This window comes from Adiantum capillus-veneris, chromosome 28 (genome assembly GCF_014529385.1).
Source record: "Adiantum capillus-veneris isolate H3 chromosome 28, ASM1452938v2, whole genome shotgun sequence".
NCBI lineage: Eukaryota > Viridiplantae > Streptophyta > Polypodiopsida > Polypodiales > Pteridaceae > Adiantum > Adiantum capillus-veneris.
The window spans coordinates 73,152,923-73,297,101 of NC_140958.1; the positions used below are offsets into that span (position 1 = coordinate 73,152,923).

The window sequence follows — 144,179 nt, forward strand, 5'->3', positions numbered from 1 at the left end:
AAGCAGCTAGCATGTTCAGGTCACCGGCAATGAAGCACGCCATGTCTGCAAAGTGGGTGCTTTGGTCAACAATCGGACCACCACATGCCCTTCTTAATCGCCGGGTAGGCACTGTTGTACTTGAGGACAACGCGAACGACAAGAGCCTGTGGATTCTCAGAAGCGCGCTCGGCTAAAAATAGCAACACGGGATGGTGTGTGTGTGTGTGTGTGTGGGGGGGGGGTGAGGCTAGGTGATCAAAAGCGTGTACATGGGTTTAAACGATCAGGCAGAGTTAACTCGGGCGTAGCAATAGGTCGATAAGCATAAATGAGGCGAGGCTATGGCCGATGAGCAGTGAAGAGGATTGAGATGATAGCGAGGCTGCTTCAGGTGTTTGGAGCAAGAAGTAACGAGACTTATCTACACTCTGAACCATCTCACAGAGTCGCAACATTGAGCTTGAGCGAAATTGGGTAGACGAGGACATCGTTGTGACTTAAATGCCTAGCTATCATGTGAAGCAGATTGCAGTCAAGGGCGACCAGTTTGCAGGTTGTGACGCACTGAGACTATAGCGAGCATGCAACAAATATGTTAAAGGGGCACATCTGGTTGCATGGGGCCCAACTAGTAGTACTGAGTGAGGTTAAGGCCGCCTAGGTTGAAACACTGGATGGGGTTGAGAGCTCCAATATTATTTTTGCTCCCCTTAGAACTTAGAAGAGGGCTTTTAAGGTATCTCCCACTTGGCCTTTTGCGGAGAGTTCTACCTTTGAACGTGTCTCCTAGCTGGTTTTCATGTAAATTATGCAATGCAAAGTCTTAATACATATATTATGCGGAAAACATTGAATCGATATAAAGTGCCAAAACGAAAATAAAGTGATACCCATAGTGCATAAGCAAAATAAGATAATGCTAATATTAATAATGGTAATAATGAACCTCACAATCGTTCTGATACCACTTGTAAGGCTAGTAACTATGGCGGATAATAATTAGTTATGTACATAATTAAAACATTAAGTTAACAAGCTAATTAAAATGGCACAAGCAACACAAGTACAAAATAATAAAAAATATGTAGGTTCATGCGTTCATTATTTTCATTTATAGAAGGAGTAATACATGCAAGCAGTGGAGGTGGCACATGCTACTGCATCCACATAGGTAGGCTGGTGTAATGTGCATGAGGAGCTTTAGGACAAGTGTGTGTTCCATGTGGCATGTTAGGTGCAGGCATGTTGTTAAGAAATAAGACGTAGCTAAATAGATAATTGAGTAGATTATTTAATGGAGAGAGACAAATTTATATACACGAGATTATAGAGTAGAGAGAGAGAGAGAGAGAGAGAGAGAGAGAGAGTACACACGATATACGTGGTTCACCCAACGTGGGTTACGTCCACGGGAAAGCAGTCACTCAATGGCTTTAGTACTTCAAAACAAGAAGTAGTTTACAAAGGGATTATACCCTTAATGGAGCTTTCGCCTTGCTTCACTCTCACCACCTCACACTCACCTTGTTGCATCAACTTCACACTATGAAATGTGTGTAGAAATGGCCTCCTTTTATAGGCCAAAATGGCTACCCTCTCTTATGAGAAACAACCATGTGTAGCCGCCCTTGTGCGAATAAGTCCAAATCGGACCCTCCAATCCGCCCATGTGTGGCCGCCCTTGAGAAAACAAGTCCGCTTTTGAATTCGGCCACCGGCCACCGGCCATTGACTTCTGACCACCGGCCATCGGCCATTGACTACCGGCCACCGGCCAACCGACCGGTTGTTTTCCGACCACTTTCCGGCCGCCGTCCGGCCATAATATTCCGACGAAAAAAAAGTCTCGGGGGCCTCTAACTGCTTTCCATTCTGACTGATCTCCAAACCAAACCTGTAACTGCTTTCCATTCTGGCTTCTTATCCTTGAATGCCGATTGAAGATGAGCAAAAGCTCAATTTCTCCTTGTTGACCACCTTTGTAAACATGTCTGCAGGATTTTCATTTGTATGCACCTTTCCTAGCTTTAGTTGTCCCTGTTCCAAAAGAGTGTGTATGAAGTGATATCTCACCTCAATGTGCTTTGTCCTTGAATGAAAGGCTGAGTTCTTCGCAAGATGGATAGCGCTTTGGCTATCACTGTATAAGACACAATTGTCTTGTTTGAATCCAAGCTCTTCTAAGAATCTGTGAAGCCACAGAATTTCTTTGCTTGCCTCCGTCATTGCTACATACTCTGCTTCCGTGGTAGAAAGTGAAACCACTTTCTGCAGCTTTGAAGCCCAGCTTACTGCTGTGCCTCCAACCGTGAACACATAGCCAGTAGTGCTCCTTCGAGTATCTTTGTCACCTGCCATATCTGCATCAGCATACCCTTCTAGAAAAATATCAGTTCCTCCAAAATACAAAGCATTTGTTGTTGTCCCTTTTAGATACCTAAGTATCCACTTCACAGCTTACCAATGCTCTTTACCTGGGTTATCCATGAACCTACTCACAACTCCCACTGCATGTGCAATGTCTAGCCTTGTCCAGACCATAGCATACATTAGAGAACCTACCGCTGCAGCATATGGAACTTTAGACATATAGGCTATCTCCTCTTGTGTCTTTGGACACATATCCTTCGTTAGTTTAAAATGACCAGCCAAAGGTGTAGAAACTGGTTTTGCATTTTGCATTGCAAACCTTTCTAGTACCTTCTTGATGTAATCTTCTTGAGATAGCTTTATTGTCTTCTTCGTCCCGTCCCTTGATATTTTCATACCAAGTATCCTCTTTGCAGCACCTAAATCTTTCATTGAAAAAGATTTGGACAGCTCCTCTTTTAGGTCTTTGATGTCCTGCATGTTAGCACTTGCAATCAACATGTCATCAACATACAACATTAGGATGATGAATTTCCCATCTCCCAAATTCTCCATGTAGACGCAGTGATCCGAGTTGCATCTTGTGAATCCATGATCCAATATCCATTGATCAAACTTCAAGTACCATTGTCTTGATGCTTGCTTTAAACCATACAAGCTCTTCTTTAATCTGCAAACCATTTTCTCCTTACCTTTTACTTCATACCCCTTTGGTTGAAGCGTGTAGATTTCCTCCTCTAAGTCACCATGAGGGAATGCCGTATTTACATCCATTTGCTCGAGATTTAGATCATGAGCAGCCACAAGGCTTAAGACAAGCCTAATTGAGTTCATTTTTACAACAGGAGAAAATATTTCATTGAAGTCAATACCTTTCTTTTGAGAAAAACCTTTTACCACAAGCCTAGACTTGTACCTTTTCTTCCCATCTTCTTCTTCCTTTAGCTTGTACACCCATTTGTTTTGAAGTGCCCGCTTACCTTTAGGCAACTCAACCAACTCCCATGTTTGGTTACGATGTAGTGAGTCCATCTCCACTTGCATGCTCTTCGTCCATTCTTCTTTGGATTCATGTTGCATAGCTTCTTCATATGATTCCGGCTCTCCAGAATCTGAGATCAAGAGATGGTTGAAGGAAGGAACAAACCTTCCTGGAGGTCTACTTGCTCTTGTAGATCTTCAGGAAATAGGTTGAGGCTCCTCATTTGGTTGACGTTGTTGCACATTGTCACCGTTTGCAGTCCTTGAGTCTTCACCGTCCTCAAGCTCCATGTACTCATCACCTGTTTCTTTTGTTTGTTTTCTTTCCAAGTAATCTTTGTACATATTTTGTTCGTTAAAAATTACATCCCTACTCCTTAAGATTTACCATCTTTAGGATTCCATAGGCGATACCCAAAGTCTCCTTCTCCATAGCCAATGAACAAACACTTTTTGGACTTTGCATCTAACTTTGATCTTAGGCTTCTATCTATGTGCATGAAAGCCTCACACCCAAACACTTTGAGAAATGCATAATTCACCGGTTTACCTGTCCATGCCTCTTCTGGAACTCCCCCATCCAATGCCGTTGAGGGTGACCGATTGATTAAGTACACAGACGTACTTACAGCTTCCGTCCAAATCTCAAGCGGTAGACCTGCATGTAGCCGCATGCTTCGTGCTCGTTCCATGATTGTCATGTTCATCCTTTCCGAAATCCCATTTTGTTGAGGTGTCCTTGGGGTTGTCCTTTGCCTCCGAGCACAAAAGCTTTCAAAAGCTTGGCTGCAATATTCGCCTCTATTGTCGGATCTGAAGCATTTAACCTTGGTACCTGTTTCATTCTCCACAAAGGCTTTCCACCTTTGAAATATGGAAAATACATCGGATTTATTCTTCATGACATAAACCCATGTTTTTCTAGTCGCATCATCTATGAATGTTACATAGTACAATGAGCCACCAAGTGATGGTGTACTTGCAGGACCCCAAACATCAGAATGAACCAACTCAACTTTTTAATTTTTTCTTTCATTTTTTGATTTTTGAAATTTTACCCTCTTTTGTTTACCATAAACACAATCTTCACAGAACTCTAAGTCCACTTCTTTCAAACCTGATAGAAGCTTCTTTGTTTGAAGGATTTGCATTCCTTTGGCACTCATATGCCCAAGTTGGTAGTGCCACACCGCACTGTCAACTTCTGTAGTTGCTGCACAAGCTGAAGGTTGCGTGCTAACAATACACAAGTAAAGTGTACCGACTTTTTCACCCTTGGCAACCACCAAAGATCCCTTTGAGATCTTTCACCGTTTGTTTCCGAATGCAATGTTGTGACCTTCATCGTCCAATTGTCCTGTAGAGATCAAATTTTTGCGAAGAGAAGGAACATGCCTAACATCTTTAAGCTTCCATTCATTTCCGTTAGCAGTTTTGACAAAAATTGTACCTTTGCCGACAATCTCACAAGCTTCATCATCTCCCAAGTATACATACCCAAAATTACCTTTGGTGTAGTCTTGGAAATGTTGCTTGTGTGGTGTTGCATGGAATGAAGCCCCGGAATCTACTATCCAGGAATTAAACACATTGTCTAATGAGAGAATTAGAGCATCTTGCTCTACTTTACCTGCCACATTGGCCTCCGATGTTGGCTTGTTGTCTTGAGACTCTGTCTCCTTTTTCTTCTTGGACCAGCAATCCTTCTTGGCGTGGCCCTTCTTGCCGCAGTTCCAGCATTCAAGAATTGACTTTGTGCGTGACTTGCTCCGCCTTGAGCGATCACGACCCTTTTGGTTTTTGAACCTCTCCTTAAGCCTTCCTCTTGTTTCCACTGATAGTGCAGCACTTGATGATTCTCCTGTGCTTCTCCTTCGCATTTCCTCGCTTAGGAGAATACCCACAACATCATCAAACTTAAGAGTATTTGTGCCAGAGATAGAATTACTTATAGCCATCACAAGGCTATCCCAACTATCCGGTAGAGATGATAGTATAAGGAGAGCTCGCACTTCGTCATCGAAATTGATTTTCACTGATCGAAGTTGACTTATGTTTGTGTTAAAGTCATTTAGGTGTTCTGCAACTGAACCATTCTCTGCCATCTTTAGATTGAACAAGCGCTTCATAAGAAATACCTTATTGGATGCCGATGGTTTCTCGTAGAAGTCGTCAAGTGACTTCATCAAGTCCTCCGTGGTCTTCATCTCCGAAACATCGAAGGCCACCGTTGACGCCAAGCATAACCGGATTGTTCCCAGTGCCTTTCGATCAAGGACAATCCATGCTTCATCTGCCATTGTTGCGGGCTTCTTCGCAAGACCGCCTAGTGGCAAATAGAGGTCCTTCTGGTAGAGATAGTCTTCAATCTGCATCTTCCAATGTTGGTAGTTTTTGCCGTTGAACTTCTCAATCTTGAGCTTCCCTTCCTCCGCCATAACTCCCACTCAATTCAAGGAATCCTTTCCTTGAGATAATTTAGCTACGAGCAAACCTTGCTCTGATACCAGTTGTTAGGAAATAAGACGTAGCTAAATAGATAATTGAGTAGATTACTTAATGGAGAGAGACAGATTTATATACACGAGATTATAGAGTAGAGAGAGAGAGAGAGAGAGAGTACACACGATATACGTGGTTCACCCAATGTGGGCTACGTCCACAGGAAAGCAGCCACTCAATGGATTTAGTACTTCAAAACAAGAAGTAGTTTACAAAGGGATTATACCCTTAATGGAGCTTTGACCTTGCTTCACTCTCACCACCTCACACTCACCTTGTTGCATCAACTTCACACTATGAAATGTGTGTAGAAATGGCCTCCTTTTATAGGCCAAAAGGGCTGCCCTCTCTTATGAGAGACAACCATGTGTAGCCGCCCTTGTGCGAATACGTCCAAATCGGACCCTCCAATCCGCCCATGTGTGGCCGCCCTTGAGAAGACAAGTCCGCTTTTGAATTCGGCCACCGGCCACCGGCCATTGACTTCCGACCACCGGCCATCGGCCATTGACTACCGGCCACCGGCCAACCAACCGGTTGTTTTCCGACCACTTTCCGGCCGCCGTCCGGCCATAATATTCCGGCGAAAAAAAGTCTCGGGGGCGGCCTTTAAAGTTGCCCCTGATTCTTGTCCGTGAATATTTTGGTTTCCGGTGAGTGATTTTCCTTCACGCACGATGGCTTCTCCTCATAATGGGGGCCTTACAAATGTGCGCTTTTACCACAGAAAATTACAAGGGTAAATCAGGCTCCATACTTAACACATGTTTCTTACTAAAGTGTGAGAGATTAGCACCATTAGGGGTTGTTCACATAGGCATAGCCTGACGAAGTAGGTTTAAAACCTAACAAGCAAATCATCCACATACAGAACAACAATGAGAAGTACATCGCCCTCACTCTTTACATACAAAGTGCTTTCTGTTGGCTGTTACAAAAGCCTCGTTTGACCAAATGAGTGTAACATTTCTCATACCAAGCACGAGGAGATTGCTTCAATCCATGCAAAGCTTTCTTACATTTGCACACTTTATCTTTTTGCCCTTAAGTGACAAAACCATGAGGCTCCATTCATAGACTTCCTTAAAAATGTCACCATTCAAGAAAGCAGTAACAATGTCTGATTGATGTACATCCCATCCAAAATGAGCTGCCAATGCACATAGAAAACACACAACAGTCATACGACAAGTGGGAGCAAAAGTCTTTTCATAATCTATGCCTTTTTGTTGTGCATAACCTTTTGCAAGAAGTCAAGCCTTATAGCGATCAATCTCACCATCCGGCTTACGTTTCAACTTGTAAACCCACTTTGTACCAATGGCCTTTTTTCCAGGAGGCAAATCACATAAAGTCCATGTGTCATTTTCTATAAGTGCATCATATTATGATTGCATGGCGTCCATCCAATTTTCTAAATTCTTTGCTTCATCAAAAGACAGAGGTTCTTCTATATCACATAGGCTAGAAACAACCAAAGCATAGCAATCTCATACATAAGATGCATAGCAAGAACCTGAACGAGTATGACTAGACAAAGGTGCATCCAATTTATTATCACGCAAAGTATGCAGCAACCATTTTGGCATACCTCTAGCGTGCTCATTCTCAGCCCTTTCCACATCAAGTACATCATGTATTTGCATCACTAATAGGCTGATCTGTAATATTTTTAGAAACCCCCATAGGATGTACATTTGCCTCGTTGGAATTTACATTCACGTTTCCACCACTGAAAAGAGGCAAAAAACTGTCATAAATGTCTTGTGAGCTTACATTAATGTCTCTAGTACATGATAGAAAAGGCTGAACAGAATCTCCCACAAACACAACATCCCGTGAAACCAAGACATGCTTTTTTTGCACATGGTACAACTTGTAACCTTTACTTTCAGTACTATAACCAACAAAAATGCATTTAACAGTACTTTTAGTACTATAACCAACAAAAATGCATTTAACAGCCTTATCACCCAAATTTTTTGTGTTGGGTTTGTGGCATCAACTCATAAGCCAAACAACAAAAAACGTGCATGTGATCACAATAGATGGCTTTTTAACATGCCATGCTTCACATGTAGTCATAGACTGCAAAGCTTTTGTAGAACACCTATTAAGTACATAAGTAGCACACATAATGGACTCAAGCCAAAACGAATGTCGCAAAGCTTGACTCTTGACCATACATCATGTCATCTCCATAAGAGACCTCATTTTCCTTTTAGGAACACCATTTTGCTGAGGTGTATATGGCACTGTACATTGGTGATTTATTCCACGACTAGCTAGAAATGCATTAAACTCATGAGACATAAACTTCCCCCCCTCAATTTGAACGGAGGGTGCCCATAGTACATTTAGATACATTTTCAGCTATAGCCAGAGAACCACGAGAAATGGCTACATTGTTGTTATCAATTTTTCTTTGAGCAACAATAAAGGCATATTCAACTGCACACTATTCAACCTTGTTTTTTCTTGAAAGTGACTCATGCAATAACAATATGCATAATGCATCAAACTTGGCAACTTTTGGATTTCCTTGGATAAGAATCTGACAAAGCATCAAGAACAGTTTGCACAAGGGAACTATAAAAAATGAATGCGCTTACATAAATAAGTTGCTCATTGATATCCTTAATCCCAGCAAGGAAAGTGTCCATTTCATCTTCCTCATGCATAATCTTCGACTCTAGCTCTTTACGTAGCAATGCAATTTTAGCCTCATTGCAACTTGCATAAAGACCAATCAGAATATCCCAAGCCTGTTTTGCAGATTTAGCTGAATGAATGTGAGGAGTAATAGTGCGCTTCACGGAGAAGGGAATCAATGCATGAGCTTGTGCATCTCTAACATCCCAACCAGCTTACTCAGTTTTAGGCAAAACAGTTATGGCAATAGCAACCCTACTACCAAAACTTGCAACATCCTCAACATCTCCTGTATCGTCAAAACCAAGGCATACATCAATGCCCTACACAACATTCCTTCAGAGATTCCCAATGATAAATGGAAAAGTATTTCTATGGATGTTATTGTGGGTTTACCAACCACTGTACGAGGTCATGACTCGGTATGTGTGATAGTAGGTTAATTGACTAAAGTCTGCAAATTTATTTTAACCAAGTCCACGATTAAGACTATAGAGTTAGCAAAGTTATTTTTTCACAATTTGTTTATACAGATTTCCCAACAATATTGTGAGTGATCTTGATCCCAAGTTTAACAATAATTTCTAGAGGGTTATGTTTAAATAGGTGCGCACACAACTCAACATCAGTTTTTCATATCATCCAAAAATGGATGGTCAGGCTAAATGTGCTAATCAGGTGTGCTAGAGCATATGCTAAGAGCATACATTAGTAAAAAGAAATCGGAATGGGAAGATTCCAAAGCTCTTTCCTTCTCTCCATAGATACATATAACTCATGTAGTTGGTAGGCCTTGAGATCCGGGTTTAGGATGGTTAATTTTTTGGTTGTAAAGTTCACCACATGGTTCACTTTTGTTCCAACATGGTTCACAAAGCCATTACGCTCATAGTGATGTAGACCATTGATCTCTTTGGGAGGTCCATAGTAATTAGTCGTGAGAGTATGCGAAGGCATGCTCTGATTCAGCGTTATACTAGCACGAAGTTTTCTTCTCTCTATGCCAACCAATTTATGATTTCTTGCTTCTTTCAAATGAGGAACTTACCACCTTGCAATCCTTATGAATCACTGATGTTTCTATTAAAAAATAATTGCAAACAAATGGGTGTTTTGATGGTCATGCAATAGCTATAATTAAAATATTCTTTGATTTTCCAGTATAAAGTTTATGCTTGTGCATTAAAAAATTGTTATATTTCTAAATTTGGGACAAATTCAAAGTGCTCAAAAGATACTCGGAATAGATTAATAGATTTCAACAAGGTGTGGTGGAAATAGAGTTTCACTAGTGATTGTTGATTGAAATTTCTCAATGCATTTCACATTGTAATAGCCATTCATGTGGCATACTTAAAGATAGCTTATCCGTAGGTGATGGGTGTATATATGATACACAGGGAGGGGAATTTGGGGGGGATTAACCTAACCAGAGAAAAAGCACCCCTCAATCCTATGCATTATTACACCCATTTTCACCACTCCAATATGCTAGAAAGCTTTTTTGAGTGGTGATTAGTGTTAACAGTGCTTGCTAGGCTATATGACGGTTTAATGCATTGGAAACACCCAAAGCATGGTCTTATAGGGAACTTGGTACTATGGACATTTTACGAAGGTAGTTCTTCTACACTCTTCAAGAAGTGTAGGTGCTTTCATGGGTCATGAAATCTTGTGACGATTTGGGTGAATACGTGACGAAGTCTACCTCGCTAGGTGGCTCATGAAATGAGGTAATAAGAGAGATATGACACTAGAAATGAATGGAACATTACCCATTTTAGTTGACATTTTGACATGCTTTTTGAGTAGGTCCCGAAAACGACTTTTTCTGGGTCATATTAAGCGGAATCACTGCAGATGCGAAGGTAGTTGCGCGAAGTAAAGTGAAGATGAGCCAAGCGGTCTGGCATCTGTCAGGACAGGTGGCGGCAATCAAGTGCAAGAGAGTAAGCACCAGTTCCGAAGGGCGGCAATCAAGTGGCGAGAAAGCTCAACCTGCAGAGCACGCAGGTGGTAGGTGTCGAGGGACGGGAGGAGGTGGTCCCATAGAATGCTGCCAAAAGGCGATGGACTAGAGGCTTCTTTTTTAAAAGCTTGGCATGTCCAAATAGGGAGCGAGCGCGCGAGCTCTGCAGGCAAGAGTGTCGCAGGATCAGGACATTCGCAGGTCGGTAGAGTCTGTGCCTCTCTCTCATGGGGTAGGATGGAGCCAGCGAGAAGAAGATGGAGTGTGCAAGCGATGGCGAGCAGTGATTGCATGGGCAACTATCGCAGGTGGGCACACGAGAGGACGGCGGTAGTGCAACAGTGCATCGCTTCACAGAGAATGGCGAGAGGGTGGGCGCTCAGGCAGAGTGGGCTCGTGGGAACTGGAGCGAAGGCTGGGGGCTTTACGTTCTCAAGAGTGGGAGAGGGAATCTCCGAGTGTAATTAATTAATGAAACATAAGATAGACCCAGTAGGTAGCAATAGGTAACATGTAAGTCTAGACAAACCCATTTGTTAAACCGCAATAAGCTCAAATTGGTAGGCTTAGTTATCAAGTCCACAAATTGTTCAATGATAGCTCATCCTAGATGATTGCTACAAAGGTCTCAAAAAGAAATGTAGTGGTCAATTTGTAATTTTTCTTGATGCCATATAGTATTGGAGGTGGGCAGTAGCCTGTGACTCAAATTGGTAGGCTTAGTTATCAAGTCCACAGTTTGTTCAATGATAGCTCATCCTGAATGAGCATGTTCTTAGGACCTCTAATGAGCATGTACCCTCCTCAAATAACTGCACTATGACATTAGAGATAGGCCTTGCGTTAATCTTTTAGGATTTTAGTTAATCCCTTTTGTAATCCTCTCATTGAGAACTCCTATAAATCCTAGATCTAATCCTCTTCTTGCTCACTTAGTATAAATTGTGTTAATTAAGGCATCCTTAATTAACAAATTTCTATTCATGAGTGCATAGGTTGATTTTTGCATTGGTACACTTCAAGTCACTCTTATGTGGACTTTATTGTGCCAATGTCACCTTGCTTATTATGATTATCCCTTGGCATTGATTATGTGCTCAGAACATATGTCACCGGTTTTCATTTGCACTCAAAAAGTTGGAGGTGGTTTTCCAACTCATTTTGAACGTCCAAGTTTCACATCAATTGTTGTGCATGAGAGCTTCTTAAACATGTACACAAGAAGATTTAGAAATTTTCTCATGTAGGAAAACAAGTGATTTTCATACAATGCATAACATCATGAGCTTCTGCTAGAGAGGCACTGCATACTGAGCTAGGTACGATTGGGGGCAGGGGACCACCGGGTTGGCGATCCCCTGCCCCCAATTGTACCTAGCTAGGTATGAGGTGCCTCCCTCACAGAAGCTCATGATGTTGGGTAAGTCACAATGTGGGAATTATTGTGAGAATCTATCCAAAACTTCTTGTGATAGTTAAGCTTCACAAGGGCATAAGGCTCAATCGACCAGGCTTGGGCTCAAGTCTTTATCACACTATTTTTATTGTGGTGGTCATAAAGCCTTGAATCTTGGCTCATGGACGACCGGACTTGTGGAGGCATAAACTTCACCGCACGCAAGCGGCCAACATTTTTTTGTTATCAAACTTAAAGAGGATAAATTCAAACAAATCCATGGTCGGTACTATCTCACTTCAGAAATTGCTCCTCTGTTTAAAGGATTTTCACACAAAGCCAAAAAAATGCTATCTAAGAATCTACACACATAAGAACAACCTTTGAGATGCCTGTTATACTCTCGTCTTTGTTTTCGGGATGATATAGTGCTTGTACTCTTGTAAAGAGATAGACCCTAGTTTTAGAAAGTAGAGAGACATTTCCAATAAGTACAAATATCTCCAGAAGATTGCGAAAGTGTCACACGGAAAACCATGTTCATAGGCTAGTTACCAAAAAAGAACTTATGGGCTTTGCAAAAATGGATAATCACTAACCCTTTTCTCTCAATACTGTCTAAAAATCCACACACATAAGAACAACCTTTGAGATTCCTATTATACTTGTCTTTGTTTTTGGGATGATATAATGCTTGTACCCTTGAAAATAGATAGACCTTGGTCATAGAAAGTAGGCAATTCCAATAAGTACAAATGGACAAAAAGAGTAGAGAAGTTGATTGGGAAAGGGTCACACACAATAAACCATATTCATAGGCTAGTTAACAAAAAAGAACTAGGATGAGCAAGCCTTAGGGATAATCATTGCAACACTAAGAAGCAACTATAAAACCTTATCATGGATGAAGATGAAGACATTTCCAATCTTGTTAATAGGCTAAAGAGCATTGTCACTCAACTCACCTACAACGAGTTTGAGGCGCCCAAAGATGACAACGTTCCAGTTCCTAGGATTGGACACATGATAGTCACATAATTTCCTGTCACAACTAAGCTCCCAATAGACAAGTTAGACTAATGAAAGGGAATGGCATAATGATGAAAATATTAACTAGCCATTCATGGCATAATTAGTGTATTAATTACAAGGAGATTAGAGAGAGAGAGAGAGAGAGTCATAAAAAAGGTCGTGGATGCTAATGGCGGCATGGCATACAAAACAGATTTTTCGTGTAAATGATGTGCTCCTGAGGATGGTCTTACCTATTGTCAAGCAGTGTTTGATCCTTATACAATTTCAGTCATCTTTGTGAAGCCGAGTAATTGTGCTTTGTGTTCGTGCAAAATGTGGATGCATAAGGGTTTGTGCAAAATGCATGGTGTTTGTGCGAGTAGTGCCAATCTTAAAATTGGATAAGCCATACATATCAAGTTGTCCTTTTGAGCTTGCAAAGTGTGCTTTGGAGTTCCCTAGGCCTCGAGACAACAGGCAATAGGTATAGCTGACCCGTGGAAAGGGGACTCATGGGAGAAATGTTGTACAAGTGACGGCTTTAGCCCCTTGGCGTGTGAATGGCCACTTAGATTCAAACCTTGGGCTACCATACCGGTAGGAAAGAAGGTCAGCGTGCAAGACTTTCAAAATTTAGCAAAAGATTCTCATTAGATGCTGAAAAATGATATATGTAGATGGTCCTCAAATAGCATTGCTTATGAACTAATGTTGAAATTAGGGTTTCAAGGAAGCACACATAGCTTGCAGAAGATAAAGAAGCTCGAGGCACACAACAGAGAGTATATTTCTTAGTGCATAAGTTAGCCCTAGAATGATGGACTTATATACAATGCATGGGATGGGAAACCTTCTAGTGAGGGAAAAAATGCCTTGGCCGTTCTAAGTGTGTTCACACACTTCACTACCACATATATGGTAACAAATCCCCCTTAGGAGTTATGCGGTGAATGAGAGCAGGCACCTAGTGTATAGGGAAGTGCCATGTCCTTATGACATAAGCAATCCACAAAGGGAAGCAAGCTCAAATCTTTGCAGAAAGCTTCAAGGTTTTCACAAGGCAATGACTTTGTGAACATATATGCAAGGTTGTCATTTGTTGGCACATAAGACAAGCTGATCTCTCTTGCTGAGAGTCACTTTTTCGCATAGTGACAATGCACCTGAATGTACTTTGTGCGAGCATGAAAAATTCGGTTCATTGCAATAGCCAATGCACTCTGACTATCATTGTAGATGATGTTAGCAGTGTCTTGTCCAACACCCAAATGAGCCATAAGTCATATGAGCCATACACACTCAACTGTAGCTATGAGGACTGCCCTATACTCAACCTCACAACTGGAAGTGGCCACAATAGGTTGCTTTCTTGCTCAACCATGATATGCATGAACTGTCGACAAAAACCACTTGTGGACACTCGCGTGTCAAAACAACCAGCCCAACCTGGGTCCAAAAAAGCATGTAAATTTGGCGACAATGATCCCCCCTTAGGATAAAACAACCAAGATCTAAAATGCCACTCAAGTAGCAAAAGATCCACTTAATAGCCTGCCAATGCTTAGACCTTGGGCTATGCATAAATCTGTTGACGTATGAGAGTGCAAATTGAATATCCGGCCTCGTATTTCATGCATAAATAAGGCATCCAACAACAGTTTGGTAAAGAGTCACATTGGCAGGATCACCAGCATCATGAAGACTCAATTTCAAACCTGTTTCCATGGGAGTGGCAATAGGTTTGCAATCCTCAAGTCCAAACTTACATAGAAACGATTCTATGTAACTTGTTCACAAGGCAATACCACCATCACACTACTTAAATTGTATGCCCAAGTAATGATGCAATAGCCCCAAATATTTCATCTCAAAAGTAGCATTCAAATCATCCTTAAATTCAACAATATGTGCACACCTCATTTGGACTGGTGATTAGCAAATCATCCACTAATAGAACAACAATGACAAGTACATCGTCCTCACGCTTTACATACAAAGTGATTTCTATTGAACTATTGTGAAAGCCTTGTTTGACAAAATGAGTGTCAGCTTTCTTATACCAAGCATGATGAGATTGCCTCAACCCATACAAAGCTTTCTTACATTTGCACACTTTATCTTCTTGTCCTTTAATGAAAAAACCACGCGGATGTGTAGCATAAAATTCCTCAAATATGTCACCATTCAAGAAAGTATTAACAATGTATGATTGAGGTATATCCCATCCAAAATGAGCTGCCAATGCACATAGAAAACACACAGTATGACAAGTAGGAGCAAAAGTCTCTTTACAATCTATGCCTTTTTGCTATGCATAACCTTTTGCAACAAGTCGAGCCTTATAGCAATCAACCTCACCAGCCCGCTTACGTTTCAAGTTTTAAACCCACTTCGTACTAATGGCCTTTTTGCCAGGAGGAAAATCACAAAAAGTCCATGTGTCATTTTCTATAACTGCATCATATTTTGATTGCATGGTAGCCATCCAATTTTTTGAATCATGTGCTTCACCAAAAGATAGAGATTCATCTATATCACACAAACTAGAAACAACCAAAGATAGCAATCTGATGCAAAAGATGCATGGCAAGAACATGAACGAGTACGACTAGACAAAGGTGCATCCAATTTATGCACTAGCCATTTTGGCATACCTCTACCCTCCTCATTCTCAGCCCTATCCACATCAAGTAAATCATGTACATTCTCCATTAAAGGTTGATCTAGTGTGCTACGTTGATCTGTAACATTTTTAGAAAAGTCATAGGCTGTACATTTGCCTCATTGGAATTTACATTCAAGTTTCCACCACTGAAAAGAAGCAATGTCATAAATTTCCTGTGAGCTTACATGTCTGTAGAACATGAGTGCAAAGGCTGAACAAATCTTCCACAAAATACAACATCCCCTGAAACCAAGATACACTTTATTTACGGAATGGTACAACCTGTAACCTTTGCTTTTAGTACTATAACCAATAAAAAAGCATTTCACAGCCTTATCATCTAATTTTGTGCGATGTGTTTGCGACACCAAAGAAAAAGCCAAACAGTCAAAGCATAAACAAAGCTTTTCTAGGATACGTGTCTGAGTACATAAATAGCACACATGATGGCCTCAAGCCAAAACAAATGTGGCAATGCTTGACTCTTGACCATACCTCGTGCCATCTCCTTAAGCAACATGTTTTTCCTTTCAACTCCATATGAACCATGGCTTTCTATCATGCCATGCTTCATATAGAGTCACAGACTGCAAAGCTTTTGTAGGAAACTTGTTAAGTACATAAGTAGCACACATGATGGCCTCAAACAAAAAAGAATGTGAAAAATCTTGACTCTTGACCATACATCGTGTCATCTCTGTAAACGACATATTTTTCCTTTCAGCAACACCATTTTACTAAGGTGTATACGACATTGTATATTGGTGTTTTATTCCATGACTAGCCAAAAATGCATTAAATTCATGAGACATATACTCCCCCCCCCACCCTCTCGATCTTAACGGAGGATGCACATAGTACATTTAGAGACATTTTTATCCATAGCCAGATATCGCTTGAAGCGCATAAACACTTAGGGTCGGATAAGACACATTTTTGGCACAAGTGATTGAAATACCATGAGGGACATCCTAGAGAGAGGTAAACAAGTCACGATGACAGTTAATGTGCTTTGTAGCACCACTGTCAAAGTACCACACATGAGCATCTGCAACAACTGACATACATGCATCATGGACAAAAGAATCATAAAAGTGCACTCTGCACTAAATGCTTGCTCTGCATCTACATCGGCATGCAAATATCCTTTCACAAAAGACTATACAACAGTTGCACTTGTAGTGGAACCAACCTCCTTTTTCTTAGCATCTTTTGCCTTCAATTTTGGACCCTACTTGATCAAGTAACCATTAACTTTACAATCATGGCAACACTTTTGTTTTTTTTGCCCTTTTCACTAGAATTCTTAGATGAGGTGTTGCCAACAGAAGCATTGGAAGTAGGTGATTTGCCACTTGCCAAAGAACCATGAGAAATAGCTACATTGCTCTTACCACTGTTTCTTTGAGCAAGAATAAAGGCATGTTCAACTGCATGCTATTTAGCCCTGTTTTTTCTTGAAAGCTACTTATGCAACAGAAATTTGCATCATGCATCAAACTTGATAACTTCTGGATTTCGTTGGGTCAAAAGTCTCAAAGTACTAGAAAAAGCCTGGTAAGAATCTGACAAAGCAGGAAGAATAGTCTACACAAGGGAATTGTCAAAATGACTTCGCCTCCAAAAAAAAAAAGTTATTCATTAATATCCTTAATACCAGCGAGGAAAGTGTTCATTTCATCTTCCTCGTGCATAATCTTTGTCTCGAGCTCTTTACGCAAACAATGCAATTTTAGCCTCATTGCAACTTGTATAAAGATCAGCCATAATATCCCGAGCCTAATTTGTATATTTAGCTGAATGAATGTGAGGAGTAATACTGTGCTACATTGATAACTCAATCAATGATGAGTCTGTGCATCTCTAACATCAATGAGCTTGCTCAGCCATATGCAAAACCACTCTCACAGCAACAATACTGCCACCAAAACCTGCAACATCCTCAACGTCGCATGTATCCTCAAAACCAGGGCATACATCAATTCACTGCACAATATTCCAAACGCCCTTTAACACAAGAACATATTGCATCATGTAGACCCACATTCCATAATTGTCCCCATCCATCCCTCAATAGCAAACATCTTGAACACATCTATGTTGTTGTCAGCTATGGCGAATGCCTGCACTTGATGTGGAAATTACCAAAATGACAAAATTGCATGTGCAGTACTGCTTGTAGTGGAAAAAGAGATCGAAATGAGCCCAAATGGAAAATCTGAGCATCACATCAAGTGCAATCCTTCAGCACGGCTAACAAACGTAGCATAGAAAATTGGATGATAAGGTTGTTAAATGCATTTTTGTTGGTTACAATACCGAAAGCAAAGCTTATAGGTTGTACCATCCACAAACAAAGCGTATCTTACTAGAGACAGTAATGTAAGCTCACAAGACATTTATGACATTTTTTGCCTCTTTTCAGTGGTTAAAACGTGAATGTAAATTCCAACGAGGCAAATGTACAACCTATGGAGTTTTTTGAAAATATTACAAATCAGCATATAGCATATTCTTGATGCAAATGTACATGATGACTTGATGTGGAAAGGGCTGAGAATAAGCAGGCTAGAGGTATGCCAACATGGCTAGTGCATACTTTATGTGATAGTAAATTGGATGCACCTTTGTCTAGTCGTACTCGTTCATGTTCTCACCATGCATCTTATGCATCAAATTGCTATGCTTTGGTTGTTTGTAGCTTATGTGAAAAACCTGTGTCTTTTGATGAAGCACATAATCCAAAAAATTGGATGGTAGCCATGCAATCACAATATGATGTACTTCTAAAAAATGACACATGGTTTTTATGTGATTTTCCACCTGGCCAAAAGGCCATTGGTACGAAGTGGATTTACAAGTTGAACGTTAGCCGGATGGTGAGATTGATTGCTATAAGACTCGACTTGTTGCAAAAGGTTATGCACAGCAGAAAGGCATAGATTATGAAGAAACTTTTCCTCCCACTTGTTTTATGACTATTGTGCGTCTTCGATGTGCATTGGAAGCTCATTTTGGATGGGATGTACATCAGTTAGACATTGTTATTGCTTTCTAGAATGGTGACATATTTGAGGAAGTTTATGTAACGCAACCTCGTGATTTTGTCATGAAAGGGCAATAGGTTAAAGTGTGCAAATGTAAGAAAGCTTTGTATGGGTTGAAGTAATCTCCTCGTACTTGGTATCAAAAAGCTGACACTCATTTGGTCAAACAAGGCTTTCGTAACAATCCAACAAAAAGCACTTTGCATGTAAAGCGTGAGGGCGATGTACTTCTCATTGTTGTTCTATATGTAGATAATTTGTTGATCACTAGTTTGAATGAGACACATATTGTTGAATTTAAGACTAATTTGAATGGTACTTTCAAGATGAAAGATTTGGAGCTGTTCCATAATTATTTGAGTATACAGTTTAAGCAATGTGATGGTGGTATTGTCTTGTGTCAAACAAGCTACATAGAATCATTGTTATGTAAGTTTGGACTTCAGGATTTCAAACCTATTGTCATTCCCATGGAAACATGTTTGAAATTGAGTCTTCATGATGCTAGTAAGGAAAAGATAAGATAGCCCTAGAGTGATGGGCATGTATACAATGCACGAGGAAAAAAACCTCCTAGTGAGGGGAAAAATGATCCGATGATCCTAAGTGTGTTCACACACATCACTACCACATAGATATGGTAATAGCGACAATAATGTGTAGAACTCATCAAATTTGACAGCTTGAGGGTTTCCTTGGGTCATAAGTCTCCAAGTACTAACAAAAGTAAGAATCTAATAATGCATCAAGAGCAGTCTACACAAGTGAACTGTCAAAAATGACTTAGCCTAATGTACAATTGCTCATTCGTATCCTTGATACCAACAAGGAAAGTGTCCACGTCTCTTCCTCTTGCATAATCTTTAACTCCAACTCTTTACGCAACAATTCAATTTTAGCCTCATTGCGACTTGCATAAAGACTAGCCAAAATATCACAAGCCTTTTTTGCTAATTTTTTTGAGTGAATGTGGGGATTAATAGTGCGCTTCACAAATAATGCAATCAATGCATGAGCTTGCGCATCTCTAACATCCCAACGAGACTCCTTATATGTAGGCAAAACAACTCTAACAACAACATACTGAATAGAGCATGTATGCACAAAAGGCGGACATACATCAATGCCCTGCACAACATTCCAAACACCCTTTGACACAAGAATATGGGTCATCGTGTAAGCTCACATTGGGTACTTATCCACATCTAGTTTATCCTCGGCAACAAACATCCTTAAAATGTATGTGTTGTTGTCAGCAATGACAACAATGATTGCACGTGATGTGAAAACTATAGGGAAAGAGGAAAATCAAAGTAGGACCAAGACGTGCTATGTAGCACAACCCAAAGAAGAGTATAAGAGACTTGTTCTACAGAAAATTACATTGAAAAAAATTGTGCACAAAAGGTCGAAATTGCCTACGCATTATTGCATGTAGTGGAAACGGAGGCCAACCGAAATGAGCTTGAATGAAAATTTTGAGCACATGCTACTGCTAACCAAAGCTCGCGTAACTCGGAGAAAATGAGTAGGCGGGTAATGGGGACGCTGACAACTTTTCCCAAGAAGATGCAATACCAATTATTAGAATTAGGGTTGCATGGAAAGTTAGACCTAGAATGATGGGCGTATATACAATGCACAAGAAAAAAAACCTCCTAGTGAGGGAAAAAATGCATTGACAATCCTACGTATGTTCACACACATCACTATAACATATATGATAACAACGATTGATGGGCAACACGTGCGAAGTGGACAATGGTGGAAGTAATTCAATGAGAAGAGCTAATGGAAACAATTAATGGCACCGCTTGACGCTTAAGTAGAGTGAAAAATAGCACCTGATTGATGCTTAGGCAAAGAGTGAAAAATAGTAGGTGTCGTAAACAGATGGCGTAGAGAGGCTTCCATGAGTGTGATTGCAAGAACCCGATGACAGGTAGAAATTGGGTCAATTGCAAATGATGGCAAACTCGACAATGCTGATGTAACTCACTTGAACGACCCTCTTTGAAATCCATCAGGATCTTTTGGTCTGAGCGGTCCTCTTCCATGGATGACCTTTTTTTGTGTGAACGTCCGTGACCTTTGCCTTCACCTCCTAAATTTAAGAGATTCAGACACATTTTTGAAAAGCTTGAGAGATTTATCATCCCCCAAAAAAATGCTATGAGCATTAAATATCGTCCTAGGTGTAGAACCATTGGCTTTGATATCACATGAAAGGGAATGGCGTTATGGTGAAAACATTGAGATGTTCATGGCATAATTAGTGGGTTAATTATATATATATATATATATATATATATATATATATATATATATATATATATATATATATATATATATATATATATAGAGAGAGAGAGAGAGAGAGAGAGAGAGAGAGACTAATGCTAGTAGCAAATCATCAGTAGATTAATAACAAATTAATATGCAAATGATGAGTACAAAGTAGGTTAATGTTAGTAGTGAGTGAGGGATGCAAAGTGAATACAAAGTGTGTAGCTCAAGCTGATTTTATAGAGTTAGGAGAGGGCATCTGAAAGGCATAAGCAGTGATGTCAAATGTGTAGGCTTCCAATATAGAGAGGGTTCTCACTTATGGTGGTGCGGATATGTCACACAGGTCAACAAATACACACCAAGAAGCATAAACCATACGCCAAAGCCCACATAACCCCAATCATTTGACTACTTAGTCACTATTCTTGGTGAAGAGAAGGAACCAACACCTACTATGCAAGATGTAATCTACAAGAAGAAGAAAAAAGCGTAAAAGGAATCTCAATCCACTTATAAGGGAGTTGCACTTATAGTTTCTTCATCCTATAAAATCTCCAAACGTTTCACATGTGGTAGTCTAAGAAACTTAGCTACAAATTCACGTAAACAAAAAATGCAATCATTGCGGTAAGAAAGAACAACCACCAATAAGAATTTTCATTTCAAAGACAAACCAAAGAGCGACACAAGCACCACCACCAAGAAGGTGACAACGCCAAGAGCACGTAACAAATGGACATGAAGAAGAAGATGAAGGAAGCAACACCCAGGTCTACAATGACTTGACTCTCATCTTTTAAAAATAGATCACATTATGGTTACATCTTGCTCTTTCATTATATCATTTTTGAGATAGCTAGCCTAGAAGAGCTGGGTGTCTAGCATGATAAGTGTTCGAGGGGAGGCTACTAGAGTCCTTGTACGTTCTAGATGTCTCGTTTTCATTTTTCCTAGTCCAAACCTCAAGGGGGGTCGTTGGTGGGCTTTAGCCTATGACTCTAACCGTCTTTGTGAACCTCTACTGGCATGAGTTGATTACCATGATTATGAGTTAGCATAAATCCTAAACACATCTACCATGGTGTACCCAAAATGTAGATATCCCATACATGTGCATAAATCTGAAAGAGGCTATTTATTTACCTATAAAGAAAGCTCTTGTACACAATTTCTCAATAATGCAAGTTATATCTACTTTGTTATCTCTACACTATGAGTGGCTAATTGGTTTATCCACCTCCTAACCCACCAATGATGACAATGGTGTAATTGTGTCTCAATAGTTATTCTTGTCATCAAGTCTTCTGCTGTCAAGCAAAAGTTTGTCCCTAGCACTAGATCCATGAATTGATTATGCAGTAATTTGACACAACTATAACGAGTGTCCTTACATTGAAACTGTCTAAGGTTACGTAGGAAAAATGAGAAATCTATCTAATATTACTACACAAGCCACATATTTAGGATGATAGGTCTACATTGGACTTTATTCCCCCTTGCGCTTAATAAATCTTACCATGAAACCCACAAACTAATCCATCAGAAAGCCTCAAACATTGTGGGAAATAAATCAATTGTCTTTTCTTCACATAGTAATACCATTATGGTCAGCCATTTAATTCCTATTATTCTCAATTGCGAAGGGTTTTAAGTTCGAGGTGTTTAGTCCAAATGCGCAACGTGGTAAAGCACCATCTTATGCAGCAACATTGTCAGAGTGACTCCCTTGTCGTGCATACTCTTTATCGAATCCCTCGGGTGCTAGTGGGAAAGTTGATCCACCTTGCATGGTCAGTGAAAACACCCGTTCGGCTACAAATGTCTGGTTTGGCAAATCGCTTAAGATTATCGAAAACTAACACTATTTCGAGCCATTACAACTAATTGTGATTTGTGGCCCGGACCCTTGAGTAATGATGAATGGTTGAAAAGTGTTGTTTTTACTCATGGCCGGGACCAAGATGGTTATTCACGGGGGGAGTATTAGAAGTCTGAGCAGTCCTTACTCTCAACACCTCCAAACGACGCAAGCTACGTTTGGGGGACGTTTGGTTGTAAAAGGCCTATATATCTCATGGCCCGGACCTCTTTAGGTTATTTGCGGGAGGAGTGATGATAGAGTCGTTGAACAACTCATGGCTTGGACCTGGATGGTTATTCGCGAGGGGAGTGTTCATCGGCGACTTTACGTTTATATGTGCATAAGTGAGCATTTGTGTTGCATTGTGATGTGCATACTACTGAATATTCCTAATTGGATGAGATTGCTTGGGTATATAATTTTACTACATCAAGACACTCGTGGAAGATCAGTGCAATCTAGGTGTGATGGCTAATTTTACTACACCGGAATATCAAGAGTTCCGATCTGGACTGAAAGGAGAAGCCAACTCCTTAACAAAAAAGAAAGAGCAAACTGATTGTCCCTAAGAAGAACATGCAACAATAAAAGAAGAAGTCCTACCAAACTTATGGGACCCGGTCCGATGGGGCCGCAATGACAAAGAAATTAAAATAAAGCAAGACCCACACACACGCGCGCATGGATTGATGACGTGGCAGTTGTACGAACAATCTTGAAATTGCACTGACATGCTAACGTGGTAGCCTGTACCGATTTCTGTGATTTGCGTTGCTAACGTGGCAATTGTACGGATTTTCATAAATCATGCTGGCAATTTTTTGGGCATTGCTTTTGCACCAAATGCTTTTGAGTTTTAAGGCTTTTCAAGTAAATTGCTTTGGGACCTAGGGCCTTTAAATATGAGGCCATGGGCTCATTCTCTAGCATGCTTCTGGACGAAGGTGCAAAGGATGGAGTATCGGCTTGTACTTTGATGATGCAATATAAAGAAATACCGAAAGGAGCGCCAACGTTTGAGGCCAATAAGGTGAAATTCCGCCACTCCGTGTCGCGTGTCGTCTCTCTCTTTCAGTTCAGTTGTTACTGAAGTGCTAAAAGTCTGTTCAGTCTGTTCTTTTCCGTTGGCACGTGGTGCCTGTCTTGTGACATAGATGGATGGGAGCCTTCACAAGACTGGTGATCCCAGTTTGGACTTGCTCAGAGTGTCACGAGGACATGGCAACTGTTAACTATGTCACGAGGACGTGGCAACTGCTAACCTTAGTTGTTGGTTTCTTTCCAATGATTTTTGTTTAATTTTTGAGACTCTTTTTGAAGTTGCAAATGGTCGGGACATTGTATGGCCAATGTGGACGGTAGTTTCACCCGCAGACGGGAAGTTGGTCAGCATTGAAACTCGTATAGTAAGAGGATGTCTAGGCTCAGTTCAAGATCATGTAGGTCCCCCCGTTGCACTTAGCAAGTTGCTCGATACTAGGAAATGAACTCAATAAAGGCACAATGCCAAGGTGGAGTCACCAAAGGAAAGTACCCGAAAGCTGAGCCACATTGCATTTTTGGATGCAGTCCTAGTGGAGATAGATGGTCACATGACCAGTGGGAGTCCAACAGAAGCACCTCCTTAGATGTAGGGAACTGCTATTTTGTCATTATCTCCGGAATGACAAGGGAAACATCCAAAACTCTGCTACAAAGTCGATTGGACAACCGGTCGGGAGATTTTTAAGTGGCAAGCCCAAAGCCAGTTGTTGCTCGTAAATGTGTCAAGTGGCACCTTTTGGTGCACTTTCCTCTTGCAGCAACAAGGGAAGCTTACTTGGGAGAGCTTCATTTGCAAGGACGCTTACTTGGGAGAGCTTCATTTGCAAGCTTGTCATAGGTTAAGAGCTATTGACTGCAAGTTTTTCGTCTCGTGTACAGTGTAGTGCAAGAAGTCATGTCCTGCACACCTTACACTACTCTCTCTGTCCCCCTACGTGTAGTAATGTGATGCCCCTCAAGAGGGCTCTTCATTTGACTCATGTACAGTTGTGTGGTCATATGCCTTTTTACTGAGGCAAGAGCCTCTCTGAGCAAGAACATGAGTAGCTAGTTGTTGCTCCAAAAGCAAGCACCGGTGAGGGCGATAACCTCATTGTACAGGTGCATTTTCAACGCTAGTTATGCGCTGAATTCGGATTGTTTTTCAGCCATACCGATGCCAAAACCATGGGGAACATTGTCCCTCAAGAGGGCTCTTCATTTGACTCATGTACAGTTGTGTGGTCATATGCCTTTTTGCTGAGGCAAGAGCCTCTCTGAGCAAGAACATGAGTAGCTAGTTGTTGCTCCAAAAGCAAGCACCGGTGAGGGCGATAACCTCATTGTACAGGTGCATTTTCAACGCTGGTTATGCGCTGAATTCGGATTGTTTTTCAGCCATACCGATGCCAAAACCATGGGGAACATTGTCCCACTGTTAGAGGACACTTTGGGTTTAGGGCTGAAAACAGGGCAGAAACTAGTAAATACAACATGCTGCATTTACTGTTTTTGGGCAAAAAACAGAGGGTTTATGTGAAAGGAAGTGAGTTCCAACAGGGGAATTGGTTTCAAGCAAGTTTTGGGCATGTTATGTTGTCGAAATTTTTCCACAATAGGTAGTGTCTAGCTAGATGCAGATAAAGAATTCCCAAGAATCTTCTTTGTAATTTACCCTCTTAAAGAGTAAAGAAATACCAAAAGGGGCACCATTTTTTGGGACCTACATGTTGTCGATGTCTGCTCGGAGCATTCTAGATTCCGAGCCGTGTGTGTGCTTTAAGTGTTAATTCACATCGCAGGTTACCTTTGCAAACGTTCTCTCTGTGTGTGAAAGTCTAAAGTAAAGTAAAGAATTTCGGGTAAAAGCCTAGGTCTCCGCCCTACAGGCCGGTTTCACAAAGATTGTACCCTCCATGTTTTTCGAGCTACAGAGTGAGGGTCGATTACACAAGAGTCTCGGTAGAGGCCCCATAGGTTGTAGAGTGTTGTTTTCATAGGATCAGAGTTGTGGGCATTGTGGAAGGTCTGGTGTCATAGATCTTGACCCAACAGCTCTTGAGACAGGCCGCTGGAGGCTGTGGGCTTGGAGAGCTATCCACTGGCACAAGTGCAGTGGGATCTTTGGAGGGTTCCTTTCTCCTCAGCCGACCATCGAGGTGTCCCTTTCTTTCAGTACATCGTTCATCTAGGTGTCCCTTTCTTTCAGTACACCGTTCGACTGGGACGTCACCTAGTGGCAGCACGAAGAGAGGCTCATCCTGCTATAGCACCTTATTGGTACGAGGAGGGTCTCACAGCTAAGTTCTTGTCAACTTTTTGGGCGAGGTTGTGGGACACCAGACAATTGCGGCGAGTCACTTTGTTCAAGTGGCAAGTTGCACATAGAGCTACAGTAGTGGGGAGTTGTCTTTATAGTGGCCTCTCGACAACATGTGCACCTTGTGACCATCCTTTGGAGACTCAGCGTTACTGTCTTTGAGACTACCCTATGGCACACCAAGTTTGGCTTCGTGTCCTTGGGCTGATGCCAGCTCTTTCCACAACACGACAGTACACTTGGGGGACCGTTGCTTCGTCCACTCTCACGGGCCCAGCACTACAATGTGAGCTATCCTCCACCAACAAGATGATAGTGATATAGGAGGGTCGACCTACACTCCAGCCTGCTACAGAGCTTACTCCACAAGAGTGGTGCAATGAGAGAGAGGAGTGTTGCGAGCTCATCTGTGGCCCGACACTGTTTCATCTGACGGGCCCGTTGCTTCAACATCTTTGAGGCTCGCCTTATACCACCATCAGAGACAATTCGAGATTTTTGGTTGGAGCTGATCCGTACGCTCAGGGGACAATTCGAGAGACTCCAGGGCAGCTCCGACCGCATGTGGGTTCGACTCTGGCGCCTTGGGCCTTTCTTCACCATGGTCCAAGGTGTGCTCAGATAACACTGCTGTCCACCTCTGTGGCTTTTCCCTCCTCGCACCTCCTGATTTAGCCTCATTGTACATATGCTGTTTGTTCATTGGGAGAGTCTCCCCTTTTGATTGTTGTAGCCCTCTCTAGAAGAGGTGGTTGTAGCCCTATGGGCAATTTCATTAACTAATAGAAGGATCTTTTTCTTGGGGGAAAAAAAAACTGAGCACCATCAAAATTCTTCACAGCTGAAACTCCTCGCACGCACACCCTTCACATTTACATCTACGGTTGCTCTTGGGAATCGAGCTCTTGAATGTCAACTTTTGTGTGTGTGCTACTCTCACATTTACGAAACAGGTTCCTCCTCAACACTCCACAAAAATGTTCATCCTCCAAGTAAACAAGGAGATACAGAATCTTTACAGGTTCGCATGTCGACACTAGAGATTTAAACAAACATATTTTGCGAGTGGCTCATCATGTACCAGCTGAAACAAACAGGGTCCACTTTATCAAAAAACTGGCATGCTCCCTGTTAGTCACATCCAGGACCTGGTTTTCAAAAAAAAAAAGAAATGGCATTGAAGAATATTGGATGCTTGTAATGCCATTTTTGTCCCCATTGCTGGCATTGACCTTATGAAACATACCTCACAGCAGAGCGCATCATCGTTTTCTGCTTCCACGCCCTTTACCAAGCTGCCCAGACTTGAAAGAAGCTTCTTGCCCTTGCAAGAAAGCCATTGCTTTGCGGTACTTCTCCTCACGCTGCTCCTCTACTAGAGCCTTCTCTTTGGCCTTCTCAGCTTGTAGAAAATAGTTATCCTTCCGCAACTCTCTTGCAGCACCTTTCGCCTCTTGTTTAATAAGCTGCCGCAGTCTCTTTCCCTCTGCTCGCTCCTTATCCGGATCATAATTTCTTCCCCGAATAAAGCTGCACGAAACAATCACCAGGAGTTTAGACACAGTCATGACCAAGTTGCATCCACTTTTTCAAGATATGGTGGTAGAAAGGGTTTGATTAAAAATCACGTTACGAGGAACCAATAGGCCCACCATGAAAAGAAAAATCAACCTCTGCTTATTGTCAAAGGAAAAAAAATCCTCCTTTGAAATTCAAATAACTTTTATCGTTGTTGAGGTTCAACTGAATTTGAAAGATTTAGATTAGAGAGGGGGAGATCAAGCCTGGGTCCTTACCCATCCACCTAGCCACCTTGACCACCAGGCTACGAGTCCATTGCAAACATTCAAATAATTTTTGCATGTTTGATGCCCTCTCAAAGGCCTCCTGTGGCATGTCGCGTGACCACTAGGGCACAAACCATTTCCATCTCAAGAGTCCTCCAATGGAAGAAGTCAACATGTCCACTAAGGCTAAGACAGCAAAGACACTACAGAGAAGAATAATATCTACTAGACAACTACAGCACCCAAAAGAATTTGCAGTATCTTGTGGCTACAGACAGATTCAAAATGTTCAGATTCAATAGCACCTTTGGGGGGCTTTTGTGCTTGTATAGAAAGAGAGAGATCTGGAAGAAGAACAATAATAACTTGTAGGAAAAAAAGGCAGGCTGGCAAGATGCTGGCAGATACGGACACATGGGCCACCAAAAAACACAAATGTCTGTGGTATCAACAGTGCAACTTCCAAATAAATTGCACTCCAGGAAAACTAGAGGTAGAGTATCAAGATAAGTAAATATCCGCACATAAAGGCCACCAAAATAAGTCAACTTGGCTTGTGTGTATGTATGTATATGCATGTCCGTGCACTGTCTCTACCCACTCATGGACAGAGATAGGACGACCACCTTCTCATACAAAGTAAGGTTGGGAACACTAAAAAGACACACACACACACACACAAATATAAGATACTAATCATATACACCTAGATAAATCCAAAATATGCCCAGATTCGCCGTCAAAAGAAAAGTGCAAGGTATAGACTGAAAAGACTACAAAAGCTGAAAGCTGAGAGTTCAAAGGGATCCTGAGGTAGACAAATACATCACTCCTTCAAAAGCAGCGCCTCAACCTTAATAACAAACAGAAATAGAGGATAGTTGCTTCAAACTTACTTTTCCTCAAACTTTGGATTGAACTGCTTGATTGGAGCTGGTTTCTTCACCCGCATGCGTAATGGCTGGCGAAGCTTCTCGGTTTTCCTTACATTATCCCTTATTTGTCCCAAAAGCCTAGTGATTGAAACAATAACTGCCTGCGGACAGTGTCTACTGACAGATAGAACCTCGAGCACTGATATAAATGGATCAAAAATTTCTGGATAACAAGAAATTTCCTCATAAAGGTGTGAGAAGCCTTCCAAGGTCCCCAAAATACAGGAAAGGACAGACAACCTGCAAAAATCAATGCCTTGCATGTGACCTCTCCAACATCAAAGGAGAAAGCAAAAGAAAACAAATTTAATCCATGACATGAAATTGACCTGAATGTGTCTGTCTCAAAAAATGATGGATCTTTATCTGTTGCCATGACATCATCAAATTCTAAATCTTCTGTTTGCCTTATATGAGAGCAATCATTCTGTAACCGAAGCCAGGGCTGAGAGGAAACAAGCTCCAACATGAAGGATCCACACTGATTACATCAAAATTAAAAATTAGAAACTACTGTAAGAATGATTGTGTGCATTAATAGCTGCAACTAAGCACTCTTGGTCAAGCTAATAAGCTTTCGTACTCCAAGAAAAGCCGCAGCCTTGGAAGTGTTTATTCTTCCAGAGAGGGCTGAAATCAAAGCAGCGTATAGAAAGGACAAGGCCTCTGGGCAGAACCTTCTGGCTGGCCTCATGATCTGCATGATACATTAAGAAAGAAAATATGTTGCTTAATTTAAGTTTGCTTAGTCTAAAGCAGAAGTGACAATCATGCTTAAACAATTCCATGAGGTCAGAAATGGACACCCTATTTAGACAGCTTAAGATACTTCTATCAAATATCATGCATGTTAGCACAAATTGAAGAGCAGCAGTAACTGACAGACAACAGCAGTCCACATATGAATGTGCCAACAGTGAGGTCCCGAGCAGATTTGACAGGGGAGCGTGTCAGATATTCTGCCATTAGCAAGGTGCAAGGTGTCAGCACTACGTGTCGGAAATCGGATGGTGGGAATGCCAATGTCCAAAGTCTAAACAACGCCAAACTTTTGCAAGATGGCCAAAGGCCATCCACACCTGCGGCCAAGTACTGACTGAGAAATGAGAGAAGAAAAGTTTATTAGATAATAGTGAAGCTGGTATACCTTGGCTTTTCAGCCTCTCTATGAACTGTTCTCGCATGCGTATTATCCGTTCACGGGCACACACTGCAGAAAAGTAAGGCGTCTCGGAACCCATCTCAATAAGTGGCCTCATCAGTGCATTTAGTCTGTCCAAAGAAGGCACCCTTCCGCCAGCAACGGAAGCAAAGTATTGAAGTAGAACTCCATAAAAGACCTAGATGAAAAAATTTCTTTTAGATCTGATAACAGATGAGTTGATTCAGTAATATTTCTGATACCTGCATTTTTCTCCGATTTTCTGCAGCTAGACGTATAGAATTGCAAGTTCTTATCCGTTGAATAATAACTAGCAGATCAGTGATTGGCCGGCCATCAACTAGGCTTTTGAACTCTTGCAAGTTCTTAGGTGCTTCAATCACAAAGGGGAGTTCACCCATGCTGCGAGAAGGTTTGGTGGTTTTAGCTGCATGAACCTGGGCCCTGGCCATCAAAGCCTCCTCTTTAATTACCATTGTATTCGCTGCACCGACTGGGGACGAGGTGCTCAATGTCTTCCCATGAGCACCCAAAACCTCATCATCACTTTCCTCCCATGCATCATTTTCCACTTCCCTCTCTTCAGATTCCTCTTCGCTCCCCGTATCACTGTCAGAATCTTCATTCATCAAAGCCTTGTCCTCTTCTTCACTGTCTAGATCCTCCTCTTCACCTTCTTCATTTCTAGCAAGTACCTCATCCACCCATCCTTTCTTGGGATCATCATCATCATTTGCAAAGTTCTCACCAAGATCATCCCCAGACAGTTCCAGCCTGCGCCGTTTAGTTATTTGAGAATCCTGTCTGCCAGCTGTATTTTCTGACTCGCTGTCCTCAGATTCCTCATCGAGCATCCTCTTCCTTCGCTTTTCCTATCGTCAAGATCCACCAGTAAATATATTTTCACACTTGCTACAAATAGAAGGGAGAGTGCTACATGAGACAAAATCCTTAGCATCTTAATGTTAATTATTACAAATTGATCACCTCCAGTTCTTCAAGTTGAGCTCTCTCTTCCCCTGCAATCTCTTCATCAGTCTTCAACCTGTCAGAGGCATGAGCTCTCATCTCCATTCCCATCTCCTTGACAAGCTTATCAAAATCATCAGCCTGCATTTGATAGAAACACTATGTCTCAATCTGGAAGCAGAGGGCCTTAACAAGAAAGCAGATAATAAATACGAACGTATCAAGATAGCAAGTTATGTGGTATTAGTGTGTTGCGGAACCTTTCCCTCATTTCCCTGATCAATAGTTGACTTTGAACCGAAGCACTTCTTTGAGCGAACAAGAGAACTCAAAGCTTGAGATTGCGCTAGCGCAGCAAAATCCTTGTCTAGCTGATCCTTCAATTCCGCGTCTTTTTCTTTCTCCTTCGCTTTCTGTGCCTGAAGATGGACACAAATTTCAGGACAGCTCTTGAAAATCACCTGGTCGAACCTCAGCTAGGACAAACCTTATAGAACTTGCTTTTTGCAATAATTTCCTCCATGATCTCCTTTTTGGACTTTGATTTCTGGCAGTGATGTTGCAGCAGATGAAATTGAGCAGGGAAAACAAACGTAGAGAACAATATGCCTACGAACAGCCAAACCTAAACATACATTCACCTTCTCACTCTGATCATCACCTGCACGTGCAAGCCCCTTGGGAGAATCTCCACCAAAATGAAAATTTTTCACTAGCTCCTCTACTGTAAGCAAAATCACAGTGAAAATATATGAATACAAAAAAAACACCAACCACTTTCAAATTGAGTAGCAAAAAGTTATTCGATTATATAGCCTTACAATGTTCAGATTCATCATCCTCTTCAAATGAGTTTTCTTCAAAATCATCGAGCTCTGACAATGTGGTGCCTCCATGTGTAAGAACAGCCTCTTCATCCTCATCATGTAAGGTAAACTTGCTTCTCTTTTGCCATTTGGCCTGTCATAAACAAAATGCTCTTTTGAGAATTCTTCATTGTAAAGAAAGACAAGCTATATAGACCCGCAAAAACCTCAGGCTCAGGATAAAAGTCCATGCAAATTACATACACATAGTAGTCATCCACAAGACGCCCCATAAGAAAGAGAAGATATTGCTAGTTTGGTTATTCCTGTATATAGCTTACTAATTCTCAGCATGTGCACATTAGAATTATCAATTTATCAGTTACATTTATTTGATCAAAGGAATACAACAGCTGTTCCAGATACACCATCAGATCAGTTGTTAGAGCATCACGCACAGAACTTCTCGAAGTCCATCCTAGAATGGATAGTTCAAGTGCATTATCGAGAGGATAACTCGAGCACCTTTAAAAGAAAACATCCTCTAAGACCATCCAGAACAGATACTCCTGATGCATCACAGGATGGGTGACCAGAGCATGGAGGGGATATTTGCTAGACCATCTAGCACAGGTATTTGTGATGCATCACAGGAGGGGCATCACAAGAAGCTACTCCAAAAGTCCAAGTAGATAGAATACCACAATATGAGTAATTCTCATGTCTCACAGGATGCATGATTAGAACATCAAAAAGGGGTATCTCACGAGCCCAACAGTAAATCAGATTTGGGAGAGTTTGCACACTTCAACAACCACATAAATGAAGATGGTCCTTAGACCAAGGGAAACATGTTTTCCACAGGTAATATTTAATTATTGCATGCATCTATCTATCCGATTGCACCCTAGAACTCTTGGACAAGAGAGTGTGAGCATGTGTTGCAACAAATAGATTAGTTTGTGCAAGTCAAAAATCCACAGAGCATGTCAATTGTTGAAAATTTGGTCAATTAATTTACTGCCCAACCAGCCAATTTTGAAAAGCCAGTCACTTTTATCTCAAAAGAGACAAACCCAAGAATTTTCTCTCATCCATTGCCGATCTCCTCTCTCTCTAGCTGACACCCATTTTTGGCACCAAACAGCACCAAAATGCACATCCACCCACGAGCGCAATCGCGGGGCAGGGGGGGGGATGGGATGGGATGGGATGGGGGGGATGCTCTTGCATGAGAAAATCCATGGCTCTGAACTGCCACTATAGGCAACCCTGGTTGGGTATTCTCTACTAAAACTATTTATGTACAGCGAGACAAGCAGTATCCGTTACCATATTACAGTAGTGATGTGTGTGAACACACTTAGGGCGGCCGGGCAATTTTTCCCTCGCTAAGAGGTTCCCCCCCCCCCCCCCCCTCCGACTTGTATATACTACCATCTCTTTAGGGCAAGCCTTATCTCTATTATAGCCACTTAGTAGTACTAATTCATGTGTCATCTGCTCTTGAACTCCTCCATCTTCGGGTGCATTCCTGCAGCCTATTAATTGCAATTGGTATCAGGCAAGCTTCGGCACCCGGAGCAGCGTTCCCAGCCCCCTCTTGGCCCACTTTCTCAGATTGAGGTTGATTTTGGTGGATGTTTGCAAGGCGACATAACCTTCGGGCCAGCTCGTAGAGCTAAGTGTCGTCAGAATTTTCATTTGAGCTCCTTTCGGCGCCTCCATCTCGGAGGGGTCACTAAAAAAAATGTAAGATAGCATGAAAGTTCAACATAAGGGTTGATTGTTTCTTGTAGAGCTACAGAAACTATATGCGGGCTACTCGCAAATGGCAACTTGTCCATAGTGACGTTTGCGGTTTGATGTATACTCCATCCTTTGGGAATTTGTAACCCGAAGGCACCACGTGCCTACTAAAAGAACATAATTGGAATAGACTTTAGCACTTCAAACACAATTGAGCACAGAGAGAGAGAGAGAGAGAGAGAGAGAGAGAGAGATGAAATGAAACGCTTCAAGAGGCCAAAATGACTTATGAGACCAAACCGTTGCAAACTGGTGAATTTGATACCGTGTCTGGGTACAAAAAATGAAATGAAACTAGCAGTACTACTAGCTACTGTGTGGGGTACGAGTGATCATTGAATCCATCCTCATCTGCATTTTGGATGTTGAGACAGTAGGGCTCGAATCCTGTGTTGTAGTCTTTGTCGATGTTGTGAAGCTCCTCTCCTCAATCGAGGCGTCTCAATCTCCCCAACCGGTCAATGATAGTGTCGCGGGTGTGAGTCTAGGTTGAGCATCAAGGGAGTATTGAAAGGGCGGTAAGTTGTCCATGTTGAAGCAATGTGTGTAGAACCATCCTGACATCTGTGCATACCAGCATGATGTGTCCCCCTCTAATGCTAGAAGTCTAGAGGACTCAAGGGCCAATCTAGCATATCTGTCTCTGGTAGTATCCCATAAGCTACGCATGAAGGAGACTGATCTTATAAGCACCTCTATCCCCATAGAGGGTGGCTGCTAACTCTGCTCTAATGATCTCGTGCGGCACGGATGATTTGGCTCTAATCAATCGGGAAATCATAGATACAAAGGGCCTCTCCATGACTCTCCACCCATCCTGACCGACAGAGGGTGTCACAAAGTGATGGCGTGGCATGTCCACCCAAACGAACCCTAGTGGAAACTAACTAATTAAATGAATTAAGTTGTTCCAACTTATGGGGTCCCATCTGATGGGGCCAGGGGACACTAGGATAATAAAATTAAAGCAAAGGCTTGAAATTGCGCGTACTGCTGACGTGGCACTGAGTACGGACCTCCGCGATTTATTGGCTGCTGCTAACGTGGCACAACGTACGGATTCCCGCAATTTCTGCCATAAATTGCGTTGGCAGCTTTTGGTGCTAGCCCACAAAGACAGATGCTTTTGGGAACAATTGCTTTTAGAACCTGAATCTTTTCTTGTACTGCTTTTGGGTCTGAGGCCTTTAAGTGAATTGTTAGGGCCTCTCTTTCTCGGATTAGCTTGGGAGCATTAAGCAGAAAGAGAGGACCCTCAAACATTGTACATTTTGGGGCCAATCTCTCTCGGTACGAAACTACGCCGGGCTGTGTCGTCTCTCTCAGTTGTGATTAAGTTATTTTCCATTTCTCTCACGTGTGTTGCATCGGATTCTGGTATCCAAGTCTATTACAGTGGTATCAGAGCTTAGAAAGATTCTTCTTCTGCGGAGAATCCGATCCCTTCTGCAGCACATGCATGTTCTAGAGGAGAATCTGACAGAGCAGACAAAATTTCATTTGTGAAAGAATCTTGGTGTCCTGACCCCGGACTTACTAGCCACTCCCACCCTTCGTCCATCGCGCATCGAGCGCGCTCCCGTCTTCATGTCATCGCTCTCTCTTAAAGGGCATAAGCACATATGGGATCTCACAGAGAATCTGACAGAGATAACACCTCTCAGGGGGGAGGCGAAGAAACGTTGAAATCCGAAGCGGGAACTGAAGCAAAGAATGAAGATTTGGGCCAATTTTCGGCGGAGAAGTTTGCCAGAGCGTAGTACAAGCTTCAACTTCATGTCGACATGCGTGCGAAAAGATTAATCAAGTACTCCAGAGACCCGAGATTTGCGAAACACCTGAAGAATCACCCGATTGATGAGATTCACTCGAGATGGCGTGAGGCCATTGATTCTTCTCTGAGGTCGGAGGAAAGCTGAAAGGACAGACAAGTGCAGAAAAGCGGAAGCTATCCTTGCAGAAAGAGCTTAACAGAGCCCTTGACCAAAAGATGAACCACATAATGAAAGGCTTGAAGCACTCTCGAAAGAAGAGGAGATCGATGGATTTCCTTGGTTATTTGGGCCGGAAGTCGAGTTGCGAGGTGGCAAGTAGATCCAAGAATCGTGCTCATTTCGAGAATGACTGAGATTAATCTTCGTCTTCAAAGAGTTCCGACAGTTCGTAATCCTCTAGTTCCAAAGAGGATGAAAAATGGAGAAAAAGCAAGAAAAGCATAATTTTTTTAAAGTCTAGAAGGCATGGAAGGCCATCTAGCAGCTCCTACAACGTGGTTAAAATTCAAGAAAACTTTCACGTCAACTTGGATATCAAATGAATATGAAAGAGATGTCATCACGGCTTGGCATCACTTGAGAATGACTAAGAAAGATACATTGGATGAGTACTGCTAGAAGTTTTGAGATTACTTATATGCCAGTGTCTTCATTTTGGAAGATTACTTTGAGAGACCAGATTGAGTAGTTTTGTTGTGGTTTGCCAAAAGAGATTCGAGAATATTGTCTAAAATCAGAATTTTGACTCCATTCAGAGACTTATGGGACATGCTAAGCAACGATTTGGAATGCATGCTGGCTCATTGACTTATCCTACGGACAGGATAGTATCCACCTCAACATGGCAAGCGTTTGTCAATGAAGAGAATGAATCAGGGGAACCGGATGACAGCTCATCACAGGATTCTGGAGAATCAGATGGTAGCACTATCACAAACTAGACATGGCAGGCCCCCGGACACATAGACCATGCAGCATGAAATGCCACGTGCCAGACCGCAGAGATTCACTTTAAAACGGTTCACAAAAGACGACATGGCCCGACGTAGTTCCGTGCCAAGAGGTATTGGCCCCATAGACTGGCGCCCCTTTCGGTATTTCTTTTTATATTATTCTTTGTGCAAAGTACAAGAGCCCGCGGGTGCTCACTCTCAGTCTCTGCGTCCAGATGCCCAAAGAAGTGAGCCCCAGAGGCTTATTTATTCTTACAAGGGATGCCCCAAAAGCAAAGCCCCCAAAGTTAACTCAAAAGCTTTCAAAATTAAGGCAAATTCTCCCAAAAGCTTGCTAGCACTAACTCAGCCAGCCCAAAAGCAGCAACATAATTTTCGAAAATCCGTACACTACCACGTCAGCGAAAATTGCAGAGGTCCGTACGTACTGCCATGTCAGCATGTCGGGGCATTTTACGATGCCTTTTCCGAGGCCTGCTGCCACGTGGCATTTCCTGCCGCATGGTGTATGTTTCAAGGGGCCTGCCACGTCACCAATTTGTGACATACCCCCCTCTTGAAAGGATTGTAATCGCCCTCGATTACGCCTGCAAAACAGACAGAGGCCAACGCTAATTCCACCAACCAAAAAGCAGTAGCGTAATTTTCGGAAATCCGTACACTACCACGTCAACATGTGAACGAAAATTGCGGAGGTCCATACGTACTGCCACGTCAGTCTGTCGGTGAATTTCCAACACGTTTTTCGGGGCCTGTTACCACGTGGCATTTCCTACCGCATAGTGTATGTCTCAAGGGGGCTACAACGTCACCAGTTTGTGACAAGCACATCCAAGGGTTCCGACGAACTAATGTAAGGTGCAGCGGAATGAATATTTGAACTTTGCTCAAGATGAGTGCTCCGAGCTGTGCTCAAGGTTCCTTTTTATTCTTATGGAAGGGAGAGCCTTCCGTTCTTGATGAGAGAGTGCAATGGATACAAACAAAGTGAATGGACACTGTGCGTGAAAGTGTATGAGACTGAGAGATAGAGAGAGAATAGAAATACGACACCAGAGACGACATAAAACCCTCCTCCGAAGGCCCCACTCTCGTTGGTGAGAGTGGTCTACTATTGATTGCACAAACTGGTACAAAGTGGATGCATGTGACTGATGCAAGTCTAGGCTAGGTTGATGTCGACGACGGGGATGACGAGACCGACGCTATGGCTGAAAACTGATGCACTCTATCTGCTGTCCAAAACCGCCAATGGCTGAAATCTGCCGAAAACCAAAAACGCTGGTTTGGGGATGATTCCTGCTGGCTGAAAAACGCTGTTTTTAAGTTGGCAAAAACGCTGATATTCTGAGGCTAGGCGATGCTGAAAATGCCAGGGGAAGTGGCGATCATGTCCTGCTTAAAAACGCCAGCCAAGGGAGGACTATGGTGATGAGGGTACTGCTGATAAACGCCAATAAAGGGAGACTGTGGCGATGATGCTGTGGATGAAAAACGCGAGCAATGGGTGGTCTATGCATAGTTACCCGGAATGGGAACGGGGAACGGGGAACGGAGGGTCCGGAACGGGACGGGAAAGGGGAGGAGGAGGGGGCGCCGGAACGGGAACGGGGTTGGAATGGTCCACCTAAAGTAAGGATTGAATTACCTCCATTCAGCTTAGTCTCAAATAAACTCCTAAACAACCCCAAAACTGCCCCCAAATCTGCTTCCTAACCTGCCCTTAAACTGCACCAAATATGTTCCCCGAACAACCCTAAATCTGCCCCCAAAAGCCCACTTTTTTTCCCCCAAATGCCTACTTTTGCCCGTTTCTCCCCGCGTTTCGCCGTTCCGCCTCATGTTTCGCCCATTCCGGAACACCGTTCCGGTTTTACCCCGTTCTGGAACGGCGTTCCGTTCCCATCTCCGTTTCGGGAACGAGACTTGTCCGGAACGCCGTTTCGAAACGTTTGGGCTATGTTCCCCCCGTTCCCTATTACAGTGGGTCTATGGCGACGAGGCTTCTTGATGAAAATGCTAGATGCTATGGTTCTTGCTTGGAGGAAACACCCCACCAAGGGGGGGGATCTTGCTGAGAGAGAGAGGGGGAACCTGCTGCCTGTGGCCTGTGTTCTCCTTCCTCTTCTGCCAATTAGTGCTAGCATAGATTTGCTTATATACAAACTTACTCAATTTGCCCTACCTACTTTCCAGCAAAAGTCACTTAAAATAATAAGTGAAAATTGTCAAAAATAGGGAAAATAGGTCAAATACACTGAAAAATTCCCCTGAAGGATTCTGATGGATTTTGATGGGAATGCTTATGATCATGTTGTGCGCAACCAGAGGATATGCAACTACACTAAGTGCCTGGGCATGCACGGTCTGAGAACAGACTCACAAAAGTGCCAGAACACTTGCTAATCTAGACTGACTGGACTGAGCTGAACCCTGGTCATGCTGTAGCTTGTCCACGGACACATAGGGTTGGATGTGTCACATGACAACTAAGGGAACCAAACGCAAGTTCATCAAAGGATTCCAGAGAAGAAAGGGGATCAGATGATAGTGCGTCTCAGGGTTCGGATGATTGAGACTGACGTGCCAATGGACATGGGAGGCTACCTATCTACAGGTCCCAGGGCACAAGGAAAGAAAGGGGAATCGGCTGGTAGATCAAAGAATTCCCCAGATCCAGGTGAGGTGCCAATGGACAGGGAGCCTGAGGAGCAACCTGAAGTGGAAGAGACCGAGGAGATTCTCGTTCCAGAACAGATACTGGCTCACAAGGAAAGAAAAGTGAAAGGTAAAGTGATACGGTGGTTCTTAGTTTAAGAACTATCAGACATTGGATGCAGAGTGGATGGAGGAGGACGACTTAGCAGAGACTCCTCAGAGTTGGAACTTTACCTTGACGCTTTTGGTCTAGCTTCGACTATTCCAAGAGTTCCCAAAGATCAGCGAGTTGAATCTAGTGCAGGCGAGACTGCACAAGAGGGGAGTTACTCCGCTCCTTTGTCACACATTATCCAGATGGAATAAAGTCATTGACTTCCTTTGGATTTCAGGGATACTGATGGGGTTGACAGTATTTTGCTGAATGACTTTATGAAAGAAGTACTTCAAACTCGAAATTCCCAAAATGAATCTATTACATGGGCTCTCTCATGTGAGTAGTGTGTGAGTGCAGCATTTCGGTCTTGTTTTCCGGAGAGATGAGATGGACATGATAGTAACAAGATTAGTCAATTGAGACATCTGTGGAGATCGGTGACAAATCTAGATGTGATTGCTAAATATGTTGCCGATTGATGGTGATTCTCATCCAAGATCTCGACGGAAGTAGTGATGTGAATGTGATTTGAATGTTCAGTGACTGTCCTCTTTGTGCAAGTGCTGGATATTTATTGTCTAGTGCGTCAGTACTTACTACTTAGAGTCTGTATCTATTGAACTAGTTTCTGGCTTATGTTTGATTTTGCGGGCATAATCGAGGGCCATTACAATTCTTCTAAGAGGGGGGTATGTCACAAAGTGATGACGTGGCATGTCCACCTGGACGAACCCAATGGAAACTGACAAATTAAATGCATTAAGTTGTTTCAACTTACAGGGTCCTGTCTGATGGGGCCCAGGGAACACTAGGATAACAAAATTAAAGCAAAGGCCTGAAATTGCATGGATTGTTGACGTGGCACTAAGTACGGACCTCCGCAATTTACAAGCTGTTACTGACCTGGCACAGCGTATGATTCCCGCAATTTCCGCTACAAATTGTGTTGTCAACTTTTGGTGCTAGCCCATGAGACCAGATGGTTTTGGGATCAATTGCTTTTAGAACCTGAAGCTTTTCTTGAACTGCTTTTGGGCCTGAGGCCTTGAAATGAATTGCCAAGGCCTCTCTTTCTTAGATTATCTTGGGAGCACGCTTTCCTTGAACTGCTTTTGGGCCTGAGGCCTTGAAATGAATTGCCAAGGCCTCTCTTTCTTAGATTATCTTGGGAGCACTGAGCAGAGAGAGAGAGGACCCTCGGACATTGTACTTTGCCAAGATTAATGTAAAAAGAAATACCAAAAGAGACGGCAGACTTTAGGGCAAATCTCTCTGGAAACGGAACTACGTCGGACCGTATTGTCTCTCTTAGTTGTGATTAAGTTCTTTTTAGTTCTCTCGCGTGTATTGCATCAGATTCTCGACTTGGGGTGTCCAAGCCTGTTACAGAGGGTCCCCAAACCTGAACCTGGTAGAGCATAGTAGAAGCCACCAAGGTATCAAAGAGCCAAAGTTTTGTTCGAGGTTCCTGGAACTGAACCTGTGAACACATCCTCTCCAATCCTCCCAAGGCCGCATATGCTCTGGTCAGCCTATTCTCTGCTGCTCTCTTCAAAGAAAACCTTGACCTAGTGAAGACTACCCCAAGATAGGTGTATGCATATGTGTACTCCACGATCTCCGGACTATAAGTGAATGTAGGTGTTGATCTCCTGATCCACTGCAGAGTGGTGTTAAACACCTTAACCTTGGTTTTACCAAGGTTTACAGACAATCCGCTATCCTCCGCACACCTATGTTATACATCCAAATGTTGATGCATACCCTCCGAGGAGTAATGATCAACACAATATCATCAGCATATAACAACAATGGAATCCATGTCCCTGCTAAGCTGGGCACCTTTATCACCCTCTCTGTCAATGTAATCCGAAACCTCATCTATATACATATACATACCAAATAGAGTAGGAGCCAGTGGACAACCTTGTTTCACTCCAATAATGGAGTAAACTGAGTCAGATATTCCCTTTGGAGTACGTACATGCCCCATCACTCATGTGTCTAAAGCCATGATCCCCCAAGTTTGCGCATCAATCTGGCTCCGGAAACCATGTCAAATGCTTTGCGAAAATCCACAAAGCTACAATAGGTCTGTCTCCCATGTGCCCTACCCTCCTCAATGATGGCTTTGAGTGTCGGAATATGGTCAAGAGTGGAGAAGCCTATCTTGAAACCAGCTTGTCTCTCTTCCTATATCCCCTCACTCTCTACCCATCTGCTCAACAGTTGCTCAAGGATAGATAAATACAATTTTGCCAATGTGTGTTCAATCATAATAGTACGGTAGTTTCCAGGCACCGTAGGATCCCTTGCCTTGAAGAAAGGCATAATAGTAGACAATCTCCAAGTCTCAGGTAGACCCTCACACATGACACGATTGAACAAAACTGCAAGACCCTCTATCACCGTATCTCCAGCATGTATAAATTGCTCTGCTACTAGTCCATCATGATCATACGCCCCCCTTGTCTTCATCCTATCAATAGCCGTCTTTACCGTCTCAATGGTAAAGAAGGTACTCGTAGATGGGCATGGCTTACGAGGATCATGAAGGGGTGTCTGTCTAGGGATTGTATATAAGGATGCTCCATATTGAGTCTTGACCCCACACATCAGGGGAGGTAATCACTGGAGGAGGAGAGTGCTCATGGAAGCGACTCCATGCCTCTATACTCAAGAAAAACTCGTATAAATCTCTCTCCATCTGAGCTAGGAGCGCTCGCTTCTTTCGTCGCAAAAGGCGCCGGAAGGCTATCCAAGACTATTTGTGATTGATGACCCCTAGGAGAAGATCCCTCTGAAGTTGTGCTCTGGTTTGCATTCCTCATCATACCAAGTATTTTGAGGCATGCTCCCAAGATGGCGTCTCTGCCCAAGCTCAGTATGGGGGTATGCCTTTGCTGCTGCATCATGCAGTGTCTCAGTCAGCCAAGTGGTGATCTCTTCCACTGAGAGTACTGGCCTGGTTGTTGTACGTAGACGACCGAAGATCTCCTCTGTATAAACAGAGTCAATCTCTGGTGTAAATGTATAGTGGGTATGTGTCCTCCCACTTGACATCTGCGCTATATTGTACTTCAAGGACACTGATAATGTCAAGAGAGCATGATCCACTGCTACACCCACTGGTATGGGTCCTACAGTGAAATGTTGAATGCAAGGAATGAAGCTCGGCTGTGTCAAGACATAGTCCATTATGCTGGCCCCATGTCTGTGTGGGAAGCAAGTAAAACCAGCTGATGCAGGAACTGTTGTAGGCCATTAAGTATGGCCAGTCCATGTGAGTCCCCCATCTCCATCGGGTATCTCTCGTACTCGGTGTACTCATCTTGTGAGTGTCTATCGAGCCCCATATCACTGATATCTAGCTCTCTCAATATCTCATCTGAGGTATCATAAAAAGTAATCTGATGATTTCTCGTGCGAGCATTAAAGTCCCCCAGAAGAATAATGTCACCATTTCATGACAATTCCCATGTGTCCTCGTCTAATATAGAGGAGGATTGTCCTCACGGTGCTGCATACACTTATGTGCCAAAGGGGGGGGGGGGGGTAACAAATAGCAATGTACAAGAATCTGCATGTCTTAGCCCTCAATCTCACCCACATGTATTGTCACGTGACACATCCAACCCTATGTATCTGTGGACAAGCTACACCATGATCAGGGTCTAGTCAGCCCAGTCAGTCTAGATTAGTAGTGATCTGGCACTTTTGTGAGTCTATTCGTAGACCGTGCATGCCCAGTCACTTAGTGTAGATGCATATCCTCTGGTTGCACACAACATGATCATGAGTATTCCCATCAGAATCCATCAGAATCAGTCAGGGGAATTTTCCAGTGCATTTAGCCTATTTTACCTATTTTTGACATTTTTCACTTATTAATTTAAGTGACTTCCCAACAAAAGTAGGTAGGACAAATTGGGTAAGTTAATATACAAGCAAACCCAAGTTAGCACTCAATGGCAGAAGAGGCAACAGGAGCCAAGCTCAACAGGCAACTTCTCAGCAGAACCTTTGCGGTTTTCCCCTCCAAGCAAGATCCCAAGCCTTGGCGTTTTCTCCAAGCACCAGCCCTAGCGTTTTCTACATCAGCCTATCCCTGGCGTTTTCAACAGCAGCACCATCGTCAGCAATCCCAAGCTCTTGGCGTTTTTGCATCAGATTGCATTGCCAATAGAACCCTGCACATAGCGTTTTTGCAAGGCATCAGCTGGCGTTTCTGGAACACAATAGCTGGCATTTCTGACATCAGCAAGCTTGCGTTTTCAGCCTCAGCCACAGCGATTCAGCAGTAGATCAAGACCAGCAAGATACCCCTCAAGTGTAGCAGATTCAGCCCGGGTAAAGTCCTCAGTTTTCACCCTTACGGATCATCAGTTTTCACCCCTGCACCTGCAGATTTACAGCGTCAAAGACCCCCAAAAAAGAGCCCCTGAATCAGCGTTTTTGACTCAATCGCAGATTTCAGCCCATAGCGTTTTTGGACGGCAGTAGAAAGATTGCAGATTTCAGCCATTAGGTCGACCTCGCCATCACCGTCGTCATCGTCGACATAGCCTAGACTTGCATCAGTCTCATGCATTCCATTTGTAACAGATTGTGCAATCATAAGTAGACCACTCTCGCAGACGAGAGTGGGGCCTTCGGAGGAGGGTTTTACAACGTCTCTGGTGTCATATCTCTCTTCTCTCTCTATCTCTCAGTCTCATACACTTGCACGCACAGTGTCCATTCACTTTGTTTGTGATCATAGCATTTTCTCATTAAGGACGCAAGGCTCTCCCTTCCATAAGAACAAAAGGAACCTTGAGCACAGTTCGGAGCACTCATCTTGAGCAAAGCGCAAAAAATCATTCCGCTGCACCTAACATTGGTATCAGAGCTTTGGCAGTGTTCTGTATCACTCAAGGAGAGAACCTGAAACCAGCTTGTACTTTCAATAAGGGCGGTAGACCTTAGACTTAAACCTTATTTGCTTTCACCCATTTAATTTATCGCCCACTTTACCTGTACTTTCCAGACACAACAAAGGGGAAAGGGATATAGGTTGCTCGAATGCACCTGTATGAGAAGACCGACACCAGATTGGCCCCTAACTTAGGCGCCCCTTTCGGTATTTCTTTATTGTTTAAAAGAGGGAATAAACGCTGTGGTTCCCTACAAGCTGCCCCGCACAAGCTTGGCTGAATTTCAACTGTTCCGGCTCGGTTTCGGCAACATAACTGTACTAGGACCATTCACAGTCAGTATTCCCACACATTGAATGACTTTCCCGACGTATACGGGCACTTTGCAAAACCTGGCGAGAATCTGCAGCACTCTGAATTCTTTGTCCTGAAAATACGACAGATCACCTGTACAACGGTCCCCGAACCTCCTGGGGGTATTAGGGTCCGTTTAGGGCCCAAACCGTAAACCTGCAAAAATACACAGCAGGCTGTAATTTACTGTTTCGGGCTCCGTTTCGCATGCCGATCGCATCCGTAGCAAGTCCTCGAGCTCCTGCACCTGTAGGGCTACTTGCCCTTTGAATCGGACGAGATTTCTGGCGTGAAACCTTTCCGAATTCACTTGTACCTGCGGGGGATTAGCCGCTAGCTAATCCAGTACCTGTGCAAGAGGCTCTTGCCTCGGCAATCGCACAGAACCCACACAACTGTACATTGGTCAATTTAAAAGCCCACTAGAGAGGCATAACATACTGCCATAGGGGAGAGAGAGAGCAGTGCGTAGCGTGCAAGGCATCACTCCTGGCACCACATTGTACATAAGAGGGAAAGGAAGCACTCCATATGTAACCGGCCTGTTAACTTCAAAAAGGGCGGTAGACTTTACTTCAAACCTTGATTTAGCTTTCACCCATTATTAGTCGTCTATTCTACCTGTGCTATAATGACACAAGAGAGGGGAATGGGATACAGATGCTAGAATGCATCTGTATGCGAGTCAGACACTGGATTGGCCCCTAAATAGGCGCCCCTTTCGGTATTTCTTTATTCTTTTACAGTTAAGAGGAAGTACAAAGAGTGCTTATAGCACTAAACCTGTATCCCGCAGTTCTTAACCTATTAGGAAGGATTTAGGGCATCGAAACAGCCCCAAACCTGCAAAAATCAGAGTTCCGAGAATCCTAATCTATATCCAGCAATACAACACCTGTTTTGACTAAATTTTGGAACACAACGGCTCCAAAACTTGCGCGAAACCAATTCCCCTACTGGAACTCACTTCCACTAGCATAAACCCTCTGATTCCAACTCAAAAAGAGCAATTACAGCTCGCTGGAATTTCTGGTTTTTCACTTGTTTTGAGCCCCAACACTTCCTAGAAGTGTTCTCTGACAATTGGGCATTGTTCCCAATGCATCTGGCATCCATATGGCTGCAAAACAGTAAGTTTCAGACCGCTGTATTTTCTGGTTAGGACCTGTTTTTGACCTAATTTCAGTTGTCAACTGTCCCTGCACTGTTCCCAATGCCTTGGACTACGTGCCCATTGATTCTGACATGATTCCGAGCACAAAACAGTCCCAAAACAGCCCAAAATCAGCAATAAAAAAGTACTGATTTTTGTGTGTTTACTTGAGAGGTTATCACCCTCTCGTTTCCCTACTTTGGAGTAGAAGTTAGCTACTCCTGTTCCTGTTCAGGGAGGCTCTTGCCTCAACAATAGAGCATCAAACCACAAGACTGTACATGGTCAATCTGATGAGCCCACTAGAGGGGCATAACCATAAAGAATAGGGGAGAGAGAGAGCAGTGAGAGGTGTGCAGGTCATGACATCATGCACCTCACTGTACATAGAGGGTAAGCGGGCACTCCATTGAAGCTCTCCCACATGTGACAGCACTCAAAAACGAACTCCCAACTGAAAATCACGTTTTTGCCTTCTCTTTTAAGTAGTAAACTGACCTCAGAGTGCCAAGTGTCACTCATTTGTGCATTTTCCCGCTTTAGACCCCGGGTCTAAAAATATCTCACCTGCAGCCTCTGTTGACTTGGCCACAGAGTAACAAAATGATCCCCATGTCAAATTGCACGTAATGACGCAAAGACATTTTGTCGTCCAAAAATAGCAGTCCCTAAAATTTAGGAGTTTCTGCCATTACATTCTTCTAGGTCACCTGACCCTCTTTGTACACTGTAGCCACACCCAGAACTGAAATGTAGCCTATGTAGCAAAGGATTCCACTTTGGCTGGCCAATGACCCCACTTTGGCTAACCATAGTCCTTGTCCAACCTTAGTGCTCTTTAGCCCTCAGGCCTGGACTCTCTCTGAACAGTTCCACACTGGCTATGCAATGTAGGGCAGTTAGATTTCCAGAGGGGTGTTTCCAAAAGGTAAAACAAACCAAATTCCCCAAAGAAGGAGAAAATAAACAAAAATGGAATTGCCACTGGCTGGTGACATACCCCCCTCTTGAAATCTCAAACGTCCTCGTTTGCACCTACGTCGTACATGCTTACAGTCAGCACTTGGGTGTCCGGACACCGTGTCGACACATGTACGACACATACATGCTCACAGTCACAACACCTCGTTGACACATGTATTGCCTGCGTGTGAACCCTGTCCGAATGACATAGTGGAAGCGTCACACTCTGCCATTGCTTTGAGTCCATAACTTTCCAATGACAAAATGGAAGGGTCACATTTTGCCATTGTCTTTTAGTACACGTTGGATCCAGTAACCTTTCGAGCATACCCAAACCGACAGTTTAAGAATGCACTTACACATGTACTCTTCAATAGAAATAATTGTTGTACCCTTGACAAACTAACAAGAAATACTCACTTCTATAGCACTAAACAAACTTTTGGACATTCCATAAGAGCAATTGCCAAATTGACAATCTGTACAGCTCTAACATTCATGTAACATGCACTTCATTTGAGCTCACTGTAAGTAACATGTACATCATTTCTTTCAGAAGCCATTGTCACACTGACAATCCATGTAGCTCTGAATCTGAAGGGGTCAAGGTAGGTTGCAAACCAAGGTTTTAAGTTCCCATACTTTTAGTGACTCTGCAAGTTCACTTTTTTCCATCCACTTGACATCCAGAGGTGAATAGCTTTTGACCTTTACCAAATAGCACCTTACAACCTTGCCTTTTCTTTTCTTTCTTTATGTGCCAAAATCTGTTCCAAAACCAAGATCTCAAGTTCCTCGACTTTCGGCTGATCTTCAGCTGGCATATCTTCTCGCACATCACCCACATAGAGTCTAAGAAGACTCATGTGAAACGCATTGTGAATCTTCCAACTCTCAGGCAATTTCAGCCTTTATGCAATATCACCGATTTGCATACTGAGCATCGAAAACAATCTTTCTCTGCTCTTCATCTTGATCTTTGGAGATTAACCTGTGATCTACCCTTATGCTGTCACTTTTATTGGGCTGAGAATTCTCTTTTTGACCCAATGTTGGCAGCATAACTGTAGTAGAAACCTTCACAACCAAAAATCCACATATCCAAGTGATTATCCACACATAATAGAGCACTTTTGCAAACCTGTCCTGGAAATTCAGCACGCTGAATTCTCTGTTTTTAGCTCCTAAAATGCTCCAGATCACTTGTATTACTATCCTCTAGCTTCCCCGAAGCTCTTGGGACAAAAAGGCATCAAATAGGGTCAAAACCCTAAATCTACAAAAAAAATACAGCAAGCTGTATTTTCTTCTTTCGAGCTCTGATTTGCGTGCCAATCGCACCAATTCGTAGCCTTTGATCTTCTGCATCAGTAGGACTACTTGCCCTTTGATTTACACGAGATTTCTCACAAGAAATCTTGTTAAATCATCCTGTACCTGTTTTGAATTAGCCTTTTTAGCTAATTCGGTACCTATATGAAATCATTCCAAGTGGAAGGAGTCTGTCCTTGTAACAACAGTGTATTCCACCACTAACTTGCATTTTTTTTTTCAGAAAAGTGGCAGCTTTCCTGACTTTAAATGTTCCTTCCAACAAATGCTTTGTCAAACCGTTCGAGGAAAGAGAAAACCTTTGTCCTCTCATCAAAGCCATTGAATGTACATGGTCAATCTAATGAGCCCACTAGAGGGGCATAACCATAAAGAATAAGGGAGAGAGAGAGCAGTGAGAGGTGTGCAGGTCATGACATCCTGCACCTCACTGTACATAGAGGGTAAGCCAGCACTCCATTGAAGCTCTCCCACCTGTGACAGCACTCAAAAACGAGCTCCCAACTGAAAATCACGTTTTTGCCTTCTCTTTAAGTAGTAAACTGGCCTCATAGTGCCAAGTGTCACTCATTTGTGCATTTTCCCGCTTTAGACCCTCGGGTCTAAAAATATCTCACCTGCAGCCTCTGTTGACTTGGCCACAGAGTAACAAAATGATCCCCATGTCAAACTGCACGTAATGACGCGAAGACATTTTGTCGTCCAAAAATAGCAGTCCCTAAAATTTAGGAGTTTCTGCCATTACATTCTTCTAGGTCATCTGACCCTCTTTGTACACTACAGCCACACCCAGAACTGAAATGTAGCCTATGTAGCAAAGGATTCCGCTTTGGCTGGCCAATGACCCCGCTTTGGCTAACAATAGTCCTTGTCCAACCTTAGCGCTCTTTAGCCCTCAGGCCTGGACTCTCTCTGAACAGTTCCACACTGGCTATGCAATGCAGGGCAATTAGATTTCCAGAGGGGTGTTTCCAAAAGGTAAAACAAACGAAATTCGCCAAAGAAAGAGAAAATAAACAAAAATGGAATTGCCACTGGCTGGCGACATACCCCCCTCTTAACCTGTGAGACAGAAGCTGCAAATGAGCCCTCCTCTCTTCAAATTCAGCGCCACTTCTTCCTTGAGGAGGCAAGTGCACAGAAATGTGCCACTTGGCGCATTTACAAGCATTTTCCCATTTCGGGTTTGCCGCTTAAAAATATCCTAACCGATTGCCCAGTTGACTTCGCGGCAGAGTAATAAAATGTTCCCCTTGTCATTCCGGAGGTAATCACAAGAATACATTTTCAGGTTCCAAAATAGCACTTCCCTAAATTTTAAGAGATGCTGCCATTGTATCTTTCTAGGTTATCCGACCCTCTTTGTACACTGCAGCCACATCAAAAACTGAAATGTAGCCTATGTAGCAAAGGATTCCACTTTGGCTAGTCAATGACCCCACTTTGGCTAACCATGGTCCTTGTCCAATCTTAGTGCTCTCTTGCCCTCAGGCCTGGACTCCCTCTGGACAGTTCCACACTAGCTATGCAATGCAGGGCAGTTAGATTTCCCGAGGGGTGTTTCCAAAAAGTGAAAGTAAAAAAATAATAAGAAAGAAATTAACAAAAAGGATAGATAGTAGTCACACGCTGGTGACAAAACCACAAGAATCACAAGAATTTTTTTTGCTTGTAGCGATCACACAAACCCTAGATCGCTTGGGCGTGTCGATTCCTAATCCTGTTTTTGAAGAGTGACAGGAATCCCAGGAAAGAAGGGCTTGTCCAGCCTCCCCTTGTGTCTCTTTTCACTCATTGAGAGCCGACCGTGCACTTAGCGGCCAGCCAATCGACGTGAGGTGGGAAAAAGCAACCTTGGTGTGGGCGCAAGGCCGCCAACGGGTGCGCCCGCAGAAAGGAGTAGAACTCGGGTGAAGAGAAGATCCTTCTCAAACGCGGTTTGCAAGCAAAAGAAAACCTCAAGACTCTCAAGAACCTCAACACCCTCAAGAACCCAAGTTCCTCGTGAACTTAAGAACCCACGACTTCAGAATGGTCATCACTCGAAGCGGAATGGATACTTCGCTTAGAGGTGATAAGCATGAGAGAGGTGAAGAAGAATTTTCTCCACCAAGAGGTTTTTCCGACCCTCCCCCTTCCCCATCTACGCCAAGGATTGCACTAACTCCTATGGAGAAGTTGAAGCAGTTGTTTCTGGAAAGGAAGATAGAACGCGAAGCAAGACACGCAGAAAGAAAAGCAGAAATAGAGCGTGAACACGAAGAAAGAGTGGCAGCCGTACATCGCGAAGCCAAAGCAAGACAAGAACAGAGCGAACGACACATGAAAGAGTTCTTGCGACTCTTTTCTCAAGTTCAGGCACGGATGTAAGAGAATCAGGAAAAGGAGACTCTCTCAGTCTCTTCTTCTCCAAAGCATGACACACATGATTTGCATGATGATTTGAATGACAACGATTTGCATGATGATGATTTGAATGATCATGATAAGCATGATGATTTGGATGATAATGATGAGCATGATGATTTGCATGATCAAGATGTGATTTCTCACAAGCATGATGATTTGCATGATCAAGATGTGGTTTCTCATAAGCATGATGAGTTGCATGAAGATGATGTGATTGTTCACAAGGATGATGTGTTAGTGGATGCTTTTTCTAGCGAAGCTAACCTCGTTGTAGATTCGATCAATCAAGAAGAACCGATCTTGGCTTTCGAGTCGAGATCCAAAGAACCCCCACAGGACGATTCGATCATTCAAGAAGAACCGATCTTGGCTCTCGAGCCTAGATCCAAAGAACCCCCACAGGAAGTACTATGTGTTCGCATGATTAGTAAACACGCATTGTTCGAGTGTTTCATTCGTGATCGTTTCCTGTATTTTAGTAAGCATCTTTACGTGATCCCTTTTCCTAGGCATGACATATTGTACGTTGAGCACGTATAACTCATGAATGAGCACGAAAGTATGCGGATTGTTCATGAAAAGCTGAAAAGTATATATGTAAGGAAGTCACATTCCATGTCTCTTCCTTGGCATGACACAGTTGTAGAAAGAGCACATGAAAGCATGAGCACCAAGCATGGGCATTTCGGTTGTGAATTGCCACAGTTGATTGCTCTAGATCAAAAGAGGAAGATTCGATCTCATTGTTTGCGTGTATGTGGTGAACGGTTTGGCATTCCGTCTATTGGTTCATTTACATTGCATGCACAGTCTTTAGCGAAGACAAGATTTTTTCCACTCACTTTACATGGAATAGGTATGTTCATGTTTTTGTGTTGGAAGTGGTTTCAGGAATTTTCAGCCATGGAGATTCTTGAAGAAGAAAGAAGCACGACTCTAGACGACGTTGAAGCATCGAAGGAGCCACAGAAGACTTTGTGTCGCTTTCGGCGCGGCTCAAAGAAGCAGGCATTGCAGACCCTTATGAAGTTCAAGTCCCGCACGACCTACACATCAGAGTGGACCGACCAAGAGTCCCTTCCAGAATTCCGGATGCTATTTGCGATCTCCCTCGACGCCATACAGTTCGGTACCAGTACCTCACTTTGAAAAGAAGGGGATGTCACGTGACACATCCAACCCTATGTGTCCGTGGACAAGCTACAGCATGATCAGGGTGCAGTCAGTCCAGTCAGTCCAGATTAGAAGTGATCTGGCACTTTTGTGAGTCTATTCGTAGACCGTGCATGCCCAATCACTTAGTGTAGATGCATATCCTCTGGTTGCACACAGCATGATCATCAGTATTCCCATCAAAATCCATCAGAATCAATCAGGGGAATTTTCCAGTGCATTTAGCCTATTTTACCTATTTTTGACATTTTTCACTTATTAATTTAAGTGACTTCCCAACAAAAGTAGGTAGGGCAAATTGGGTAAGTTAATATATAAGCAAACCCAAGTTAGCACTCAATGGCAGAAGAGGCAACAAGAGCCAAGCTCAGCAGGCAACTTCTCAGCAGAACCTTTGCGGTTTCCCCCTCCAAGCAAGATCCCAAGCCTTGGCGTTTTCTCCAAGCACCAGCCCTAGCGTTTTCTACATCAGCCTATCCCTAGCGTTTTCAACAGCAGCACCATCGTCAGCAATCCCAAGCTCTTGGCGTTTTTGCATCAGATTGCATCGCCAACAGAACCCTGCACATAGCGTTTTTGCAAGGCATCAGCTGGCGTTTTTGGAACACAATAGCTGGTGTTTCTGACATCAGCAAGCTTGCGTTTTCAGCCTCAGCCACAGCGATTCAGCAGTAGATCAAGACCAGCCAGATACCCCTCAAGTGTAGCAGATTCAGCCCCGGTAAAGTCCTCAGTTTTCAGCCTTAAGGATCATCAATTTTAAGCCCTAAACCTGCAGATTTTCAGCGTCAAAGACCCCAGAAAAGAGCCCCCGAATCAGTGTTTTTGACTCAATCGCAGATTTCAACCCATAGCGTTTTTGGACAGCAGTAGAAAGATTGCAGATTTCAGCCCTTAGGTCGACCTCGCCATCACCGTCGTCATCGTCAACATAGCCTAGACTTGCATCAGTCTCCTGCATTCCATTTGTACCAGATTGTGCAATCATAAGTAGACCACTCTCGGCGAGAGTGGGGCCTTCGGAGGAGGGTTTTACAATGTCTCTGGTGTCGTATCTCTCTTCTCTCTCTATCTCTCAGTCTCATACACTTGCACGCGCAGTGTCCATTCACTTTGTTTGTGATCAGAGCATTCTCTCATTAAGGACGGAAGGCTCTCCCTCCCATAAGGAACCTTGAGCACAGTTCGTAGCACTCATCTTGAGCAAAGCGCAAACAATCATTCCGTTGCACCTTACATGTATCTGGCCTGAGCATCTCTTTGAACAATGTGCACAAGCCGTTGTAGCTCCTCTCTGAATAGGACTTCCACTCCTCCTAACCCTCTACCCATGTGCTCTCATCTAGTCTCTGCTCGACAAGTTGTCTCCCACCTACATCTAAAAGCATGTCATGATGCCTGGTGTGTGTCTGAGTAAAAGACGATGTCTCTACTCGTAAAGCTATCCTCAAATGGCCCTACATCAAGACGAAGTGACCCATTATAATTCCACGTTGTCATCTTTAGTGTGGTCCCATAGGTCTCGCACCATCATGCGGAGCGTCACTTCAATATCCCCACCCTTCCATCTCAGTAAAAAAAAAATCTTACCTTTTTCCCTTGCCGCTCTAATACCCGGCATTACCTCCTACATGTGAGTAATCTACGAGAGCGGGAGGTTACCTCGAAGAAAGATGCCCGTCCTCTTAAGAGTTGGTCTCTTCTTCAAAAAGTCCTTCGCTTCCATGGAGGGGAAACGCAACGCAAGATAAGGTGCCCTTTCCTTTAAGTTTTAACTTTTCTTAATGCCCACTCTCCAAGCTCTCGTATCTGTCCACTCATTAAGCCCCATCATGGTCATGAGCTCTTTTACCTCTTCATAACATTATCTTGGTCTTTGAGGCCACAAATCCTCACATGTAAAGCACGCACACGCCTCCTTTGCTCCTCTTCTAGTGTCAAGTTAATCATGGTGGGTGTCCTTGCCTTTCCCTTTCTTGGCGATCTCCATCCATTTCTCCACCTCACCGCTCTCTGTAGGGTCTTTGTAATAAAATCCGCCCACGAAGTCGTCATTTCTTTCTGTTGCTTCTCCCTTCTTTGATTGCCTGCATTTGTTCCTTAATTGTGTTGAGTAACGAGTTCGCCAACGACCAAGGGTTGAAGCTCACCTTCTTCAAGTGTGTCGTGATCGCATCTCTGCAAGCTCCTTCTTAAGTAACACCTCCTCATCTTGGGCCGTCACCCGATTCTCAAGTGTGTTTATCGTGCTTTCTCGGACCGACACGCATTCTTCGAGTATCTTTATTGTGCCTAGGAGGTTGCGATTTAATCTCGTTAATGGTCTCTCACATTTCTTCTTTGCATGAATGGCACCCTCCAGAGGGTCGTCTTTGCCAATTTGCTTCTTCATGTTTGAGAGGGAGAGGGAGAGGGAGAAAGTTCATGAGAAAGAGAAACGCACACCACGTGAATATGTGGTGCCACATTATGCATACATGGCATTTGTTTACACTCTCCACATCATCCATACATGTGCACTCCGCATCTATCCACAATCTCTACATTTTTTGAAATTTCTTAACCGCATTCTGAAATTATGAAATCTCTAAACTTGCTTGCAATTTCTCCAGCTGAAATTCTGAGCTTTTTCATACAGCTGAAATTTTGAAAATTTTTCAACTTGACAAAGAAAGGGAGGTAGGCGAGGGGTTGGCAAGGGGGTGGAAGGGGTGCCAGAGAGCAGCAAGAGGGGGGGGTGCAAGGGGGGGGGAGGGGGGGGGGGGAAGAAGGGCAGCGCGTCAAGGGGTGAAAGGGGCAGGAAGGGCAGCGCGGGAGGGAGAGAGAGAGAGAGAGAGAGAGAGAGAGAGAGAGAGAGAGAGAGTCCACATCGTAGACACGGAATGGCGCAACTCCACTCTCATAATCACTAGTCCGACGCCTCTCGGTATTTCTTTTATATTGCTCTAATTAGGTCTCCCCAATCTCAGAAAAATAAAAATTCTCTCAAAACATATCAAGTGCATAAGTGAAGGGTCAGTTTAGGAAATGAAAAGACAAATGGAAAGTCAACAGACATATGAAGGTGGAAAGTCAAAAGACGCATGAAGATAGAAAGTCAAAAGACCTTTCATGTCCATATAAATAGGTGTTTCTCTTCTCCTTTATTTTTCTTTAGTGTTTTCTTCTCTAAAGTGTCCTCTCTCTCTCTCTCTCTCTCTCTCTCTCAATGTTGCATCCACCTTTTATAGATAACACTTGCAAATCTACGTGCTTCGTCATTGCCCGTGGCTACGTGCTGTAGACTAGCGCATCACTCTTTTTGTTAGTGAGGGAATCTTTGAATTAGGAATACCTTTTAATTTTTTTGAAGCCATTAGTAATATCTTTAATCTTTGCTCTAATAAAGGAACAACTACTGAGGGATCCTGCTCTGCAATCTACACACTCCAAACTGCCAAAGAGGTCCCCCAAGGCCGCAATTCGCACTAACATGATGACGTGGCAGCTGTACGGATTTCTGTAATTCGTGCTGACATGATGAAGTGGCAGTGTACGGATTTCCAGTGCTTTTGAAGACCAAATGCTTTTGAGTTAAATGTTTTTTTTCCATGATGCTAACAAAGGCTGTAGAGAAGTGTCTTAAAGTCTCTTTTGAAACCAATGTTCTTGTCTCTATAGGGATCTCTCTCAGTGTGGAAACTATAAGTGGAGGTGTTGATTTTACTTCTTTCCTAGGTGGTGGAAGGAACTCTTTATAAATGTTGCCTTGCTCATCACTTATTACAACTCCTTCGTACCCTAGATCTTGGTCAAACTGAAGCTACACTTTTGTATCAAGCTTCTCTTGCAAAGTAAAATGTCATGAGAGTTGTTGGTGTCACTTCTCGTATAAACATCTTGAGGCAAGTGAGGATGATTGATATACATAGCCATGATCTTCTTAGATTGTGTTTCATTTATTGTAGCCATTCTCAAGTCATGTTGAATATGTAACTGCTTTTCAAGGCCAAGGGCCTTTAGATATGTGCAGAGGGTTCATTCTTTGACACACTCTGGGTGAAGGTGCAGGGCGTGAGTACCCGCATTGTACCAAGTTCAAGTAATATAAAGAAATGCCGAAAGGGACGGCAAGGTTTGGGGCCAGAACTCTCTGGGGTGGAATTCCGCCACTGCGTATCTCTCTCTCTCTCTCTCTCTCTCTCTCTCTCTCTCTCTCTCTCTCAACTGTTATTGAAGTGCTAAGAGTCTGTTCAGTCTGTTCTTTTCTGTTGGCACGTGGTGCCCGTCTCGTGACAGTGGTATCAGAGCTTCAGGCGTGTGCTTTTCTGAAAGCATACCGGTTCAACCAAAGAGCGGACAAAGCAAACCGGCGCTTCCGAAGTCTAATAGAATTTGACCTGAAGAATCTTCGTGTCCTAACCCCGAAGGAAATTTATTTAAAGAATCTTTGTGACCGAGCCCGCACTTATCAGCCACTCCCACCCTTACTTCATCGCATGGATTCAGTAGAATACTTGCAATTTCTCCTCAACGAGCTTCGCGACATTCTTTTGCGGCATCCTCATCAGAATCTTTAGATGCTGCAAAGTTTTCAACAAATTTTAAATTACATGTTACCCCTCTCATGCCCCACGTGGTACCTCCTCCTCCGGCACCACAAAGTCCGAGAGCTTCCAACCGGCAACCTTCCTCGCGTTTGTTCCAATCGGGGGAGTCTTCAGGAATATGGTGCAACCATCTGACCTGATCCAGTGCAACCGCCTTTGCCACCGCCGTTGGCCCCACCACCACCGCCACCAGGTTACAATGGTTGGAGCCCGTATGGATACCCTTATTATCCGTACCCAGGATACACACCCAATCAATCGAAAGATTTCAAGGATGGCGGCACGACAGTCAAATTTTTCACTTTTTTCGGGGTGAAAGATCGGAAGAAAGCATTGCAGTTTCTACAACAATTCGAAAACATCTATGCTTTAAGGAACTATACAAAAGAATGTAAGATTTCTGGAGCAGCGGGATTTCTTAAAGATAATGCCATGCAGTGGTGGACTTCAATCGCAACGCAACCGCATGCTCCAAGGACCTAGCAAGCTGATGAACTTTCACGTGTCGGGGTGAGCTTGTCACTTTGGAAACAAATGCATGTTTGCTGGGAATTGTTAAAGCTCATCTTGATGGTGCAAGCAACTCAATTGGCAAGACCATGTAAGGAGGCAACTGCAAGCAAGAAAGACATGTCGAAAGTTTTAATATGCAGCGGAAGTGAATGATGGTGTATGCTCAGAATGAGTGCAATGTTTGTGCCCAAGGTTCCATTTACTGAAGGGGAGAGAGAGTCCCTTGTCACAAATTGGTGACGTGGCAAGCCCTCGGACACACGCACACACACGGCTGACAATACGGAATCCCGCAAAACGCGCTGACAATGCTGCCGTGGCAGGCCAAAAATCATGCAAGATTTTGCGAAGCAAATTACGTTGTTGACATGGCAGTCTGTACGAAATTGCGCAAATTACGCTGGCTGTTTTTGTAAGTATTCTAGTTGCTGATCCTTCATTAATTACTTAAACTCATGATTAAGACTTAAGAAACTTGAGCTTGACTCAGAAACAAGACTCAAAAGACTCTGTGTTGATTGATTGAATATGTGATACAAGGGCTCCTTATATAGGAGACGAAGAAACAAATGAAAAGACATGTCTCTTGGTGAAGAGACATGACTTTAGACGTAAAGGCACATCCTTTCGGCGAAGAGCTGCAACCACTAGGCGAAGAGTCGCACCCGTAGAGCGAAGGGGTGAGACCAATCGTCGAAGGAGTGTGGCTTTTGGTGAAGAGGCACCTCTCTTGAGCGAAGGGTCGTGACCATCCAAGCGTAGGGGTTCTCCTTGGCATGGCACTTCGCGTATCTGCAACTAGGAGTGTATGTAATACTGCAACATAGTCACAATCGTGACATTCCCTCCCATTAAAATAAGAGCCCGTGTCAAAGAAATGACTTCTAATGTTGATAGAACTCTGGAAAAGCATTGAATCTTCAAAAATCTTCAATCTTTGAGTTATCAGAAACCTTTGTCCTGAACCTATGCTTCTTGCGAAACCTTTTTGCTTTGACTCCTAAATCCCATGTCATTGCATTATTCAAAGACTTTTTAGAGGAATCTCGCATAATCAGGTTGACTGCAAAAAGAGATTGATCTTCAAAATTCTTCATGCAATGTAAGACTTCTCGTTCAAAATCTTCCAGTAATTGCGAAATATTTAGGGAAGAGGAAATCTTCTCAAGGTACTGTTCAGATGGGGTAACTTCAACTTTAATAATCATTGGAGAGGATTTTGGCTTGAGAATGTAATCATCTTCCAATAATGAATCCCTAAATTCTTCAGAATCATCTGCAGAAATTGCCATTTCATGACTTGCAATTGACAGATCATCATCCAACAAAGACTCAAAGAAAGCATAGTCGTCTTCAGACTCGGAATTTGCAACTATGTCCTTATCTTTGTCTGGTAACGAAGAATCACTTGGAAAAACTTCTTCATCAATAATAATTTATGCATCTGCATCGGAGATCATATTCGTTTCATAATCCAATGTATCATGTTGTTTCACTAGTACACGTGAGGCTTAAATCACTCGTTCCGCATGATAAAGCCCGTGTAAAATCAGTTCACGTCCATCTTTGAACAAATTGATAGTGTGTCCTCGAAAGCTAATTGCAGGATCATACTAGAATAATCAATGCTGACCAAGAATCATGTCGTAATAAGATAAAGGCATGACTTCAAATCCAATTGATCTGCATAAGTTTGAATCTCGAATTGCAACTGTCGAACTATCTGACCACAAGTCAAAATTGATCCATCTGCTAATTCCACATCATATAAGTGAGATATCTTTTGAGTTGGTAAGCCAAGCTGTTGAACTATTTGAGTGCTGACGAAATTATTAGAGCATCCGCTATCCACCAAAATGTTGATGGAACGACCGTTGAGAGTTCCAAGAAGACTCAGAACTTGCTTTGAAAGAGGCTCCAAAATTGAAGAACCACACTGAGCATGCTTCATAAGAATAGTCGTATCCTATGAGACACAAATCGTATTGACCACAGATTTTCCTTTATCCTTAACAGAATCTGGTTGTTCACCACTCGATGATGTTTCCGCATTGGAATTTCTTTTCAAATTAGACGGATTTGGTTTCTTTGGACATCGATACCATCTATGGTCACCACGGCAAATTGTACATAATCCGTCCTTCTTTGAAGTCGAAGATGCATTTGACGAAGAGCCTTGCTAACTATTGGAATGCCGATCTTGAGAAAAATCATGTCCTTTACCACAATCAAGTGGAGAAACATTTGAAGAAGATCTGCTTTGAGATTGCCGATCTTGAAAAAAGAACCTTGAAATTGAATAAGGTGATGTGGCTTGCTGTCTGAACTGAGACTAATGTTGCTGACTTTTGCTAAACTGTTTCTACGATCGCGCTGCGAAAAGCGAGCGCTATTTGAAGATCTGTCACTAGGAAGAAAATTCCACGTAGGGCCACGATTATCGCCAAGACGCTCCACATAGGCAATTGCAACATCCAAGGGCATGAAAATCCGCATTGGCAGGCTTGAACGCCTTGCAAATAGCAAGCCAGAATTTATCCCAAGAAGGTGTGTGTTTACCATCAGCAACCTGTCGTTGCCACCAAAGAAATGTTGTGTCCTTGAGCAGAGAACTAGCAAGTGCAACCTTTTTACTCTCGACTAAGTCTGTGTTTGATAAGTAGACCTCCATTTTGAATAGCCATTGGTCCAGCACGCGCTTGTCGTGGCGATCATTATACGGTTCCGGCAGTTTAACATCAAGCTTCTTCTTTTGTATAGTATTAAAAATTTTGTAAAGAAATTGAAGTTCGGGATTGTCTACCTCATATGTTGGATCTGGCTCGTTTTGTTCGTCCACCGAAGCTTCGGAAGAAGGTGGTGGAGAAGCAACATTAGTTATCCCAGAAGTCGTAGGACGACTCCGAGAATTGTTTTACGTCTACATCTGATCCAAAAGAGTGTGTAGTGATTTGAGACTTGTGGAAAGTGCGGCCATCTGCTCCTTGATAAGAGTAAGGGCATCGTCAGATTAACCAGCTCCGTCCAAAGAATTCGGCATGGTTACGCCTCAAAGGGAACTCTCGAACAGATGCAGGTTCTGGTTCGGGAACAAGTTCTGGGACGGGTGCTCCGAGCAAAAACTCTGTTCCGCACGGGTTCCGGCTTTGGAGTCGGGTAATAATCTCGAATGAACTACCACTTCAGGTGCAAAGTGTTTTTTTTGTTAAACAAAAGAACAGTGTTCGGAATTCGTCGCCGGCTATGATGGCAATAAGAAGTGCACACAATGTAAGGTGCAGCGGAAGTGAATGTTGAACTTTGTTCAAGATGAGTGCTCCAAACTGTGCTCAAGGTTTCTTTTACTTAGGGAAGGGAGAGCCTTCCGTTCCTTTAGTGAGAGAGTGCAATGGACACAAACAAAGTGGATAAATACTGTGAATGAAGGTGCATGAGACAAAGAGATAGAGAGAGAAGAATACGACACCAGAATGTTGTCAAACCCTCCTCCAAAGGTCCCCCTCTCTATGGCGAGAGCAGTCTACTATTGATTACACAAATCTTTACAAGTTTGGACTTGCTGAGATGTCGACGACGAGACGGGCTGAAATCTGAAAATGCTAAGGGCTGAAATCTGCAAATCTTTATCTGCTGAATTCTGACTCTATGTCGGTGACGCTGTCAATGACGACAATGCGACGACAACGCGCTGATAACGCATGTGCTGAAATCTGCGTTTTCCGGGCTGAATCTGCAAACTTCGTGCCATCTGACCGTGCGGCGAGGATCTGTTGCGCGAAGGTGAGATCGGTGAGGTTTGGGGGTTCTACTGTGGAAACTGACTGCTGAAACTGAAAACACCGAGTCTAGGGCTGATTCCATCGCGAAGATCTGCAAAAACGCTGAGGCTGATCTGCAAACCAAAAACGCTAGGGGTTGAAATCTGTCTTTGCTTAGGAAACTGCTAACGCTAGGGCTGATCTGTTGTCATTGGGGAATCTGCTATCACTAGGGCTGATATGCTGTGTCTCGTGGTCGCCGAGGCTGATCTGCCATGCAAAAACGCCAAGGGCTGATCTGTGGTTGCAAAACGCTAGGTCCTTGCTACTATGTTGCAAAAACGCTAGGCCTGTTGGGATCTTGCTGAGAAGGTGCCTGTTGAACCGAAGTTCTTGCTGCCTCTTCTGCCAGAAAGTGCTAGCGCTAGGTTTCTATATATACAAGCTTAGCAAAATTGCCCTACCTAGTTTCCAGCAAAAGTCACTTAAAAATAATAAGTGGAAAATGTCAAAAATAGGGAAAATAGGTCTATGCATTGTAAAAATGATACTGATGAGTTCTGATGGAAATCTGATGGTCATGATGTGTGCAACCAGAGGATATGCATCTAATCTAAGTGTCTGGACATGCACGATCTGCGAACAAACTCACAAAAGTGCCAGATCACTTCCTATTCTAAACTGACTTGACTGAACTGAACCCTGGTCATGCTGTAGCTTGTCCACGTACACATAGGGTTAGATGTGTCACGTGACACACAAGGCCAGCGCGGGAGAGTGGAAGAGAGGGTGACGCCAGCTGTAAACGAATATTGGAGTTCATTCTGATCGGGTGGGTTTTATTTAAGTTAGTTTATTTGGGGGTTTAAATTTGTCAAGTGAATGAGTTCACATGGGTTTTTAAAAAAATTGGGTAAATGTTGGGGTAGGCCAGCCCACTTTGGCCGTGCACCTAATTACATCCAACGGACAAAACTTAAAAGTAAGTTTCTAAGGCTAAATTTTCAGCCAGCGTAAAAAAACTCTGAATTGTACACTTCAACCAGCGTGAGAATTTATCCAGCACTGAAACCAGCAAAGCGTCCAATTTTTCCAGTGCAAAATTTCAGCCTGACATTTCCTGCAAATCAGCGCTTGGTGAAAGCGTGTGAACCTGCAGAAGGGGTGCGAGCGACGGAGAGGTACTCAGCAGTGGAAGGGACAGCAATGGTTGCATATGAAGGGGCAGCCAGCCTTGAATTCAGCCAGCGAAAGGGTTTTTTTTTTTTGTGCTACAGCCTGGCAGCGCATGGAGAAAAGGGTGTGACCCTTGGAGCCACCGCTTGGTGAGGAGGCGTGATGCTTCGCGAAGGGGTGCATCCACGTTTGTTGAAGGGGCACGGCGAAGAGACACCTCGAGGAGGCAAGCACGGCTATGAAGAGGCACAGCCCGTTGAAGAGGTGCCGATGAAGAGGTGCATCCCTTGGTTTCCATCAGGGAATTTCAGCACACACATCGGGTACACCATCCCTCCGTATCGCTGCATTATGCATGTATTACAGGTAGTGTAGGGTAAGAGTTACCTCATGCTCGTGTGCATGTGTGTACCACCTTTCTTCTGCTTCCATACAACTCCGGGAAGGGGAGAGAGGGTAGCGGCGAGGGTGAGAGGCTCACAACCTTCGGGTCCCGGAAAAAATTTTGCTCTGATACCACTGTAAGCATTCTAGTTGCTAATCCTTCATTGATTACTTGAACTCATGATTTAGACTTAAGAAGCTTGAACTTGACTCAAAAACAAGACTCAAAAGACTCTGTGTTGATTGATTGAATGCGTGATACAAGGGTTCTTTGAATACATGATACAAGGGTTCCTTATATAGGATACGAAGAGACACAAATAAAAAGACATGTCTCCGGGTGAAGAGACGTGACTTTAGACGTAAAAACACATCCTTTCAACGAAGAGTTGCAACCATTTTTTTTGTTTTCGGAGGCGGGCGGGGCAAGCCCGGCCGCTCCCCTTATCCACCGTAAAAGTGGACAAGAAGAACGACCAGGACTATGCCTCGAGAAACTGAAGGCAGACGCTTTTGTCACTAGTTTCCTCTGGACTCGGGAGGCCAGAATTATCTACACTTAGGGCGATGAATGTTCCCTTGAGAGACCCATTTCGGTGGGCGTGATAGCGACCAAGTACCTCTGTTCAGAGGCCGAGGTACTGTGGGACTGCAACCATTGGGCGAAGAGTCGCACCCGTAGAGCGAGGGGTGTGGCTAGTCGTCGAAGAAGTGTGGCTTTTGGCGCAAAGGCACGTCTCTTGAGCGAAGGGTCGTGACCATCCAAGCGTAGGGGTTCTACTTGGCATGGCACTTCGCGTATCTGCAACCAGGAGTGTATGTAATACTGCAACATAGTCACAATCGTGACAGTTTTTAGCAGCTTTTGGATGGAAGATTTTTAAGGAATTGCTTTTGGGAACTTTGCTTTTGAGTTAAAAAATTTCAGGGCTCTGCTTTTGGGCATCCCTTGTACCAATAAATAAGTGGGTTGGGCACTCATTACTCAGAGCATCTTGACGTAGAGTCTGAGTGTGAGTCCCCCCCAACTCCTTGGTACTTTTGCACCAAGATTAATATAGAAAAAGAAATACCAAAAGGGGCGCCACTCTTTGGGGCCAATACCTCTGGGCATGGAACTACGCCGCGGGCCATGTCGTCTTTGTGAACCGTTTTGAAGTGAATCTCTAGATCCTATTGTGTCGCGGTAGAATTTCAACTTGGGGTGTCCAAGTTTGTTATAGTGGTATCAGAGCGCAGCCGATTTCTCTTCTACCGGGAAATCCAATCCTTTTCTCGCGACACTTATGGATTCCAACAAGAACCGGTTGACTTCTTCTACATCTGCGAATGCGGGAGGAGATCACGAAGAAGATTTTAATGATCAAACCGAGGAAGAGTACGGGCCACCTCGGCCTACTCAGTACGAAACTTGAAGAGATGGAACGTCGACAACAGGTTGCAAGTGCACAAAGCAAATGATTAAAATTGCGAAGGATCCGAAATTTGCAATATTTTTGTCTCAACAATCCATCGCAGAAGTGCACACCCACTGGCAGAAAGCCACAGAACCACCCATCACACCCGCAATCAAGAAACCTCCTTCTCCGAGGATGTTTACAGAGCAAGAATTACATGAGGTGGTTCAGACACAAATCAGTCGTATAATAAACTGCTAACGTGTCAAAGCCTAAAGAATGGAATCAACTTACAAAAGCCGGCCGAGGGGCCTAAACCCTAAGAAGAACAAGTAACAGAAGAGGACCTACCAACTTATGGGGACCCCGTCCGATGGTGCCCCGAGTGACATAAAGGTTTAAAATAAAGCAAGACCCGCACACACGCAAAACTGATGATGTGGGAGATTTTCAAAAATTGCGCTGCCATGATGACGTGGCCGGCTATACGGATTTCCATGATTTACGCTGGCAGCTTTTTGGCTTTGCTTTTGGACCAGATGCTTTTAAGTTTGAAGGCTTTTCACTGTAATTGCTTTTTAGGCCAAGGGCCTTTAAATATGAGGTTAGGGCTCATTCTTTGGCATGCTTCCTGGGGAAGGCACAGAGTTTGGAGTATCGGCTTGTACTGTGTTGATGCAATATAAAGAAATACCGAAAGGGGCGCCAAGGTTTGGGGCCAATACTCTCTGGGTCCGAATTCCGTCACTCCGTGTCGCGTGTCGTCTCTCTCTACTTCAATTCAGTTGTTATTGAAGTGCTAAAAGTTTGTTCAGATTGTTCTTTTCTATTGGCACGTGGTGCCCATCTTGTGACAAGTCGGCTTTTGGACGCAAACAACAAATCCAAAAAGCAAGAGAAAAAGCACAAGAAGGGAACAGACTTCCTGGGTTATTTGGGTCGTCAATCTTCTTTTGCGTAGGCAAGAAAGCAGAAGAAGCATGTACGATTTGAAGGACTACCCAGTTCTTCTTCTTCTGACAGTTCTTCTAGCTCTTCTAACTCGAGCGAGGAGGACTGAAAAGGTAAAAAGCGAAGCAAAAAGAAAGCGCAAGAAAAAGGCAAAGAAGCCTAGATTTCGCCCAGCTTCTGACAGTTCTACAGAGAAGTCATCCTCTCACACTTCAAACTCCGACGACCACATGTTTTATGCAAAGAAGAAGCATTTTTACAGAGCTTACCAATATGACTTTCTCGAAGACGAAAGCAAGAAAGTAAAAGAGTTCAAAGCAGCTGAACAGTCGATTCAATTTGAATCCTTTTCTGGGTTCCGAGATACTCCGAGTGTCACCAGCATGTGACTACTATCTATCCTTTTTGTTGATTTCTTTCTTATTATTTATTCTTTTTCACTTTTTGGAAACACCCCTCTGGAAATCTAACTGCCCTGCATTGCATAGCTAGTGTGGAACTGTTCAGAGGGAGTCCAGGCCTGACGGCAAGAGAGCACTAAGGTTAGACAAAGACTATGGTTAGCCAAAGTGGGGTCATTGACTAGCCAAAGTGGGGTCATTGACTATCTATCCTTTTTGTTGATTTCTTTCTTATTATTTATTCTTTTTCACTTTTCGGAAACACCCCTCTGGAAATCTAACTGCCCTGCATTGCATAGCTAGTGTGGAACTATTCAGAGGGAGTCCAAGCCTGAGGGCAAGAGAGCACTAAGGTTGGACAAAGACTATGGTTAGCCAAAGTGGGGTCATTGACTAGCCAAAGTGGAATCCTTTGCTACAAAGGCTACATTTCAGTTCTTGATGTGGCTGCAGTGTACAAAGAGGGTCAGATGACCTAGAAAGATACAATGGCAGCATCTCCTAAAATTTAGGGAATTGCTATTTTGGGACCTGAAAATGTGTTCGCGTCATTATCTCCGGAATGACAAGGGGAACATTTCACAACTCTACCGTGAAGTCAACTGGGCAACCGGTCAGGATATTTTTAAGCGGCGAACCCAAAACGGGAAAATGCTTGTAAATGTGCCAAGTGTCAATTTCTCATGGACTTTCCTCCTACATAAAAATGGGCGCTGATTTTTAAGCTGGGAGAGGGCTTCAGTTGCATTTTGTCACAGGTTGAGAGCTATGGAGTGCTTCCTTTCCCTCTTATGTGTTCCCTCTTATGTGCAGTGCGGTGCCAGGAGTGATGCCCTGCACGCTACGCACTACTCTCTCTCTCCCCTATGGCAGTATGTTATGCCCCTCTAGTGGGCTTTTCAATTGACCAATGTATAGTTGTGTGGGTTCATGCGCAATTGCCGAGGCAAGAGCCTCTTGCACAGGTACTGGATTAGCTAGCGGCTAATCCCCCGCAGGTACAGGTGAATTCGGAGAGGTTTCACATGTGAAATCTCGTCCGATTCAAAGGGCAAGTAGCCCTACAGGTGCGGGAGCTCGAGGACTTGCTACAGATGTGACCGGCACGCAAAACGGAGCCCGAAACAGTGAATTACAGCCTGCTGTGTATTTTTGCAGGTTTAGGGTTTTGGCCCTAAACGGACCCTAATACCCCCAAGAGGTTCGGGGACGCAAGGGGACCGCTGTCAGGTGATCTGGCGCTTTTTGGGGGCAGAAAACAGAGAATTCAGCGTGCTGCAGATTCTCGCCAGGTTTTGCAAAGTGTCCGTATGCATCGGGAAAGTCATCCAATGCATGGGAATACTGACTGTGAAGGGTCCTAGTACAGTTATGCTGCCGAAATCAGGCCATAACAGTTGAAATTCAGCCAAGATTGTGCGGGGCAGCTTGTAGGGAACCAGCTCTTATTCCCTCTCTTAAATAATAAAGAAATACCGAAAGGGGCGCATAATTTAGGGGCCAGTCTGGTGTTGGTCTTCTCATACAGGTGCAGTCTAACAGCCTGTATGCCTTTTCCCTTTGTTGTGTCTTGAAACTACAGGTAAAGTGGCCGACAAATTAAATGGGTGAAAGCAAATAAGGTTTAAGTCTAAGGTCTACCGCCCTTTTTGAAAGTAACAGGCCGGTTTCATGGTTCCATCGTGGGGATTAAATCACTTTTTCCCATAGAAGTGAGCCTTGGTCAGTTTGGGCTTGAAGACACCGGGGATCATAGACCACACACAGGGTATTGCAATTATGGTTGACAGACCAGATGATGTGACTAAAGAGGTTTCCTCATCACAGGGTCAACAGACACATGAAGTGGGTGAGTCTTCAAGACCACCACAGACAGATGATGATATATTCAGGACCCAGTTGGCTACTGCTGTGGCTATGTTCACACAAGTAATGCAGAACCCTAGGTTTTTATCCTTTCTGCAACCTCCTCTTCCGTCTCAGCAAGTTCGGTCACTGGATCATATTCAAAAGCCTGTTAAGGCTCAAGCACAGGTGATTCATACTGCAGAGTCAATGGAAACACCTGTACACTTGACGGAGAACATGCAGTCTCCACAACCTGTGCCTAAGGTGCAAGAACAGGTGGCTGAAATGCCAGTCTTTCAAGCTGTACCAGTTCAGCCAGCCACCTTTCAGCAGCCTATAGCTGGTTCTAATGGGTAGGGAAGCAACCTACAGGCTATGCAACAAGTCTTCCCACCACCTTCAGTACACCCTGTCTATTTTGGAGGTGGATCGGTATTCCAGAGCATGGCTGGTCATGCACCTGGAAATCAGTTTTACACGCCAGGAACAGTGTTCGGGGGTGCTCAAACAATGATGCCTAACCCCATGTACGGTGTCACGGGCATGCTACCACGGTTTCAAAGCACTAATGGCCAATTTGGGATGCCACAGGCAAATTTTGGTATGGCTGGAATTACAAATCAACAGCCAAATATGGCATTTCCAGGTCAACTTAATAGCGGCCAAGGAACACAGATGAACCCTAATAGTGTTCCCATGTTTCAGTCACTTCCATATGACAACTTAGCGCCGCTGGAGAAGCCAACTCCGTACAAAGAAGGTGACAAAGGTATGGCATTCACAACCTTTACAGGGTTTGATGACAGGAAGAAGGCTCTCTCATTTCTCCAACAGTTTCACAAGGCTTATGCATGGGGAAACTTTACAGAGGCTTCAAAGGTCCGCAAGGCAGCCACTTTCTTGACAGGGAATGCGGGACAATGGTGGACAACTTTATTGCTTCAAGGGCAAGCTCCGTCCACATGGATTTACTTCAAGCAGATTTTTGCAGCAACATGGTTATCCGATGACTTTGAAGCAGATGTCATGACAGAATGGCACCAGCTTAATGCTGCCACTTGCAAGAATCTGGATGACTACAATCGGATGTTTTGGAAAGCTCTACTTCCAGTAACTTCCTATAGGTTTGTGCCATTGACAGAACAGATTGAAAAATATTGTTGTGGCCTACCCAAGGATTGAGAAAGTACTGCACGAAGACCAAAGTCACTACTTTGACGCAACTCATCGAGGTAGCAAACACTGGCAATGGTTTGCTCAAGGGAGAAGATTGTGAATTTAATACTCGCATCAAGGAAGGATCAGCCAAGAAAAATTCAGCGAAGAAGTACGTTCCCAATGAGGTTCCTAAAGGGACTCACGAGCTAGCCAACGCAGGGAAAGACAAAGCTACGGCTGAATCAGAAAAGGGACCAGCAAAGAAATGGAAAAGACGTTTTCCTCGCAAGTCGGAAGAGCAAAAGAAGGTCCTGAGGTCACAGAAAAAATGCTTTATCTGTGAGCAGCCTGGCCACATTGCTTACAATTGTCCTCAAAAGAAAAGGCCAGCTGATTCTGAAGACAAGGAGGACAGGAAAGGAAAGAGAGCCATGGTTGGTCTAGTGCCAGATACGGTGGGCGACAAGCCAAATTTAGATGCAAGTGAGCTTTGCAGAGCATGGGGAAAGGTCAAGGATCAAACAGTCCTTATCTTCTTTGATCCAGGTGCCAAAGCCAACTTCATTTCCCCATAATTGGCTTCAAAGTTGGGAATCAAACCTGAAGAGATGGGGTATACAGTAAATGCAGGTTTGGCATGTCCTGGCCATACAAAGGCTATGACACCCATCATCGGAAAGTTGCGCCTACATATCCAGTCCTATGTAGATGCTGAAGAATTTTACATCATGCCACTGGACGGATGTGACGTGCTGCTAGGCATTCCTTGGTTGTTTCGTGTACAGGGAATCATGGATGCCTACAACAAAAAGATCACTGTACAGAGCAGGGAAAAGACTCACATTCTGGATGTAAAGCTTAAAGGGGAGTCTATTCCCACTGTATCAGCTTCTGCTATTACTTCTGTAATGAAAAAGCATCTTTCTACGTACTTGGTTTTTCCACGTGAAGTGTCAGATTGTGATGAATCAAATTTATCTGTGTTAGATAAAGAAAGGTCAATGTTTTTACAACAGTATAGTGACTGTTTTTCCGATTCATTACCGTCTCAATTACCGCCAAAGAGACCCGAGGACCATGCGATAGATTTGGTGCCAGGCAGTAGCCCACCAAATAAGCCTCCGTACAGGGTTAGTGCGGCTCAGCAGAAAGAGATAATGAGCCAAGTACAAGAGCTGTTAGAAAAGGGGCTGATTCAGCCCAGTTCATCTCCATTCTATTCTCCAGTGTTGTTGGTGCAGAAAAAGGATGGCTCGTGGCGTATGTGCATCGACTACCGTGCACTGAACAAGAATATCATTAAGAATAGGTTCCCTATACCTAGAATTGATGATATTATGGACAAATTAGAAGGAGCAGCTATGTTTAGCAGGATAGATCTGAAGAGTGGGTATCATCAGATCAGCATTAGATCAGAGGATGTGCACAAGACTGCTTTTAGAACGACGTTTGGCCTTTACGAATTTTTAGTGATGCCCTTTGGTCTCACAAATGCTCCTGCTACGTTCAATAGGATGATGGACAGAATTTTCCGTCCACACCAGCAGTTTGTTGGTACATCCTTTGATGACATGATAGTCTACTCAAAGAATGAAGAGGAGCATAGGCATCACTTGGCCATTGTGTTCAAAGAGCTACGCAGTCATAGGTTGCTCATCAATGCAAAGAAAAGTGAATTTTTTCTGGAAGAGATTTATTTTCTGGGACACATTGTCTCTAAGGATGGTGTTAGAATGGATCCTGCCAAAGTTGAAGCGATCAAGTCATGGCCAGATTTGAAGACGATGCACGATGTCCGAAGCTTCTTGGGACTATGCTCCTATTACAGAAGGTTTATCCGAAATTTCGTTGAGATTGCTTCACCTTTACATGCTCTTCAAAAGAAGGCAGTCACCTTCAGATGGACACATAAAGAGATTTCAGCTTTTAATCTCTTAAAGAAAAAGATGACTTCAGATCCAGTCATTGTGTTGCCAGATCTTAGGAAGTCATTTGTGGTCCAATGCGACTCTTGCCGTAGTAGCATTGGTGCATTGCTAATGCAAGATAACAGGGTAGTAGCCTATGAGAGTAGAATCTTGCAAGGGCCAGAAAAGACCATGCAAGTCTATGAAAAAGACCTGCAGGCCGTGATTAATGCGCTCTTAAGTTGGAAACACTACATGCTAGGTGCAGATTTCGTTGTCCAAACGGATCACCAGACCTTGCGATACTTCTTAACACAGGCAAAGTTATCAAAGAAGCATATGCGATGGGCAAATATCTTGTCCATGTTCCATTTTCAGATTGTGCATGTGGAAGGCAAGAAGAACGTTGTCGCACATGCCTTGTCAAGGAAGCCACAAATTCCAGCTGTGTCAATTTCTTATCATCATGAACTTGATGATATGAGGGAACAGTATGCAAATGATGAAGATTTTGCAAGGGTCTTCGAGCAGCTAATGGATGGACAACGTCATGAACACTATCTTCTCAAAGATGGATTCATGATGATGCATGGCAGATTGTGTCACAAAACCATTGCGACGCAAAGTTATGGAAGAGAGTCATGTCCCACCGTATGCAGGGCATCGTGGTATCGATGCTACAGTTAAAGCGGTTGAGACATTCTTCTACTGGCCTGCATTGAGAAGAGATGTGGATGCCTTTGTGCGAGAATGCCTAATATGCCAGAAGGTCAAGTTTGATAGGCAAAAGGCACCAGGGTTATTGCAACCACTACCTATTCCAGATAAACCATGGGAAAGTATTGCTATAGATTTTATCTTTGATCTTCCGAGAACGCAGACAGGAAACGATGGTATTTGGACCATCATTTGCAGATTCAACAAGCAGACTCATTTTATTCTTGTCAGGAAGAAGATAAAGCCAGATCAGATGGCACGCTTGTTTATGAGCAATATTTTCAAGTATCATGGCATGCCACAGTCGATTGTTAGCGACCGTGATCCACGCATGACAAGTTTGTTCTCGAGAGGCTTGTTTGAGAAAATGGGCACAATGTCACAAGGCGGGCACCACGTGCCAATAGAAAAGAACAGACTGAACAACTTTAAGCACTTCAAATAACAACTGAACTGAAATGGAGAGAGAGAGACGACACGCGACACGGAGTGGCGGAATTCCACCCCAGAGAGTATTGGCCCCAAACCTTGGCGCCCCTTTCGGTATTTCTTTATATTGCATCATCAAAGTACAAGCGGGTACTCCAGACTCTGCACCTTCGTACTGAAGCATGCCAGAGAATGAGCCCTAGCCTCATATTTAAAGGCCCTTGGCCTAAAAAGCAGTTTATATGAAAAGCTTTCAAACTCAAAAGCTTCTCGTCCAAAAAGCAGTTTACATGAAAAACTTTCAAACTCAAAAGCTTATGGTCCAAAAAGCAATGCCAAAAGCAGCCAGCGTAAATCACGGAAATCCATACAGCCTGCCACGTCATCATGTCAGCGCAATTTTCGGAATTTGTCTGCTGCCTTAGGGTTAGGGCTTCTGGCAGAAATTAGGGTTTGCAGGTTTTAGGGTTAGGGTTTCCAGAATTAGGGTTTCAGCAGTTAGGGTTTTCAGAATTAGGGTTTCTGGCAGAAATTAGGGTTTGCAGGTTTTAGGGTTAGGGTTTCCAGAATTAGGGTTTCAGCAGTTAGGGTTTTCAGAATTAGGGTTTCTGCAATTAGGGTTTCTGGCAGAAATTAGGGTTAGGGTTTTCTGCACTCGGGCAACCACGTCCTCACTCTGTGACACTTCTTCTACTACTTGTTCTTCTTAGGGTTTAGGCCCCTCGGCCGGCATCTGTAAGTTGGCTCCATTCTTTAGGCTTTGACACATCAACAGTTTGTTACACACAACGCTCAAATTCTCTTCGTCATTTCATCCTCAAACAGATGGGCAGTCAGAAGAGGCAAATTCTATTGTCCTAGATCTACTGAAGTGCTACGTGTCAGAGCATAAAAGAAAGTGGGAGCAGTCTTTGCCATTGGTGGAGTATGCATACAATAATACAGTGCATTCATCAACTTGCAAGGCACCTTTTGAGATAGTTGAAGGTGGCAAGAAAGTTCCTCCCATACTGCATACAAAGGACAAGATATTTGAAGCAGACAAGTATGTTCAGGACATGGATGAAATGTACAAGAAGGTCAAAGTGGCCTTAGAAAAGACTCAGGCAAAGCAAAAGAAAGCAGCTGATCGTCACCGTCGTGAAGTGGTATTTTCACTTGGTGATTGGGTGCTTCTACGCCTTGAAAAGGCAAGGTTAAAGAAGATGAAGAGCAAGGAAAGACTGTTTCCAAAGCTCAGCATGCGTTACTATGGGCCTTTTCAAGTATGCGACATAATCAATGATGTTGCATATAGGCTGAAATTGCCTGAGAGTTGGAAGATTCACAATGCGTTTCATGTGAGTCTTCTCAGACCCTATGTGGGTGATGTGCCAGAAGATATGCCAGCTGAAGATCAGCCGGAAGTCGAGGAACTTGACAAGATCTTGGTCCCGGAACAGATTTTGGCACATAAAGAAAGAAAAGTGAAAGGCAAGGTTGTTAGGCGATACTTGGTGAAGTTCAGAAACTATCCACCAATGGATGCTAAGTGGATGGAAGAAGGTGAACTTGCAGACTCACCAACTGTGTTATCACTTTACCTTGAAGCCTTCGATTTGCAACCTACCTTGACCCCTTGAGTTTCAAAAGTACATGGATTGTCAGTGTCACAATGGCTTCTGAATGAAATGATGTACATGTTAATTAAAGTGAGCTCAAATGAAGTACATGTTACATGAATGTTAGAGCTGTACAGATTGTCAGTCTGGCAATTGCTCTTATGGAATGTCCAAAAGTTTGGTTAGTGCTATAAAAGTGAGTATTTCTTGTCAATTTGTCAAGGATACAGTAATAACTGCTTCTATTAAAGAGTACATGTGTAACTGCATTCTTAAATTGTCGGTTTGGGTATGCTCGAAAGTGTTACTGGATCCAACGTGTACTAAAAGACAGTGGCAAAATGCGTAGCTACCATTTTCTCATTGGAAAGTTAATGACTCAAAGCAATGGCAGAGTGCGAAGCTACCACTATGTCATTGGGACAGAGTTCACACGTAGGCAATACATGTGTCAACGAGGTGTTGAATACACCAGGGTTGACAATGAACATGTATGTGTCGTACATGTGTCGACAGGTGTGTGCACACTTGAGTGTTGACTGTGAGCATGTACGACATAGATGCAAACGAGGACGTTTGAGATTTCAAGAGGGGGGTATGTCACCAGCATATGACTACTATCTATCCTTTTTGTTGATTTCTCTCTTATTATTTATTCATTTCACTTTTTGGAAACACCCCTCTGGAAATCTAACTGCCCTACATTGCATAGCTAGTGTGGAACTATTCAGAGGGAGTCCAGGCCTGAGGGCAAGAGAGCACTAAGGTTGGACAAAGACTATGGTTAGCCAAAGTGGGGTCATTGACTAGCCAAAGTGGGGTCCTTTGCTACAAAGGCTACATTTCAATTCTTGGTGTGGCTGCAGTGTACAAAGAGGGTCAGATGACCTAGAAAGATACAATGGCAGCATCTCCTAAAATTTAGGGAACTGCTATTTTGGGACCTGAAAATGTGTTCGCGTCATTATCTCCGGAATGAAAAGGGGAACATTTTACAACTCTGCCGCGAAGTCAACTGGGCAACCGGTCAGGATATTTTTAAGCGGCGAACCCGAAGCGGGAAAATGCTTGTAAATGCGCAAAGTGTCAATTTCTCATGGACTTTCCTCCTACAGAAAAATGGGCGCTGATTTTTAAGCTGGGAGAGGGCTTCAATTGCATTTTATCACAGGTTGAGAGCTATGGAGTGCTTCCTTTCCCTCTTATGTACAGTGTGGTGCCAGGAGTGATGCCCTGCACGCTACGCACTACTCTCTCTCTCCCCTATGGCAGTATGTTATGCCCCTCTAGTGGGCTTTTCAATTGACCAATGTACAGTTGTGTGGGTTCATGCGCAATTGCCGAGGCAAGAGCCTCTTGCACAGGTACTGAATTAGCTAGCGGCTAATCCCCCGCAGGTACAGATGAATTCGGAGAGGTTTCACATGCGAAATCTCGTCCGATTCAAAGGGCAAGTAGCCCTACAGGTGCGGGAGCTCGAGGACTTGCTATGGATGCGACCGGCACGTAAAACAGAGCCCGAAACAGTGAATTACAGCCTGCTGTGTATTTTTGCAGGTTTAGGGTTTTGGCCCTAAACGGACCCTAATACCCCCAGGAGGTTTAAGGACGCAAGGGGACCGCTGTACAGGTGATCTGGTGCATTTTCGGGGCAGAAAACAGAGAATTCAGCGTGCTGCAGATTCTTGCCAGGTTTTGCAAAGTGTCTGTATGCCTCGGGAAAGTCATCCAATGCATGGGAATACTGACTGTGAAGGGTCCTAGTACAGTTATGCTGTCAAAATCAGGCCAGAACAATTGAAATTCAGCCAAGATTGTGCGGGGCAGCTTGTAGGGAACCACAGCTCTTATTCCCTCTGTTAAATAATAAAGAAATACCGAAAGGGGCGCCTAATTTAGGGGCCAGTCTGGTGTCGGTCTTCTCATACATACAAGTGCAGTCTAGCAGCGTGTATCCCTTTCCCCTTTGTTGTGTCTTGAAAGTACACGCAAAGTGGGCGACAAATTAAATGGGTGAAAGCAAATAAGGTTTAAGTCTAAGGTCTACCGCCCTTTTTGAAAGTAATAGGCCGGTTTCACCGAGGGCTTTGGCCTTCATTCACGAGTTTGACATGGCCTTTTCTGGAGGGCATTACTCAAAGCACTCTAAGATTAGAAGGGCTACATCTTTCTTCTAAGGAAATGCTCGAACATGGTGGTCCACTTTTCTTCTGAGAAGGAAGCTCCAGTTAAATGGTTGAAATTCAAAAGGCTCTTTATTTCTTCTTGGCTGACTCGGGAGTACGAACGAGATATACGAACCGCTTGGAATCATCTTCGGATAACCAAGGGAGATTCTCTGGACGCTTATTGCGAGAGATTTTGGAACTCTTTTCTACCAACCTCTTCATTTAAGAAGGTCTCTTTTAAGGAACAGATTGAGCAGTTTTTGTTGCGGACTCCCTACAAAGATCCGAGACTACTGCCTAGAACAAAATTCTAATTTTATTCAAGAATTGATAGGTCATGCAAAACGGGTTTTGCGATACATTCAGGAAATTTGACTTACCCCACTAATGAGATCTTGACTCAGAGAACCCAACAAACCTCTCATAATGAAATTAGAAAGAGAAAGAATTTCCAAGAAAAGAAGCACAAGATTACACGATCCCGGCTCACTCTTCGAGAGAGGGTCAATTACATCAAAGAAGGGAAGTGTTTTGGATGCGGGGAACATGGGCACATCTCTGCGAAGTGCCCCAAAAGGGCACAACAAGAACAACATGAAGACAGGCCAGAAAGTTCGAGAGAAGCAAAGGAACGTGGCAGAAAAGGCAAGATGAAAACAGGACCGGTTCCAGACTGCATGGGTACTGACCCAAGCATGATTGATGAAAGTACAGAACTTCGTCGAGCTTGGGGCAAAGTGGAAGATCAAGAAGCCCAGATTTTCTTCAATGAAGGAGCCAAGGCCAACTTCATTTCACCTGAATTGGCGGCGCGGCTCGAGATTACACCCGATAGGATGGGACCACCAGTAGAGGCAGTTCTAGCGGCATCCAAACGGGACATAGCCGTACACCTGTCATTGGCAAACTTCGGTTGCATTGTCAGGGGTATTTGGGGCACGAGGACTTTTACATAATTCCCTTGGAAGGTTGTGACATCCTCCTAGGAGTTCCTTGGTACCGTAAGAACAACGTCGTGGTCGATTATCGGGCCAAGAAAGCGACTTTGACAACTGAAAAGGGCCGAAAAATTGTACTTTGATGTAAAATTAAAGGGCGAGTCTGTCCCTATTGTATCGGCTTCGGTCGTTTCCAAATTAATGAAATCGAGTCTGTTTGTTTACTCGATCTACTTGAAAGAGTTGAATGATGAACACAGAACGAATATGTCTAAACTTGATAAAGAACGCCAAAAATTTCTCCACACTCATGCCGATCGCTTTTCTAAGGGCCTGCCAGGCAAGTTGCCACCATCTCGTCCTGAAAACCACACTATTGATCTGATATCTGGAAGCACACCACCAAACCGGCCACCTTACCGTGTTAGCCGAACCCAAAATGAAGAGATTATGAACCAAGTGAAAGACCTTTTGAAGAAGGGTCTTATCCTACCGCTCTTCGGTGTTGTTGGTTTTAAAGAAAGACGGATCTTGGAGAATGTGCGTTGATTACAGAGCTCTCAATAAAATCACCATCAAAACCAGATTCCCAATTCTTGATATTCTTGACCGACTACAGGGATCCTCTTGTTTCAACAGGATTGACTTGAAAAGCGGATATCATCAGATCAGAATCGCGTCAGGAGATGTCTACAAAACAGCTTTTTGGACAAGCTTGGGTTTATATGAATTTTTGGTGATGCCTTTTGGCCTTACAATGCTCCGGCAACTTTCAACCGAATGATGGATAGGATTTTCAGAGAGTACAGATCTTTTGTCTGCACTTTTTTGATATGACATTATAGTCTTCTCCAAGGATGAGGCAGAACACAGACACCATCTGCTTCCAGTCCTTCAGGCATTGCAAGATCACAAGTTAGTTATCAAGGCCAAGAAGAGTAAATTTTTCTTGCCGGAGATACACTTTTTGGGACACATCGTCTCAGCAACAGAAGTAGAGATGGACCCGACCAAGATTGACACTATACGTGATTGACCCGATTTGAAGAATGTTCATGAAGTTAGAAGCTTCTTGGGCTTATGTTCTTACTACCGGCGGTTCATTAGAAAGTTTGCAAAGGTCGTCTCCCCTTTGCACATTCTGACACAGAAAGGAGTCCCTTTCTCGTGGCGACCCACAGAGGTGACTGCCTTTCAGCATTGAAAGAGAAATTGACTACGGGACCAGTATTGACTTTGCCGGATTTGCAAAAGTCATTCGAAGTATATTGTGATGCTTGTGGTCGTAGTCTGGCCGCTGTCTTAACACTAGTGTGATTGGACATTCAAGTGTTCTGAGACACTAAAGTGTCCTGTTTTCCTACCAAGTTTCGGCAATTTATTTGTCAAGCTAGAAAGAAATTTTTTACACCTTGCTTCTACCATAGGTTGATTCTGAGGGAAAGAAAATTTTGGATTTTTCTCCATGCCAAGATACAATCCCTATGGAGATAATTATGGTAAGTTCTAAGCTATAAATTTTAGTAAAATATCAAGCTGTTTTGCCAAAAAATCATAAAATTCTTATATATTTTTGTAGAGATGGATTTTTTTATGTTTGCAAAAGTCAAATGTTAGTACTTAGTGCTACAAAACAATAGAATGCCCTTCAACGACTAGTTTCCATGTCACACGCAAGTTACAGACATAATTTCATACTTGAGCATGTGCTAAATAAGAGCATGATTTTGGTCTTTCAAAGGTCCCCTCATGGAATTGGGACTATTCTAGTATAGTTTGACAACTAAAAATGACTTTATATGTTAAAGCCAAGAAACTACGTATTTTTTTGGCTCCCTAACTCAGTTAAATCTCATTACTTGAACTCTATCTTGAAATTTATATCGTGCAAAAACTCTTGAAAATCTTGTGTTCTCTATAATAACATTGAAACCAAGGTTTTAGGTGCCACAATTCTGTTTGTACCATGTACTTTGATACTTTTAGTGGATCTACATGGAAAGTTTTATATTATTTTGAGATTTTGAACGCTTATGTCTCAAGAATGAAAGTATAAAATTTTTTCCCTTATGCAGTTTTGAATATTTGAAATAATCCAATAATTGTTGCATACCAAAGCCCTTCTCCTTGCCAACTTGAGTTCTCAATGGAGAGGGTAAGCAACGTATCACTTCTAAAACTCACAAATACATCAAAAACATATTTTTCTTTGTATACAACGATATGCTCAAGATGGCCATATCAAACACGTAGAGCTTTCCACTATTTTATATACTCGAAAGTAAATTTCTTTGCACATGCAACTTTCAATTATCAATAGCACAATTGTGGAAAAATCACGTAAAATTTCTACAAGGTCGCTTCATTTTTTCTTGAGCTTATAAAGTCGACTTCTTCAAAGCATCAATCGCAGTCTTATGAGGGTCAACTTAATGAGTATAGTTAATGATCGTGGTAGCTTCTAAAATGCAAGGATATGTTTTTATTAAGAGCGTCTAACAGACATATCTAATCATATCAAGAGGATTTTCTTAAATACACTGTCTAATGAGAGTAGCATTTAATTTAAATTTGTGAAAAAAGGACACTTGGGTTCTGTTTTGGTACCAAACTAGTGTTAATGCAAGAAGACCATTATTTTGCCTATGAGAGCCGATTGTTTTCAAGGCCGAAAATGACAGCACAGATTTATGAGAAGAGCTTTTGGCGGTTATCCATGCTCTTACTCAGTGGCGACATTACCTACTCGGAGCCGATTTTACGGTCTTCACTAATCATCAGAGTTTACGCTACTTCTTGTCACAAAAGCAGCTTTCGAAAAAGCAGATGCGATGGGTTAACATCTTGTCACAGTTTCACTTCTAGATTGTCCATGTTCAAGGACGGAAGAACTTGGTGGCAGATGCTTTGTCTCGAAAGCCGTTAGTTTTGGCTATTTCCGCGATTCATTATAGAAGCTTCGAGGACATGGTCAATCAGTACGCCACACATCCCGATTTTTCGGATGTATTCACTCAAATATACAATGGAAAGGTAGTAGCGGGATATTCCATACAGGATGGCTACTTAATGAAGAAAACAATGAAAGACGAAATGACTGCAGCATTTCGGTCTCATAAATCTCTATAGACATGATTGCAGTAAGGATTAGTTAATCGGGCATCTATGAGGTCCCGACAGGATCTAGATGCGATTACTAAATACGTTGCCGATTAATCATGTTTTGAGATTTGGAATGAATTTGGATGTGATTTGTCCTGTGATGTCAAGTGATGTCATAAGATGTCCAGTGATGTGACTGTCGACTTGTAACAAGTGCTAGATGTGTTGTGTCTAGTGCTTCGGTACTAACAATCACTGTCTACTAAGACAGTTTATGGCCTCTGTCTGTTTTTGCAGGCGTAATCGAGGGCGATTACAATTCTTTCAAGAGGGGGTTATGTCACAAACTGGTGACGTGGAAGGCCCTCGGACACACACTTACATGGCTGATTGTACGGAATCCCGTAGAACGTGCTAACAATGTTGACGTGGCAGGCCGGAAATCACGCCGGTTTTTGCACCGCAAATTACGTTGCTGACGTGGCAATCCATACGAAATTGCGCAAATTACACCTGGCTGTTTTTAGCAGCTTTTGGATGGAAGATTTTTAAGGAAATGCTTTTGAGAACTTTGCTTTTGAGTTACAAGATTTTGGGGCTTTGCTCTTGGGCATCCCTTGTAGCAATAAACAAGTGGGTTGAGCACTCGTTACTCAGAGCATCTGGATGCAGAGTCTGAGTGTGAGTCCCCGCCCACTCCCTCACCAAGGTTAATATAAAAAAAGAAATACCGAAAGGGGCGCCAGTCTTTGGGGCCAATACCTCTGGGCACGGCACTACGCTGGGCCGTGTCGTCTTTGTAAACTGTTTTGAAGTGAATCTCTATTGTGTCGCGGTAGAATCTTGACTTTGGGTGTCCAAGTTTGTTACACCCCCCTTATACTTTATGAGAGATTGTGCAATGACCAAAACAAAAGAGAATACGAATCGTGAGTGAAGGTGTTGTGAGTGGTGTGTGTGTGTGTGTGTGTGTGTGTGTGTGTGTGTGTGTGTGTATATATATATATATATATATATATATATATATATATAGAGAGAGAGAGAGAGAGAAGATCGACACCAAATGGGGATGATGAGATGCTTGATGACGACGATGATGCTTGGAAGTTTGAGGTACTCCGAGGCTAAAGGGTTGAAATCTGAAAACGCTAGGGATACTGCTGGGGATCTGCGAATGCAGCGAGGCTGTGGGCGAGGCTATGGGTGAATCTGCTATCGCCGATGCCGACGATGGCTGAAAAACTGAAATGGCTGATCTGAGGGCTAAAAACTGAAAATGCTGAGGTGTCTAAGGGCTGAAAACTCACCCTTGTTGATGGTCTGTTGGGGTGACAGGGTGCTAACGGCGATGATGAGGCTGAAAACGCTGATCAAGGCTGCAATGGATGATGGCGTTTTGATGGCTGAAAATGCTGGTGCAAGGGGCTGAGAAAACGCAGACACCAGATGCTTGGTACTATTGGTACTGGTGTCACAAATTGCTGACGTGTCAAGCCCTTGAAGAACGGAGCCAACCTGGAGATGCCCGACCGAGGGACCTAAACCTTAAGGGTGCTAACGGCGATGATGAGGCTGAAAACGCTGATCAAGGCTGGAGTGGATGATGGCGTTTTGATGGCTGAAAATGCTGGTGCAAGGGGCTGAGAAAACGTAGACACCAGATGCTTGGTACTGTTGGTACTCGTGTCACAAACTGCTGACGTGTCAAGCCCTTGAAGAACGGAGCCAACCTGGAGATGCCAGACCAAGGGGCCTAAACCTTAAGAAGAAGTAGCAGCAGACGAGGAAGCAACAGAAGGAGTTTTCACCAACTTACATTGCCTTGCCGAGTGGCCTATTTTTAAAGAAGAGTTCAGACCAATTTACACGACCCCTTCCGATGGGGTTCATGGTAGTAAAGATACAACAAGACCCACACACAAACACATAAAAAGACTAGCATAAAAGCTGATGACGAGCCAACTCTTTGGATGCCTCAATTTTGCGTTGGCTGCTGACGTGGCAAACTATACGAACTTCCACGGTTTTCACTGACAACTGCAGAAGTGGCAGGTATACAGACTTCCGTGATATGCGTTGGGCAATTTTTTAACGCCAACTTTTTGGACCAGAAGCTTTTGTGTTTGAAGCTTTTCATGTAATTGCTTTTCATAGGCCAAGGGCCTTTAAATATGTGCCATGGGCTCTTTCTTTGGCACGCTTCCGAGTGAAGGTGCAGAGGTGGAGGACCGGCATGTACTGAGTTGAGGCAATATAAAGAAATATCAAAAGAGGCCAGTGTCCATTCACTTTGTTTGTGATCATAGCATTCTCTCATTAAGAACGGAAGGCCCTACCTTCCATAAGAACAAAAAGAACCTTGAGGACAGTTCGGAGCACTCATCTTGAGCAAAGCGCAAACGTTCATTCCGTTGCACCTAACATTGGTATCAGGGCTTTGGCAGTGTTCTGTATCACTCAAGGAAAGAATCACAAGAACCACAGAATTTATTTTTTTTGCTTGTTGAGGTCGCACGAACCCAAGTTCGCTTGGGCGTGTCAATTCCTAATCGTGTTTTTGAAGAGTGACAGGAATCCCAGGAAAGAAGGGCTTGTCCAGCCTCCCCTTGTGCCTCTTTTCACTCATTGAGAGCGGACCGTGCACTTAGTGGCCGGCCAATCGACGTGAGGTGGGAAAAAGCAACCTTGGTGTGAGCGCAAGGCCGCCAAGCGGTGCGCCCGCGGAAAAGAGCAAAACTCGGGTGAAGAGAAGATCCTTCTCTAACACAGATTGCAAGTGAAAGAAAACCTCAAGAACCTCAAGAACTCAAGACCCCCAAGAACCCAAGTTCCTCGTGAACTCAAGAACCCAAGAACCCAAGACCACAAGAACCCACGACTTCAGTGGATGGACTTCACTGGATGGTCATCACTCGAAGCGGAATGGATACTTCGCTTAGAGGTGATGAGCATGAGAGAGGCAAAGAAGAATTTTCCCCACTAGGAGGTTTTTCCGAACCTCCCCCTTCCCCATCTACGTCAAGGAAAGCACTAACTCCTATGGACGCTTTGGATCAGATGTTTATGGAAAGGAAGTTAGAACAGGACGCAAGACAAGCAGAAAGAATGGCAGAATTTGATCGTGAATGCAAAGAAAGAAAAGCAGAAATGGAATGCAGACATGCAGAAAAGAAGAGCAGAAAGAAAAGCAGAAATGGAGCGCAGACACCAAGAAAGAATGGCAATCGCCGTCAAAGACAAGAGCGACCAACACATGAAAGAGTTCTTGCAACTCTTTTCTCAAGTGCAGGCACAAATGCAAGAGATTCGGGAAAAGGAGACTCTCTCAGTCTCTTCTTCTCCACAGCATGATACACAAGATTTGCATGATGATACGCATGATGATTTGAATGACAATGATAAGCATGATGATTTGAATGACAATGATAACCATAATGATTTGGATGTTAATGATGAGCATGATGATTTGGATGATAATGATGAGCATGATGATTTGCATGATCAAGATGTGATTTCTCACGAGCATGATGATTTGCATGATCAAGATGTGATTTCTCACAAGCATGATGAGTTGCATGGAGACGATGTGATTGTTCACAAGGAGGATGAGTTAGTTGATGCTTTTTCTAGCGAAGCTAACCTCGTTGCAGATTCGATCAATCACGAAGGATCCATCTTGGCTCTTGAGCCTAGGTCCAAAGAACCCTCACAAGAAGTATTATGTGTTCGCATGATTGATACACACGCATTGTTCGAGTGTTTCATTCGTGTTCGTTTCCTGTATTTTAGTCAACATCTTTATGTGATCCCTTTTCTTGGGCATGACATATTGTACGTTGAGCACGTATAACTCATGAATGAGCACGAATATATGCGGATTGTTCATGAAAAGCTGAAAAGTATGCATTCAAGGACGTCACACTCCATGTCTCTTGCTTGGCATGACACATTTGTAGAAAGAGCACATAAAAGTATGAGCACCAAGCATGGGCATTTCCGTTGTGAATTGCCACAATTGATTGCTTTAGATCATAAGAGAAAGATTCGATCTCGTTGTTTACGTGTGTGTGGTAAACGGTTTGGCACTCCGTCTCTTTGTTCATCTACATTGCATGCACAGTCTTTTAGGAAGACAAGATTTTTTCCACTCACTTTACATGGAATGGGTATGTTCATGTTCTTGTGTTGGAAATGGTTTCAGGAATTTTCAACCATGGAGATTCTTGACGAAGAAAGAAGCATGACTAAAGACGAAGTTGAAGCATCGAAGGAGCCACAGAAGACTTTGTGTCGCTTTCGGCGCGGCCCAAAGAAGCAAGCGTTGCAGACCTTTATGAAGTTCAAGTATCGCACGACCCACACATCAGAGTGGGCCGACGAAGAGTCCTTTCCAGGATTCCCGATATTGTTGGCGATCTCCCTCGACGCCATACAGTTCGGTATCAGTACCTCACTTTGAAAAGGAGGGGATGTCACGTGACACATCCAACCCTATGTGTCCGTGGACAAGCTACAGCATGATCAAGGTTCAGTGAGTCCAGTCAATCTAGATTTGGAAGTGATCTGGCACTTTTGTGAGTCTATTTGTAGACTGTGCATGTCCAGGCACTTAGTGTAGATGCATATCCTCTGGTTGCACACAGCATGATCATAAGCATTCCCATCAGAATCCTTCAAGGGAATTTTTCAATGCATTTAGCCTATTTTCCTTATTTTTGACATTTTTCACTTATTATTTTTAAGTGACTTTTGTTGGAAAGTAGGTAGGGCAAATTGAGTAAGTTTGTATATAAGCAAACCTAGACTAGCACTAATTGGCAGAAGAGGCAGCAGGAGCACCTTGCTCAACAGGCAACTTCTCATCCAGACAACCCCCGCGACAACTCTGGCGTTTTCTCTCAACAGAAGGCCTAGCGTTTTTGCACCAGATCAGCCTGGCGTTTTTGCATCAGGATATCATCACCCACACACCCCCAGACCTAGCGTTTTCCAGATTGCAGCCCTTGCGTTTTTCATAAGGCTAGCGTTTCAGCAAATGGAACCTCAACATGCAACGTTTTTCAACCATAAAGAACCTGCAAATTCAGCCCTAAAAGGGTAGCAGATTCAGCCCAAGAAACCTCATTTTTCAGCCTTTAGTAGATGCAAATTTTCAGCCCTAAAGACCAGCAAAATCAGCGTTTTCCTTAGTGTTTTCGCCAAGGTCAGATTTCATTTTTGGGACAGCAGATAAAAGATTGCAGATTTCAGCCCTTAGATCGGTTTCGTCATCAATGTCGTCATCGCCGACATAGCCTAGACTTGCATCAGTCCCATGCATTCAGTTTGTACCAGTTTGTGCAATCATAAGTAGACTACTCTCGCCGACGAGAGTGGGGCCTTCGGAGGAGGGTTTTACGTCGTCTCTGGTGTCGTATCTCTTTTCTCTCTCTATCTCTCAGTCTCATATACTTGCACGCACAGTGTCCATTCACTTTGTTTGTGATCATAGCATTCTCTCATTAAGAACGGAAGGCTCTACCTTCCATAAGAGCAAAAGGAACCTTGAGCACAGTTCGGAGCACTCATCTTGAGCAAAGCGCAAACATTCATTCCGCTGCACCTTACAGATTGTTTATTGCTTAGGTCTTCAAATTACAAGGCATGCCTGAGACGATTGTCTCCGACAGGGACCCCATGTTCACGAGTTAGTTTTCAGACAGCTATTTAAGAGAACATAGGCACGCGGTTGCAGTTCTCGTCATCGTTCCACCCGCAGACTGACGGGCAAGCAGAGATTGCTAATTCAGTGGTACTGGCTTTGCTGATGTCTTCTTGGTTGGATCAGAAGACTACTTGGGAAAGGTTTTTACCTTTGGTGGAATATGCCTAAAGAAACACGTTTGACTCTTTGATGGGGAAGATGCCATTTGAGATTTTTGAATTTGCTATGAAGGTTCTACCTTTCCTTAGCGCGAAGGATAAGATTTTTCTTGAAGCCGACCAGTTCACGAGGGACTTGGTCCGAAAGGCTTTGCAGAAATTTCAAGAAAGACAGAAAAAGGGAGCGGATCGCCATCGTCGCGATTTGAAATTCAAGGAGGATGATTGGGTGCTCTTACGTTTTGAGAAGATACGCCTGAGAAAGAAAAAGGGAAAGGAGAGGCTTTTTCCAAAGCTTAGTATGAGATACTACGGACCTTTCCAAATCTCTGAAAAGATCAATGATGTCTCCTTCCGACTGAAATTGCCTGACACTTGGAGGATTCACAATGTTTTTCATGTGAGTCTTTTGAAGCCTTTTGAAGGCGATGTGCCTGATGATGAACAACTCGAATTGGACGAAAACGAGCAGATACTCGTTCCAGAACAAAAATTGGCACAAAAAGAAGGTAAAGCGAATTAATGGTTCTTGGTTAAATTCAAGAACTACTTCGCATTGGATGCGAAGCGAATGGAGGAGGAAGACCTAGCAGATATTCCTCGGAATGTGAATCTTTACCTTGAAGCTTTTGGTTTAGCATAGTCTACTCCAAATGGAACCCAAAATTCAGCTTGGCCGGAGATCTAGTGCAGTGGGTTTGCACAAGAGGGGAATTACTCCGCTCCCTTGTCGACAGATGCCTCAACAGATGCCTCGATTATTGGATACTAGAGTCACTGATATCTCTTTGAGCTTCAGGAATACTGAAAGCTGATAGTATTCTGCTGGATGACTTTATGAAATGGAATTCCCGAAAATGATCTCGAATAGACATGGTTGCAATAGGGGTTAGTCAATCGGGTATCGATGAGGTCCTGAGTGGATCTAGATGCAATTGATGTCACAAAGTGATGACGTGGCGGACAACAGAAACCCTAATTTCTGCCAGAAACCCTAAAATTCCTGCAAACCCTAATTTCTGCCAAAAACCCTAATTTCCGAAAATCGCGTAGGCTTTTAAATTTTTTTTAAAAAATGATGAGCGACGCGAATTTTGCTTTTTTTTATAAAAAAAAGAGAAAAAGACTCTCTAAGAGAGAGAGAGAACTGATGCTTTTTATTTTAAAAGCTTTTGGGGCTCTGCTTTTGGGCATCCCTTGTAACCTTTAAATTAGTGGTGAGGGCCTCACTTCTCAGAGCATCTGGACACAGAGTCTGAGAGTGAAACCCTAACCGCTCTCTTGTACTTTGATGATTGATTAATACAAAAAGAAATTCCGAAAGGGGCGCCAGTCTTTGGGGCCAATATCTCTAGGCACGGAACTCCGCCGGGCTAGTGCAAATCTATTGTAATCTAATCTATTGTGATCTATGAATTGTTTTGAAGTGGTTATTTGGTGCTGTCGCGGTTGATTCTTGACTTGGAGTGTCCAAGTCTGTTACAGTGGTATCAGAGCACGGCCGATTTCTCTTCTACGGGAAATCCGATCCCCGAATTTTTTTTTCCGCGGCACTTATGGCTTCACGCAAGGATCAGTCGACTCCCTCTGCATCTGGAGATGCGGGCAGGGATCACAACGAAGATTCCGGTAGAGAGTATGGCCCGCCTTGGCCTCCTCAACCGGAGCGACGAGAGATGGAGTGTCGCCAGTTGATCGGCGATGCAACAAAGATGATGCTCAATTTTGCCAAGGACCCGAAGATGGCAAAATATATGAACCAGACCTCTTTGGAAGAGGTACAGACGGAGTGGCAGAGAACCACAACACCACTCCCGAAACCCGCTCTCAAGAAACCTTCTTCCTCCAAGAAATATACGGAGAAGGAACTGGAGAACGTGGTTGATGCACAGATTGCTCAACTTTTCGACGTGCAAAAGAAAGACAAAAAGCACGGCAAAAAGCAGAAGAAAGGTACTGACTTCTCGGGATATTTGGGTCGTCGGTCGACATTTGACAAGGCAAAGAAACTGAAGAAGCGCGTCAAGTTTGAAGGCCTACCCAGTTCTTCTTCTTCTTCTTCTTCTGACAGTTCTTCTAGCTCTTCAGACTCGAGCGAAGAAGACAGGAAAAGCAAAAAGCGAAGCCAGAAACAACGCTTCGGAAAGGGCAAGAAAAAGGCAAGGAAGTCTAAGTCTCGCCCAGTGAGTGACACTTCTACAGAGTACTCGTCTACGGACAGTTCAGACTCTGACAACAGAAACTTTTATGCGAACAAGAAGAATTTTTCTAAAGCCAACTAGTATGACTTTCTCGAAGATAAAAGCAAGAAAGTCCGAGAGTTTAAGGAAGGTGGCCACTCGATCAAGTTTGATACTTTTTCAGGATACTCAAATGCTTCGAAGGCTGTCTCTTTTATACAGCAGTTTGACATCGCTTTCGCGGGAGGACGCTATTCAGAGCACTCCAAGATTCGGAGAGCTGCCTCTTATCTTAAGGGGAATGCTCGCACTTGGTGGTCCACGGTTCTATTAAACAAGACTGCGCCAGTTAAATGGCTTAAATTTGAAAAGCTTTTTATTTCTTCTTGGTTGACGCAAGAATATGAACGAGATATACGAGCTGCTTGGAACCATCTTCAGATGACCAAGAGCAATACAGTAAATACTTACTGTGAAAGATTCTGGAGCTCTTTCTACCCGCCTCTTCATTCAAGAAGATCTTGTTCAGAGAACAGATTGAACGGTTTACCTTGGGTCTACCTACAGAGATCCGAGATCACTGCTTGGAATAGAAGTCAGCTTCTATTTAGGAGTTGATGAGTCATGCGAAGCGGGGCTTTGCCATTCACTCTGGCAGTCTAACCTACCCCACAGATGAGGCCATGACACAACGAGCCGAACAAACTTCTGGGAATGAAAGTAGAAAGAAAAAAGAGCAACCCAGAGAAAAAGGATGCACGACCCAAGCTTACTCCTGAGGAGAGAGCTCGCTTCATCAGAGAGGGGAAGTGCTTTGGATGCGGGGAACATGGACATATCTCCGCGAAGTTTCCTAAAAAGGCACAGAAAGAACAGAATGATAAAGACGACGACAGGTCTGAGAGTTCGAGAGCAGCTGAGGAATGTGGCAGAAAAGGCAGATAGAAAAGCAGAACTGGTACCACATGGCGCTGGACTTGCACCGAATCAAATGAATGAAAGTACAAACTTTGCCGCTTTTTGGGGCAAAGTGAAGGATCAAGAAGCTCTTTTGAAGGAGCCAAGGCCAACTTCTTTTCACTTGGAATTGGCGGCTCGATTTGGAATTACGCCCGACAGACTGACGCCACAGGCGGAGGTAGTTCAACTGGCACCCGGATGGGATGTTGCCATTACACCGAGCATTGGCAAACTTTGTTTGCAATGACAGGGGTGTTCAGGGCACGCGAGTGAAGTTCTACTCAGGATCCCTTGGTACCACAAGAACTATGTCGTGGTTGACTACCGGGCCGAGAAAGCGACTTTGATAAATGAAGGGCTTAGAGATTGTACTTGATGAACTTTAGTTTCTTACTCATTCTTTTGGAAGAGAACTGAACAATGGATAAAGGTTGAATATGTTTTGACCTGATCAAAAGAACGCCAAGATTTTTCTCCACACTCATGCCGATTGCTTTTCAGAGGGCCTGAAGATCAAACCATTGATCTGATACCTGGAAGAACGCCACCGAATCGGCCACCTTACCGTGTGAGCCGAGTACAGAATGAAAAGATTATGAACCCAATGAAAGACCATGAAGTTAGAAGCTTCTTGGGATTGTGTTCGTACTATAGGCGGTTAGAATGTCCATGAAGTTAGAAGCTTCTTGGGATTGTGTTCGTACTATAGGCGGTTCATGCGAAAGTTTGCAGAGGTTGCTTCCCCTTTCAATATCTTGACACAGAAAGGAGTACCTTTTTTGTGGGGCCCACAGAGGTGACTGCCTTTCAGACATTGAAAGAGAAATTGACTACGGGACCTATTTTGACTTTGCGGCACTTGCAGAAGTCATTCGAAGTATATTGTGATGCTTGTGGTCGTAGTCTGGGTGCGGTCTTGATGCAAGAAGGCCATGTCATAGCTTACGAGAGCCGTTTGTTCTCTAGGCCGGAGATGACAGCACAGATCTATGAGAAAGAGCTTTTGGCGGTTATCCACGCTCTTACTCAGTGGCGGCATTACCTACTTGGAGCGGATTTTACTGTCTTTACAGACCATCAGAGTTTGCGCTACTTCTTGTCACAGAAGCAGCTTTCGGAAAAGCAGATGCGGTGGGCGAACATCTTGTCACAATTCCACTTCCAAATTGTCCATGTGAGGGACAGAAGAATGTGGTGGCAGATACTTTGTCTCGGAAACCGTTGGTTCTGGCTATTTCCGCGATACATCATAGGAGCTTCGAGGATATGGTCGATCAGTATGCCACAGATACAGATTTTGCAAATATTTTCACACGGATACGGGATGGGGAGACAATAGCTGGATACTCCCTTCGAGAAGGCTACTTGATGAAAAAGACTATGTTGTGTGTTACACAGCCGTTGAGGGAAAAGGTTATGACTGAATGCCATTGTCCACCTTTTACGGGTCACCGCGGCATTGCTACCACCATGAAAGGGGTAGAGAAATACTTCTTTGGGCCGAGACTCAAAAAGGATGTGGAAGAGTTTGTGCGTAGTTGCTTGGTATGCCAGAAGGTCAAGTTTGACAGGCATAAGGCACAGGGATTGTTACAGCCTTTACCCGTACCCACCCACCCCTGGGAAAGTATTGCAATGGATTTCATTTTTGATCTCCCAAGAACACAGAATGATCACGATGATTTTCCGATTACATGGCACGTCTGAGACGATTGTCTCCGATAGAGACCCCAGATTTATGAGTTTGTTTTGGAAGGCAATTTGGGAGAACATTGGCACGCAATTGCAGTTCTCGTCATCGTTCCACTTGCAGACTGACGGGCAATTTGAGATTGCCAATTCAATGATTTTAGATTTATTGAAGTCTTGTATCTCGGATCAGAAGACTCAATGGGAAAAGAACCTATCTTTGGTGGAATTTGCCTACAGTAACACGATACACTCTTCGACGGGGAAGACGCCATGTGAGATTGTTGAAAGTGCTGCGAAGGTTCCATCCTTCCTAAGCACGAAAGATTAGATATTGGAAGCGGATGAATATTCGCGAGATTTGGATACGCCTTTTGCCAAGGTTCGCAAGACTTTGCAGAAGTCTCAAGAACGACAGAAAAAGGCAACGGATCACCATCGTCGCGACTTGAAACTGAAGGAGGATGATTGGGTGCTCTTACTTTTGAGAAGGCACGCCTAAGAAAGAAAAAAGGAAAGGAGAGGCTTTTTCCAAAGCTTAGTATGTGATACTACGGACCTTTCCAGATTACAGAAAAGATGAATGATATCTCCTTCCGATTGAAACTGCCAGATACTTGGAGGATTCACAATGCATTGCATGTGAGTCTCTTGAACCCTGTTAAGGGTGATGTGCCTGATGATGGGGAGCCTGATGAGCAACCCGCAGTGGAAGAAAACGAGGAGATCCTTGTTCCTGAACAGATTTTGGCACATAATGATACGAAGAAAGGTAAAGTCCGAAGGCGGTTCTTGGTTTAGTTCAAGAACTTTCCTGCATTTGATGCGAAGTGGATGGAGGAGGAGGACCTAGCAGATACTCCTCGGATTGTGAAACTTTACCTCGATGTTTTGGTTTAGCATAGTCTACTCCAAACGGAACCCAGAAACTCAGCTTGGCCGAAGATCTGGTGCAATGGGATGCACAAGAGGGGAGTTACTCCGCTCCTTTGTCAACAGATGCCTCGATTTTGATACTAAAGTCACTGATGTCTCTTTGAGCTTCAGGGATACTGAGAGCTGCTGGATGACTTTATGAAATGGAATTCCTGATTATGATACTGATTTGTTCTTGACTTCTTGTGAGTGCAAGAACTGATAGACGAAATGACTGCAGCATTTTGGTCTGATTGATCTCGAATAGACATGGTTGCAATAGGGGTTAGTCAATCGGACATCGATGAGGTCCCGATTGGACCTAGATGTGATTGCTAGCTACATTGCCGATAAATCATGGTCTAAGATCCGAATGAATGTTGAATGTCATGTGATGTCCTGTGATGTCTGGTGATGTCCTGTGATGTCGTGTGATGTGACTGTCGATTTCGTACATGTGCTAGATGTGTGTTCCTAGTACGTAGGTACTAACAGTCAGTGTCTGCTAAGACGGTTTATGGCAGTTGTCGGTTTTGCAGGCGTAATCGCGGTCGATTACAATGCTTTCAAGAGGGGGGTATGTCACAAAGTGATGACGTGGCGGACAACAGAAACCCTAATTTCTGCCAGAAACCCTAATTTCCGGAAATCGCGTAGGCTTTTAAATTTTTTTTTAAAAATGATGAGCGACGCGAATTTTGCTTTTTTTTATAAAAAAAAAGAGAAAAAGACTCTCTGAGAGAGAGAGAGAGAACTGATGCTTTTTATTTTAAAAGCTTTTGGGGCTCTGCTTTTGGGCATCCCTTGTAACCTTTAAATTAGTGGTGAGGGCCTCACTTCTCAGAGCATCTGGACACAGAGTCTGAGAGTGAAACCCTAACCGCTCTCTTGTACTTTGATGATTAATTAATACAAAAAGAAATACCGAAAGGGGCGCCAGTCTTTGGGGCCAATATCTCTAGGCACGGAACTCCGTCGGGCCAGTGCAAATCTATTGTAATCTAATCTATTGTGATGTGTGAATTGTTTTGAAGTGGTTATTTGGTGCTGTCGCGGTTGATTCTTGACTTGGAGTGTCCAAGTCTGTTACAATTGCTAACTACATTGCCGATAAATCATGGTCTAAAATTCGAATGAATGTTGAATGTCATGTGATGTCTTGTGATGTCCTGTGATGTGTGATGTGACTGTCGATTGGTGCATGTGCTAGATGTGTGTTCCTAGTGCGTAGGTACTAACAATCAGTGTCTGCTACGAAAGTTTATGGCCTCTGTCTGTTTTGCAGGCATAATCGAGGGAGATTACAATGCTTTCAAGAGGGGGTATGTCACAATCCAGTGACGTGGCCTAACCCTAGACACAAAGGGGTTGCAAGACCGGACACACGCTACCGGATACACAGGCTGCCCAGTACACGCTCACAGACATTCCCCCTTGGTCAAAGGCTGGTTCGGCAGAACTGATGACGTGGCTGCACGGTACGGACAGGCCCGCAAATTGCGGAGAACCTAACACATGGCAGTTTGTACGCCTTCCATGAATTGCGGCGCTGCTTTTGGGCAATTCAACGTGGGAAAGTCTTGCTTTATTTTCTACACAAATTGCTCAGAGAGAGAGAGAGAGAGAGAGAGAGAGCCCTTTTTGCTTTATTTTTTAGGGCAAGGGTGCAGAGAGAGAGAAAGAGCCTTTGCTTTATTTTTAGGCTTTTTAATTTCCAGCTTTTGGGGCTCTGCTTTTGGCATCCCTTGTACTCTTTAAATAAGTGGGTAGGCCACTCACAACTCAGAGCATCTGGATGCAGAGTCTGAGTGTGAGCGCTTGCCCGCACTCTTGTACTTGAACTCAGATTAATTATAAAGAAATACCGAAAGGGGTGTCGGTCTTTGGGGCCAATATCTCTAGGCACGGAACTCCGTCGGGCCAGTGTCGAATAAATTGTGAACTGTGAACTATTTTGAAGTGGTTATTTGGTGCTATCGCGGTAGATTCTTGACTTGGAGTGTCCAAGTCTGTTACAGGAGTCATGAGGGAGTCGTTGAACAGCTCATGCCAGGACCCTTATGGTTAGTTGCACGGAGAGTGTTCATCGGCGACTTTATGTTTCTATGTCTTGTAACATGCATATGTGAGCAATTCTGTTGCATTGTAATGTGTCAACCATTGAATACTCCTTATTGAATGAGATTTTTCTGAGAAACCAACAACCCAGGATATCAAGAGCTCCAATCTCGAATGAGACTCCTTATTGGGGATAAGATTTTTCTGGGATTTTGAAGCTTTTCATGTAACTGCTTTTTATAGGCCAAGGCCCTTTAAATATGTGCCATGGGCTCATTGACGAAAATAGAAGAGACCTTCACGAATGAGAGACTCGAACAATACATACTGACTAATTATGCAAACAAGAGATACTTCTTGAATGGGTATTGTTGACCTCGACTTGAGAGCCAAGATCGATCATGCGTGACTAATCGGATTTGCAATTGGGTTAGCTTTACTAGGAACACAATTAATCAAACCACCAAATTGCTTGCAACATTGGAACCATCTAGCTTGAGCAAGGTTTGCTCATAGCTTACTTATTTTAAGGAAATGATTCCTTGAATTGAGTGGGAGTAATGGCGGAGGAAGGTAATCTCAAAACGGTCACCCCAAGGTGTACTCGGTACAGATTGGAGCAGCTTGAAGGCTTGATGATCCTTACGAACAATCAAACCTCTATCTTGTACAAAATGCGTATCGTGCTTCGGAGAAAGAACGACAGAGAGAGGTTCCTTTCCGTGCAATGATTGCTTCTTTTCCGGACTCTGGGATTGTGTACTAAGAGAGACTATGGGACTGCGTGTTTTATCCTCGTTCAAAACATGAGAGTGAGAGATTAATGACAAAGACGGAATGTTCTTGTCACAGCGAAGAACCACGAGAGCGGCACCTTCGACTGCGATAGACAGAGTGTTTTCTTTCCAACTAACTTGTGGATTATTATCCTTAAACCACTTGATGCCAAAAATCATATCACATCCTTTGAGAGGAGAAACCACAAACTTACGACGAAACCCGACCTTTTGAACTAAGACTGTCACATTAGGACATTCATGCGTGAGTGATGAGTGCATGCCAGGAGCAAATCCAGAGATCACAATGAAATCTATTAGAAGAGCTTCAAAATGGACGCTCTTCACGAGAGAGTCACTCATGCATGCTACCAGAGTCAAATAAGATCACCATGCATTGACCATTCACATGACCATAACACTACATGAGAGACTCATCTACATGGTCAATAGAAACTTGGGACACATTAGTGTTCTCATTATGGCATTAACAGACGATGTGGAGTGTGTGGGTTCTTTGGGTGTTTTCTTAGAACAATCTCTTTTCATGTAACCTTTAGTGTGACATTCAAACATCTTCCGTCCTTTCCAAATTCAATTCATTCTTCGAGACTTAACCAACCTCCTACAGGCTACTATGCCTTTGAGCAGATTTTTCATCAAGTGTCAACTTAGGGGATTCCTGAGTTTGTCTTTCCTTTACTATCACTATGAGGTAGTGTTATGCTCTAGGTGTAGAGGAAGAATTACCATTGTTCTTACCATTACTCTTACCATTAGGTGGGTTCTGAGGGATACATGACTTATCTCCTTCGGTTTACCTTTGTTGTGCTTCATTTCTTGTGCTAGAGCGATTCTGACGGCATCATTGTAGTTCGTAGGGTTGAAGACCTGCACATCGAATTTGATGTACTCATCAACCCAAAAGGAAAGCCTCCTTGCCTTCTGCATCCAATTTATGCAATTGAACGTCAATCTGTAAAATACGGTTAGAAAAAGACATAACAAGAGTGCCATTGTGCTTAAGGCCTCGCCAATCTTCCCTTAACCGACCAAGGTACTGCGGTGGCATAAAACGAGCCTTGAGCTTGTCTTGGAAGTCGACCCAACTAAAAGAGAGGGGTACGCTATCTGCGGCATGCTCAAGATGCTCAGCGAACTATGCCTCTTGCCAAGCTTGATACCAATCAATGGAATCACCCATAGGAACAGTCAAAAGTTTATTGTTGATGTTTTCTTGTTAGTCGCAAAGTAAGCATTAAATTGATGCAGCCAAGAATGAATCAAAGAAGCATCCATCTTACCATCATACTTACTAAACGTCAACTTCTTAGCGACTCGATTGTTGGAGTCGTCGTCTCTACCTACGCTACATAATGACTTGCTGACCTCCTTGAGTGGCTCGCTCTTCGAGAAGAGTACCTGTAGAATCGACTTTCATGCATTGATCCCTCTGTGCCTCTCACTCTAGCACCATAACTGTCCTCTTTTCTTCAACCGCTATGCATTGGACTTCCCGTGCTAGCTCACGCTCTAGCTCCATACTTGCCCTCTTTTTTTCCGCCGCTATGCGTTGAGCCTCACATGCTTGCTCACGCTCGAGCTCCATAGCTGCGCTTCGTTCTTCACGTTCTCTGTCCATGGCGGCATGTTGAGCCTCTTGTTTTGGAATCATCTCCATCATAGACTTGACCAAAGTCTCCATAGGGTTGGGTGCAATTCGTGGCGTAGATGGGGATGGGGGAGGATCGAGAACAATCCTCCCGATGTAGCAACTTCTAATTCCACTCTCATTAACTTCACGCGAAGTATCGATTCCGCTTCTGCTGATGACATGTACTAAGTACTTGGGTACTTGGATGCTTGGGGTACTTGGGTACTTGGGGTACTTGGGTTCTTGGTGTCACAAACTCGTGACATGGCAACCCTATAAGTTGTCCCAACTTATGGCTAAGTGACGAGGGGGACCCCGGGGACAAGAAAATAAAGCAAGAGGCTGCTGACGTGGCTGGCATATGGAATTCCACAAATAACACTGATTGTACAAATCTCCGCAATTCCCGTTGACTGTCATACGGACCTGTCGAAAATTACGCCGACAGCTTTTGGCAGTTTTCGACGACCAATTACTTGTGGAAACTTACTGCTTTTTAATTTAGAAGCTTTTGGGGGCTCTGCTTTTAGCACCCTATGTAACCTTTATAAGTGGCCTTTGGGGCTCACTTCTCAGGAGTCAGAGCATCTGGAAGTAGAGTCTGAGAGTGAGCACCCGCAGGCTCTCTTTGTACTTTGAACACAGATTAATATAAAAAGAAATACCGAAAGGGGCGCCAATCTTTGGGCCAATATCTCTTGGCACGGAACTACGCCGGGCTGGTCTTTGTAAATTGTTTTGAAGTGAATCTCTGTTGTGTCACGGTGGAATCTTGACTTGGGGTGTCCAAGTTTGTTAAAGTGGTATCAGAGCACGGCCGATTTATCTTCTACCAAGAAATCCAATTCTTTTCTCGCGACACATATGGATTCCAAACAAGAATCGGTCAACTTCTTCTGCATCTACGAATGCGGGAGGAGATCACGAAGAAGATTTTAATGATCAAACAGAGGAAGAGTACGGGCCACCTAGGCCTACTTAGTACGAACTTGAAGAGATGGAACGTCGACAGCAGGTTGACGAGTGCACAAAGCATATGATTAAAATTGCGAAGGATCCGAAATTTGCAAAATTTTTGTCTCAACAATCCATCGCAGAAGTGCACACCCAGTGGCAGAAAGCCACAGAACTACCCATCACACCATGTTAGGTACAGTGGAATGAATGTTGTATTTTCTCAAGATTAGTGATCTTTATTGCTCAAGGTTCCTTTTAGTTCTTAGGGAAAGAGAGAGCTTTCCGTCTTGTAGAGTGTTGTGGTCACGAACAAAGTGAGTGGATATTGTGCGTGCAAGTGAATGAGACTGAGAGAAGGAGAGTGAAGAGATACGACACCCGAGAGTTGTAAAACCCTCCTCCGAAGGCCCCACTCTCGTCAGCGAGAGTGGTCTACTTTGATTGCACTAAGGTGTACAATGCGTATGCAATGGACTGATGCAACTTGGACTACGATGATGACGATGACGACTTCGTGGCTGAAATCTGAGGTCTTCTATCTGCTGATTTTCGGGATTGTTTCGGTGGCTGAAAATGACTGTTTTGGCTGCGTTTTTATGGCTGAAAATGGGGGAACATCTGCAACCGATCTGGGGCTGATCTGCTACTGTGTCTAGGGCTGAAAACTGTGTGTATCTGCTGCGGCAAGGGGCTGAAAGTCAAAACGCTAGCTGAATCTGCATCTTGCCAAAAACGCTACTGCTGGTTTGGTGTTGCAAGCAAAAACGCTGAAGTCTTTGATGCATGGGATGATAATCTGCTACAAAACGCTGATCAATGCTGGCTACCTAGCGTTAATGAAAACGCTAATGGCTGGGCTGAGCCTATCGCGGGAAAAGCGCCAAGAACTGGAGGCTTATGGCGATGGCTGGCTGTAGGGAGAAAAACGCCAAGGAAGGGGTGGTGATGGCGATGGTCTAATGCTAAGGGAGGGTACTGTTGAGAAGTTGCATGTTGAGCGGGAAGCTCCTGCTGCCTCTTCTGCAAGAAAGTGCTAACTTGGGTTTGCTTATATATTAACTTAGCAAAATTGCCCTACCTACCTTTGTTGGAAAGTCACTTAAAAATAATAAGTGAAAATACCAATAAATAGGAAAATAGGCTAAATGCACTGGAAAATTCCCCTAACTGATGCTAATGGATTCTGATGGGAATTCCGATGATCATGCTGTGTGCAACCGGAGGATATGCATCTATGCTAAGTGACAGGGCATGCACGGTCTACGAATAGACTCACAAAAGTGCCAGATCACTGCTAATCTAGACTTGACTGGACTGACTGAACCCTGTTGTGGTGTAGCTTGTTCACGGACACATAGGGTTGGGATGTGTCACGTGACACACCGGCAATCAAGAAACCTCCTTCTCCGAGGATGTTTACAGAGCAAGAATTACAAGAGGTGGTTCAAACACAAATCAGTCGGCTTTTGGACGCAAACAACAAATCCAAAAAGCAAGAGAAAAAGCACAAGAAGGGAACTGACTTCCCGGGTTATTTGGGTCGTCAATCTTCTTTTGCATCGGCAAGAAAGCAGAAGAAGCATGTACGATTTGAAGGACTACCCAGTTCTTCTTCTTCTTCTTCTTCTTATAGTTCTTCTACCTCTTCTGACTCGAGCAACGAGGACAGAAAAGGCAAAAAGCGAAGCAAAAAGCAAAGCTTCGGAAAGGGCAAGAAAAAGGCAAAGAAGCCGAGATATCGCCCAGTTTCTGACAGTTCTACAGAGGAGTCATCCTCTAATAGTTTGGACCCCAACGACCACATGTTTTATGCAAAGAAGAAGCATTTTTTCATAGCCGACCAATATGACTTTCTCGAAGACAAAAGCAAGAAAGTAAAAGAGTTCAAAGAAGCTAGACAGTCGATTAAATTTGAATCCTTATCTGAATTCCGAGATGCTTCGGACAACACTAAAGAGATCTTGACTCAAAGAACCTAACAAACCTCTCATAATGAAAGTAGAAAGAGAGAATTTCCAAGAAAAGAAAGACAAGATTACAAGAGAGGGCCAATTACATCAAAGAAGGGAAGTGTTTTGGATGCGGGGAACATGGGCACGTCTCCGCATGTGCCCCAAAAAGGCACAGCAAGAACAACATGAAGACAAGCCAGAAAATTCGAGAACAGCAAAGCAACATGGCAGAAAAGACAAGATGAAAGCAGGACTGGTTCCAAACTGCATGGGTACTGACCCAAGCATGATTGATGAAGTATAGAACTTTGCCGAGCTTGGGGCAAAGTGAGAGATTAAGAAGCCCTGATTTTCTTTGATGGAGGAGCCAAGGCCAACTTCATTTCACTTGAATTGGCGGCGCGGCTCGAGATTACACCCAATAGGATGGGACCACAAGCAGAGGCAGTTCTAGCGGCACCGGACGGGACATAGCCATTACACCTGTCATTGGCAAACTTCAATTGCATTGTCAGGGGTATTTGGGGCACGAGGAATTTTACATAATGCCCTTGGAAGGTTGTGACATCCTCCTAGGAGTCCCTTGGTACCATAAGAACAACGTCGTGGTCGATTATCGGGCCAAGAAAGCGACGACAAATGAAAAGGGCCGAAAAATTGTACTTGATGTAAAACTAAAAGGCGAGACTGTCCCTATTGTTTCGGCTTCGGCCATTTCCAAATTAATAAAATCCTCTTTGTTTACTCGATCTACTTGCAAGAGTTAAATGATGAACACAAAACGAACATGTCTGAATTGATAAAGAACGCCAACATTTTCTCCACACTCATGCCGATTGCTTCTCTGAAGGTCTGCCAGGCGAGTTGCCACCATCTCATCCTGAGGATCACACTATTGATATGATACCTGGAAGCACACCACCGAACCGGCCACCTTACCGTGTTAGTCGAGCCTAGAATGAAGAGATTATCAACCAAGTGAAAGACCTTTTGGAAAAGGGTCTTATCCAACCGAGTACTTTACACTACTGCTCTCCGGTGTTATTGGTTTTAAAGAAAGACGGATCTTGGAGAATGTGCATTGATTACAGAGCTCTCAATAAAATCACCATCAAGAACAGATTCCCGATTCCAAGGATAGATGATATTCTTGACCGACTACAAGGATCCTCTTGTTTCAAGAGGATTGATTTGAAAAGCGGATATCATCATATCAGAATCGCGTCGGGAGATGTCTACAAGATAGAATTTCGGACGAGCTTCGGTTTATATAAATTTTTGGTGATGCCTTTTGGCCTTACCAATGCTCCAACGACTTTCAACCGAATGATGGATAGGATTTTTAGAGAGTACAGATCTTTTATCGTCACTTTCTTTGATGACATTATAGTCTTCTCCAAGGATGAGGCAGAACATAGACACCATCTGCTTCAGGTCTTTCAGGCATTGCGAGATCACAAGTTAGTTATAAATGCCAAGAAGAGTAAAATTTTCTTGCCGGAGATACACTTTTTTGGACACATTGTCTCAGCAGCAAAAGTACAGATGGACCCGACCAAGATTGATACTATACATGATTGGCCCGATTTGAGGAATATTCATGAAGTTAGAAGCTTCTTGGGCTTATGTTCTTACTACCAGCGGTTCATTCAAAAGTTTGCAGAGGTAGCTTTCCCTTGGCACATTCTCACGCAGAAAGGAGTCCCTTTCTCGTGGGGACCCACAGAGGTGACTGCCTTTCAGACATTGGAATAGAAATTGACTACGGACCAGTATTGACTGTCGGATTTGCAAAAGTCATTCGAAGTATATTGTGATGCTTGTGGTCGTAGTCTGGGTGCGGTCTTAATGCAAGAAGGCCATGTCATTGCCTATGAGAGCCGATTGTTTTCAAGGCCGGAATTGACAGCACAGATTTATGAGAAAGAGCTTTTGGCAATTATCCATGCTCTTACTCAGTAGCGACATTACCTACTCGGAGCCGATTTTACGGTCTTCATTGATCATCAGAGTTTACGCTACTTCTTGTCACAGAAGCAGCTTTCGGAGAAGCAGATGTGGTGGGCTAACATCTTGTCACAATTTCAATTCCAGATTGTCTACATTCAGGGACTGAAGAACTTGGTGCACATGCTTTGTCCCAGAAGCCATTAGTCTTGGCTATTTCCGTGATTCATCATAGACGCTTGGAGGACATGGTTGGTCAGTACACCACAGATCCACATTTTTCGGATGTATTCGCTGAATACAGAATGGGGAGGTAGTAGAGGGACATTTTATACGGGATAGCTACTTGATAAAGAAAACGATGTTGTGCGTTACACAGCCGTTGAGGGAAAAGGTTCTAATTGAATGCCATTGTCCACCTTTTACGGGTCACTGCGGCATTGACACCACCTTGAAAGGCGTGGAGCGTTACTTCTTTTGGCCGAGACTCAAGAAGGATGTGGACGAGTTTGTACGTAGTTGCTTGGTATTCCAAAAGGTCAAGTTTGACAGGCATAAAGCACAGGGATTGTTACAGCCTTTACCCATTCCCACCCGCCCCTGGGAAGGTATTTCTATGATTTCATTTTTGATCTCCAAAAGACACGGAGTGGGCATGATTGCATTTGGACTGTCATTGACAGATTTAGCAACCAAGCTCACTTCATTCCAGTGAAGAAAACAGTCAAGCCGGATCATTTAGAGAGACTATTCATTTCAGATATTTTCAGATTACATGGCATGCCTAAGACAATAGTCTCTGACAGAGATCCCCAATTCACGAGTTTGTTTCGGAAGGCTATTTAGGAGAACATTGGCACGCGGTTGCAGTCCTCGTCATCTTTCCACCCGCAGACAGATGGGCAATCTGAGATTGCAAATTCAATCGTACTAGATTTATTGAACTCTTACATTTCTGATTAGAAGACTCAATGGGAAAAAAATTTGCCATTGGTGGAATTTGCCTACAATAATACGATCCACTCTTTGACAGGGAAGGCGCCATTTGAAGTCATTGAAGGTGCTTCGAAGGTTCCACCCTTCCTTAGCACGAAAGATAAGATTTTTGAAGCCGACCAGTACACGAGGGACTTGGACACTGCTTTTGCCAAGGTCCGGGAGGCTTTAGTGAAATCTCAGGAAAGACACAAGAAGGCAACAGATCGACACCGTCGCGATTTGAACTTAAAGGAAGACGATTGGGTGCTCTTCTTACGTTTTGAGAAGGCACACCTACGATAGAAAAAGGGAAAGGAGCGGCTTTTTCCAAAGCTTAGCATGAGATACTATGGCCCTTTCCAAATAAAAGAAAAGATACATGATGTCTCCTTTAGACTGAAGATGCACGATACTTAGAAGATTCACAATGCATTTCATGTGAGTTTATTGAAGCCTTTTAAAGGCGATGTGCCCGATGATGGGGAGCCAAATGAGCAACCCGAAGTGAAGGAAAGCAAGGAGATCCTCGTTCTAGAACGATATTAGCACAAACGGATAGAAAGATTAAAGGTGAAGTAATTAAGCGGTTCTTAGTTAAATTCAAGAACTATCCTGCATTGGATGCGAAGTAGATGGAGAAGGAGGACCTAGCAGATACTCCTCAGATTTTGGAACTTTACCTTGAAGCATTCGGTTTAGCATAGTCTACTCCGATAGAGCCCCGATTTCAGCATGGGTGAATCTAGTGCAACGTGCTTGCACAAGAGGGGAGTCACTCCACTCCTTTGTCAAAAGATTACCCGAATTTGATATAGAGTCATTGATGCCTCTTTGGGTTTCAGGGATACTGATGGGCTGACAGTATTCTGTCGTATGACTTTATCAACTAGAGTTCCCGAAAATGATACTTATTGATTTGTACTTGACTTGTTTGAGTACAGGAACTGAAAGACGAAATGACTGCAGCAGTTCGGTCTCATAAATCTCTATAGACATCATTGCAATAAGGATTAGTTAATCAGGCATCTGTGAGGGCTGACAAGATCTAGATGCGATTACTAAATACGTTGCCAATTAATCATGATCTGAGATTTGGAATGAATTTGGATGTGATTTGTCATGTGATGTCAAGTGATGTCAAATGATGTGTTGATGTGACTGTGGATTTATACAAGTGCTAGATGTGTTGTGTCTACTGCATCGATACTAACAGTCAGTGTCTACTAAGATAGTTTATGGCCTGTGTCTGTTTCGCAGGCGTAATCGAGGGTGATCACAAATCTTTCAAGAGGGGGGTATGTCACAAACTGGTGACATGGCAACCCTGTAAGTTGTCCCAACTTATGGCTAAGTGACGAGGGCACTCCCGAGGACACAAGAAAATAAAGCAAGAGGCTGTTGACCTGGCTGGCGTACGGAATTCCGCAAATAACGCTGACTGCCGTACGGACCTACTAGAAATTACGCTGACAGCTTTTGGCAGTTTTGGACGACCACTTGCCTTTGGAAACTTACTGCTTTTTAATTTGGAAGCTTTTGGGGGCTCTGCTTTTAGCAACCCCATGTAACCTTTATAAGTGGCCTTTGGGACTCACTTCTCAGAGCATGTGGACGCAGAGTCTAAGAGTGAGCACCCGTGGGCTCTCTTTGTACTTTGCACACATATTAATATAAAAAGAATACCAAAAGGGGCGCCAGTCTTTGGAGCCAATACCTCTTGGCACGGAACTACGCCTGTGTCGTCTTTGTGACCCGTTTTGAAGTGAATCTCTGTTGTGTCTGAGTAGAATCTTCACTTGGGGTGTCCAAGTTTGTTACACTTGGGTACTTGGGTTTTTGAGGTACTTGTACTTGGGTACTTGAGATACTTGGATACTTGGGTTCTTTGTACTTGGTACTGCTTACAATCTGCGTTTAAGAAGGCTTTTCTCTTACCCCAAGCTCAACTCCTTCCTGCGGGTGCACCCCTTGGCAAGGTTGTTTCCGTACGTACGTACGGTATGGTTCCGTACCGTACGGTACGTCTGTACGGTATCCGTACGCACCGTACGATTCCGTACGTACCCCAAAAAAAAAAAAAAACCCTCTGAAAAAATAAACCTCTGTAAAAAAAAAAATCGCCAACAGTGCCTATTCCCCGTGGTCGGATTAGGTGGGCGAGGCCTTTAATAAGTCCACCTATCCTATATTGGTTATTATCACAACAGAGAATCGGAGAGTAGAACAGAGTCTCTGCACAGAGACCAAGGAAGGATTTGCCGCCACCAATAAGGTTCTTTCTCCCTCCCTCCCTCCCTCTCTTTGTGTTTGGAGTCTGCAAGGAGGCACTCTAGAGTCCTGACCTCGCGAAAGATTGTAAGTTTTGTATTCAACTTGGAAGTGTGCGTTAATTGTGTTGCAGAGTTATCTAGCGGTTACTTAACTTGTGGGGTGATTTTAAGTGTTTTTTGAAAGTTGTGGCTATGTTTAAGTATTGTGCAGTGTTTTTAAACTAGATAGGTTGTATATAAATTTGAAATTCTTTGTATTTTTAGCTTTTAAAAAATATACTACGAATTTTACGTACCTTATGGCCCAATCCATACGGTACAACGTACAGTACGTACCGAACACGTACCGAATACTACGTACCTTACAACCTTGCCCCTTGGCAACTTTTCGCTCACACCAAGGTTGCTTTTTTCCACCTCACATTGATTGGCCTGCCGCTAAGTGCAAGGTCTGAGAGTGGAAAAGAGGAATGAGGGGAGGTTGGACAAGCCCTTCTTTTCTGCATTACTTGCCACTCTTTTTAAACACAGATTAGTAATCGACACGCCCAAGTGGTCTTGGGTTGCGTTCAATCACAACAAGCACAAAATATTTATGTGGTTCTTTGTGCTTCTTTCCTTGAGTGATGATACCGAACACTGTCAAAGAGCTCTAATACCAAAGTAATGTGCAGCAGAAGTAAGTGATGGTGTATCCTCATAAATAATGTGTGTCCTTAACCTTCAAAGAAAATGGTTGGGTCTTACTTAAGTATCCCAAATCTCAATTGAAGTAAACGACGGGCAAAAATCCTACGGGCCATCAAAAGTATTATGCTAAACTAGTAAAAAGATACTATGGCCCTTTTCAAATCTTGAAGCCAATCAATTACATGGCTTATCAACTCAAGTTGCCCAACCATTGGCTCATACACAATGCTTTTCATGTGAGCCTACTTGAGCCCTACAAAGGAGAGCCACCAAGAGAACCAATTATTGAAGACCCATTAGAGATAGAAGATCAAGAAGAGGTGCTCTAACCCGAAGCTATCCTTCGGCATGAAGACAAGGTGCAACCCAAATGAGTTTCTCGTATTAAACTGATCATTTAATGTGGGAGAAGAATATAGACATGTGCTTATGGATCTATCTCAACACGGGGCCAAAGTCAAAGGGTCCAAATGAGAGATGGTATGTCAAAGAGAAATGCTAGAATGGAGCTTAAAGACCTTCGGATAAGCTTCATTAAAGACCTCCAAAGGTTAGTGTTAAAAATCCTTATACCTTAGGCAAGCTAGGGCTATGCTTGAGGTCGGAACACGGCCCAAGCTTGAGGTGCTTGTCGTGTTTGCTGACTAAGGTGCTTGCCGGCTAAGGTGCTTGAGGTGCTTAATGACAAAGGTGCTAAGGTGCTCCATGACTAAGGTGCTTGAGAGGCTTAAGGTGTTCCAAAAGTCAACAAGGATTTCTACACATGGGGGGAGAGAACACACACCCCCTCACACAAGGCAAGCCTAGTCTATAGACTCTAGAGGTAACAAGGACACATGTCAAGCTCCTCTCCATGTTGCCCTCATAAGGTGCCTACAGCCTATTGGTTGGCCTCTAAAGGAGTCCAATAATCTTTTAGCTAATTAAATTAATTGTTTAAGCATTTATCAAGTCCTCTCTCTCAAAGGGAAAAGGAGGACACTTGTCCAAAGACTACCCTACTACTTGAATGGACCCAGGCTTGTGATTGGCTAGGCTTGAGAGAGCCAATGAGCTTCAAGCATGAGCTAGAAGAGAGGGTCGACCCAAGCAAGGAGGGGACTTGCTTGCAAGGCATACTCTCTCCCCCCACACACACACACACACACACTCTCATTGTGGACGTGCCAAGTGCAAGAACTCCATCTCCTTCTCCAAGCTTGTTGAGAAGTTGAGAGCCTACACCAACACTCTTGGCTATGGCATGCAAATCCAACCAAGAGCCATGCTTCGAGGCTTAAGCTTGTCATCTTCCCCATCTTTATTACTATGCTATTATGCTATGCTAAGCAAGAAGAGTAATGATAAGTGAGGAACTATTTCTTTCTCCTATGAATGATTCTTCTTCCTCTTTTCTACCCTCATTCCCTGCTAGCTCTCTCCACCTTCGAAGGTGTTTGAGGCCTTGGGACTGAGGCCGGGGATAGTTAATGCTTTTACAAAGGTTATGTTATCCTCGTGATGCAGGAAGCTTTCCATCTTCATTGCATCACCTAGGTCACAAGGAACACAAAGATTGTATTGTACCAAGTCTCTATTTATGGGAGAATCTATAATACAAAAGCCTATTGGAGGGAGGATCGGCTCCACATAAATCCGGTCCTCAACTGTTGTCAAGTTCTTCAACTCTCTCTTGCAAAAGTATTGTTCATGCCCAAGTTAATTAAGTATAATGGTTATGTTGCTACCGCTAATTAAGTTCATCCTCTATGTTCTCAAAGTAGTCTCATTAAAATGCTCACTATAATTCTCTTAATTCCGCTATTCTCAATGTTCATAGGCCATTTCCATTACACTTATGCTTGATGCTAATGCTTCTACTAGGTACTAATGGCTTGTGCAATCAGAGGGTATGCAGCTACTCTGAGTGCCAGGACATGCACCTCCTGCATACAAGCTCACAAGATTGCCAGATAACTTCCTAGGTTGTCCTAAACCCTAGGAATAGGAGTTACAAATTGTCCACATGTACATAGGGTTAAATGTGCACATGAAAAGAGTGTAGTGTTATGTAATGCATCTGGATCTGATAAGGTTAACAAGCTTAGGGGAGGTCGTCGACCGCGGACTAGGGTTAGCAAGCTGAGAGGCATTTAGTAGATTCCAAGCAAGGGCCGTCGCGATGTCACCGTAGAGGCGGCTATGACAACAAGAAAGTAAAGCTACAGAAATTGAGCTTGTGAGCAATAGCAAGGTCTCAATGCAAACAATATCTAGGCAAACTGAGCCAAAAAAGAGGTATGTAACACAAGGCTACTTTACTTCACTTGAAAGAAACTAAACTAAACACAATGGAAGAGAGACTCAGAAAGAAAGAGAGAGAGAGAGAGAGATGACACCGTATATCAGGTCCCAACCACCCTCAAAGGCCCGCTTGTTCTATTGCAAAAGCAAGTACTTGCTTTGATTCCTTGCACAAATGTTGATACAATCGCTAGATGTTGAATATTGAGTGTTGATGCTTCATGCAGATGAATTGCAAAATGCTAGGGCTAATCTGATGCAAAACGCTGGACTAATCTAATGCAAAACGCTGGGCTCAACTGATGCAAAATGCTGATGATGTTGGGGTGCTAGCAACAGAAACGCTAGGAGTTGAGGTGTTGTGGACATAAGAAGCATTATAAATGATCTCATTGATCGGATCTGTGGGTTCCGATCCAGCATACTTGCTAAGAAGACTTACATGAAAAGAATTATATATTCATCGATGACTAGGTAAAGCAAGCCTGAAAGCCACTTCATTGATCCATGAGGCTATGGCTGAAAACGCCAGGTGGCTGGGGTCTTCATGGCGAGGATGACTTGATGAAAAACGCTAGGAAGCTGAGGTTCTTGCTTGGAGGGAAAACGCCACCAAGGGGGGGATCTTGCTGAGAGAGAGAGAGAGGGGGAACCTGCTGCTTGCGGCCTGTGTTCTCCTTGCTCTTCTGCCAATTAGTGCTAGCCTAGGTTTGCTTATAGACCAACTTACTCAATTTTCCCTACCTACTTTCCAACAAAAGTTACTTAAAAATAATAAGTAAAAAATGTCAAAAATAGGAAAAATAGGTTAAATGCACTGAAAATTTCCCTTAATGGATTCTGATGAATTCTGATGGAAATGCTGATGATCATGCTATGTGCAACCAGAGGATATGCATCTACACTAAGTGTTTGGGCATACACGGTCTGCGAACAGACTCACAAAAGTGCCAAAACACTTGCTAATCTAGACTGACTGGACTGACTGAACCCTTGTCGTGCTGTAGCTTGTCCACGGACACATAGGGTTGGATGTGTCACGTGACATAATACATAGTAGCAAGGTAAAGATACATTCATTCTTTCTAAGAGCATTTTCTTTTGCCTTTAGAAGTCGAATTCTCATCATTTTACTTCCTTCTCAGTTGAATTTTCTCAAAGTTCAGCAATACCCAACCAATTTTCTTTTACATCCATATGTCTTTTGTGCTTATCAGCAACCTTCTTGTGTTTTTCGTATGAACTTGCAATGGTTGTCCTCACTTAAGAAAAAACAATATCCAAGTCTCTTACGTATTCATCAGCTCCAAAGATTTCATCCTTATTGCGTAGAATAGGTGTAAAATCAATTTGCCATACACAATTTCAAAAGGAGCCTTTCCTATGAATGCATGCATTGTATTGTTACGCGGTAGATACTTTTCTCATGAAGCCCTTTGATCCACAACATAGCATTTCAAAATATCCAAGGCGACTGAATTTAAAGCCTCATTTTATCCATCCGTTTGAGGATGATAAGCCAGTGAACAATGAAGCTTGTTTCCATGTTATCAAACAATGCTCTCCAAATGAGACTTGTAGTTCTGGGATCTCTATCTCTCTCAGTAGACTTAGGCATTCCATGATGTTTGAACCCCTGTGCAAGACCCATTTTAGCCATATGCTCAACTTTGATGGTTTTCTTAAGTGGCAAAAAGTGCGCTTATTTGCTAAATCTCTGGATAATCGTCCAGATAGCATCATTGCCTTGTTGTGTCCTTGACAAATCCATTATGAAGTTCATTGTAATGCTTTTCCATAGCAAACAAGCAATTTATGCCTGGTAAACTTGACCTTTTGGCAAGTTATACACTCACGTACATATGCTCTATCATAAGTGTTGTAGGCATTATTCCTCTATGACCAGCAAAGGAGGAGTATGACACTCATCCAATAACTTTATGCCTCAACTCTGCTATAATACATGAGCGATTGTCTTTCATTATGACATAAGAAGCATGTGAATGATCAAATCCGCCTATATTGCAAAATCAGCATCTACAGCATACAATTCACACGTCACCAATAAATCACTGTGGGATGCAATAGAAATGTTTTGTAGAGTTGGAATGACCAGAAAATTGAAGCTTCACACACCCACACAACACACCCATCACACATGCAAACAAGGAATTAGGCGTAAAAACAAAGAAGAGAAAACAGTGAAACAAAAGAAGAGACAAAACGCAAAACAAAGAACAGAAAGGCAACAAACAAAAATGGTGGACAATTCGTGCATCCGAGGAGGTCGAGCTGCCCATTGCATTGGTAGGTCTAGAAACATATCAGCATTTTGCTGACCAACCGGTGCTGGCCACAAGAACAGCTCCCATGTCCCGGCTATTTGCATGGGCAATCTGAACGCTGCCTCACGCATAGCTATTTATGGTAGCCCAAATTGAGCCACAACCACTGACGCTGCCTAAAGATATTGAAAACTCTATCAAATTGAATGCATGCTAGAAAAGCTTTGCTTAAAACTTGCAAACAGCTCTAGCTGACTATCATGGGCAACTTGATACAAGATGAGCAATCCTAAAGTTAGCTCCTTATGTGCTACACGCTTTCCAGCATTTGGTATACTGGAATGAAAGCCTAATATTATATCCCTTCTGCTGCTGCTTCCAATAACATTCCTGTACTAAAAACAACTGCTTCATAAATCGGGCATAAAGGCAAGAATTGCAACACATAAGAGACTGAACGGTGTTTGAAAGCGCCTTGGAACAGTTAATCCACAACCACAATAATCAGCTCTCACAGAATGACGTGCCTGTCTTTCTCGCTGGAAACGCAGAATAGCCTTGTCCTCTTCAGTGAGGCCTTCGTCTCTCTCTCCAAAGCGATGATCCAAAAATACATTAGCTTTGCCTCTGCTTTGAAACTCCTGTAGGATTGTCTTCTTTCTCTGCAAAAAAAGCAATGTCACAATGATGACAGCTAATTAACTAATAGTTTAACAGCTGGCAATGCTAAAATGCAGCTGGCAAAACGAAATCTGCACATGAAACATGTACGAAGCACGCGCAACCAGGAGAAACAAGTGAGGGAATAGTACACTCTTACCTTGTCAATTGCTGCAGAGCGAGACAGTCCAGCACGACGCCCTTCAAGCTTACTCTTTCTTCCCAAAATCTCAAATTTGCGCTTGGTCCACTGGCTCTCAAAGAGGTTCGCTCCATCTCCAACATTGGAGAGCTTGGCCTTGGTGCGCGCGACAGACTCGGGGCCCCCAACCCTAGTACGCTTTGCCGCTGATGCCGATGAGAACGACGATGCTGCTGCATACGACTTCCTCTTCCCAATTTTCTTCGACTTCTTTTGCCTGCTGGCCATTGTTGACGCTTACTGAAGCAAAGCTCGGTGACCTTTTGTCTCAAGCCCAAAAAAGAATAATAAATCACCAACAGCGCAACCTAACAAAAATCATCTAAACTAACATAATATAGCCTAGCGTAACGGGGAACCCTTTACACGTTCAACATCTGCGACATAAAGACTAAACTCCAAAATTGAGAAAAGCCCTTGTGCACACGATAAAGAAGAAGAGAAAGAAAGAGAGAGAAGTAGCCGAAGGCAATCGGCCGTACTAGTATATTATATGGCCTTCCACGTGGTAGGAGCTGGGGAGCGAGGTAGTGAGCAGCCAAGCTGGATGTTGAGTGCATCGTGAGGGTGCCGCAACGGTTGGAGGAAGGTGAACCATCAGCCAAGTGGGGAGTGCGAGAGAGAGAGAGAGAGAGAGAGAGAGAGAGAAATGAAATGAAATAAAATGTTATATTAATGTCTCTATGAGACCAAAAAGTTAAAATTGGTGAATCTGATACCATGTCTGAGTAAGGAAATTACAAAGTTACAAAGAACTAATACTAACACTAAAACACTAAGGATAAAGGAAATAGGGGGGGGGGGGGGGGAGGGGGTGTTTTTGTGGGTTCAGATGAAATCTCTCATTGATCGTTGACGGATCTCGTCGACCTCCTCCATGGTCATTACTCTGGTTGGGCGTCTTGCATGTCGAGCTAGAGTGATATGTATCTTCTGTTGCAGCCTTTGTCGGTAGTGGGAGACCCCCCGAGGTCGTGGGCGTCTGGATCCGCAAAGCTCAGTGGCTCGATCAATCAGCGTACCTCTAGTATGAGTAGGCTATGAATCTGTTGTAATGACTGCTTCGTTGACTGTCCTCTGGCTGGTGTAAAGAAATTTGTGATTCGTCTCTAAGAGTGTCTTTCCCCTGATGTCCTCAACAAGCTCTCCCTAAGTCTGTGCAGCCTCTAGTAGGAATAGTCCGAGACATCTTTGATCCTTGTATCTCATGACTCTAGAAAAAGGTCCGAAACCTTCTCTGAACATGCAGTGGAAGTGGCCGTGCATCTCATAGTATGTCGGGCAGTGAAATGTGTAGTGCAGCTCTGTCTCTGGCTCTAAGTTACATAGGTGACATATCCTGGCCCCTGCTGGCACCCCTCGAAATCAGCCAGTATCTGGAGCTGATGTGAGGATGTGCGTATTTGTCCAATAGCGCATCTCATCCCATGAGATAAGTGTATATCCATGTATGCAGACCTAGTCACAAAGCCGTCCTCCATGAGTTGGAGAAGATGCTCTTTGTAGAAGGCCATCTTTATGCCCAACTCTTGTGTCGGCTGTATCCATGTGCTCCTGGTATCTAGCTAAATCAGATCCTGACGTATGAGTCTAGTGATCTCTATCCGTGTGAGAGACAGGGAGGGTGCATCCAGGGAGTATTGAAGCGGAGGTAATCTATTCATGTTGAGACCATGCGACTGAAACCATGCTATCATTTGTCCATACCAACATGTTGTATCGCCTTGTAGAGCTAGTTGTCGAGATGACTCCAGGGCAAGCCGAGTGTATCTGTCCCTGGGGAGATCCCATAGACTGTGTATAAAGGATACTGATCTAGTCAATGCCTCCACCACCGAGGGGTGGGGCTAGCTCGGCTCGGATAATCTCATGTAGTACTGAGGCCTTAGTCCGAATCATCCGAGCGATCATAGAGACCAGAGGCCTGTCCATACATCTCCATCCATCTATATTGCCAGATCTCCCATGGTGGTCTACTGAGGGTCCCCATACCTGAACTCCATAAAGCATAGCTGGAGTCACTAGAGTGTAAAAAAGCCAGAGCTTTGTTTGCGGTTCTTGAAATTGAATATGCGAACACATTCTCTCCAGTCCTCCCAAAGCTACATATGCTGTCGTCAGTCTAGTGTCTAATGCATTTGTGTACTCCACACTCTCCTAGCCATACGTAAATGTGGGTGTCGACCTCCTGACCCACTGTGGTGTGATGTTGAACACCATAACCTTGGTTTTCCCCAGATTGACAGACAATCCACTGCCACGAGCAAATGTATGCAGAGCATCCAAATGACGCTGCATCCCCTCTGGAGAGTCAAAAAACAGCACAATATCATCAGCATATAGTAACAACGGAATCCATGTCCCTGCTAGCTGAGCCCCCTTGTCTCCCTGACGCTCTATATAGTCTGAAAACTTATCCACATACATCTCAAAAAGAATCGGGGATAGGGGGCATCCCTGCTTTACTCCAATAGTGGAGTGGACCATGTCAGACATTCCCCTCCCTCTCTCTCTCTCTCTCTCTCTCTCTCTCTCTCTCTCTCTCTCTCTCTCTCTCTCTCTCTCTCTCTCTCTCTCTCTCTCTCTCTCTCTCTCTCTCTCTCTCTCTCTCTCCATAGTTCGATGTGCTCTCGACACAACGGTTTGTAGAGGGATAGGTTGCTAGGGTAGGTGATAATAGCATTGTGGCGGGCAATGTCACAAGTGATGGCAACAACATGCAGGGGGTGCCAACGATGAGGGTAGCCAACAAAGACGGAAGAAGGTTGCCCCAGCATACTAAAATCGACTACCAATAATAGTTATCCCTTCCATCGTCCTCTCAACATCATGTTATGACTTCAACCAACTAGCGCCTTGAATCGACGAGGGAACATAAGTAGGGGACCTTTGCAGATGATTACTCTAGGCAACTTACCAGCAAGTAGGAGAGAGAGAGAGAGAGAGAGAGGGGTAACGGTGACAGAAACACCGGAGGTGCCTCCTCTCATCGTTATAGATGGCTATCGTTGCAAAATCCGAGGAGTTGGAGTATGAGCGGGTAGCTCTAGCAACCAGGTAGTGGTTGAGAGTTGCCTCCTGCGGAATACAAGGCGACGTGCAGTAGCAGGTTACCAAGCCTCGCGTAGAGCTGCAATTGCAGAAAATCAATACGTGTTTTTCAAAGAGCCGTGATCAGAGAGAGGAAGGATTAGTAATAACTTTTTAAAGTGTATTAACGTTTTAGAGAGAGAGAGAGATATATTGTGGGCTTTTCTTGCAAAATTGTTTTGATGACCTAGGTTATTGCTTCCGCATGGTCTTTTGGTGAATCTCACTCTCAAATAGGATTTTAAAAATAATATTTCCATGTGTGATTATTTATTTTTGTGGGAAGGGGGGGATGTTCAAATAACACCATTGGTGCACTTTGAGATGTCTTCAGTCTCATAAAATGTGTCGTTGATGTGTGTGATTATGTGTTTTTGTGGGAAGGGGAGGATGTTCAAATGACTTCACGGGTGCACTTTCACTTCTATCCATTTGAAAATGTGGAAGAATAAAAGCACTTACCTCTGTGTTTCTAGTCTATAGCACCATATTATGGAAGAGCTTTTTCAGGCCTTCCACGTGGTAGGAGTTGGGGAGCGAGGTTGTGAGTAGCCAAGTCGGACCTTGAGTGCATCGTGAAGGTGCCGCAACAGTTGGAGGAAGGTGAACCGTCAGCCGAGTGGGGGAGTGGGGAGTGTGGAGAGAGAGAGAGAGAGAGAGAGAGAGAGAGAGAGAGAGAGAGAGAGAGAGAGAGAGATTCAAGCTATGGCCATCAACTCCTATTTGACGGGCAATTGAGTGTGTGTGTGTGTGTGTGTGTGTAACTATTTTTACGTGAATAATAAGACATAGTTGAACTTTTCCATTCAAAAGACATCTGGTTCAGAGAAAGGGAAATGATAAGTACAAAAACAACTCAGTCTTAGAATTATCGTTGTACAATGCTTATAAGAATGAAGCCTCATTCCAGTATAGAGATATTAGAAGTACTTCCCCAGTTGTAGGTGTAAGTGTAATCATGTGTAGACAATTGCTTTAAGCCAAAAAAACTTCCAAGATAAGATAGAGTCCTTACCTGCATCCATTCAAACAAGACAATAGATATGTTAGCCTTGATGTGTTTTACAGGTATCAATGGATTATACCAGTTGTTATCCATGTCCATCTTATAACTTTTTTAACTTAAACGTACAATCCAAAGTACTCATGTGTTCCAGATTTTATGTTTTATTATCCTAAAGTTTATATTTCTCATATTTTAATCATAATAGCATACATATTATTCTGATCAGAAGGTCACTACCCCTTTTGATACGAGTGTCTCCCTATTAAAAGCTTATCAGTCTTTTGAGGTTTTTTTCTTTGTTAGATTAGTCAAGCTCCACTTCCATTTGCTATATGAAGCCATAAAGTAGCATAAAATTCCATTAATATTTTTAAGAATATAAAACTTGTTTTTGTTTATTAGGATAGACTTTGAATAGTATATGCTCATTAGGGTTCAAGGAATCCAACCACCCTACGGTTGTATGCCAATGTGAAGAATACTCTAACTACACTTCCTCTTAGTTTAAAAACAAAATCTTGTGCCTTGTTGTTTAGCCCACCAAGTGGCCAAACTCCTAATATAAACGTGGTGTTTAGCCAGAACGAGGTTTAAACCTTGAAGCAAACAAGAGCAATCGCCCTGTGGGGCATTTTTTTCCTTCTCAACAGTATTCGAACTAGTGAATGCCAGAAAAGTGTAATATAACAACCCATCAAAACAACGTATAGATTTCGAACAAGCAACATCAAGCACCAGAGTTTCTACCAAACCATCCCGAAATGGTACACCCTTCTAGGAGAGCCAGTTAAATACTGCACGACCTGTATCATGTTTAGAGGCACAACTAGTAACAGTCCAGTGACAGTAAGCAATCGGGGCATACTCCCCATCTAAAAAAGAAAGTAATGAACATTACTCCTACGCAGCAGGTCATCCCATCATCTAATACATCAACAGAGTAGCGTTTTATCATGCCAGTCAATCAACAATTATAACAAACCTCAATTTCTAATGTTCAACTATTTTCGCAGAGTTACTCACAACCGAGTAGAGCAATCCAAATATCATATAAGTATCATACCATACAACCAGTATGCCACGTATTGTCAAGCAAAGCCAACCCACACAGTGGGCCTTACCAGGCTAAGCGACATGGTACACCAACCCATAGCCTGGGTGCGTATATCATCCAAAGCTAAATATGTAAACAAGGAGAGAAAAAACCAAAATACCAAGCTCAGTAAACAGTAACCAACTTGTGTCAGTTGTGTTGCAAGCTCCATGATTGGTGCAACAAAAAGTGAACACAGACACACAGTTCAAACTTTTTATGCAAGTAGAACACACACAAGGCTAAGTGAGAGGCAGAATGCACCCTCACCTCTTTAAATAGAAGAAGGTAGATCATGATCACTCATGGTGTGTAGCGTGCAGAATCCTTATCACCCCAAGCACTGAGTAGGCTAGGTGTTGTTTCTCCTGGGGAAACCAAAAAACGTAGCCACCTCTGATGCAGTCCGGTCCAATAGAGCAAAGCAACCATAGCGCCTTTAGCATGGCAGGGTAGGTGAGGCCCAGTTATAGAGTAAAAGATTTGTAACCACGTTATATAGCTACCAGATGAAAGACTTCCAACCATCATAACCCTATAGGGTTCCTTCCCACTATGGATACCAACTTAGTGTAGTTATGAAAGATATAAATCCATATTTCAAGTGGAAATACATAGCCAGGATGACTGCAGTAGGGGGTAGTATAGTTTTTTTATATAAAACCATAAACAGAGACATTACCGATGTGTCTGTATGTGTGTGTGTTAGAGAGAGAGAGAGAGAGAGACCAGTCCAGCTATGGCGATCAACTCCTTGACGGGTAGTCGAGAGAGCACCTAGGTGGGAAGGACCAGAGCGGCATTGCAGCTGTCTGTCGACATAGCACCTAGCTGGTCGAAAGGAGTAGAGTAGCGGCACCTACAGCCTGCTAGGTATTTAGTCTCTCTCTCTCTCTCTCTCTCTCTCTCTCTCTCTCTCTCTCTCTCTCTCTCTCTCTCTCTCTCTCTCTCTCTCTCTCTCTCTCTCTCTCTCTCTCCCCATAGTTGGGACGTGCTCTCGACACAGAACGGTTTGTAGAGGGCTAGGTTGCTAGGGTAGGTGATGATAGCATTGTGGGCAATGTCATAGGTGTTGGCAACGACATGCAGGGGGTGCCAACGATGAGGGTTTTTTAGACAGAGAATGATGATTAGTATGAACTATAGACTTTCCAATTCATACATGTGTTATGTGATGTAGAACACATTTCCAGTTGTCTATCATCAATACACGTCTCCTAACGGCATCGTGCTAATGATAATAGTCTTTTTTGGCAAGATGCTGACGCAAATTTCTAGCTTCATTCGTCTGGGAGAGTGGAAAGGGTAGATAAAGTAATTTGTAAGTTTTCCAACTCCTAGCAAGAGATCTTACAAATATCTACTAGCTAGAAGCAATGTTAGAGAACTAGGTTTAGTGTAATCCTACTTACAAATTTTGAGGTTTAACTCTATATCTAACCCAATAATATAACAATACCTCTTAAATAGATTTATTGGTTTGGTTTGGAGCTCTTAAGCAGTTTGACCCAAAAAGCATTAGCTGTGAAAGGTGGCGAGGTCATGGAGCTGTGAAACGAGAGAGAGAGAGAGAGAGAGAGAGAGAGAGAGAGAGAGAAGGGGAGTGTACTCTCTTTAAATTTTGTAGGTTTTCTCACATTCAAATATAAAATTATATGAGGGGGAGAGAGAGAGAGGGGGGGGGGGGGTAATGGAAATGGCTCATGACCTTTGAGAATAGAGGAATTAAGAGAATTAGAGTGAGCATTTTTGTGAGATTACTTTGAGAATATAGAGAGTGAACTTAATTGATGGTAGCAACATGACCATTATACTTAACTAACTTGGCATGAATAATACTTTTGCAAGAGAGAGAGTATTAGAGAACATGACAATAGTTGAGGACCGGATTTACTTGGAGCCGGTCCCCCCTCCAAAAGGTGTTTGTATTATAGATTTTTCCATCAAGATAGACTTAATACAATACAATATTTGTGTTCCTTGTGACCTAGGTGACGCAATGAAGATGGAAAGCTTCATGCATCACAAGCATAACATAAACTTTGCAAAAAGCATTAACTATCCCAAGCCTCAGTCCCAAGGCTTCAAACACCTTCGAAGGTGGAGAGAACTAGCGGGGAATGAGGAAGAAGAATCATCCATAGAAGAAAGAAATAGTTCCTCACTTATCATCACTCTTCTTGCTTAGCATAGCATAATAGCATAGTAATGAAGATGAAGAAGATGGCAAGCTTAAGCGTTGAAGCATGACTTTTGGTTGGATTGCATTCCATAGCCAAGAGTGTTGGTGTAAGTTGTCCACTTCTCAACAAGCTTGGAGAAGGAGATGGAGCTCTTGCACTTTGCACTTCCCACAATGAGAGAGAGTGTGTGTGTGTGTGGGAGAGTATACCCCCCTCTCATGCTTGGTCCACGCCCTCTCTCTCTCTCTCTCTCTCTCTCTCTCTCTCTCTCTCGTATTATTTAATCATATCATTTGGACATGTGTCATCTTTTTCCTCTTCGAGAGAAAGAACTTAATTATTTATTTTTATGTATTTAAATTTTCATTGGACCCCTTTAAAGCCTATCCAATAGGATTCAAGCACATCATGAGGGCCAAATGTGAGAATCTTGACATGTGTCTTTTATGCTTCGTAACGTAAGCTATCATGTTTGAATTGAACACTTCGAGCACCTAGTCATTTATGCATGAAAACCGTTTATGCCTCTTGAGAGATCATGTTTGAATTGAACACTTCAAGAAGCTTAGTCATTTAAGCATGAGAAGCACCTCAAGCTTGGGCAAGGTTCCCACAAACACCTTAAGCACCTTAGTTAGCAAGCCGACAAGCACCTCATGCTTGGGTAGGATTCCCACCTCAAGGTCAGCCCTAGCTTGCTAAAGGTCAAAGGACTTTTTAACACTTACTTTTGGAGGTCTTTAATGAAGCTAACCCAAAGGTCTTTTAAGCTCCATTAGATGCACGTTGCTCTTTGATAGACTACCTTTTTTTGGACCCTTATTGAGATGTAACCATCTCTCCTCTTGGTCCCTTGCTGAGGTGAATCAAGAAGTACTTATTGTACATTGCTCTTTGGTAGACCGTCTCCTTTTGAACCCTTTTTGAGATGCAACCATTTCTCCTTTTGGTCCCTTTGTTGAGATAGGTTTAGAAGCACATATCTATATCCTAACTCTTGTTCCCCTTTTATCTTGGTGTTTGAGTGATGTCGTCATCACAAACATGATTCTAAGCATGCATACTTCTTAAATTTTGTGCATAATAAAAGAAAGATAATGAGTCTTATAAGACAAAAACACTGTTCATTTAAACTGCATTTTCATTTGCTTACTCTAGTATAGCATTGTAAGCATTGACAAGGTTCATATTACCCTTAGCTAGGTTCCTTGCATCCCTCTAGCATCTTTAAAAGGACAATCCTTAAATAAGATATCGTTGGATAATCTTATCGTTTCTTAATACCTTGTCTTCATGTCGCAGGATGGACTCAGATTGAAGTACTTCTTCTTGATCTTCGATTTTTGAAGGATTTGCAACTATTGCTTCTTCTGGTGGTGCTCCTTTGTAAGGGTTAAGTAATCTCTCATGGAAAACATTGTGCATGAGCCAATTGTTGGGCAACTTTAATTGATAAGCCATCTCATTGATTGGCTTAAGAATTAAAAAAGGACCATAGTATCTTTTTGTTAGTTTAGCATAATACTCTTGATGGCCCGTAGGATTCTTGCCCGTAGTATGCCTTAGACGAGCCTTAAGAAACTTTAGCAAGACCCAATCATTTTCCTTAAAGGCTAAGGCTCTTTTGTGCTTATTAGTAGCAGCCCTTTTTGCCTTTGCTTTGAGATGGATATAACCTATTTAATCTTTGGAAAAGATTCTTGTGAGTCTTGGCTATATTCATCAGCAACGAAGATCTTCCCATGTACTTTAAGTAGTAAGGGACTTTTGGATCTTCCCTCTTTAACCTCGAAAGGTTCTTTCCGGATAGAAGTATGTACAATGTCATTGTACGCATACTCTATAAGAGGTAGGTACTTCTCTCATTGAGAATGTCGATCTACTTTCATGACATATGCTTTTAGTAGATTCAAGAATCGTTAGATTAGTTATTTCAGTTTGGTCATCTGTTTGCAGATGATAGGCCGAAAGAGAAATTTAATCTACTTTCTAGATTCTCAAAGAGACCCTTCTAGAAATTACTGGTCATTTTAGGATCTTTGTCGGACACTATGGATGTTGGCAAGCCATGAGACTTGAAAATTTGAGATCTAAAGAGGGTTGCCATTTGATGTGCCTTAGTAGTCATTTTGACAGGCATAGAGTGTGTTTTCTTAAGTCTGTCGACTGAAACAATCCAAGTTGCTTCCCTCGATCAAATTTCAATTTTTGGTATACCACGCATTTGAAACATACTCTTGTATGTTTACTTTTCATGGTAGACCAACAGAAATACATTTCTACTTCTCGAAGAATAGATTTTGGAATGAAATGCATGGGATTCATATATGAATTTCTTATTGTATGGGTGAGTAACACATAGCCTATTGCTGGTTGGAAGATAACCATCCTTCAAGGTGAATGGTTCTTTTTTCTTCCTTAATGCAAAGGTTGTAATTACCTACTTAAAGTTTTGGTCAATAGAATACTCATCTATCATAAAAGATAGATCATTGTGACTTGCTATAAACACCACATTTACCCTTGGCCATTGTGAAAGTGCATCGACCACTTGATTTCGCTTGTCGGCAATGTGAGCAATATGAAAATAAAATTGCGAAAGAAAATTTGCCCACCTTATTTGTTTGTTGGAAAGCTTGGTTTACATCATGAAGTACTTGAGACTTTGGTGGTCTGTTCGTAAAATGAATGGAGTCCCCAATAAATAGCGCTTTCATGTGTCTAGGGCATGTAGAATAGCTAAAAGCTCTTTCTCATAAATACCCAAGACCCGTTCGTCCGTATTGAGCCTTCGGCTCTCATATGCTATGGCATGCCCTTCTTGAAGCAAGACTGCTCCAAGGCAATCACCACAAGCATCACATTGGACCTCAAATGGCTTTGAGGGATCCGGAAGCATGAGGACGAGAGGTAAGCTTCTCTTTGAGCTTGTCAAAAGCATTTTTCTCCTTAGCAGTCCATGAATACTTAACGCTCTTCTTTGTTAAGTCATGTAATGGTCCTGCTATTTGAGAAAATTTTGCTCTATGAAGCATCTAGAGTATGCACACATACCAATAAAGCTTCTTAGCTCATGTAGATTCCTTGGATTAGGCCATGCTTTTATTACCTCCAACTTTGATGGATCCATACGGATACCATCTTGAGAGATAATGTGACCCGAATATTGAATCTCTTTTAGAAAAAAATCACTTTTCTTTTGAATAATGAAAAGCTTATTCTCTCTCACAACTTGAAAGATTACATGACGAGTCACTTGTATTGCTCAAGAGAATTTGAGTGGCCTAAAGATTTTTGTCCATCGTGAGTTTGAATGCGTCTGGAGCATTTGTCGGGCCAAAACTTGTAACTTATCAAATAGACCTTCTACCCCCGACATGAGAAATCCTTTTTTTTAATAGTGATCCTATTTAGTGCTCTATAGTCGACACACATGTGATACATGCCATCTTTCTTTTGCACTAAAAGTACTGGTGAACAGAATGGAGAGGAGCTAGGTCTCACCATTCCTTTTTCCACCAATTCATACACTTGCCTCATGATCTCCTCTTGTTGAGCTTGTGAAACTCACTAAGGAGGTTTATTAGGCGGCGAGCTTCCTAGTAGAAGCTCTATTGCATGGTCATCATCCCCTCGTTTTGGAGGTATCTCACTAGGGATGTCATCGGTGAAAACATCTTGGAATCCATTTAGGAAATTAGACAACTCTATTCCCCTTGATTCCCTTTATTGCTACTTGTGAAAACATTATAATCATTTACAAATTCTCTAACAAAATCATATACACAAAAATAGAGCTTTTCATTGACTTATCAAAAGCAAGCGTATTTACCAGGGATATGGCATTCCCCGACTTGTTAGCATCTATGTACATGCTCTTTTCCCTGTAGGTGAAGTAGATTCTCCTTTCAAGGAACTTCATGTTGGCAGCCATGCGGTTGAACTTGCCCCTAGGATAACATCCTGATGTTGGAGAGGAGAGTTAAAAAAAGTCTTCTTTGTCGACATAGCTTTGGACATGAAGCCTCAACTTCCCAATCAAGGGAGTAACGGAGGCTTGCTGTCCCTTGAAAGCTGCGTCAGCAGTTATAGTATCTCCCATCTCAAAAGCTTGAATGCCCAACTAGGTGGCCAACTCCGTTGATATGAAGTTGTAAGTAGACCGAGGGTCAAACAAGATGAAGGCATCATGCTCCCTTAATTTTTTCCAAGTATAGGAATGAGCCTTTGCAATGAGTATCCTCTTTTAGAGCTTCAACCATGGAAGCTTTAGGAGTGTCATTGTGTACATTTCTTTTGGGGCAAGAACGATAACCATGCCCTTGCTCCCCACACTTAAAGAATTTATGGCCTTTACGAAAGGCCTCTAATTCTTCGCGAGAGAGCTTATTTTTACCTTTGTAAGCTCCTTTCTCCTTGGCCTTCTTGTTGTTGGTGTTGGTGTTGCCTTGGGAAGAGTTTTGAGCATTGCTCTTCCCTTTACTTTCATTTTGATCCTTGTTTTCCATGGGCTTGAAATTTCTTCTCGCCCCTTGTTGGAAATTGATCCTTGATCCAACCATAGTGTGGCAGATGATAGTGCTAGGCCGTTGTGAGTTGACATACTCAACCATTTTTCATTAGGTAATCCGCACAAAATTGTTGCTTTTGTTCGGCAAAGTCTATCCTTTGAAAGACTGTAGCTTTGAGATGTAAATCTCAAAACTTGTCTACGTATTTGTGAATAGACTCGTTAAAGAGTAGCTTCAAACTTCGCCATTCGCTGAGCACTTTGTCATTGGCATCACTTGCAAGGAATTGCTTCATTATGGAAACTTGTAGAGTTTTCCATGTCTTTGGGGCTTCACCGTTGCCACGAAGGCTAGCCCACTATTAACGAGCAGATTTCTGTAAGCGCATAGCTACATGGTGTAGCTTGGAGGACTCCGTGAAGCCCTCGTCTCCAAAGGCTGCATCAAATTGTTTCGGTGGCACCAAAGGTGCCATCATAGGTAAGAAAAGAGATGCTCTTTCCTCCCTCTTTTAATTTCTTAAGCTTTTGGGACCTTTGCCATGCTGGGTAAGTTTTGCGATGTCCTCTCCTCTTGTATTCTCTAAGAGAATAACTATTGCTTTTGTCAGAAGAGAAGGAAGGTGAAGAAGAAGGAGAAGAGGGTGACCTCTTTCTTGCTTTTTTCTTTCTTTGTTTCCTCTCTTCCCTTTCAGAGTGACAAGGAGAAGGCCTATGGGTTGACCATTTCCTCTTGGGAGGAGTTGGCGACCGTCTAGATTGCCGTCTTCGTAGAGCCACAACTTCAGAGGAACTTAGGGATTCACTTATTTTTCTTTCTTTGGATTCCTACTCTCTTATGGGAGAGAGTCTTCTTTCAAAAGTCTCATAAAGAGACCTCCTAAGCTCTCTCTTCTCTTGGAGAGGAAGGGAAATCCCATAAGCACAAAGTCGTTGAGTAACTTTGGCTTGCAAAGCAGGGTTGCCCATAGCTTGATGCAACCTAGTAACAAGATAATTGATAAATATGGGGGCATCATCATTAGAACCTTCATGTGGAGCATTGATAAATATGGGGGCATCAACATTACAACTTCAGAGGAACTTAGGGATTCTCTTCTTTCTCTTTCTTTGGATTCCTCCTCTCTTATGGGAGAGAGTCTTCTTTCGAAAGTCTCATCAAGAGACCTCCTAAGCTCTCTCTCCTCTTAGAGCGGAAGGGAAATCGCATAAGCACAAAGTTGTTGAGTAACTTTGGCTTGCAAAGCATGGTTGCCCATAGCTTGATGCAACCTAGTAACAAGATTATTGATAAATATGGGGGCATCATCATTAGAACCTTCATGTGCAAAATCAAAGTTATTAATGTTCATTCTACTCTCTTGGTTATTGTCAGCCATGCTAATTATACTTATATGTTTACTTAGTGTATTCTTTGGTAATTCAAAACCTTAGTTGCTACTCTTCTTAGCCTTTGAAAATAAGCACTTAAGTATCTACGCCCATGACGCGAATTTGGTTAATTATAGTAGTGGGGTGGGTCTAACATAGCATAATTTCTGAGCGATAGCTCCTTTTGGACTTCTTATGGCTCAATAATGGTAAAGGCATAGCAGAGTCTAAAAAGACCCCATTATTAAGCCCAAAGCTCCCAAGGTGTGCACCATATCCCACATAGTGGGCTCAACAAAATCGATAATAGATCCCCAGTCCCATCTTGAGCAAGAAAAGAGAAACCAAATGCTTTGATACCAACGTAATGGAAATGGCCTATGAACTTTGAGAAAAAGCAGGATTAAGAGAATTAGAGTGAGCATTTTTGTAAGATTACTTTGAGAACATAGAGGGTGAACTTAATGAGGGTAGCACCATAACCATTATACTAAACTAGCTTGGCATGAACAATACTTTTGCAAGAAAGAGAGTATTAGAGAACATGAGAATAGTTGAGGACCGGATCTCCTTGGAGCCGGCGGTCCCCCCTCCAAAAGGCGTTTGTATTATAGATTTTCCAATCAAGAGAGACTTGACACAATACAATCTTTGTGTTCCTTGTGACCTAGGTGATGCAATGAAGATGGAAAGCTTCATGCATCACAATCATAAGATAAACTTTGCAAAAAGTATTAACTATCCCAAGCCTTAGTCCCAAGGCCTCAAACACCTTCGAAGGTGGAGAGAGCTAGCGGGAATTGAGGGTAGGGAAGAGGAAGAAGAATCATCCATAGGAGAAAGAAATAGTTCTTTACTTATCATCACTCTTCTTGCTTAGAATAGCATAATAGCACAGTAATGAAGATGAAGAATATGGCAAACTTAAGCATTGAAGCATGGCTCTTGGTTGGATTTGCATTCCATAGCCAATAGTGTTGGTGTAGGCTCTCCACTTCTCAACAAGCTTGGAGAAGGAGATGGAGCTCGTGCACTTTGCACCTCCCACAATGAGAGAGAGAGTGTGTGTGTGTGGGAGAGTATACCCCCTGTCATGCATGTTGCACCCTCTCTCTCTCTCTCTCTCTCTCTCTCTCTCTCTCTCTCTCTCTCGTATTATTTAACTATATCATTTGGACATGTGTCATATTTTTCCTCTTCGAGAGAAAGAACTTAAAAGCCTATCCAATAGGATTCAAGCACGTCATGAGGGTCACATGTGGTGGATCTTGACATGTGTCTTTTATGCTTATTAAGATATCATGTTTGAATTGAACACTTCAAGCACCTAGTCATTTAAGCATGAAAACTGTTTATGCCTTTTGAGAGATTATGTTTGAATTGAATACTTCAAGAAGCTTAGTCATTTAAGAAAGAGAAGCACCTCAAGCTTGGGCAAGGTTCCCACAAACACCTTAAGCACCTTAGTTATAAAGCCGACAGGCACCTCATGCTTGGGTAGGATTCCCACCTCAAGGTCAGCCCTAGTTTGCGTAAGGTCAAAGGACTTTTAAACACTAACGTTTGGAGGTCTTTAATGAAGTAACCCTAAGGTCTTTTAAGCTCCATTAGATGCATGTTGCTCTTGGATAGGCTACCTTGTTTTGGACCCCTATTGAGATGTAACCATCTCTCCTCTTGGTCCCTTGCTGAGGTGAATCAAGAAGCACTTATTGCACATTGCTCTTTGGACGTAGCTATTGAGATGCAACCATTTCTCCTTTGGGTCCCCTGTTGAGATAGTTCTAGAAGCACATATCTATATCCTAACTCTTGTTCCCCTTTTCTCTTCCCGTATTAAATGATCAATTTCATATGAGGAAATCATTTGGGTTCGTAGATATTAGATTTTATGACGGGGGGGGATAGGACTTGGCGTAGATAGAATAGTTTCAAGAGACCTCATCCCTGTTCTTTTTCCTTGCAGTTACAGCTCTATTGGTTTGTTGCTCTTTAGCAGTTTGACTAAGGTGTTCATTGGTATGACAGAGGTTTCCTTTCGTACAGGTAGATTTCAAGTTTTTTAGTAGCTCTTCGTATATCTCTAATCTCTAATGGAATTATAGATTCTTGTAGGTGAACTAAATAGTTAACAATTCATTTTTAACTCTCTCTCTCTCTCTCTCTCTCTCTCTCTCTCTCTCTCTCTCTACCCCCTGGCAAAGACCAAGTAACCTCTAGGTACTTCAAATGAATACAATCACAATTTTTACTCTCTCTCTCTCTCTCTCTCTCTCTCTCTCTCTCTCTCTCTCTCTCTCTCTCTCTCATTTTGAGTTTGTTCTTATTGTACGGAGAGGGAGAGAGTAGACTTCGTATATAGAAAGTGAATCTATAGTAATAAACATGAGTCCCCTATTAAACAGAAAGCCCTTTGTTGCCAATCTTTGTGTTCCAATTGAAGGGATTAATGAGTGCCTTAGACTCTTACTAAAGAGGGCCACATAGATTCTCATCTTCTATGCATGCAAGTTGATAAACTTCAATCACAATAGTTGAGATCGAGCGAATAAGGAGTTAGAAAATGTTGAGCTAAGTCAATGTAACCCCAATCGATATGTTTCTCATTAACACTCTCTATCTCACTAATATAGATTAGATTTATGGACTTGCAATGTTATTAGTTATAGTCAAACTGTTTTCAGTCGATCCTTCTCTCGCTTGCTCTCTCTGTCTCCCTCTCTCATATTACCACATATGCCTGCAAATTGGTAAACTTCAAGCGTGATAGTTGAGATGGGGAGAATATGTTGAGTGAAATTGACATAAACTCCAGTCACTATCCTTACCACCCATGCGAGAGCCCTTTGTTGCAAAATCTTAAAATTTGAGATCTTAATGACGTCTTCTCATCATCCCTTATTCCTGCAAGATGAGGAGAATTTGTTGAGATAGAATGACAAAACTCTCCAGTCACTATTATTACCACTCCTTTAAATAGGTTTTAGAGATCCCTTTGTTACAAAATTGTCCCTTTAAAATAGTTTGTGACACAAGCATCATGCACTACTTTTTGAGATGATGAGTCGATGACCTCTTGGTGTCACATACAGAGGCGATGGTACCTAGGAAGTACTTAAAATATCCTTAAATTTTGACTTCTTCTCATTGTGGTGAGAAGGAGATAGAGAATAGTAATTATATAATGAGCATGAATCAAGAAGTGGTTCAACTTTGAGCATAGAGTTGATAGATACAATGGTTTCTTAATAAATCAATATATTTATTTTCTTCACTCTTCCATGTGTATCTATGTGCAGTAAATGGACCTAACTTGCACTATACATGTACCTCTTGCATCTGCAACCAATGGTGCAAGCTCCTCTCACATAGAAGTATATACTTTAACCAATGATGATGAAGCCATTGTGACACCTCTCCCTCTTCATAATGTGCGTGGTGCAAAGAGGCTAGCCCGGACATTGGGTGGCTTAACTAAGAGACAAGTTCTTGAATCTCTTGGAGAAATCAAGTCCGCCTGCGAGCGGGTAGAGACAACTCAGTTGAGCATTGCAGAGATGCTTCAAACACTTAGCTCCATAAATCAAGTTGAGGGTGGAATTGCATGGAAATTGCACAATGCAACGAAAGAGACCCAGTCAAAGATCTTGCAAAATCAAGTGCACTTACAGGCAGCCATCGCTCGGATTGAGGCAAGTTAACGACAAGTCTTGGAGTTTCTTGGTAAATTTCGCACAGAGGTCTGGGAATTCCTGGGGCCAATGCAATGACCAAGATCGTGCCCTGGGTGAAATTGTGCCCACTTTAAGGAGCAATGTGAACAAATTGGGTGCCTTAACAAAGCTACAAGGTTTTGGAGTTTCAGAGACTTGAGCCGCTTCAAATAAATTGGGTGCCTTAAGTGTGTGATAGATCGACAACCGTGTAGATGTATATGGTAGAATAGAACTGATAGCACACATATATACACTAGGATTGTGGTGTGTCTGCCCACCCCCCTTCCCCCTTCTCTCTTCTCTCTCTTCTTTCTCTCTCTATGACTAAGAAAGATCACATTAGAGTGCAAGTTTTAATTCTACATACATGACGTGTGTGTGTGTGGTAGGTATACAACACTATAGAGCACATAGCACATGTATGTAAACTAGGATTATGGTGTATCTTCCTCTCTCTCTCTCTCTCTCTCTCCCTCCCCCTCCCCATTTCTGTTGAAAGATAAGGAGAAATGCAAGGATTATGGTATGCCTTTATGTGTTTGTTTATATTTGTGTCTATGAGTGTATGATAGATGGACAACTGTGTAGATGAATATGGTAGGATAGGACTTAGCACACATATGGTACATATAGAGAACTCAGGGCACACATATGTAAACTAGGACATAAACAAGGATTATGGTGTATCTACCACCCTTCCTTCTCCCCCCCCCCCCCCCCCCCCCCCCCTTCTCTCTCTCTCTCTCTCGTGAAACATGGATTATAAAGATTAAGCAATATCAAATGACTACTAAAAAACCTCACATATATTCTCATTGTTTTCTATGCGTCAAGTTGATAACCTTCAATCACAATAGTTGAAATTCTCTCTACCTCTCTTTTGCATTATCATCTCTCTCTCTCTCTCTCTCTCTCTCTCTCTCTCTCTCTATCTCTCTATCTCTCGATCGACATTTTCCTTGAAAGATAAGGATAACTATAGGGATTATGGTATACCTTTATGTGCTTTTAGCTTAGTTTCATTAATAGTTTCATTGATTGGTTTCATAACCGATGGTATCAAAGCTCTCTCCCCTTCTTTGCCACTTTCTTTCGCATTATCGTCCAGCCCCGCTCCCCCTCTCTCTATCTCTCTCCACAATTTCCTTGAAAGATAAAGAGAGCTACTAGGATTATAGTGAACCTTCATGTGTTTTTAGATTAGTTTCATTAGTAATTGAAGTTTCATAGCAGATGGCGTCAGGACCGCAAATGTTGTCCCCAGGGCATGTAAGGCGTATTAAATATCTTGATCAATTTTGAAGAGCTAGACGTAAAATAGCAAGAAATAGATCTAGGAACTCTTTTTGCAATAAGGCATTGAGGGTCTTAGGGTTACATCCACATATTTCTTATGAAAGAGAGTGTTATGAAAGATTGGAACCACCCATTGTTGGCCAAGGTCCATATCGTGAGTGCATGGATATTCATGTTGAAGACCATCAAATTAATTTAGAGCAAGTGTGCATAGAGCCCCCGATTGTGTTTGAAAAGGGAGATTATATGAAGGTGGCAAGACATTGTTTGTCAATTTTCTCTCACTATGCATCTTCTCCCATCTTGAAAGATCCTTCCATGGCACCAATTCTATTTGGAAAGTGTTTGATACACAACTTAGACTACTCAGTCTTTGAATGCTCCAATTGTGGGACTGCGGCATGGAAGGTTGAATTATTCATAATTTTGTAGGAAAGTATTGTTGTTTGGATGGCAAGATTTTTTTGCTACCTTTGAGTGAGCCACAATAATGCACTTGCATTTGCCTCTTTGGGTGCTCACATTGATGAAACAGTTTACATGTTTAAGGCACATGGTTGTATATATCACAACATTGGTCCTTTATTGCCAATTGAAGGATGTAATGAAGCTCCTTAATTTGCACAACTGTATTTTTTTTACACGGAGCATGAGCTACAAAATAGACTGCTTCATGTTCCACACTTGGACGTTGAAGTATTATAGACTTTACAAGAAATTATGCATAGGGTGAATCCTTATGCTCATGCACTTTGCACTGTAGGTGCTATGGTTAATGGACCTATTGTTCCAAAAATCAAGATAGTGATAATTGAAGCTCACTCTAATGGGTGGCAATATCTTGCTCCCCATGGTGGTGAAATTGTTGCTATATTTATTGGGCAAGGTGATGAGAGAACTATAGGGCATCGTAACATAGGTGTTAAGAAGAGGGCTTAAAAAGGATTTCTAATTTGCATCAATCATACATGCCTCTTATGTATGTTCTTTTGTTTCCAATGGGAGAAGATGGATGTGATCCTTCGCTACAAAGACAGAAAATTACACAAAAACAATACTATAGTTTTCAAATACAAATAAGAAATGACACCATTGAGTGTCTCTTATGGGGTGGTAGATTGCTCCAACAATATATATTGAATGCATATAGTTCCATGGAGGACTCGTGTTTGTTGTGGCTAAGAAATAATCAAAGGACACTCCTTGCTGAGGTCTATTAGGGCTTAGTTGATATGGTTTAGGCTAGGGATGGTATCGATGCTATTTTGTAACAAACTGATGGGCATAGAATTGTCTTGCCCTCTTCTTTCACTGGAGGGCCAAGATACATGTGCCAATTGTACCAAGATTCCATGGCAATTGTTTGTAAGAGGGGACATCATGATCTCTTCATTACCTTTACATGTAATCCATGATGGAGAGAAATAGAAGAAGCATTGCTACCAGGACAAAGTGCTTGAGATCATCCGGATCTAACTGCACGCGTATTCTATCATAAGTTCAAAGAAATGATGCATTTGCTCATCAAAAGGCTGTCTTTGGAGATGTTGTAGGCCATGTAAGTGTGATCGAGTTTCAAAAGCGAGGTCTTCCACATGCACATATATTGTTGATTTTAGCATTTGAGTACAAACCAATGGAAGCGTCCCACTATGATAAGTCGGTGTGCGTTGAGCTTCCAAAAAAAGAGCTATTTCCATTGTTGCATAGTGCAATGAGTAGTTGCAATATTCATGGACCATGTGGTCCCTTGAATTCAAATGCTCCATGTATGTTTGATGGAAAATCTAGGTTTAAATATCCATGCAAATTTAGCCTATCTACAAATGTGGTTGAAAGTGGATATCCTACGTATATGAGACGAGATAATGGAAGTTTTGTTCAATTAAGTTGCAAGCTAGACACCAGATGGGTTGTTCCATACAATCCTTTTTAATCATTGAGATATAATGCCCACATCAATGTTGACATTTGCTCGACCGTTTCTACTGTAAATTATTTGTACAAGTATGTCTATAAGGGGTATGATCGAGCCACTATGGTGCTCCATGATCATGAAGGTGTTTTGACGAAATTAAGAGCTATCTTGATGAACGATATGTTTTTGCATGTGAAGCTATTCGAATTTATGGTTTTGACATGCATGAAGAGAAGCTTGATATCCAAAGATTGCAAGTTCATCTTCCCAATCAAAATACTGTGAATTTTCAAGATTCAAATGATTTGGTAGAATTAGTGAATAACAACAAAGTTAAGAAGACACCACTCACTGAGTGGTTTGTCAAAAACTAAAATCATCCTGAGGTCCATGTACTAACATATGTTGACTTTCCTACTATGTGGGCCTAGAACAAGATTAAAAACCAATGGACATAAAGTCAATTGGGAGATACCATTGGAAGAATGTACAACATTGTCCCCACTGCTGGGGATATTTACTATTATGGATTTTTCTAAACATACGTGAGGGATGCAAGTGTTATGATGACTTTGAAGGTGCCGCGGGAAGCACGTGCAAGTGCAAGTGTGAGAGCACACACACACACACACACACACACACACACACACACAGAGCTGCTCTGGGTGGAGCGCACAACAACTTAATCTTGTTGCAGCTCCTTATTCTTCTGTGTAATAAAGAATAAGTGTATATAGGTTAAGTTAGTAGATGGGTTAGTAGTAAGTGGGATGTCCGTCTAGTTGGCTTGAATCCAAACAAACTCCCACTTGAAGGCCAACGCAGCCCAGTGACCTGGTATGTACAACCGTGAAGCAATCTAGTGGCTTCAACCTATACCCATCAACTCACTGCAATGTGTAAACCGCTCCAAAGCTAAGACTTTCGTCAAAGCATCTGCTGGGTTGTCGTCAATGTGTACCTTGACCAAATCAATGAGCTTTTTTAACAAGAAATCTCTCATGAGATGATACCTGACTTCAATGTGTTTCGATTTGGAGTGAAACACGGGATTCCTTGCCAATGCAAGAGCACTCTGACTATCACAATATATCACTGGAGTCTCATCAATGCCAAGATTTTTGACCAAGCGAGATAACCGTATAGGCTCTTTACTTGCATCCGACAATGCAACGTACTCTGCTTCCGTAGTGCAAGATGGCGTACAATCTTGAAGACATGACCTCCAAGATATTGCTGCTCCAACAAATATGAAGACATAGCCAGATGTCGATCTTCTATTGTCGACACAACCCGCATAGTCTGCATCCGCATAACCCATGATGGATGCATCACTGTTCTCGAAGCGTAAACACCTGCCGATCGTACCTTTGAGGTACCTAAGAATGTGCTTCACTGCTTCCCAATGCTTGCTGCCAGGATTTTCCATATATGGGCTCACCACTCCCACTGCAAAAACAATGTCTGGCCTTGTGGCTACCATAGCATACATGAGACTGCCCATTGCCATAGAATATGGTACCTTAGCCATTTCAACTTGCTCAGCATCAGACTTGGGTGCATCTTCCTTGCTGACTTTCAAGAATTCATACATTGGGGTACTCAATGCTTCCCCCCCTTGCATATTGAAATGCTGCAAAACTTTCTTAATGTATGTTTCCTGAGATAACTCAAGAATACGATGTTTGCGATCTCTTTGGATTCGCATGCCAAGAAAGTGTGTTGCATCCCCCAAATCTTTCATTGCAAAATTGTTGCTAAGTGCTTTCTTTAAGTTGGCAATTTCCGCAATGGATTTCCCAGCTATAAGCATGTCATCAACATACAAAACTAGAATGATCATCGAGCCATCATCTAGCTTTCTTGTGTACAAGTAGTGATCCTCTTCGCTCCTTTTATATCCTTGAGGCCTCATACATGCATCAAATTTATGATACCACTACCTGGAACCCTGCTTTAAGCCATAAAGTGCCTTTTTGAGCTTACATACTAGCTCCTCACGAGATGCGTTCTCCTGAACAAACCCTTTAGGCTGCTGCATGTAAACATCCTCATGAAGAAATGTTGTCATCACATCCATTTGGATAGGTTCCATGTCCTCAATTGCTACAAGACCAAGTACGGTTCTAAGTGTTGTCATCTTGACCACAGGTGAGAAGATTTCATCAAAATCGACTCCCTTTTGTTGTTTGAACCCTTTGGCTACAAGTCTAGCCTTGTACTTTGGATTTGGATCACCTAAGGTAAATTTCTTCTTGTAAATCCATTTGCAAGGTAAAGCTTTTGCATCATTTGGCAGTTTTACCAAGTCCCAAGTGTCATTAACGAAAATCAAGTTATACTTAGATTCCATAGCCTGCTCCCACTTCACCCAATCATCTGTCATCATGGCTTCTTGGTAGCAGCTTGGCTCACCACAATCGGTCAACATGATGTAATCAAGACCTGGCTCGAAATGTGCAGGTGGATGAGAGACTCTATAGACCGTCTCACTCCTTGACCATTGCTATCCCCTCTAGAGCATTGCTAGTGGAAGAGACAACACGAGCCCGCTGAGTTGATTTCATTGTCTTTGAGGCAACATCCTCAAAAGTGACTCTCCGAATCTCTATTTCCTTGATAGGTTGTTTATGCATCTTCGACTCATTGAAGATCACATCTGAACCACGGATGACTCAACGAGATTCTGGGTGCCAAAGACGATATCCCATCTCTCCATCTGCACCATATCTAATGAAAATACATTTGTGTGACTTTGGCTCTAACTTATGTCGAAGTTGTTGAGGCACGTAGCATAAGCTTCACAACCAAAAACACGTAGATGGTCATAATGGGGCTTACGTTTAGACAATAACTCTTCTGGAATCTCATTTCAATGGTGTACTAGGTGAACGATTTAAAATGTGCATTGCGGTCAAGACAGCTTCTGCCCAAAAGCCTTGTGTGAGATTTGCCTTTAGCAACTCCATTCTGAGCTGGTGTGTATGGTGCAGTAAACTGCCTTTTAATCCCCCTTTTAGCACAGAAATTGTCAAACTCTTTGGAGACATACTCTTCAGCGTTGTCAGTCCACAACCTCTTGAGTCTCTTGCCAGATTGATTCTCAACAAGTGCAAAATTTGAACACAAGAAGAACTTGATCCTTATGTTTCAAAAGATATGCCCACACTTTTCGAGTAGAGTCATCTATGAATGTCACAAAATAGTTGGCCCCCCCTAGAGATTTGGTTGACATAGGACCACAAACATCACTATGTACTAAATCTAGAGGTTCAACTCTCTTTTGACCCAATGGTAAGTGCACGGACCTAGTCTGTTTTCCATAGATATAGTGCTCACAAACAGGAAAGTCAACATAAGACAAGACAAGCAAGTAGGCAAAACGAGTCAGAGTTCGCATTCCTTTTGGTTAATATGACCTAGTCGGCAATGCCACAACGCAGTAGACGGCAACTCGCCTATAGATATATAATCATGACCAACATCTGACACATGCATGGAATACAAGGTACCATGCTTCTGACCTTTGAGTACAACAAGATTACCTTTGCGTACTATCCACGAACCATTGCCAAATGTGGTGTTGTAGCCCAGATCATCAAGCTGACCAATAGAAATCAAGCTTTTAGTCAACTTGGGCACATGTCTTGCATTACATAAAGTAAAGTGCGTGCCATTTCTTAGATGCAATTTGACATTTTCGACACCCTCAATGTCTAGTTCATAAGCATCACCAAGTCTCACTTTGCCACAAGAGTGAGAAAAAGTAGAGAACCACTCTCTATGTGGTGTCACATGGAAACTCCCACCAGAATCTACTATCCAATTCTGTGCATATTGTGAAAGGGATCGGGGAGCACCACAGACGGAGAGTGAGAGAGAGAGAAGGAGACACACACACGATGTGGGTGGGGAGACTCCAAAGAGTGAGTAGCCCCCTATACACTTATGCTATGTATAAGGTATACAAGTCAGTGGGCGCCCAGACTCTGGGCGGTCGGGCAAGGCACAGACGCCTATACCCCAACAACCTCCCACTTAAAGGCGACTGTGCCTTTAAGCAAGAGAACCTAGTCTAAAGACTACAAAAGGCGAGAGAAAACCGCTCTCAACCGATGCCCACTGGCTGGCTGTGATCGTGTGCATCCGGCTGTCCTGCTCCCGTGTAAGTCCATACACCACCAGACGCACCACACACGTACTGCAAGTATGTACGCAATACCTGCATATCTCCCTCGTGCACTATGCCATCATCAGTCAACAAATGACTGTCAACCCCAACTGCAAATGCTCCCACTACAGCTGCGATATCTGGTCTCAAGATCAACATCTCATACATGAGACCACCGAATGCCGATGCAATGCTAGCGGGCCCTGCTAGCTCTGCAGAGCATGCATCAACATATATATCCCTGGCAATAGGCATCTCTGACTGACAAGACGTGTCAGCCACATGCATCTCCTGACTGTCCTCAAAAGACGCATCAACCTGTCGTGCAACCTCAGAGCAAACCAGCTGCTCTAGGTGTCTGCTGGAAGACATATCCTGCACAACTATATCCCCATGCTCACTGTCGAGCATAGAAAGGAATGACTGCATAATCGTTGACATCTCAGCCTCCTCTGCAATCATCCACTGTAAACATGACCACTCAATCTGCTGTGACTCACTAGAGCTCTCATGCTCTAACTGCGTATGCATAGACTCTTGCACAACGTCCTCCTGTCGTGACTCACTAGAGCAAGACCCCTCTACCTGTCTATCTTGCATAGAAGTATCTCGCACAACTGACTCTCTGCTTTGCTCAGTCACTAGCAAAGCATGCATGTCTGACTCTGTCACCTCTCTGTGTGACTGCTCAAGTCGTGCCCCAAATGTGTGCACAACAAGCTCACTACTCTGCACTCCATGCAAAGTACCCTGCAACCCATGAGCAAAAGAGACTCGCCTGCTCTCTCGCTCTCTACCTGGCTGCATGATCACAGAGACAACACCGTCTCTCCCGTTATCCACATGCAATGGGTAACCTGTACCACGCCTGGCACCTCTCGCAATCACTAGCGAACCCAAATGCATCACAAAATCTCGCTCTCGTAGCGAAATCTGACATCCACTATCCTGTAACTGTCTGACTGAGATCAAATCCCGTCTCAGATCTGGCACATAACGCACATGACGCAGGGTAAATCTCATACCAATGGGCAAGGACAAACATACGTCTCCTGCACCCTCAATGTCATACACAACACCATCAGCCATGTGCACACAACCAAGTCTCCCACTAGAAAACGTGCTAAACCACTCACGATGCGATGTGACATGGAAAGTAGCATCTGAATCTAGTAACCAATGTGAAGACAATGTGCAATCCGATATGTAATCCGTAGACATAAGATCGTCTGAAGACAAGCTAGATGTAAATGTGACATCACCGTCACAAGCATACTCAGTAACCACCGTACTGATCTCACTAGCATCTGTCATGCCCAAGTCTGCATCATGCATCTGTCACCTCCGTTGTCTCAAACGCCTGAAACATCGACGCCTAATGTGCCCTCTATGTCCACAATGCCAACATGTCAAGTCTCTATGCTGTCGAGACTTGCGTGTGGGACCAATCTCTCCCATGGACATAGAAGTGGGACTAGACTCCCCTGTAGACATGGATGTCGCGTACATAGCATGTAAACTCTGCCATAAAGCATGAGTTGTAGTCTCCCTCGAGACCTGCCAGTCAACAGACTCAACCAGATGCAAACGAATCGTAGACATTGCTAACTCATCAAGATCCTGCCAATCATCATCGTGCATAGACTTGGGCTTCGCCGATAAACCACGCAAGGATTTATCCTGCCCCAAATCTGTCAATGCAACAAGCATATGCTCCTTCCAAGAAACAAAATATGTACCATCAAACTGTGTCAGACCATAACGCTGGAAGTCAAATGAAAAATCAGCCAGAATGCTCGCAAAAGAGCAACCAACAATGAGTAGCAAATGTCAACCAAATCAGCCCTAAACTGGCTCGAATCGCATCAACAAAAGTCTGCAAATATGGCTGCAAATCAGCCCCAAAATTCAGCTCTTAAACAGCTGCATAAACAAGTCACAAACGTGTCCCAAATCAACCTACAACTGAGTCATACATGGACACCTGCAAAGAGGAAACAATGGCTGAAAATTCAGCACCCAAATAAGCCCTCAAACCTGCCTGTAAACTTGTAAACCTGTAGCTGAAACCTGCTGAAAAACCTCAAGCCATTAGTGCTCGAATCCGACTACCTAGCTCGTAGCCACACAAGCATACATCACAATACTCACTCCTGTGAGTGTACCAAGATAATTGTACGCATGTCAAACCCGTGAGCTAATCACCAAGCCCACAATGTGCGGTATCGATGCATACAGACGCACAAATCTCCCACCTGCAGAGAACACCGCACGCAAATGCTGAGTGCAACCTGCAATCTCTACCTAGATCACATAAATGATACGCATAAAACTCCTGGGAAAATTTCGCCAGAGTTTCGTCAGTAAAACGGCCACAAAACCAGTAACCAAACTGACTGCACGCTCAAAACCATGAGCAACCAAAGCGCATCAAACCGCACTCCAAATGCATGCACCAATCTTCACACTTTGCATACATCATTGCAAACACCTGCAAATCTAGTACACAAATATATGCTCTACTTGTGACTGCCAAAAAACATGCTCGAGGCATACATTGCCGAGCTCAAAATGCAATCACATTAGTCTCCCTAAGCATCAAACCACATAAGGCATACATCGTATCCTCCCACCTGTGAGGAAACTTGCAGCAAATATCACTCTCACATATGAGAGCAAACCATGTGTGGAATCCTCGACACACAATAAACAACTGCTGCAAAAAAAAATCAACGTTCAGAATTTTAAAATTCTGATATGATGAGCGCGTCCGGAGCGTGCCAAAACCCCAAGGTAGACTCCTGGATCACATGTATCAGAGTCCGGGTGTGAAAGCTATGCCAAAAAACCTCCGTTTCGACCCAAAAACGCAGCATAAACTGCCAAAAGAGGGTTGAAAAATGCAGCTCCTCAACCGTAGCTCGATGAGGTTTCTGATGGCTCGAATGGCTTTGAAAGGGGGGTAAAACGTCAAGACACCTATTGGAAACGCTCTCGGAAAGCTGAATTTGCCGATGCCGAAGTTGAAACCCTGTTTGCACTCTTGAAAGTGCGCACGCGCGGACACGATTTCGGGAATGAAACTGGCTCTCCGCTGTCGTCGTGACTGTGCACACACACGCTCCCTCCGCACCTACTCTCTGATACCAATTGAAGGGGATCGGGGAGCACCACAGACGGAGAGAGAGAGAGAGAGAGAGAGAGAGAGAGAGAGAGAGAGAGAGAGAGAGAGAGAGAGAGAGAGAGAGAGAGAGAGAGAGAGAGAAGGAGACACACACACGATGTGGGTGGGGAGACTCCAAAGAGTGAGCAGCCCCCTATACACTTATGCTATGTATAAGGTATACAAGTCAGTGGGCGCCCAGACTCTGGGCGGCCGGGCAAGGCACAGACGCCTATACCCCAACATACTGCGCATCTTCTGTAACAAGAGCCTCGACAGGTAGATCTGCTGTGAAGACCAATACGCAGAGGTAAGTGGCATAACAATCGCTGGAAGAGTCTCTACAATAAGAGCATTTGAAGACTCTAGCACATTGATCTCCTCTAACTTTGCTTTGACCTTGTTTTAATCATTAGACTTAGAAGTATCACCAGATTGTTTATCCTTCTTGCTTTGCTGCCATTTCCTGCAATCCTTCTTCACATGCCCTTTTTTATGGCAGTGATAGAACTTGACATTACGCATAGAACCCCGAGACTTACTGCGTGAGCCCCCATGTTCCTTGCTTTTGGCACGACTTTGAGTGCGACCCCTCTGTCTATCACTAGCAACATGCGCATCACCATCCTTCGGTGCCTTTGAGAGATTTCCTGCAAATCTCCTCGGTAAACAGACTCCCAAGGACGTCATTGTACACTAGACCGGTACCAGGTGCTGAGTTGCTAATCGTAGTACAGAACGTATCCCAAGACGAGGGTAAACTACATAGCAAGAAGATACATTTGATTTCCTCATCGAAGACCAAACCCTGAGTGGTCAACTGAGTGAAAATGATATTGAACTCATTAATGTGAGTAGAAATAGTGCCCTCTTCCTTCATACGAAGGTCAAACAGCTTCTTCATCAAGAAAACCTTATTAGTGGCACTTTTGTTCTCATAGCTGGAACACAACTTATCCCATACATCTCTAGCAGTCCTTTCTCCAACTATAGTAAAGTACACAGATTCGGCCAAATGTAAATGGAGGGTAGATTTGGCCTTAGCATCAAGTCTCTCCCACTCAGCATCTGTATACTCGCCCTTTGGGCGCTCCATGATAAGATCCAGCTGGCCTTATAAGAACATCTTGAATCTGCTCTTTCCAGATAGCAAAATTCGTCCCATCAAATTTTTGTATATTGTAAATATCCTTTTCACTGCTAGATGAAATGGCTGCAAGCTCAAGATAATATGGCAATAAACACTGGTAATTCTGGGGAAAAATTGGCAGAGTTTTCCCAAAAAAACTGACACAAAAAAGGGGTACTCCAGCGACTTGTATCACTGAAAGGATCTGAACATTCGAGAATCCCCCAGCTCAAGAAAACCTCATGCTATCGACCCTCACAAAAGGTTATGCAGACAAGAAACCAGCCCAGTCTCAAAAAGGGCCTCCGAACCGAATCTCAGAAACGATTGGGACTGCCAGAAACAAGCCAAATCGGCTCCACAAAAGGTACATATGGGAGTTTCCACAACTCAACGTACATCCACTGTCAACAATACTGCAAGGTGCAGTATACACGCTCAAACAGGCACCAAACAAAATGTGCAACCAGTAAACAAATCCCTGCTCGGGGAGTAAAACCGCTCTCAAAAGAGCTCAAGCACTATCAAAAGTGCCAAAACAATGCATAGGCGCATAGGCGCATCAACTACTCCCATTGAAATCTGTGTTGATGCTAAACACTGCAACCTATAAGAAACCTGGATGTCCTGTATGTATGCAAGAACCTGTGAGGAGATGGATGCCTGAAAAACCCGAGACAATGTCGATGCCGAAAAGTGCTCCTGATCAGCCCATAAACACCATCTCAATAACACATAATAGCCATAAAATGGCTATATACCATCCCAAAATAGTCTCTGAACAACCTGCACCTATGTCCTGTACATGTACCTTTACCTCTAGCAAAAGTGGAGCTGAAAAATACAACTCCTGAAGTGTAGCTCGGATGAATCTTTCAACTGCACGAACAACTTCAAAAGGGGGGTAAAACCCAAGGACACCTGATTGAAACGCTCTCGGAACACTGAATTTGCCAATCCCGAAATCGGAAACCTGTTTGCACTTTTGAAAGTGCACGTGCGTGCGGACGCGAAAACGTCAAGCACAAATTTTGCTCTGATACCAGTTGAAGGTGCCACGGGAAGCGTGTGCGAGTGGAAGTACAAGAGCAGAGAGAGAGAGAGAGAGAGAGAGAGAGAGAGAGAGAGAGAGAGAGAGAGAGAGAGAGAGAGAGAGAGAGAGAGAGAGAGAGACCTGCTTTGGGTGGAGCGCACAGAGACGTAATCCTGTTGCAACTCCTTATTCTTCTGTGTAATAAAGAATAAGTGTATATAGGTTAAGTTAGTAGATGGGTTAGTAGTAAGTGGGATGTCCGGTTAGTTGGCATGAATCCAAACAGACTTGAGAACATATGATGTAACATTTAATGGCCTAATAACTTATGTGTAGCGGAAATTAGCATGAACATAGTGGGCATTTCATTAGAATAGATTCCTAATGAGAATTACAAGAGTGCTTGGGTGGAGAGAGCAACAAAAAGCATAACACCTAGTTAGATAGCATCGACAATACTTTCAAAAGAGAGAGCAATTAAGCTATTGACAACAGTTGAGGACCGGATTTTCATGGAGCCGGTCCCCCCTCCAAAAGGCTTTGTATTATGGTTTCTCCCATCAAGAGAGACATTGTACAATACAATTCTTTGTGTTCCTTCAAGACTAGCTAGTGCAATGAAGATGGAAACTTCATGCACTAAGCAAAACACTTAACAAACACAACTTGAATTATCCCAGTTCTCAGACCCAAGACCTCACACACCTTCGAAGATGGTGAGAGCTAGCAGGGTATGAGAGTAGATTGAGAGGAAGAAGGAGTATCTTACGAGAAAGATGTACATCTCCTCACATAATCACTCATATTAGCATAGCTTAGCTTAGTAATTAGCTTGGTAGAGAAGATGAGCGTGCATGGAAGCTTGGCTCTTGGTTGGATTTGCATCCACATGCCAAGAGAGTGTTGATGTAGGCTTCTATCTCACAAGCTTGGAGTAGGTGATGAGCTCTCCATTAAAGCTTGGGAGGAGATAGAGTATTATTTCTTCACACATGGTCAAGTGTGAGTGTGTGTGTGTCAATGCCAAGCAAAAATCAGCCCCTCTCTCTCTTGGGCGAGCCCTTCCTGCTAAATTGGTCTGGCTTTTGCCTCATTGGACCTCCCCAAGTCAAGCCAATGGGTGTTAAGCAGCATAAGTGATAGCCTTCTAACATGTGTCCCCCTTTCCCCTTTTGTGAGAGCTTTAGGTAATTAAATAATTAAACTAAACTCTCATTGGACCCCTTTGTCTCCTGGCCAATAGGAATCAGGCAAGCCATGGGGCTCCTGAATGCTCATTGGACCCCTTGGGAGACTGCCCAATAGTCTTCTAGGAGACTTAATTCTCATTGGTTTCTTTTATTAAATGTTTTTAAATTAATTAAACTAGATTTACTCTAGCTTAATTCTCATTGGTCCACTTCAAGGGTCTTCCAATAGGAATTGGGCACACCTTGTGGGCATCTGGCCTAGGGAGCTGACATGTGTCCCTCATTCCCTTTGTGTAAAGGGAGCCTGTGTGTGTGTGTGTGTGCGTGTGTGTGTGGCTTTCTCTCTCATCCCCTACCTTTAGGGCTCGCCCCCTCCCATGTAGGGATGTGCAAAGACTTTTAGGGCACACACAAAGCATCCAATTTTCCCTAGGGTTGACCTTTGGACACAACCTTTGAATTTTGGAACCTTAGCATTTTGGAAGTCTTAATGGGCTGAACCTTAGGGTCTTTTTAGCCCATTGTTGCACCTAGCTCTTTTGCAGATGGCCCCCCCTTTGGATCCCTACTGGGGCCATTCTGCTAGCTTAACCAATATTCTAGCTTTTTCTCCCCTGGCCTTCCTCGCATTAAATGATCAGTTTAATATGAGAAAATCATTTAGGAGAATTAGATATTGATTATTATGACATATGAAGGACATGTTTATGCTACGTTCAAAGAGGCTTGCATTGGACCCCTTGGGAGACTGCCCAATAGTCTTCTAGGAGACTTAATTCTCATTGGTTTCTTTTATTAAATGTTTTTAAATTGATTAAACTAGATTTACTCTAGCTTAATTCTCATTGGTCCACTTCAAGGGTCTTCCAATAGGAATTGGGCACACCTTGTGGGCATCTGGCCTAGGGAGCTGACATGTGTCCCTCATTCCCTTTGTGTAAAGGGAGCCTGTGTGTGTGTGTGTGTGTGTGTGTGTGTGTGTGTGTGTGGCTTTCTCTCTCATCCCCTACCTTTAGGGCTCGCCCCCTCCCATGTAGGGATGTGCAAAGACTTTTAGGGCACACACAAAGCATCCAATTTTCCCTAGGGTTGACCTTTGGACACAACCTTTGAATTTTGGAACCTTAGCATTTTGGAAGTTTTAATGGGCTGAACCTTAGGGTCTTTTTAGCCCATTGTTGCACCTAGCTCTTTTGCAGATGGCCCCCCCTTTGGATCCCTACTGTGGCCATTCTGCTAGCTTAACCAATATTCTAGCTTTTTCTCCCCTGGCCTTCCTCGCATTAAATGATCAGTTTAATATGAGAAAATCATTTAGGAGAATTAGATATTGATTATTATGACATATGAAGGACATGTTTATGCTACGTTCAAAGAGGCTTGCAATGCTAGGGGGTTATTGCAAAGTGATGAGGAGTGGATCACATGCTTGGAAGAAGCCTCTTCTTTTCAAAATGAATTGCAATTGCGCCAGCTGTTTGCTATTATATTGGTATACTGTGAACCATTATGTCTAGGGACATTATGGGTTAGGTTTTTTGTTGAGCTTTTTGAAGACTATGCATATGCTTTAAACATGCGTGTACTTGATGCAAGAGTTCGACAAGAAGTTGCTAAAAGTCGGGCACTTTGTAATCTGCATTCTTTGCTACAACAATATGGTAAGAGGCTCTTTGACTATCCGGGGATGCCTCCAATTGATCAGAGTTTTATGTCTTTAAGTAGTAGTGTGGTAGCAGAAGACCATGTATGATACTACCGAACAATGTAGTTTGACAGAATAGATGGAAAGGTATTTAAACGATGGCCAACGTGATGCTTACAATTGTGTGCTACAAGCAGATTAGCAAAATGAAGGGGGTATCTTCTTTCTAGATGGTCTAGGAGGGTCTGGAAAAACCTATGTTTATAATGCATTGCTTTCACGACTTCGAGGTGAATGTAAGGTAGCATTGGCATGTGCATCATCTGGTATTGCAGCTTTGTTGGAAAATCTGTACATTTGCAATTTAAGATTCCTCTAGAATTAAATTCCGAGTCAACATGCAATATAAAAGTGAATAGACAACTTGTTGAATTGTTGAGAAGAGAAGTTTTGGTTATATGGGATGAAGCACCCATGACTCATTGCCATGCTTTTGAGGCAGTAGATAGGACACTCAGGGATGTTTTACAAACAGACAGCTTGTTTTGTGGAAAGGTAGTTTTGCTTGGAGGTGACTTTAGGCGAATTCTACCAGTTGTACGCAAAGGTAGCTGAGCAGATATTGTGAATGCAACATTGTGTCATTAGTACATTTGGAAACACACAAGAATATTAAGGCTCACCAAAATATGCGTGTGCAAAATTGTATGACAGATGGAGCTAAGATACAATTTTCACATTGGGTTCTTGATATCAGGAATGGGAATATACACCATGGGGGAATTGTTGACATTATCACTTTGCCTACGGGCATGCTACTTCAAGGAAACCATTTTTCAGATCTTCTTGAGAGCATCTATGGAGATATTCAGAGAGTCAAGGATTATGCGGGATTCTTTAAAGATAGGGGAGTTCTTGCACCTTGCAACAAGGATGTAGATGTGGTCAATGATTCTACTCTATGGAAGATGTGTGGACATTATAGGGAGTATTTGAGTGCAAACTCTTTATGTGAATCAGAAGAGAGCAGTGCTTCATATACAATTGAATTTTTGAATAGCTTGGATTAGGTGGAGGATATCCACCACATGTATTGTGTTTGAAATAAAATGCTCACGTCATGCTATTGTGTAATTTGGATCCAAGAAGGGCTTTGTAATGGCATTTGGAATGACCATAAATAAAGCACAAGGAAAACATTGGGCCTCTTGGATTATATTTGCCAGCACCCATTTTTTCACATGGTCAGTCAGTTATATGTGGTAATGTCATGTGTGCGAGCCTCATTTTTGTAAAGGTTGTGGTTAAGGATGATAATGAATCAGAGTGACTCGGACTCCAAACAATGTATTTAAAGAAGTGTTGCAGGCTGCAAATGCAGTGGGGTAAGCATGCACAAATGGAATATTGAAGGCTCCAAGCTATAATTTTTCTCAATGTGGGAGTGCAATATTTTGTTGCATCAACTCTAAGCAATTGCAATCTAAGTCATTGGGTTATCCATGCCTTAGAGGTGAAGAAACGCCTCTATTAGAGTCATATATATAAAAGATTACAAATGAATAGAGGTAAGAAAACATGCTTACATGTGATGTCTAATTAATTGTTTGATGGGATTGACCTCGCGCTATATTTGTTCTCAAAAAGATAATAGCTACTTTTCTCTGCATTTGAATTCAACACTATGTTTTGAATGACTGGCATCCATCAACGATAAGGTAATTGTATATAGGTAGGGTGACATGACCCTCTTTCTTATTTTTTTAATCAAAAAAGTATTTTCATTAAGTGAGGTTTGTTTTTGGTAAATATGTGTAGCCCTAGCCCTTTTAACTCTCTATTTTTTTTATAAAATGAAACTTATTGAAAATGGCTTATTAATTTTTGTTGTATAGTTTATGATTTAACATTGAGTATGTTTTTGTAAACATGAACCATTATTATCAACAATATATTTTGTTGGGTGTTTACCACCATATTGATGGCTTGCAGGGATATTATCACATCAAAGTTAATATTGACCATGATAATGGCCATGCCTATGTGAGTATAAGGAAGCTGGGGAACCAACTCCCACTTAAGATACATTATTCATATGGTGATAGTTGTCCCGGTTGGAGGATAGAGATGTACGTGTTGGGTCATCCTCCTCGATGCCTTGGGCAAAGTGTGCATCGCGTTGGACCTTGGATAGTGCGGACACCAAGTGATGCTTCTAGGACCTTATTTTATTGACGGTGATGGTCATTTATGTAGCTTGGCATACATTGAGTGTTGGAATTTATGTAACTTAACACACATCTTAAAATTTACTCCTCTCTCTCTCTCTAAATACAAACTCCTTGCTTGATTTTAATTATGGTTTGAGGAAAAACTATTAATTATGGTTCGATTACTCCTTGCTTGATTTTGATTATGGTTTGAGGAAAAACTATTAATTATGATTCAATTACGTAGATGATGATATTATAGTGCAAGATGTTGTAGAGTTTGACTTCATTGAGCTCTATTTTTTTGCGAGTGAACCTGGGTATACTCTTGATTTACCATGTCCATTTAGAGAGAGAGAGAGAGAGAGAGAGAGAGAGAGAGAGAGAGAGAGAGAGAGAGAGAGAGAGAGAGAGAGAGAGAGAGAGAGAAGGGTTGTGGGGTGGTTCCCACCTCTATCCCCATATCTCTCAATGTAGTCAGAAACCTCATCCACATACATACCAAATAGAGTAGGAGAGAGCGGGCAGCCCTGCTTCACCCCAATAGTGGAGTGAACGGGGGTAGATAGACCCTCTGAGGTGCGTACATGCCCTACTACCGATTTGTACAATGCCATGATCCCCCAAATGAGCTTGTGGGTACTCCCATCTCATGTAATCTACGCATCAATCTTACTCTAAGTACTGTGTCAAATGTTTTGTGGAAGTCTACAAAGCT

The 144,179-nt window shown here is 43.0% G+C and overlaps 1 protein-coding gene across 4 annotated transcripts; it reads right to left on the bottom strand.

Annotated features, from left to right (window-relative positions):
* Positions 1–20,665: 20,665 nt before the first annotated feature.
* On the bottom strand, positions 20,666–109,031 carry LOC147420684 (nucleolar-like protein). Of its 4 annotated transcripts, XM_086504164.1 has the most exons (16): positions 108,696–109,031; positions 108,403–108,537; positions 31,746–31,884; positions 31,566–31,648; positions 31,412–31,471; positions 31,185–31,343; positions 30,943–31,065; positions 30,198–30,827; positions 29,941–30,133; positions 29,676–29,872; positions 29,377–29,490; positions 29,123–29,274; positions 28,755–29,033; positions 27,425–27,601; positions 27,318–27,366; positions 27,013–27,219 (listed from the first exon to the last, which is right to left on the bottom strand). In XM_086504164.1, exons 1-16 carry the CDS (start codon positions 108,963–108,965, stop codon positions 27,145–27,147), a joined length of 2,835 nt encoding a protein of 944 aa, XP_086360290.1. In that variant the 5' UTR covers positions 108,966–109,031; the 3' UTR covers positions 27,013–27,144. The 4 variants fall into 4 exon arrangements, with proteins under 4 accessions (XP_086360289.1, XP_086360290.1, XP_086360288.1 ...); XM_086504163.1 differs by lacking the exon at positions 27,013–27,219 and adding an exon at positions 20,666–20,682 and having other exon boundaries at positions 27,318–27,601; positions 31,560–31,648; positions 108,696–109,029; XM_086504162.1 differs by having other exon boundaries at positions 27,318–27,601; positions 31,560–31,648; positions 108,696–109,028.
* Positions 109,032–144,179: the final 35,148 nt, after the last annotated feature.

Excerpts from the sequence above, each read along its gene's own strand:
- LOC147420684 (XM_086504164.1), bottom strand. The coding sequence starts at position 108,965 with ATGGCCAGCAGGCAAAAGAAGTCGAAGAAAATTGGGAAGAGGAAGTCG. Across the intron at positions 31,649-31,745 it reads GGATGATGAATCTGAACATT|TAGAGGAGCTAGTGAAAAAT; the intron begins GTAAGGCTATAT and ends TTTTGCTTACAG. Across the intron at positions 29,491-29,675 it reads TATGTGGACTGCTGTTGTCT|ATCATGAGGCCAGCCAGAAG; the intron begins GTCAGTTACTGC and ends TGTATCATGCAG.